Consider the following 128,943-nt stretch of genomic DNA (forward strand, 5'->3'; position numbering starts at 1 on the left):
CGACTCCCTCAACATCCACAACTCCCTGACCCCCAAACACGAGAACCACAAGGTCCTGGGCGAGGAGAACTCCTCGGAGGTAAACTCACTGCAGAACAACATGATGTAAAACAAAACAACACGACAACAAAACAGCAAACAACCCAACACAACGACACCGAAACGACGAGGCGTGCCGGCGATGGGAGCCTGAAACCCCTCCCAGCTGTCTGAGTGCACCTAACCGGTCAACCAACAACCAACCAACCAACCAACCAACAACCGACCAGCCTGCCAGCCAGAAAACCAGCCAACCAGTCCAGTCTACAACCGTCTCCGAAACGGCAACACTGCCACCAAGCGGCCCAGGTCGCTGCAAAAAAAAGAAAAGGAAAAAAAAAAAAACTTACACCACCAACATCACTGTCACCGCCACCACCGCCCCAGCTGAGAGTAAACCCCGCCCCCGTCCCGCCGTCGCCTAGCAACCCCCTTACATCCACTCACACCCCTGCCTCGCAGCCCCGCCCCCCTTGTTGCTGTCACTCTACTTTTCCTGATCTCCCTTACCTGCACACACACACACACACAAATACACACACACACACACTGACATGTATATGAACATAGGCAGCATACGCATACAGTAAATAAAAGATAACCTACTTGAACATATACACATTTACCTATACACACACACACGCACACACACACCCTCCCCTGCCTGCATTGGTGTATTTTGTAAAAATCATACAGAAGTTTAAAAAAAATGAAGTTAAACATCATTGTAAAAAAAAAAGAAGATAAAGCTACTGAGAGGTTTTGATGTTTGTCTGACTAATCCAGTGAGTATGTATAAATATCGGAAAAAAAATTTGCTTGGATTGATTTAAAAGAAGCTACACAATGTGTCTTGGTTTTCATTGATGTGATTTCTAATCCTTTGATGTACTTGTTTTATTTTGTACTTTTTTGGGACTTCGAACAGAGAAAAAAAAGAGATTTAGACAGTTGTTGAAATAAACCTTTTTAACATGACGTCTGTGGATCCTGTGTTTTCCTGCTCGTCGCTCCTTCTTCTCTCCTGCACCCCGACGCTGTCTGCATGGCTTTGAACACGGCTTCTGACATCCTTGTAGTACATGTGCTCCCCTGCTTACACACACACACACACACACACACACACACACACACACACACACACACACACACACACGTCAATACAAAGTGTCAGACTCGGACAACTTCTGAAAACTAATAATTTTTACAGAGTAGCTACATGGCATTTAATTGTCATTACCACACCAGCAACATTATACCAGTAATTATAAATATATTTTCCCCACATAGACAGACTATATCCAGCTAAATTCTATGTCTAAGTTATTGTTATTATCATATTTCATCTCTTACAAAATCAAAATTAGCAGTTGGTTGTTAGTGCAAGAAAAAAATGATGCTCTTTCTTACATATAGAAAACCATATCATCAGTAAACAGATGTAGCTTTACCATTACATTTCATCTACAGTGGCTTGTTCTGCCAATTCCAAGATGATAAACATAGGTTAAAACATAAAAATGGTTTATAAAAGGCCCTGTATCAATGACTGTGATCATGACCTATGTTCCATCAATTGAAATGATGAATTCTTGTTTATTTGCACTGAAGTTTAGGCAATCAGCTGATGCTCTTGTCCGCAGCGACTCAAAAAAAAAGAAAATCTGAAGTCACTGATGGGTGAAAACCTTGTTACTCATTTTGTGTTTTTACTTAAAAGATTAAATGCACTGCAGACAATTTACATCTTATGTCACAGTGTGATATTCAGCCCTAAAATGATATTTTTCTTACACAAGTAAAAAAAGATCCCATTTGTTTATAATGCAGCTTCATTTGTTTAAATACATTTCCTGGATCAAATGTAATTTTCTTGATCCAAGTGGGCTGATCACTTTTAATCTGCCTTGTTTTAATGTTTAAATATTTAATATATTTATACTTGTTGCCAGAAACATTCCTGAAACAAGTAAAATGTATTGTAAAAACAGGATTATCTCATCCCAGTGGCAGACTTTCACCTTGTTTTAAGGAAAACGAGATTTTAAATGTGTTATGTAAAACTGCCAGGGGTCGGGGGAAATGAGGACCCTTTGGAGTCAACTAACAAAAACTGTGTCATGACCATGGCCTTAACTGTGATCACACCTCAGTTTTGCATGGTGCACCCTCAAGATTGAATATATTGCTAATGACTTCATCAAGATAGAGATTTGTTTGCACTGTAGCTCCACTGTGGGTTGTAAAAGTTGTGCAACCCCTGGGATTATGAAACCTTTTCAAAACTGGTGGGGTAAACTGAAAAACACATGGCTGTCAAGATGAGAGCGAGGCAGGTTTTCTCTTCTCTGACAGAAACCAACATGGTGGAGATACAAGGTTTTTACCCAACAACAATCACATGGTATTTTATATGCACCAAGAGCTAAAAATAGGTCACATTTGTGTAAACTGCCTCTCGGAAAGTCATTTTCATGTAACAGTTACATTTACATTTTAGCCATGTGGCGGATATTTTTATCCAGAGCAGAATTTATTTAAATTCCTGCAACGTCATAATCAGCTAACAGCCTGCAGGGCGAAGGTCAGAGCCACAGCACACTGACAGTAGATTTATGATAAAAAAGAAAAAAGAGCTCGGCAGAAAATGTGAGACACTCAGACAGTTTTGAGGTTTATGTGTGAATTTTCCCAGTTTGAACGGCATCAGGAGAGTCTGCAGACACTGTTGAATAATCTTCACACCACACACCGCTCATCAGAATCCAGGCTGCTGCTGCTGCATGATTCCTGCCTCCAGAGAAGCCTCCCTGTTTCCAGCTGGACACACACACACACACACACACACACACACACACGTACTAATGCACATGCACAAAGGCAAACAAACCCACACATTTACATATATGCTTGCAAACACACGTGAACACGCATACGCACCTACAAAAAATGGTATACATATACTGTGCATGCACACCCACAGAAATACACACAAACAAATGTACGTTAATACATTTAACAGCACACTTACACTTGTAAACACATTCATACACACACACAGAACTACACACACACACACACACATACATAAACACACACATAGACACAGCTCTGTGCCAGAATAGGAAGAGAAAATGAAATTTTCACCAATTGAAAAAAAATGCTGCCTATAAAATGATGGAGAGCAAAAATGAAAAAGAAATGAATGTTTGTTATGGCGTAGTTTAATATTATTATGCAGCAAATTGCTCAAGTCGGTCCTTGCTAGAGCAAAATATTTGAACTTTTCAAGATCGGATGCTTTATGTTTTACAGAAATCAAATAATAAGCGTCAGATTCTCCTTAGACATGTAGGATAAAAAAAGCCCAAAATGTCAGTAATTAATAAAAGTGGGAGTTTTGTATTTCCTTTTTTTTTTTTCCAAACCAGACATATAGTGTTTGGGAAATGAAGCACTCCTTTGAAGTGTTTGGCAGCCTTCTATAGAAATGTTATCCCATTCAGGATGCCAAACCTCCACAATGGCTCTCTCACACACAAACACACTCGCATACACACATTAATACATTACAGCATAAACAGTCCATAGGTGCACAATGCATCTGTCAAGTTCACATGCTCGCTCTCTCACACACACACACACACACATACACACACACACACACACACAGCCATCTGATCTCCCACATAACAGCTCTGAATGAGTCTCAGCGAGTCTCAGTGAGGCCTCGGCCCTTTTGTCCCGTTCCTTCTTTAACCTCACTGAGGAAAAGCAACTGGTTAAAACTGCAGCATTGTGGGGGATCCTTCCCAGGGTGGAGGGGTGTGGATGGGTGGGGGCGGATGGGGGTGGTCTGGGTCTCTTTCTTCTGTAAAAAAAAACAGGGGGCAGGGGAACATTTCAACCCGCCAAAGGTAAAGAAAAGGCTTGTTTTTTTTCCAGAATGGGACTCAGCAGTAGGCGAGCCGCAGCAACAGTGATTATCGGCCTCTCTCTCTCTCTCTCACACACACACATACACACACACACACATACACAGTGAAAGCTGGCAGATGCAACGGCAAATGAACCCCGCACCCACACACATACACACACACACACACAAACACACACACACACCAATGGTTTAGAATTGAGATGAGCTGAGCCAGAAGTACCAGCGGACGCCATGGCAACAAGTGGGCATTACATTACCAGCAGAGAGGGAGAGAGAGAGAGAGAGAGAGAGAGAGAGAGAGAGGCAGGGCGAGGGGACCAACTTGTACTGAAGGTTTATGTGTGTTCTTTATATTTAGAGCAGATTTTATTAACCTGTGACAGATGAAATCCAGGTAAAAAAAAAAAAAAAATGCAAAATGTCAAAAATGCACAGTGATCATTTTGCAGGATAAAGCTGCTTCTGGCGATCCGCAAGATAATTAATTCGGTGCTACGCTATGTGCTCATTACTGTCGTGTTTATGCGCTGTCACCACTTTTTTCCCAGCTTTTCTGTTGATGAAGTTTGAGTTTCTTTAGGTGCTTCTCTTGTTCGTCCTCGTCTATTGACTGTGAACAAGCCAGAAACGTAAAAATGCGTCCCTCCCTGTGCGCTGGAGGATTTTTTTTCTTATTTTCCCAGGAAAGAGTGACCTTCGAAAATTCAAAAGCTCTTGAGAAGCTCCTGTGAATTGTCTTAGGCTGAATCTATTGAATCTGAATCGGTCGTGTTTTATCAGCTGGGGATGGGGAATAACAAAGCTGAGAATTTATTTAGATGAAAAGTTGAGTTTTTGAGGTACTAACAGGCACCAATTTAAAAGTGTCAGCATCTTTCAGCGTTTCAGCTGATGTTTTTATTCAGAGTGACTTACAGGAAGTGCAACAGTATATAAGCAATGTGTCTGTCAGCAGCCCAGCCGAGTTTTAGATGTTGATGGACAGCCTGAGCCGGCGCTGAAATCCTGTATAAATACGGCACCAAAATGAAAGTTGAGACAAAATCCATAACCGCCCACAGGTGATTACTGCACTATTTTGTGAAATAATATCTCTCCAATGCTGGTTCAGTGTGAAATACTATCATTTACTAATGTAAAATAGCTCTGTGCTGCTGAGACTGAATTTGTCAAAATCCTGCATGTCATGTCAAATGTCACTGAGCAGGAAGGAGGTCAAAGGTCTGAGCCACAAAATAATCCACAAAGTTTTCCTGTGACCCCAAAATCACCAGGCGAGGGAGAGGTGTCGAGATGGGAAATGAGAAAAATCAAAGCTGAAAGAGGAGGTGGGAGGCCTTGTCCTTTAACACCTCCAGAACAGAAACTGGCCGACATGAATACGAGATGCAGTGGATGAGTGGATGTGGATGTTAACTCAAAGTGTGAGGACAAACTGCGGCTTTCAATCTGTCTGTTTAATCTGCGGAATACACAGGAGAGCTGAACCAGAAACAAGCCCCACTCCAGGGACCTGTGTGTGTGTGTGTGTGTGTGTCTGTGTGTGTGTGTGTGTGTGTGTGTGTGTGTGTGTGTGTGTGTGTGTGTGTGTGTGTGTGTGCGCGTATATCTGCGTGTGTGTATTCATATTTTTGTCTGTGAGCATTTAGATGTGTGTGTGGGGCGGTCATTCCTCTGGATCCTTCCAATTGCCACTTTCAGACATTTTCACCACATCCACCCCCCCATCCTTTCTTTCTCTCTCTGCATATTTATGTCACACTTCCTCTCTTTCTTCCTTTCTCTTCATCCCCATATCTTTTTCTCTCCCCTTCTTTTCCCATTTTTTTTGTCTGTCACTTTCTCCATCTCCTCTCTCTCTCTCTCTCCATCTCTCTCCCTCCCTCCCTCCCTCTTCATCTGTTGCTGGCGGCTTTTTCATGCACCTTCAGACAGCGCGGGTGTCGTCGCCATGGAAACCCATGCTGATGCTGAGGTCCAAGCAGAAGAGATCCAAACTCGGTGACCCCCCGATTCCTGTGCGTTCACACACATACACACTCTACACATTCTCTCTCTCTCTCTCCCACACACACACACACACACACACACACACACACACACACACACAGCGAGTGCTGGAGGATGGATGGAGCAGATTAGGCGAACCCTATGCAGCATTACTGTCATCTAGTAATAAACCACAGAATGTGAGAGCATTAACTACACCGCCGACTGCACATCGGGTCGCCCCTTACACCCTCCGATCTCTTCAGCCGACCCTAATCCCCTCTCCCACACAGCTGCCCAGCTGTCACTTACAGTTGTCTCACAGCACACACACACACACAAACACACCACTCTACCTCCTGATCACCTTTGACTCACTTAAAGTGCCGCACCATTAATCATAAAGAGAGAGATTTTAGCGGCAGTGTTTATATGAATAGATTATTGACAGGGGCGGTGCTGAGACGTTTCAGTTCATTCATGATGTCCGCTATATGTGATCATGCTGTGAAGTGCAGTGACATGATTTGCCTCTTCAAATCCTCAGGGTTGATAATTGTGATGAATCATAACGAGTATCTAGCAAAAACAGTCAGGAATAATATAGTTTTTCACCATAATTCTGCAGCCCAACTCGATTTGAAGCTGGGTTTTAAGGAGAAAAAAACTGCACTGGATTTGGAGGATAGTGTGAGTAAAGGGTGTGTGGAGGCTGCCGAGGGTGTAAAGGCACTGGAGGAAAAGAAATGGGAAAGAGAGAGAGAGAGAGCATGGCCAGGGTGTGTCAAGATTTTCTCCCTCTCTCTCTCTCTCTCTCTCTCTCTCTCTCTGCCTCTGAGCAGAGCCTGCTGGGACTTTGGAATCATCCGCGGCTCCTGATTGGCTGAGGTTGTGGTGGAATGATGGTGTTAGGATTCTGAGGGGGCCATCGTGATTGGCTGGCACAGGCACACACACTGTAACGCATGATCTAGGCATGCACACACACATGGGAGTGAATGTGTATGTATGTGCAAACAAAAAAAAAAACAAAACTGGTGGTCGGATGCGCTCGCAAACACACGCGGTGGTGAACGCACGCGTGCACGTGCAAACACAAGCGCATGTGCATAATTTGGAGTCACATGCATGCATGTCTACACATAGAGTGATACATCTATGCACACACACACACACACACACAAACACACAGTGTGCCTTACAAAGCCATCTGAGGAAAGGAGGGATTGAAACCAAAAGCAAAAAGAGAGAAGGGGGGCTGGGATTAAGTCTAAATAATGATTCTGGCACCGTCTGCTTTACTAATGAGGCTCTGAGGAATGCTGCCGATCATAAGAGTCCTGTTTGGCTTCTTTTCTGATGGAAATGTAGCCATACATTACCAGTCTCGGGCACAATACCCACTCACCCTCCCTCTGTTTCTGCACCAAGTGAATGAGTGACTGATTTGGTGTGCAGGGCAGGGCAGCAACTTTGGAAAAACTGTGGATGTCCATTACCCAACTGTTAAGAGCAGTTAGAGCCTTCAGTATGATGATGATGATGATGATGATGATGATGGTTAAATAAAGTGGTCATCAAATCCATGAGATCTGTGGTGTTTCTGCTCCGCACTTCTCAGAGATCACCTGTCAATCAAACAGTGTGGGCTGGGCTTGGATTTTCAGTTGATGGAGTTTGAGTTTGTATAGGTGGCGCTCTTTTCTTTTGTCTCTTCAGCCATGGTCGCTACCCATCGCTGCTCACTTTAAATCCCCAGTTCTTTGGATACATCCCCTTAAAATACCTTCTTCTTTCTGTATAACCCAGATCATTACATTGCCATCTTTTGAGCTGCCTGATGTGATATGAAACAGTTTATAGTTTTAGTTTTAACAGTCTCCTTCTAGGAAGCTCTAACGGGCAAAACTTTGATGACGATATGAGGGCATAACCGTCCTGATTCTGTTTCCTTTCCTTCTTTAAGGCTGTTCAGAGAAAGCTGACACACTGAGTCTCTGACCCCAGTGGGAGCTGTGGGGCTATGACACATGCTCGCTGTAACTGGAGCTGCGATGTTGGGGGTCACAGCAGACGGAGCTAGAAATTTACAGCTGGTATCCACTAGAGGGCGCTCCAAGGATGGTAGCTTTGGCATTCTCAGATCGTGCACCATCTATTGAGCCTTTCTGCAAGTGCAGATTTTATGATATGATGCAATATGCAATAAACCCCGTGTCCTCTCCTTCATTTACTTTCTTCTAATCCTCCAAGCAACCTTGTGGTAGGAGACAAGCAATAGCAGAAATAGCAGGAAGAGAGGAAAAGAGCACTAAGAAGGACAAACTGGATGGACCGCCTTCTCGGTGTCACTTCCTGTGCAGCAGAAAATTGTGACAGGAATTAGTCCATTCATCTATCAATCTAATATCTATCTGTTTAGTTAGCTGGCCAACAAACTGTTCTTTGTGTGTCTACATGTCTGAGTTATGTACATCTCCTCGCCTGTGTGTGTCTAACCTGTGTTTTCCTTCAGCGCGAGGTGACCATCGACTTGGAGCTCCGTCTTGCCAAGAACACCAACCCGGACAAGCCCCACTACGACGTCTTTCTCTACCCGGCGGCCAAATCCAAACGTCCTGTCCCCAACGGGCGTCCAGCCAAACGTGCCAATGGCCGGTCCAAAGCCAGGGGCCGAATCCTGCGCTGGGAGGACGACCTGTACCCGCCCTCACCCCCCTGCTCTGTCTGCAGCCCCATCAGTACCCGCTCACTACCCGTCCCCGTGATCGCCAAAGATCAAAGGTCGAGGTCAAGGACTGTCATGCCTCACACACCCTGACCCCTGCTGTCACCTCTCACTGCCCTGAAGTGGTTTATGGGAATCTGTATATATTTACATTATAGGAGTTTAGCTGAGGCTGGTAATCTGACAGACTAAAAGTCACAGGAAACTGCATTTCAATGCCGGTTTTACTTCCATAACAGTGCCGGTCGAACCAGAGCAAACATGGACGGTGACTCAGACGAACTGGTTGCTGCTCCTCATCACACGGCAGAGGAACACCGGCACCTGTCTTGTCCTTTTTAGAAATTCTGGTTTCTTCAAAAGAAACACGACTGATGCAATCATGGCGTCTCAGAAAAGGGAGAGGATTTTTGCAGGTGAACATCCAGAAATGCTCCACTGTGTCGTGATGCCACTTTGAAAGTTGCTAAACTGCAGGAGTTGCATAAAAGTTGGGGTGGGTGCAGGGTTTCAATAATCTATGAGGGCTTTATTAGTCAAAAATGTATGTATGTGTACTGGTATGCCATGAAGAAACCACTAAAATATGTAATTTTTCCAGGAATAAAAATAACCGGATTTGATTAGATTTTTTGAAATCTTGAGATATTTATTAAGTATGTCTATTATAATAAAGTGCATTATATAACATGTTGAAAATTTGTTTTATTGCAAATCCAACAGTAGGTTAGCCTCGGTTCTTGATCAGCAGCAGTTCAACAGGAATCAAACCTGCAGCCTTTCGGTCACCACACAGTCTCTTAGACCAGTCAGCCATCCTGCTGCTGTGCACTGACAGCCTGGGCAGCGGGCACACTGGCACCAACACTCAAGTTTATTTACACATTTACACATTTGTGCCAGCAGCTGCCAGTGTATCTGAGTGGACGGGCAGTTTGCCACATGGCAGGGCAGTGACTGTGCATCGGATTATTCTATATTCTATATTTGTCTTTTCACGCGACACAGTTTCAGCACACTGGCCCACTCTGTGCTATTCAAGTAAACCAGCTCAGCGTTGACTCAGCGGTGCAAAACAACACTATGATACACATGCATTATAGCAATAACATCATACTTTATGAATCCCTGCATGGAAATGTGTCAGCTTTCTTGCCGTTCCCCGCAGGACAATCAGAGCTCAGTTACATGCAGCTGCTTCCAGTTCAGCGACGGTCCGGTCTGTCAAGGGGCCTTCAAGACAACACAGTACATTAGCAATGCAATGTCAAACATGGAATCAGTTGCAGATTTAAGATGCCTAATGCCAAACTCATGGCATTTGCTGTTTTTCTGCCTTTGGCGCTGAGCAGATACTGAGCTGCACACTGCCACCTGCTGATTGGACAAATGATCAGCTGCAAGGTTTTTTATCTGTTTCCTCCTGATCCTCATTCTGATATCAGTATCATTAGTAGTCAATTTCTTGACCCTAGTGGGCTGAGCTCCTTTATTCTGCCTTATTTCAACAGATGTTCTCAAAAAAAATTCCTCAGACAAGTGAAACTGCACTGTTTGTTTGTTTTTTACCTCATTTGAAGAAAAACAAGATGTTAACACTTAATATGAGACTAAATATTGTTAAGATGGAATTTTTTTTGCAGTTTGTAACACTGATAGATGAAGTTGTTTGATTAGCTAATTGATTACTTCCTCATAAACACCTAAAACCTAATCCCATATTAATCCATCATCCTTCATGTTCATATAATTGAAGCAGAGTAGCGTGACGGGCCCAAAACCCAGAGGTGGACGGATTGAAATCATCCTCTGTTGTCAAACCCATAAACATATCATTTCTACTGTTATGTGAGAGTTATTTCCATAACAGGCAAAACAATAATTTCATGTACCAGTTGAAAGACTTTATTGCACCCAAAGATATATGTAGAGAAATCCAGAGACCGATAAACCATCCTGAAGCCACTCTCTAGTTTGTGTCCTTATATCAGAAAAGTCAGGTGACTTACAGAGGCTCCTTCTGTTAAACAATAATTCTCCTTACATGTGTCTCTCATGTTGTAAATTATTAAAATAGAGTGGAGCAGTGGACTTGTTCTGGGCAGAAGCCATCGCCTGTTAAGTTAAATCTCTATTCCATCACACAGTTGATTGATTTAACTTTATCTAAATGGCTCAAACGTTTCTCCGTGTGCAGCTCTCATTGATCTGTGCGAGGTGTTTTAAGCAGAGTGGTACTGAGGGAGCCTGCAGGGCCCCTAAAACACAGATTTATGGATCGAAACCATTGGCGGCAAAGTTTCTGGTCCTTGAAAGCACATCTGCTGGATCTTACCAGTCCAATATATCGGGCAGCTTATTGGCTTTTATATGGGCTAAGCAGTGCTGTCCATTGCAAATATGATGGAGGTTCCTCCCTGACCACAGCTACGTAAAACCTCTGTAAAACCTGCAATGACATTTTATTACATTTTCACATTTTATTCATTCATTTAGTCTTTCAGTGCATTTTTTATTTTTATTTTTTGCAACATATGAGATGTGGATTGAGGTGTCATTGTAGCTCCCAGCTCTGCAATAGAAACCAGAATGAAGCTTTAAATGTTAGTGGAACTTTTTAATAGTTAGTCATGTACAGAACTCCTTATAATATGGAAAAGCACGTCTGACTGGCAGATTAAATGACATTTCTCTCAGGCCGATGCAGCTGCTCCCTTCCACCACCAAGTCCTTATTGTTTTCTTGAAATAAATCACAAGTTTAAGTGAACTTTCCTTTCCACTAACTCCGACTTTCTTGGCACGGCTTGGCAAAGCATCATTCATCTTTTCTCTGTAGAAACACTTGAAGACCATGTGCAGAAAATCACTGTTGATCTGGACGATGTTTGAGGGAGACCGGTGTTGCTTCTCGTTAGCGTTAATCTTCAGGTCTGCAGCAAGCTTGCAATACCTGGTGTGTGAGAGGCCACTAACAGAACTCTCAGACAAATAAGCAACTAACAATCCATCACAACAGCATCAAAAACACATCATAACATCAAATTTCTGATGATTAGCAAAGGGGGTAGCTTCTGAGGTAGTGGCTCTCATATCTACAATGATGCATTTAACTATTCTTGAAAAAAGAATGTCAACTAATGATTATTTAACTGTTATTAAACCTGCACTAATGATATTTAAATTTTCCCATCATCTCTAGAATTGTGGGAATCATCTTTCAGTCATGTTCACCCACTAGCATTGTTTTACCAGCAGGTGGCGGTGTGCGGGAGTCAACAAGGAGGGAAATACCAACAACGAAGTAGTCTCCATGTGGTAACAAAGATCGTTTATTAGTAAAACAGCTCATATAGTAGGAAAAAGGCATAAGCGTACGCGTTACCATAGCGACCAATCCGCTACAAACCTGAAGCACTGTCCTCGTCAAGAAAAAACACACTTAAAAGACATGTTTTATCTGAATGTTTTTTACTATTCCGTTTTATATTATATTTAGATACTTTTTCCAAATAAAACGTGGATAATGTCGATGAAATTTCTGACTGAACAGAGTCGTTGCTGTGACGTTTCGGATATCCGGAAATAGCTACAGAGTGAGACGTCTTCATTTTTTCTATCCTCTTGTGCTAGCATGCTAGCTGACGTTAGCGTAGCAGCAAATCAAACAAGCTATGAAGCTCTAAAGACTTTACTAATCACTGAAATTTAAAGAGTCTGAGAAGAAGCCAAGACTGAAAGTTAGTCCCGTGTGCCTGGTCTTGTTCGGACCTTAGTTTATATGCAGTAGTCGGTGTTGTAGTTAGTAAGGTTAGCTATGTTTACAGAGCTCAACAGTATCCTGAACATCACTCCCGACAACTTCAAACAGGTGACCGCTAGCTTGCTGTTTTGCATTGGACATGTCTTGCAAATTAGATGCACTTATGAAGGTGTCTGTGTTATGTTTCTGATTTTTTTTTTTTTTTTCTGAAAGTGTATGTGAGGTCTTTGTCCTTGTGCCAGCCTCCAAAGCTGTGTAAATGCATGTAAATCCGTGTATCACTGTGTTTCAGGGAGAGTTTGTCTTGATCTCTGACAGACACACCGATGGCTCCTTCCTTATTCACCACTTCCTCTCGTTTTACCTCCGAGGTGAGCTGTTGTGTTTGAATGTGCATTGCCAAAGTCTCTGGAAACGGCTCAGCCAGGTCTGAAACACACATTCTGTCTCCTTTTTTTTTTTTTTTTTTTTTTGCACTCCAGCCCGCTGCAAGGTGTGTTTTCTGGGTCTGGTTCAGTCCTTCAGCCACTACTGTGCAGTCAGCCAGAGACTGGTGAGTCCAGTTCACTGTTGTGTTGTGTTGTTTTTCTCTTTGAGAGCATGGTTACATGTCTTTGCTTACTGTGCACGTGCATTTACTGATCAATTATGGGACCCTTAATTCAAATTAGGCTTTTGGGTACTACCTTCATGACACTGATTAGCTGTCACAACCAAACAAACAAAGGAGGACAATTTTGGTTAAAACTGCAAAATGAAAACCTGCTCACATTGTATTCATGCCTGTGTCTCAGACAACATTTAATGTGTCATGTATTTCAATAGGTTTTATGTATTTGCAGTTTTGTATACCTCAGCCAAACCCTGTCTCAAAGCCACAGCAGTGAGAAATTAAAATATAAAATATTTCTTGACTTAAAGACCACAGTTTGAGGCCCGGTGTTATCACAACCTCCTGTCACCATGTCTGTGGAGGCCCAGATGAAAAATATATATATTTATTAAGCTGTTAAGTGTATTGTATTGTAGTTGGTGAAAGATTGTTGCATTTAATTGTCTGTCATGCGTCTGAATTATATCCCGTTGTTTTTAATCATGCCTCTGTCCTCCCTGCTGCATCCTTTCTTTGTTCTCATTTCTTCACCCAACATTTCTTTCTTGCATGATCATAGTAATATATCAGGGCACTGTGGCTCTGACTCTTACAGTCCTCCTAATTGGTTGCTTTTAATGTTGATGGTCTGTGAACTGAAACTCACTCTGTTGTTGCACTCTGAGTGAGCACTGCCTGAAATACCTAAAGTGTGAACCTAAAAGTGATGTGTTTTCTAACCCTTCACGTGATTGTAATTGTTTATACTTGACTTAACATGGGAGTGTGTCATTTAATGGTTGTATGAAATGAAAAGTGACTTTTTGAGTTGCGAAATAATCGACAATGCAGTCCAGTCAGTCAAATGCTGATTAGCCCACTCAGCTGTTATCCCTGGTTTTAGTGTTTTTCATAGATATGTACATGGTGCATTGTCTGACTTGAGCATGGTGCAAATTGGGAAATTGATCTGAAATTATAATCTCTTTTGTGTGTGTGTGTGTGTGTGTGTGTGTGTGTGTGTGTGTGTGGGTGGTTCTAGGGTGTGAGTCTCGTCCAGGCAAAGGAAAAAGGCCAGCTGATATTTCTAGAGGGACTAAAGGAATCGTTGTCTGTTTTGATTCCAAAGGAACCAAACACAGGAAGTCAAGCCCTGGACTTCCTGAGGTACCGGTGGAGAATCTGATTTATTTTCTATCTATCTATCTATCTAGATAGATACATACCTACATGTGTCTGATTGTCGTCTGATTGTCATTCTTCATTTATTTAGTTATTTTTGTTTAGTGATGAGTTTCATAAGTCACTTTGCCACCACTTTGCTTCTTGTCTTACCTGCACATATCTGTGTATCAGATAGACATGTGCAGGTAAGACAAGAAGCAAAGATAGATGATCTATCTATCTATCTATGCATGTTGCCACTTTGTTTATTATCATGTCATCTCTGTGTTGTCACTGTGCAATGAAACTGCACAACAATAAATAACCCAAATACATCTATATGCTTATATGTTATCTATATGGCTTTCTAGTTCAGAAAGCAAAGACACTGACTGTCTGAAGGTATAACAATTACAAGGAAAGCCTTCATTTACTTATTTTATTTATCCAAGCAGTTCTTCTCTCCTGCTTTTTTAACACTACAATAAAAAGAGCAGAATTCAGAAATCATAGCAGAATCTACAGGTGCCCATGAACTTGTCAAAGTAACAATATCAAAATGTTTTGGTGATATTTGTCTGCACTAAATATGCTGTATCATAGACACATTTCTCCGTTTGACACCTCGTTGCCCTCTCTCCATCTCTTGTCGCTCCTCTGTCCTCAGGGATCCCTCTGCTGGTCTGCGGAGTCTGTACGAGTTTGTCCGGGCCAGTGTGAGCCACACGGGGGGTGTGGAGGGTGTGGAGGGCGTGGAGGGAGGGGTGGAGGAGTGGGGACCCCCGGTGCTGCTGGTGGACGACCTCAGTGTGCTGCTGAGCCTTGGCGTGAGCGTTGGAGCCGCGCTGGACTTCAGCCACTACTGCCGAGCCACCGTCTGCTCCCAGCTGCAGGTGGGAGTTCATCTGTTGGCTGTAACTCTGTCAACACAGATTTGGATTGGAACTGTTTATAGCTGCAGTATACAACTTCTTTCACATCAAAATACCAAAAAAAGAAATAGAATGTCTTGTATGTTATTAGACAGTATCTCTCTGTGACCTTGTGTGTGCATGTGAGATTGAGATGTTTGGGGTTATGGACAATCTGACGTGGGTATGGTCATCACTAAGCTGGATTTGGACTATCACAGTGAGGCTGGTAGACATGGTGCAGGGAAGTCACAGCAACATAAGCAACTAAGGAAACAGCAGTGGTAAATATGTGGCAGACAAGCCACGCTCCAAATAAAAAACAGCAGGAGTACTACCTTTTTTTCCTGTTGTTGTTACTGTGACCAGAAGCAACTATAAGTCACTCTTTTGGTTGCTTGGTTCCAAAAATGTCAAAAACCAATGATGAACATGTACAGCTGCAGAATACAGTGATACTGATACGTTTCTCAGTCTGCCACGCTGATGTTTTAGCTTATTTGATGGGGCAGCAGGCTTTGATGCAGGAGTCCCAGGCTGGAAAATTACACTTTTGTTTTTGACACCACACACACATTTGTCAAGATACCGGCCTGTTTTAGCTGCTTATTTCCCTGTTAAAATTACAGCACATTAGAGAATTACATCAGATAATAATCATTCAGATGGCAGAGTTCTCTTGTCCTGGGTGTAATTGTAAATTGCTGCAGTTCAAGGCCCCTGTAAAATTAAAAATTACAACTCAAAACTAATTCTGTTCAGCAGTGCTCATGTCTCTCTTTTGGTCACTCTTTCACTTGCTTTAGTTTCCCTCTACATGTGCAGCTTTACACAGCAAAAAACACATTGATATGTATATGTAGCACATTTACAATTAAGTACTAAGATGCTGTATGTCCTGTAATGTGGGCAATAAAAAATTATTATTGATATTTTTGACTATAATTTGATCAAACTGAATCTCCTCATTGGTGGAGTCCCTTTAAACTTTGTTCCTCCTTTTTCTGATCTATATGTGACGTGTTAAACCAACCTATACAAGCTAAAAGAGGTTAATCTGAGTGCCTCTCATGTTGTAACCGTGACTTTGTCTTGACTACAGGGCAGCATGGTGATGCTGGTGCGCTGTGAGGCGGAGGAAGAAGAGGATGACGGCGATGAGGAAGGCCCAGAGAGGCTGCTGAAGGGCCTGACGCACCAGTGCAGCCTCACACTGCAGGTTCAGGGTCTGCCCACCGGCTACTGCAGGGACATCCATGGACAGGTGTGTGTGACTTGGATCCCTAGTACATATATTTTCCACTTATCCATACAAACACCTATTGTCCAGGTAATACAAGTGTGTATGTCTTGATCAAACTGGCTTATCAAGAGTGTAAAAAGGGACACAGTAAATGGTAATGCACATGATATAAGAACAATGAAAGGTACAGTGCAGGACAAATGATGATACTCAAATTCTGCAAGTAAAACCAATGCACATTAGGGCTGTATTTATTTTTCGTGTTGATTATTGTATGCATTATTATTTTGATTATTTAGATTGAGACAAATTCTCATGGGAAGTAAGCAAAAGTCTACAGATTGTTTCTTTAGTCTGTCCAAAAAAAGCAAAACAAACAAAAGTATTTTTATAATATATTTATATCATTCATTTTATAATGATATGAATAGAGAAAAGTAAAACAATCATAGCATCCTATAGATCAGGGGTGTCAAACTCGTGCCATGGAGGGCCAAGAGGCTGCAGGTTTTCATTCCAACCAACAACTCCACCAGGTGATTTCACTGATTAGTAATCAGTGAAATCACCTGGTATGGAATGAAAACCTGCAGCCTCTTGGCCCTCCATGGCACGAGTTTGACACCCCTGCTATAGATCTTAGTGAAGCTGTAGTGAGTAAATGTTTAGTATTTTTACTTGATAAATGCTTGAACCGATTAACTGGATATTGAAATTATAATCACATAATTTTCTGTCTCATTCATATATTTGTGTGTGTGTATTGGTTTGCAGGTGGAAGTGTGTTGGAGGAACAGGCACGGCAATGGACAGCAGATGCAGAAGAAACTCTTCCAGTACAAGGTCCATGATAAAAGCGCCTCCTTCTTCGCCCGTGGGACATCCAGCGCTGTCCTCTAGCCAGCAGCTTCCTTGGTTGCCCTTTCTGCCCGCAGCTGAACCCTCGGGGCCGGACGCTGACTTGTTTCACCAGTGCCCGTAACGGATTGTTCACTCCAGCTGCTTTCAGTGTTGTATAAGACAGACATGGTCGTGTAATACTGTCGGACGTACAGGTGATGGTTGGTTACCTGCCAGAGAGCAACACTCAACTCCAGTTGGTGGACACTGCGATCCCGTCTGCTGAAAACGGGGCTACAGAAAATGTCCTGTTACTGTCAGTATTTGGTTGCCTGCATTATTAGTGTTTGCTTGTCAGCAGCTTGCTCTTAATGCAAATTGTCCCATTTGTCACACTTGTGGAACACAACAGGAGCCGTTTTTCACATATTGAGATGGAAATAAACTGACTGATAATTAATACTGCACCAGTGGTTCTCAAATGGGGGTATGTCTAGCCCTAGGGGTACATAGGAGTGCTGCAGTGGGTACATGAGATTTTTTTTTTTTAAATGGTTATATAAAAGAATATCACTCATGCATAATTCCTAAAATAATAAGCCTACACTGTAATAAGTTCAGTGTAAGTTTGATAAACCACATTTTATATTCAGTATTGCCTTCCGGGTTTCCCGAAGTTGTCAAATGTGTGTGTTTGCGGTTTAAATCTGCTGCACCGTGGTCGTCAAGGACAGATGTTTGTCCACCACAACCAGGGAGCCAGATAAAAATTTGAAAACGGATTTGTGGTTGAAACGTAGCAGCGATACAGCTGAAAACAAGGGGAAAAAAGGGGGAAAAAGCCAGCAAAGTATCCTCAGTATCAGGTTGTTTTTTCAGACACTGATGGAGCTGGATTGCTTTAGTATATAGTTTTTTTGTTTGTTTGTTTGTTTTTTGCACTAGTTGGGGCGCACTTGGCTGAAAAATACTTCTAAGGGGGTACATTACTGAAATAAAGTGTGAGAGCCACTGTCCTAGAGATAGATAGATAGATAGATAGATTGATAGATACTTTATTCATCCCGAAGGAAATTCGCAGTTTTTCAGCAGTATCCACAGATTACAGATTAAATAAATAAAAAATAAAGAATAAGATCTAAGTACAACACACTAGAGATCTAGGTACAACAGTGTGCAAAAAGCAATGTGCAAAAAAAAAAACGTGTGCATAGGTGTATAAAATGTGCATAGACGTAGGTCAATGTGCAAATTTAGAAGAAATATGCAGTATACACAGATGAAATATAGCAGTAAGCAATATAAACACTATAAACAAGGAATATAAAAAAAATAGAGATATGAACAATTTAAACAGAAGTAGTATACCAACAGCTGAAGTTTTCCCATAAACAAGAAATTTAATTTCACTTGGTACCATCATAGAGAGTGAAATACTGTTTTTAGTCATCACTGTAAGTTTTGGTGGTTTAATTACAAAGCAGATAGCAGCAGGTGTTTTCATACCGTTGGCACTAGATGTCGCTGTTTCGCTGTTTTCTCCGGCTGAGGGGGTGAGAGGTCGAAGTGGAGAGGTTCAACACGGTTTTGACAACCAGGAGTGAAGCAACGCCGATGCAATGAGCCGGCCCGAGTCAGGCATGCAGCTCAGCCTTTAGCTCACCGAGAAAACCACGGCTGCTCAACCAGTCCAGGTGGGCAACAGCGGCGACTGCACCTGTTTGGCATCTCCAGAGTGAACCAGGAGACGTTTATCCAGGCGAGTGTGCGCGCATCCTCTCCGAGCTAGCTGCTTATTTAGCCAGGTTAGCTAGCTATCCCGCTAGCCGAGCAGCACAACTTAACTCCGTATGTTGGAAAGCATGGAGGATAACCAGCTTCAGTGCCGACTCGGGAATAATGTGGAGGTGTTGACATAGCTGTGCCAACACTTTTAGACCGAAGCCGGGAACTTGAGGTTTTTGCGAAGTACGTGATGTTTTTGTGGGCTGAGTTCACTGGGTTCGTTTAGCTACCGGAGCTAAGCTAGCTGGATAACGTTAGCATCCCACCCGGTGTCACTGTAGATCCTTCAAAAAGTCTTTTAAAAAAGTAGTTATTCGAGATACCTTTACACAACATGGTATAGTTTAAGCCTAAGTCACGAATACATGTATGAGAGAGCACTGAAACTCGTAAAATGTGTGAAGTGTTTCTTGGAGCGCTGCTAGAAATGGGCAAGACATGAACTCATTCACCCACGCAGCTTTATCCCGGTGGGCTCACAGCTGTTTTATTATGTCGTTTATTTTAGCCAAACACTTGGTCTTTACCCGTACTTTCGATCGGCATTAAAACGTCTTAATGTAATGAAGCTTGGTGTGCGACACTTGGACAGCAGTGGTGTTGGCTTGTCAGCTGGAAGGGGCCCACAAGGAAAAGGTGTTCACTCACTTCAGGTAAAAATTCCGTGTGTTTGTGCTTGGAAATGTGACTGCCGGTGCAATGTCACAAACTGTGATAAATCAGACTAGTGTTGTACTTGTTCACATGTTTTCAAGTCATGTAGAAAACAGCCTACATGTGAGACAATGGACCCCCTTTTTTGGCAAGACCTTGCTCCAGAGAGCCTTCTGTCTTCCATTGATTTTGGTTATACAATTTTTATTTCAAAAGATATTCAGTAAAAGTGCACAAGGCCTTTATTCTTCTGGGTTGTTTTGTTATTTGGCTGTTGTTAAACAACAATACAAGTGAAATAACTTGGGGTCCCCTGGGGCTCCACGCCCCGCACTTTGGGATCCATTGTGCTGGCTTACTCCTCCTGCCAGGTAATGTGTCAGTGTTGCATCACCTCCATGCTGTGTGCATGTGTTCAGTGTCTTGTGATAGCTTTGTTGTGCACTGGTTGGTTATTATCCTTGCATGTGCTGGAGAAAGATATTTTAGAACTGCTCCCTGGCCTGATCTAATAATTTTCCGCTGTAGTCTTATCAGCCAATCCATCTTGATGTAATTCTTTAAAAAGCCCAGATTGAGTTTTCTTCTGTCGTTGCTGTTTCATCTCTCATTGCTTTTATTCTTTCCCGTTACTTCTGTGCAGCCCATGCAAACATTAAGCCGCTTGTCTCTCTTTTTGGTGTTGTGATGCAAATCTTGGAGCTGTTATGCTTCATTTGTGACTTGATTATGGTTACTGATTGACAAGCTGCTTACCCTCTCTCTGTCAGCTGTCTTATTAAAGGTTGTGTTGCAATAATCCTGCAGCCTGCTCTTCCACACTGAGCTTGCCACCACATTCATGACAAGGCTGATGTGCCTCACTGATCACAGGAACATGCTTTCACATTACGGACTTATGGAGAGGAATTTTATAGCTGTGTTACAGGCTGAGTGTGGATGCTGTCTAAACCTCTAAAGACTCTTGAGTTCATGGACATTGTTGCAGCTTTTCTCTCATGATTATTTAAATGGAGGCATTTAATAAGGCATTGTAAATGCATTGTATGCTATGAGAAGTTCTGGAGTATGCCCATGGAGTCTCTAGGCCTTGGAGATGCATTTATGTTGGGGACTTTAGGAAGTGTTGAAAAGAGGTAAGCCAGTTATTTTGCATTCTGTATGCTCAGTGCCTCATTTCTGAATATTGTACTACAAGTTCACTAGCCTAGTCTCAGGGAATTTCGATTCTTCCATGAGCTCAGTGTGGCTCTTTTCTTACGCTAATGTGGTAGGCATGTGGCATTATAAATCTACCTTAATCTGCAAGCCACTTAATTAAACTGCATAGGCCCACAGTGATCCCCTAATTGAATTTGTGCTTACAATGTGAAACAGTCTGTTCTGCGTATCAAGAGCTGCTGTATTGTTTGCAACTGAGTTTGCAGGCATCTCACGTGAAAGGCCTATATGTTCTTTATTAAACTGTTAAATGCCTGGCACATATATGTACAAAAGTACAGGGCCCTTGTGGAAAGTTCTAGGTTAATGCCACATCAGTTAGTCTGGACTTAGTGGCTCTTTGTTGTGGTTTGAGGAGAAATCTTACATTTATTTCTCAGCATAGTAGCTGGTAAATCCCAGCCAACACCAGCTGATTTCACAATTTTACCAGTCAGACGGAAAAGGATTTCCACACAATAGCTTGTCAACTGCCAAAGTGTCTGGTAAATTCTGCAAAAAAAAAATTATCGGCTGGCTCATGTTAGTTTTCCACTCTGGCTTGCTGCGATGCTTTGGTTTAAAAGCGTCTCCCAAACTGTCATGCTTTTGAGAAGTGAATGTCTCGGCATGCCGCCGTGCACAGGGTAGGCTGCCTACAAGCCGTGAACAGAGGAGGAGGAGGAGGAGGGCAGCAGCGGGGGGTGGCTACAGGGCCAGAGCCCTGCTCGTTGAGTTTCCGATCGGTTCAATCCCGGATTAGCTCACTGACGGAGACACTGCTGAGCCCCTGCCAAATCAGGCCCCACTGCTACACCCACGTAACCCCACAGCGCGCAGCGAACTGGACACACAGCTGAGAGATGGAGGCAGGCACTGAGGGTTTTTCCCCGCGAGAGAGTGAAAGGGACCAGAACCTGGCTGAGAGTCCACTTTCCTACAGAAAGACAGTTTGCAGAGGCTTTACTTCAAAGCTCTCTTTTAACCTTTCCAATAGCCATTGTGCTGGCGCACTGGGTCATTGCTCTGTTTACTGTATAGGGTATTTATAGTGGCAGATCAAGAGACTCCTGAGGCGAATTCCACCCGGGGAATGTTTCCGTTGTTCCCGGGGGGACGAGTCGAGCAGTCGCACACGGTGCCTGCTGCCGAAGGGAGAAGGGAGCGCTATGCAAACCAAGAAGCACCACTGAAGCTCAAAAAACCCAGCACCGCCGCTTTCAGGGGACATAAACGGCTACGAGCCAGAGAGGTAACCTGGCCTCCATCAGGCAGGTATGACCACAGAACAGAGTGAGGCTTGTAGGCTTCTACAGTGTGGTGACTGTGTGATAGAGCTGAGTTGTTTTTGGCAGGGTAAACAAATCATGTAACACTGATGTCATGGAGGAGAGCTGTGTGCAGGTGAGAATGGCTTGTACAATTAGACTAACCGGACAGTGTGTGCCAGGGCAGGCAGTTAAACAGAGAAGTTGAGGAGTGTTTCAGGCTGAGCTGAGCCTGTCTGTCTGCTAAGAAAACACAGAGACAAGAGCTGAGATTTAGCCGAGGGGTCAACAGTTGTGAGACTGTGAGTCTGCCTTGGATGGAGCAGACTTTTTTTATTACATCAAGTGAGGTGGCCTCACCCATCCAGAGACACCTTTCACATATTGCTGGACTCAGGTCTGGCTAGCCAAACTCTGTTCAAATAGCTGGCATCCTGTGTTTCTCTGACGGGCTGAATAAGCTCCTCTGCCCTCCTCTTCACCCGCTCTCTATTTCAACCTATTTCAAAACTTCTCTGAAGCCACACATTCTGCAGTTAACAATATACAATATTACCAAAGCTTAAATGAGCTCTGTAAATTGCTTATTAAGTCTAAACAGCGGCCTCAGTAATCTGGAAGTATTAATTTTGTAATGATTTAAAAAAAAAAAAAAAAAAAAAAAGCAGAGAGCAAGCAAACCTGTAAAAAGCAAATGTTTGGTATTGGACATTCATCATGGTTGGTGCAAGTCTCTGCAGGTGTCATTTGTTTTAGTTTTTTCTCTTTGTGTAATGTGTAGTGTGTGACACTTTGCTGCTTGAAGCTTGGGGTCATGATGGCCTGGGGGTGGCACTGTGGTGGGCCAATCAGGTTTATATTGAAAATGCTTGATCCCAGTGTCAAAGTGCATCATTCCCTCCAGTTTCAAAGGCTCAGAAATCACACTGAGTGGACAGAGCCTGATCCATAGTCCTTTCCCCAGGCTTTGATTGTACGGGTTAATAAGTAAAATGATTTCTTGATTTTATAATTCATTAATCTTGTATTTGTTGTGTGATTAATTGGCTGATTGTTTCAGTACTAGTGGAGTTAGGCATACTCACAATCAAAATGGATAATCTTTTTTTTTTTTTTTTTTTTTTTTTTTTTTTTTTTTAAACCAAAGGATCGCGATTAAAGATGTTGTTCAGTCAGTGTTGCCTTCAGGTGTTGCAGGAAATGCTACATGCCTCTGCCTTGGTGCTCATGTGTCACAGCAGTGCTCTGCCCTGTGATTTTCTGGCTTTCATCTGAATGGAGGTGGAGTTTAGGTACCCGCTGCCCTGTAACAAAGACTGTTGTTATCAGGCAGGCGGTGGGTGGGTGTATTTTGTTTTTTTTTTTCCCCGGGTATGATCGATGGAACAGTTAACATCTGTTTGCTTCTGCCTAACTGCTCAACCAGAGTCGCATGTTTTCTATTGGGGAGGGGTGTGTGTGTGTGTGTCTGCACGTTTCAGGTCGGTGAATGAGCTGTGTGTTTGAGTGCTGTCTAGCATGTGAGCCCTGTATGAGTTGGTTTCAAGGAAAAACACACACTGCCCACAGCAGAGTGTGTGCCAACACCAGCAGTATGTATCTAATTATTAGCTGCTTGGGACTCACCAGCTCAATATATGCACTCTGTGTGTTTTGTCAGTGTTTGCCGAGGCTGTGGTTGTGTCTTTGAGACTGGACAGAGCACAGGATTAGCCCCAGTGAGATGCTAGATAATGCTGAGATTGGTCTGTGAGCACCTCTGTGTATACACAGGTGCTTTGTGCTATGTCAGTAATGCATAGGGAGGTGAATTTCCTGGTGGGGGGGGTTTGGGTGGGGTTCTGAATGATTTCTCGATTAGTCAGTGTCAGTCTCAAGAAAGGCTTTTTATTTAAACTTGGCGTGCAGTCAAGTTGAAATGATTTGAATAAAAACCTTTGGAGATATTTCGTTAACAAATTGAAAGTTTGACCTGATGGTGGCGCTAGAGAAAATGTCACGGGGTCATTAAATCAAGGACGGTTTCTCCTGGTCATTAATGAGCACAGCAACTTTGAAAAGATTCAGATGGAAGTTATCAGAGTTTTCACACTCAGAACCAGGATTGGTGGTGGAGGCCAAGGTGAATTCATGACACCCCCGACCCTGAGGGTCAAGGGGAGGGTCTAGGCATAGGAATGAGTTTCTTAACATCTTAATTAAAAAAAAAAAATCTTCAGCAGTTTCTTTTCAAATTAAGAAAAAGAGCATTTAGAAATGTAAAAATCTTTCTTTCTGCTCTATTTCTGCCCTTGTGCTTGTGGTGAACACTCGGCACCAGCCTTGGTCTACTTGACAATTTCTGCATAAGATAGAAACTTTAATCGGCCATATTTAAACAGCTTTACAAAACCATTATAAATTGGTGGGAATAGGCAACTGTGGCGTTGTCCCAAACAAAAGAATAAGCTGTAGAATAAGCTGTCCCCAGTGTGGCAAAAAAGTCAGTAATCCTAGGCAAATACTTGGCTCTCGACCTCATAGGTCATTATGCGACTGTTGCAGCCTGTTGTTACCGAGTAGCACCATAAATCAGTAAGATCACGTTTTCTGAAGGACCTGAAATGTTTCTTCACAGGGCACCAGAAATAAAGATGTACTGTGGTGTGTGGTTTGAGAAATGGTACTGCCAGTCAGTCTCTGTTTTGTGGCGTGTTGCAGTCAGTTTGGCACCGGGCTCCATCAGATTTCTTGGCTACTTTTGAACGTTTCCAAGACTGTTTAATCTAGTTAATAGTAATAAAACTAATAACAGTAAAACACAGTCTGGGACTGGCACTGGTTTTGGCACAAGTCTGGCTTGGCGGTATTTCTTAGGTGCAATTCAACACGTTTTCTTGTCACTTTAGACTGAGGGGAAGAGGCTGGGTGAATACCCTGTCTACCATTGAGAAATGAGCCAGAGAACCAAGTCGTTACCACCTTTTGTGTATCTGGGCCATAGACCCGTAAAGAGTGATATTTAATGCCCCTGTAAGGGATTTTGAATCTGCCCTGTTAGATCCAAAAATGAATCAGGTCCTTTTCATTTATTTCTAGTTGCAGTTCAGTTCCCCATATGATGTCAGATCTCTAGGTTGAATTCGTTAACCAGCTTTTCTTTTTTTTTTTTTTAATTTCTTTTTATGTGTCTTGAATTTGAAGGGCGTGACATCTTTTAGATATGCAGTGCTTGATAAGGGTGACAGATCACAAAGAAGTCCAAAAGTCTGCTGCACCTCATTCCATGCTGTAATAGTAGTTTTGGACTATTAGCTAAATCTTCTGTGAATCACCAGATGGAGGTATTAGTGTACTGACTGACTTTTCCATCTCCAGCCCCCTCGTGTCCTTTTTGTCTGAAATCCAAACAAGCAGTTTGCCGTTGGCACGATCGGCAGTAGTGCTTAAGGTTGGGTTGTGCCCAACTTTGTACCTTAATCGTGTGCGTCTTCTCTGCCAGATAAACACAGAAATGTGGTGATCTAAGGTTGGAAACATAGTTTTTGGAGGCAAAAGAGGCAAAGTTTAAAAAAGGAAGAGCAACCCAGGTAGCACTTAGCTAGATGCTAAGCAAGGGATAGCACAGCCCATCTATTCAGATTGTTTTGTATCTTATGAATTAGCTTAGGGTAATTTGTCTTATATAGCTCATCTATATCTGGAGGTGTGGTAGTGTCTAATTATCTTATACTGTCCTCGGGCCATTTAGGCTGCCAGGAGTAGTGGAAATGAGATGTGCGGAAGCAAGACTAGCAAAGAGGGTGTTCTGCAAGCAACTCCTCACATTGTGATAAAGCCATAAATTGTCTTAAGACAATCTGTTAACCCTTAACCCTTTGGCTTCCTCGCTCAGATCCCTGGATGCCCCGCGGTGCCCCATCCTCGGCCGCCCAGTGTCCCCCGATGGCCGGCAGCTGACCCCGCCCCCCAGGATGACGCTGCGCGAGCGGCTCAGAGAGAAGATTTCAGCGGCCTTCTACCACCACGGGCTGCTGTGTGCCTCCTACCCAGTACCCATCATCCTCTTCACCTCCGCCAGCATCCTCACTTGCTGGTAGGCATCCTGTCTTTTCATGCATGTGTGTGTGTTTACATATGTTTGTGTGTTTGGGGAGCTCTAATTTTACTTTTTACTTGGAGAAAGGGGTACTTAGTGGTACTCTTGGTGTTCCCAACTGCACCCATAACCTCAACTTCAAATATAAAGCCAAAGCCTTATGGGAAGTCAACAGAGCCCGAAGTGATATCCTCAAATTGCTTCCTTAGTCTGCCCAGCAGCCCCAAAAAACAGAGTACTGATTTCATAATGAATGATTTCATAAAAATGTTATAATGATATGCACAGAGAACAGTAAGACAAACCTAGCGTCTTACTAGTGATCTTAGTGAAGCTGGAATCAACAGATTAGGAATAAAAGGTGATAAAAAGGTAACAAAAAAAGGATATTGATTTTTCAAAATTAAAACCACTTGTTTTTTTTTTTAGTTTAATACTTGATTGATCAAATAATCATTTGAGCAATTCATACTTACATACGTTTTCAACTTCGTACTATTTTATAGTAATAAATAAATGAATAACTCTCACCATCAGTTGCTGACAGGGCCTCCGTGCCCTTTGTCCTCTAAATGTCACATCTAAAGTCACTAAAAATCACAAATTGGGCAACATGTGTGTCTGTGAGTTGCATTACACAGATTTTCACTTAGCGTTGGGCAATTTGACATATGTCTTACAAATAAGAAGTGTCAAGTTACTGTCCAGCACACACCAGTCAGACAGCGATTTTTACATAAAATAGGATAAAAAATTTCACTTTGTTTTAATAAAAGGAGGCTGTGTCAGATTGAATGAGACACAGTCACCACAAAGCTGGTTTCTCCTGCGTGGGTACATCGCTACAATCAGGAGCAGACAGGTCTGTCTTAGTCACAGCTCTAAGACTCCTCGCATCGTGACACTGATCGGATTGGGGATTCAGCAATTCTTCATATTAAAACCAGAAAATTAGCTTGATAACAGCAGCTGGCTGACAGAGAGTCAGTCATCAGCTGGCTGGCTGGCAGTCGGCGCTTATGGAAACCAGTGTGTCTGCGAATGCAAGCCTCAGGAAGGGAATTTGATTTTAGTCAATTAAAAAAAAAATACTGCAGATAACAGCAGAGGAGGTGCAATCCAGAAGGACATGTAGGTGCAGCCAGAAGTGATTTCCAGGTTGCATAATTTCAGCTGTTTCACAATGGTGACACATCAGAGCGTGTGTGTGTGTGTGTGTGTACAACTGAGTTGTCACCCTGCCTAACAGAAATGTACTATGTTGCTTTACTATTACACTATTTTATTATCAGTACTATACAAAGTCCAGTGTTTGCCATGTATTGTTAGTATTTGACCATCTTTTGCAGAAATTAAAAACCTGCCAAGTCAATTTTAGGTACCATGATTCATGAAATCAGTAGCTCTCAAATTGTGTTAGTGAACACTATAATAACCACTATGATCATAATTCACAGAACATATGACTCAGTGCATCTGTGCCCCTTCAACTCGCGACACGTGGACATTGCTTTGATAATCAGATAAAAGTGTAGTAATCAGATCATGTTTTTAGTGCTGTTATGTTTATTAAATAAACTAAATCTGGAAACTGCACAAACTGTCGAGTTTTAGTGACACATACATGATGTTTTAGAGGTCTTTGAGTGAGTGTGTGATTCAGTGAGTGAGAGAGAGAGAGAGAGAAAACAATGTTCTAATAGTGCTGAGGTCTTTTGCTTGGGGCTCATGGCAGTTGTCTATGTGTGACACAGGGGTTGTGTGTGTGGTGCATTTTCCTACATTTCTGTGCAAGATAATATTATTTCCTCCCAGTTGTCTTACTAGCACTTTTTAAGTTCGGGGTTGCATCAAAGCTTGACAGAAGTATTGTGGTTGTATAAGTGTAAGCAGAGTAAATGGAAGGGAAAGTGATTGGACTAGTATCAGGCTCAGCTCATCTGAACTGGCCATCTGCACACACGCAACAATCCCCCATTGCCTCCACAACACACACACACATACACACACACACATATACACATACATCCGCTCTTGTTAAATCACTGGTCAGAAAAGAGGACATAGGTCAGAGATTGGTCCAGCCTTCAGTAATAAAGGCATTGTAAAACAACCCCCCCGCAAAACACACACACACACACACACACACACACACACACACACACGTGCATCTGCTGCGCGCTGTCCTCACAGCACCTTACAGCAGGGGTGCAAACCAAACGGCCAAATGACCGCCACTCGGGGGCAAAATGAAAGAAAAGAGCCTGAGGTTGGGGAAATTAACGGGATGACCAGAGCAGAGGGCTGTGAGAAAGTGGCCCCGCGAGAATGGGAGTCCTGTCACTCCATCTGCTTGTCAGGAGGGGGGCCGGCACGGCACAAAAGAGGCCTTTGTGGAGGTACAGTGACCTTCAAGAGGGGAGGGAGGCGGGTTAGGGGGGCAGTGGGAGGGAGGAGAAAAGAGACCAAGAGAGAAAGACGAACACAGGCAAGCTGTGTTTCCATCTGTCTGTCAAGTAAATTTCAAAGGAGAAATTGGTAAGATTTTTTATTGTTTTGTGCCCCATAGCACAAAATGAAAATAAGCTACAGACGCAACAACATGCATGTCTCATGATACAATTTGATATCCATCATGGCAATGACTGCAATTCAGAACAACCACAATATCATGTAATAAATGAAAGCTCAGTGACATCAGAGTATGACTATGCAGAGATATGTTTGACAGTGAACAGGACTTTCTGTGCACAGCCAATATTTGCAATCAGGGGCTGGTCGGCCGCAGGATGAACCACCGCACACATGAAGAAGCAACGGGAGAAACGCGTTCTTCGCTCCCAATAAATTCACAGTAAAGTTATTTCAGTGTGCGGTGGTTTGTTTTTGTCTTCGCAGAAATATGTTAATGTTTGAGCCACAGATCTTTCTAACAGTGACACTATCTCTCTAATCTGTTACAAAAACTTATCATTACAAAGTGTAAGCAATATAGTTAGGGTGGGAAGCTTGTAAAATAGTTATGGGTACCGCAGAATAAAATGCAGATGATTATATCATCCTTCACATTTCTGACTCACAATATGTTTTGGCAAATATTGGCATTGTCATATAATGAATTTCAGTATATTGATGTATATAAAATTCAGCAATTACATGAGCAGTTTATTATTGTATAGAGAATACAGTGCAATGTGATGCAATCTTGAGAGCTGTAGAGTGAGGTCTGATTTGCAGGGCTTATGTTGGGAGATTACACTTTGGCTCAGACAAAGATAGTGGGTGTGGTGTATGGAAATAATTATTAGAAATATATGAGTAACATATCACAGTATACAGTTATATGTACTTCCATGTTTGGTAAAATATGTGGAGATGACAAGGGAGTGGAGTATGAGTAGGAAGGGTGATGTGTAAACTGGATCAGACTGGTATAGACAGTGATTTCCTGCACTTTGCTGGTGCTGTTGATTGATACTGTTGGCTCAGTGATTTCTCTGACAGGTACTGAGATTTCTGGGCTTTCAAAACTCCCTTTGTGGGCTGTGCTGTGTTTAAACAAACCTGCAGGACTTGGAAGACACAAGACACACTCCCAGTCCCACCTGCAGATACATAAATCACTGGACTTCCTAAGGTCATGTTAGTGCAAACAGGGATTTACTCTCAAGACTTTGAAAAGCAACCAAATTCCAGAGAGTTGGCAGATTGTCATTATAGCGAAAAACTATATCAGGTGATTTGAGATGAGCACACCCTCAACCAGAAATGAAGGAACTGAAATTGTTTTGATTAAGCTATTGATTAAGCTTTTTTTTGGTCCTTCATCTGTCCCCTTCAGCATTTAATTTTGCCACAGGTTCCCGATGACAGCCCACCTTCCAGGCTCACATTTCATACATGTGATGCGTCATGGTGGCACTAAGTGGTTATCATGGTTATCACGGGCATCTCTCCAACTTTAGAACAAAAACCGGACCAGGTGCGGCTCCTCAGGTTGTGAGGTGTGAGTCAAAGCCAGGTTTAACCTCCCTTTTTCTATAACTTGACATCTTCACACCAACATTAGACCCTGGTCAATTCCACAGATAAGCCTGTATAAATGCTCTGCAGAACGACGGCCTGCTGGCTCCTGGTTGCCTACACCTCTGACAGGTTGAATACTGTATTTGTGCAATGACAGGCACCACTCTCCAAACTAATGCACTGCCACTTCGCACTGAGCAGAAGGCACAGGTGTCATTGTTGTCTTGTGTGCCATATTGGTGAGTAATTTCATGTGGAAATTGACTCACCAAGACAGATAATGTGATAGCATTTAGTGAGCAGGGTGATTTACTTGACAGTCATGCCTCTCCGTTTTGGCCCTGGAAAGTTTCTCTTTATGCTGTGAAATTGTGTGCAATGCAAAACTGAAACTTTGCAGTTAATTCAGTATAGATGTCTTTCTTCCTTTTGGAAGAAACTCCTTGGAAATCTGCTTATACTTTCCTCAGTCAAGGTAAACACAGATGTTTTTCCTTGGTTCCTGTCAAAAGGAAAGCTTAGTCACTGAACACATGGCCATTTTTAGTCTTATGCTATTTTTAACAGCTGAATATTTGCATGACTCCTTCTTTTAACCAGAAAAGAGGGTCAGGCCTGTGGTTTCATCATACGTCATTGCAGCAATAATTGACAGTGCTAGAATGGTACATAAGTATGAATAGCACACTGAAGAAATATAAGAGGTGCTTATGATCTTATTATCTTGATTATCTTTCAAAACACACAGTTCTTACTGAGGTGAGTCTTGTCCTAAAAACTGATGATGACATCATTGTCAGGCTTAGTAATGCTTGAGCACCGACCGTTTTCTCCACCCGACGCTGTTTTAAAGTTTTAAAGGCACCAGTGTGGAATTAGCAGTGTTTTTGTTAATCCTGTGATGTTGGCGTATGTGAGCAGAAAGCAGAAATAAAAGAAGCACTCACACACTTGCGCACACACACACACACACACTCTCTCTCTCTCTCTCTCTCTTCATTAGGGGGATATTAGTAAATCTTGTTGAGGCTTGTCCTGTTATATATCAGTCTAATCTGGCTGACTCAGAAGCCAGTTTCTCATTCGGGGTTCGGGGGAAAGAATGTGGTAATTCTGGTAGCCAGGGGCCCAACCAGCGTACCCCTCCATATACACACACACACACACACACACACACACGGGGCTGTGAAAAGTGGTGTGGTCCCCAGAGGGAACCTGTTTCATAAGAGCCAGTCCGTTCCCTGGAGAAACAGGGAACAGGTCTCTCTAGTTAATACTTAATCTGGCAAGAGAAGTCATGGGAGGCCCTGGTTTCATGTTCTCAGAGAAGTGTACATAGTACATACGCACCACACACACAGCACACACACACACAGCACACACACACACACACAAACCTGCATGTGGCTGGTGGAAACATCCCTCAAATGTTTTTTTTTTTTTTTTTTTTCTAATTTATTTTATTTATTCTTGTGTCTTCTTGTGTGTCTTCTTTTAAAATGTTCTTGTGAGTTTTCTTTTCTATAACTTTTTAAATGGCACTAGGGAGGACTGCGCCTTTCAATTTCGTTGTGCTTGTTGCAATGACAATAAAGACATTCCATTCCATTCCATGTGTACATCGGTCTATCCCCCTCTGTGTATTCTGTATGCATGTGTCAGCTTTTATGTGAAAATAAAAGTTGTCTTCCTCTTTTTATAGCAACTATAATCTATTGATTACTTTGTCTATTAATTAGTTATTCATTTCATCTATCAAATGTTCCAAAAAAAAAAAAAAAAAAATGCTAAATTCCCATCACAGCCAAAAAAGACCCAAGTAATTTTATGATATGAAACCGAAAAAAAAAAAAAAAAAACAAGCAAATTTTATCACTTGTAGCTGTAATCAGCAAATGTTTGGTATTTTTACTTGGTAAAAGGATTACTCAGTTATCAAAATCATATTATATTATTTTTTCTGTTGATGGACCAACCAATTAATTGAGTAATTTTTTCACCACTACATAGCAGCCTAACCTGGGTAAAGGTTTAGTGGGTCCAGGCGAGGCCTCATCTTCCTGTTTGAGTTTCCTCAAACATTTGGAACATTTTTACAGTCATGGGGTAATAATCAAAGAAAAAAATGCAGGAAAAGTTTAGAGAAAAAAAGAAAACACGGATCTACTTTACAACATAAAACATGAAAGAATTTTAAATTTTAAGTAAGACCCAAACACAAATGATAAGATTACTGTCAAATTTTAGCTTAGTTTTGTCTGAATTCAAGTAAACTAGAGCACAGCACCCTTAAGGCATGCTAAAATGAATCACGTCTGCACTCCTTCAGCATTTTAATCTCTCCTACACGCATGTGCCTCATCCCTCCTCTTTGTGCCCTCACCCTGTTTTTTTTCCTCCTTCCAGTTATCCATTATTGAGGCTGCCTTTGCCTGGAACGGGTCCTGTGGAGTTCACCACAGGAGTTCGAGACTACACTGTCCCTTCCCATGAGCCCCAGGGAGACCTCGGAGAACGGCCCGACTGGGTAGGAGCAGGTTACACACACACACACACACACACACACACACACACACACACACCATAGTTCTTATGTCCATTTTATCCTTATTCTAAATTCATACATTCAAGCATACATGCAAATCTAATCTTCACCCCAAACCCAAAGTCTTAAAAATAATGATAATAATGATATAAGAACAATACTTTAAATGAATAAGAGAAGAAAACAAACAACAAAGCGGGTCACACAAATGTAATCAAAGGGTTTCAAACAGATATATCGAGCACAAAAGCCCCACACTAACATGAAGATAGTAAAATGTCCTCGCTTCGACAGAAATGTCTAAACCTCAAACTGGTTCTCACAAAGGAAGAAGTCTGTGAACACACACACACACACACACACACACACAAGGTTCACAGCAAGAATGGAGGCTTATAAATAATGAAAGCAGGAGGCTGAGGCGAGGCGATGGCTCCTTTTCTTTGTCAGCTCGCTGCTGTTTAAGAAGCGTCATCCTGGAGGTATTTCATTCTAATCTCACATCAGTCGGGTTGGGTTTGTAATGTAAGATAACAATAGTCCGAAGCAGGGCGGGAAACTTTACAGCACTCACCGGCCACTTTCGCTGTTTGACCTGATTTTTGGAATATTAAACAACCTCCAAACAGTGGCTGGTTACCTGCCAAAGTGGCTGGCAGGGGAGACAAACACACCAACCATAGTAGCCAAATGCACCAGCCCAGGCTGGCTGGTCGCTGGCTGCTGTTCAGCTGCCTTGAAGTGACTGCTGATAGGGTGTATGTGAGGACAAATGTGAGGACATTTATACTGCAGACGAGCTATAGAACTGATTTGTCCTCCTGACACATTTTTATCATCCCTCTTTGTTAATGTATGTGTTGATTGACACTTGGGTGGTCTGATCGCAAATTAACAGCTCCAAAAACAAGAGTGAATGGGATGCAGCGCCATGGGAAGGAAAGTATGGTAGAGTGGACTCTTAATGTGAAATTCAAATTTGAATGCAGTTTGTTTTTGCAGTGAGATGTCGGTGTCTTGGGCAGAGCTGCTTCACTGATGGGCCAGCGAGGGAATAGTATGAGTGGGGAATGCTTGGAAGATAGTGACAGCATGGATTATAGTTCGGCAAGGAGGAAGAAGGGAGTAGAGGGGGATGGAGTAAGATACAGAGAAATCAAAGTAAGAAAAGCAAGGTCTGCCAGAGGTCTATCAGAAATCTGATCTCAAGTCACTGGAGATGCATTTGAGACACACGATAACGCCGAGTGTGAACGATGATCTCTCTGCTGTCCATTTGTGATCGGCTTAACTGAACAGGATGTTAAAACAAGTGTGAACAGGGCTTGTGTCACATGTGTATGTATAACTGTGTGTGTGTGTGTGTGTGTGTTTGTTTTAGTACCGGGGTCCTCCAGTGGCCTACATCCAGCAGGTGTTGGTGAAGGCGGCAGTGTCTCCGTGGGACAGCAGCCTGGTGCCGGTCGACGTGTTTCGGTCGCCACTGGGCCGAGTCTTCAGCCTGCTGGAAGAGATCCGCAACCATGTTCACTCTGACAGGTACACACACACACACACACACACTTAAAACAGTGCAGACAGGGCAATGAGAGCAATGGTAAAACTTGTGGACAAAGTGCTGCATACACAACTTTGGTTGAAGTGGCATTTTCACAACTTATTCACAGCTGCCTTTAATGGTGTCAGTGAAGATAAGATCAACTTTATAACAAAATTTTGGTGATATTCATGTTGTAAATGCATCAGGTCTGGTGAGTGGAGAAAGTGCTGCAACATCTGGAGTGTATGAAACACCAGTGGCTAAACTCAGACGGCCTGGTGGTCTAACTTAAAACAAGGTTGTTATTCTTAGTTTGTGAGAAGTTGACATTTTGGAGATTCAAACGCTTCAGCTGAACATGAGGATTTGTTGTTGCACCTGCTTTTCTCTTCCTTTTCCAGTAAAGATTAAGTAGAAAATAAGTGTGAGCTATCCCTTTTCCATTTTGAGGTCCGTGAGACGAGCATGCGCTGCCAAACTTTGGGTTTGGTTGGCTCCAGTTCCCGGCTTGGCTTCCCGTTCATTTACATGTAATAAGTTATGCAAAGTTCAAGCTATTTTGAAATGAACGAAATATCGAACAGTCATTTAAGGTCAATCGTCTTGTTTTCCCAAAGTCATCATGGTAACAAGAAAGCACTCAGCTGCTGTGGTTGACTGATGTCCTGCTATGTCGACTGGTGTGGCAACATGGTGAACGCGGCTTTAAAGGCCAGTTCATGCATAGTGCCCCTCTACTCCTTCCTAATTGGAGGCCAAAGTTCAGTTTAGCCCAGTTAATGTGAAATATTGTATATATTTCACGTTAATGAAAATGAAGTATTATAAGCAACAGCATACTGCAACAATATAGTAAATGGTAATATGAGAAAATGGATCTGGATGATATAACTTCCATTTCTTATGGAAAATATGACTTGATCATGTAAGTAAACCTCTGATGTTTGATAATGTACATAAACCTCTCAGTTGTCAAACATGAGGACATTTAGCAAACAGTTCAAAGACAGGCAAATGACATTTTTCCAAACCATCGCAGTGATGTGCTTTGCATGTAAGGAAAAAGGGTTACAGGTTTTGCAAGTTTGGACCTGTGACTTCTTTATGAATCTTACTGCATCTCTAAATGAAGCCAAAAATACAGACCATAGTCAAAAATGAACTTCCTTATGGATAATTTCAGAAATAGTTCTTATTATTTCTGTCCAAAACATGTAGAAACTCACACAGATTAAAGTCCTGAGGTGTTGTATGTCTGTATTTGCTGATAGATAAAACATATTTTCCTTTACAAATACACTCAACTGCTGGTTGTGAGGTTTGCCGATATCAAGTACAAACACTTAAGCCTGCTTGCAGCCTTACACCAGTAACCCTTTTTTTTCCATCGTCTGTCCTTTCCTTCCTCTCTCCACCCTTACTTTTTTTCTCACCTCTGCTCACTTCTTCTTCCCCTGCTCCTCTTCTCTTCTTTTCTCTCATCTCTTCACCACTGTCCTCACCTCTCTCTCTTACACCTTCCCCCTTTTTTTTCCCCTCATCTTTTATGTCCCTTTCTTTTTTCTTCCTCTTTTCATCTTGTCTCCTTTCTGCTCCTCCTTCACAATCATTTCTTTCTTCTCCCTGTTTCCACACCTCTCCGCTCCTCTTCTGTCCTTCTGATCTCCTCGTGTCTTATTTCCAGCACTGGCGTTCGGAGTCTGGAGGCGCTGTGTCTCCAGGTAACAGACCTGTTGCCAGGGTTACGGCGGATGCAGTCTGTGCTGCCCGAGCATGGCTGCCTGCTCGTCTCACCGGGCAACTACTGGCAGAACCAGCGGGAGCTCTTCGATTCGGATCCCGACCCCCTCAAGACCATCCAGAAACATGAACCCAAAGGCCTGCACACCTCTGCCACGCTGCGAGGTAGGCAAGGCAGCGTTTTACGCACAGAGGTAGAAAGATGGAGGGAGTACAGGGAGGCATGAGACCTGGAAGGCTGCACAAATAATCACAAAAAGTCAAAATTCAAAATATTAACTACTCCATTTTCTGAATCCTAAGATTCTACACTTACTTTATCAGAGAGGTGGATTCTTACAAAATCTGCTCCACCATCGTCAAACATAATAATATATCCTCCGTCAGTAATTTCAAAACGCTTCGCAAATTAAACATTGTAATAAAAGAAATTGGCAAAAAAAACTCTTCTCTCTACATTTTCTTGCATTTATATGTCATAATAAATCATACATATTCACGAGTCTGGACAATAATTTAACACATTTGACATGTGAGCTGTCAGATTTGTTGAAATCCGTGTCAAAACACCAACATTATTACAATAACACCATCAGAGCTATATTGTTGTTTTTTTTTTAATGAAGTGACCCCCCTTCTAGCCTTAATGGAGAAGATGAATAGTCAGCGCATGGACACATAAAAAAGCTGTTCATTTTTCTATCAGACAGAATCTGTCAGAAAAATCAGTCAGCATCACAATGCGCTTTGTGACTAAACGCGGTGCACATCACTAACATGACAGTTAATCATGTTAGTTAAACATGCTTTTGATTATTTGACCTGGGTTTTATTTATGTTCCCAAAAAATAACGGGACAGGATCATTCTGCAAAGTTGATGTACATTTTCTTAGTCTAGAGTTAGAAAAGTTGTTGTTTATTGGATTTTTATTGATGGCATGCAGGTAAACATAATCAGCTAATGGACATGGTCAGCCAGTGAAGTTTGTACTGGCTGCTTCAAAAAGTTTTGAGACTCTCACACAACAACACAGCCTTCGCCCTTGATTTCCTAGCACACGTCCTTGAGTCTGACGGATAACAAATGTCCCATATGAATCCAAGCCAATAATTTACAAAGTTTTGTGTTTCTTTCCCTTGGTCTTTGACTCCCTGTGTAATTTGCTGCGGCTAGAATCTCCACCTGCCTCATTAAGACAGGAGTCTGCCATCATTAGAGAGGAGAAATTGGAAGGAGGGAAGGGACGAGGGGGATTAGTGGTATCAGAAAACTAAGAAGCTTTCATTTCCACAAAGAACAAGAAGTTTCATTCCTTGAGAACTTTTTGGATTGTGTGAAAACTTTACCCAGTGGCACAGTGAACCAAACTGCCCTCCCCGGCTGTCCAAAGCCAGCTCAGCGTGCTCCCTCCCTTTACAGCCAAGGTGATTTGGAGGTGGAAAGCCGATTGTAGAGTTGGAGTCAGGGAAAAGCTCTGCTGCCAAAAACACAGTGGAAAAAAGGGCAGATACTCTAGGTGGTACTGAGCTGATGTAAGGCCAATCAGCCCAAGTGTGGGAACATTTGAAAAGATGTTTTGTTGTTGTTTGTCGCTCCTGTGTTGAACGCTGCAGAGATTTAAAAGTGAAGTTTTTTTTTTAAAATTTGATTCCCTGTATCTGTTCCTGATGGCAGCCTTTCAAAATTTACTGCAAGATGAAAGGCACGGTGTCATGATTTGTGTATCAACAATGTCGCAACAAAAGGCACACACCAACAATTTAGTAAATTAGATGAGAGTGGTCCGCATCAGCTGACCTTTATCAGCTTGATTTATTTTTAATATTTGTGTGTATGTGTGTTTCAGACCTGCTGTTTGGCGTCCCTGGCAAGCATACGGGCGTCAGTCACTACAACAGGAAGAGGGTGGTGACATACACCATCACTGTAGTGCTGGTCAGCTACGACACAAGGTGAGCTGAATGCACACGGTGATAGAAAAAAAAAAAAAGAAGAAAGAAATCACATTGTGGGTGACTTGCTTACAAAACGGTGCTGCAAGTTTTCAGCTACACAAAAATGCTTTAATTGCACATATGTGATTAGATTTTCTTAAACAGTCCAATTTGGGACTGTTAGTGTAAGAAATTACCACCATCTACAAATCAAGCACTGGTAAAATTTGGCTTTGGACAGTAAAGCTTTCTTCAGTATCAGCTGGCTTGACAAATAACAAACATCAGGAAAATGTCTGCCAAAAAAGCTGGTTAGTTTTGGGATACACTTTTAATTAAGCACATTAGAAAGGCAAACTCTTTTTACTCATCTTTAAAACATAGCCCCTATTAAACCTTTTTTTAAAAAAATCTCTTGCACAAATTTGCTAACTTGTTTTTTGAAATGATCCTTCTCCTGTTATTTTCAGTTTGCTTCCATCTTTTATCACTGTGCAAACAGAGCTGTCATGGGGGACAGTCCGCTGGAACTCGTGTTTGGTCGGCATTAAATACTTTCTGAAACAGTGCTGACAAGCGTGGCATCATTCCAGGAACCTCCATGTCACATGCAGGATAATTGGATCATTTAATTTTCTTACTACATCCCACATTGTTCTCTTAATATTGGTTGGGATGTACAGTGCATTCATTTCAGAGAATAAGACCTGTGTTCTCACTTCAAGGTGCCTCATGTAGCACTGCCATATTGATTTTGAGGCATTGTCATAATAACCATAAATAAAAATAACTTTACAGTGCATTTTACATTGTGAGCCAACAGGTCTGATTTCATAGCAAATCTGTTGGATTGCTTTATGGTGTAAAATAGGAGGAGATCATGAACAGAGCAAGTTGCAACATCTTTGTGACAGAGTGATTTTGCTAATGGAAATGTGCTCTCAATTTTTTTCTCATATTAGCACTAACAATGCAAGAAGTTTTACAGGCTGCCAGTTGGTGCTGGGCGGTATGACCAAAAATGCATATTACGGTATTTTTCAAAATGATAACGGTTTCACGGTATATGACGGTATTTTCTTTTTTCATGCAGGACTGGGTGTTAACCACATTTTCTAATTATTTAGAGAAGAATTACTGCAGTAAATTAACTTAGAATGACCTATTTTACTGTCATGAGGAATGAATACTGGACATTAATGTCTAGTTGTCTGGACATTAATTAAGTTGTCCACCCTAGTATTAATACAGGTTTACATGGCAACACAAAATGATGCAAAGAGGTGGCACTCATGATTCTAATGAAGTGAAGGAATCAGAATGCATGACAGTTGCAGTCAAAATACACAACCTTTTTATTATGCAAATTTAAGGCCACTTTCATTAATATGCAGACTGATGTTAAATTATATTATTATTATTTTAAAAATGTGAATTACTTATCAAATAGACCTAACAATTCAGCTACCAATGAATGAGCAGTAGTATGCATGCGATAACATAGATTGAAAAATAAGCCGAAGTGATACCTCTTCTCTGAATAGACAAGCTAAGCCAGTGTGCTGCTGTTAGCCAGTGAAAATAGAGCGGAGTGGCAACTCTTCCCTTTGTTACACAATCTATGTCAGTGTGCTGCTGTAGCCTGGAAAGTTTCTCTGCCTTTGCCAGACGGATTTTTTTGAAGCCGAAGAACTTCCAAACAGCCGACACAGCTCCTCTTTTTGGGAAAAGTTCTTCAGCTTCATTTTCTGAGTCCCCACTGCTCAGTGAGTGCAACTGCAAAAACAGTCCCCCCTCCAACGATGTCCCACGGCGCTACGTTCCGCTTGCTGTTCCCAGCGTTATGTGCGCTACACACACACACACACACACACACACACACACACACACACACCGGTATTGGGGTATCTGAAAAATTCATATCATAAAAAAAATAACACCGGTATTCGGTATGAACCGGTATACCGCCCAGCACTACTGCCCAGTCGTCTTCACCTTGGTCTCATTTACAGTTAGAGTAAATGCAACATAAAGCACCTTTAACGTATCTGTTGTGTGTGTTTGTGTGTGTTTGTGTGTCCAGGTTCCTGGGCAGCCTGCGGTCCCGTCTGAAGCAGCTCCACCCGTCGGCCAACTGCAGCCTGCGGGACGACCACATGGTGCACGTCCACTTCAAGGAGGAGATCGGCATCGCTGAGCTCATCCCCCTCGTCACCACATACATCATCCTGTTTGCCTACATCTACTTCTCCACACGTCAGTCCGTCTCCCTGTGTGTCTGTCAGTTTGTCTGTTTCACACCTCTGACATCAAACTGTAGGAGGGAAAATTACATTTGTGATGTCAGTGCCGCAAAGAGAAGCAGCAAAAGGACAAGGCACAACTTCTCATGCCGAGCTCATACTGTATATTTTCCTTTCTTCCTTTCTTTTCTTTTGCTGAGCCGTTTAGTCTTTCTTTCTTTGCACTGCTTAATCTCTAAAGTGTGCCAACGAGGTAGGCTCAAGCATACACTGTGTGTGTTGCGTGTGTTTGTGTGCCAAGGCTGTTTCTGTCTGGTGCAGGGATAATCCTCACACGGGAACATTGTACCCACTGTAAGAATGCACCCGGCTAAGACCAGCGGCTTGCCAATACAAACATTAGTCCTGAACACACACACACACACACATATATGCACACATATACCTTCCCATACTTATTACAGTGCACCATGCATTTTCATACTCAAACTGAGGAGTTGATATGCATTTGGCATCTTCTTAAAAGGATATTTACCTTATGTAGACTAGCTTGGCATGTGTGTTAGTGACAGTTTCAAATAGTTTCCGTCCTGCCTTGCTCTGAGTAAAACTTCCTTTCCTCCCTCAGGTAAGATCGACATGGTGAAGTCGAAGTGGGGTTTGGCTCTGGCTGCGGTGGTGACGGTGCTCAGCTCTCTGCTCATGTCCGTGGGGCTGTGCACGCTGTTCGGACTCACTCCCACGCTCAACGGAGGGTACGGACACATTTTTCCATATACACTACTCACAAAAAGTTAGGGATATTTGGCTTTTGGGTGAAATTTATGGAAAATGTAAAATGTTCACGCTACAGTGATATTATATCATGAAAGTAGGGCATTTAAGTAGAAGCATACACTGGTGATTTCCTCATCTCAAACAATTTCTTGAAACAAAAGCCAACAACAGTGGTGGATATACCACAACAAAAAATGTCAGTGTCAATAACCTGTCATGTGCCCTTGAGCATCAATTACAGCTTGACAGCGACGTCTCATGCTGTTCACAAGTCGACTTATTGTCTGCTGAGGCATGGCATCCCACTCTTCTTGAAGGGCGGCCCTCAGGACATTGAGGTTCTGGGGTACAGAGCTCCGAGCCTCTACACGGCGACTCAGCTGATCCCATAGGTTTTCTATGGGATTCAGGTCTGGAGAAAGTGCAGGCCACTCCATCTGAGGTACCCCAGTCTCCAGCAGCCGTTCCCTAATGATACGACCTCGATGAGCTGGAGCATCAAACACCTGATGTGAATTTTGCCGTTAAACTCCTTGTTAGAGAACAGCAACTTGTGCAAAAAGTACTGAAAGATTGAACAGTTGGACATGTGCATTCAAAAGTTTACAGAAGGTCACATTAAGTTCACCTGTAAAGGTTATAATGCATTTTAGGTTCATCCTGAAATTTCACCCGAAAGCCAAATATCCCTAACTTTTTGTGAGTAGTGTATTTCAATCTTGCCAGTCTCTCATATCGTACATGCATACATTCTTAGGCCATGTTAATGAAGTGACTGGAGATAGAGGCTTGGCTTAGAATCCAAAGGGTGTGTTTACAGCGTCGAGAAATCAGTTTAACGTCGTTATTAAGGGAGAATAACGATCTCTAGTTGGAAAATTGCTCATGGCTGGCAGTGGTTTGCACCTCCCAGTCACTGCCTTCCTCTGGAATTTAGAGAGGTGTACGTCAAAGTTACATCATGACCTCTTATCGTTACCTCTTATCTATTTCAAAGAAAAGCCACAGACATTCAGAACCCCCCCCCCCCCACACACACACACTACCTCAGTGACTTGCCACTTCCTCTGCATCGATGTTAAATGGATTCGTGTTAATGTTTACAGCGTGTAACAGTGTCAGGAAACAAGGGGCGGGGCTTTACCAGGGGGGCGGAGACACATCTGTGTTGACACTCTGTGCACGGCCAATCGTCTCAGGTTTATCAGGAAGTCGACATCATGGCGTGACAACAGCACACCGTCATTCAGCCACTGACTGAGATCCGCGCATAACTCCACCGTGGCCTTGTTTATATGTGTGTGTTCGTATACACACACACACACACACACACGCACACACTCCAAGGTCATGAATGTGCAGTGCATTACCACACACACACACATAAACGCTGCACATGCCGCTTACTCATGGCTCAATCCACAGAAAAGAGCTGGTGAGATAAGAGGTTGTGATAGTTGGTGTGTGTGTGTGTGTGTGTGTGTGTGTGTGTGTGTGTGTGTGTGTGTGTGTGCAGTGTTGCCTGATGTAACATGTGGGTCTGTTTATGGTCTCTTATGTGACCCTGACCCAGTAATACACTTAAATTCTACGGGCTTATCTATGCTCTCAAGTAATCTTTGTGTACACTTCATCAAAGTAGGAAAGTACCACCAAACACCAGCCAAGTCTTGGCCAGTTTGGCGTATGGCTGGCATGATGGTGATTTTGCCTTTTTTTTTTTATCATCCTCTTTGGCCAGTAAAAAAGTCATTTTTTTTGGATCGTAGGTGTAATTTTGTCTTTTTTAATCAGATTATGAGAATGTTTTAAATCAACACCCTTCTTGCCAGTTGCACGTGAAGCTGAAATTTGAAAGAACACAGACGGAGGCTGCAATCGTTGTACATACACCTCCTCAACTCAACTCAACTCAACTTTATTTATATAGCATTTTAAAAACAACCACAGCTGAAACAAAGTGCTGTACAAAAATGAAAATAAAACAGCAAAACAGAAAGAAAAGTAGAAAGAATTAAAAACAATCAAACAAATTAAAACAGCGCAATAAAACAATAGAAAGAATAAAAACAATCAAACAAATTAAAACAGAGCAAGGTCTGATGCTGGAATTTAAAATCAATGTGCATAAATGATCATAAAACAACAAAACAGTAAAAGCAATAAAACAGTAAAAAGGAATATAAACAATAGAACAAATAAAACAGAGTGACGTCTCATGCTGGGTTAAAAGCCAATGAGTAAAAATGGGTTTTAAGACTGGTTTTAAAGTCTTGCTCCTGTTATCATTCACAAAGGGGAGAGGATTCAGAAAAAGTGAGGTGGGAATGATATGGAGGAAGGAACAGAAAAGTATTAGCAAAATCTCCTCAAGCAGGTCCTGAGAACCTTTCAGAAGACGTGAGTAAAAAAAGTGATTCCTCCATGAAGAATCCTTGTTCTTTCCACTTCGTTGAGCAGCTTATCACTCCATCAGTGCTTTGTGGAGGAGAAATGAACAGGAACCAGATATTCCCACTCTGCTTATTTATCTTCCTCTTTGAAGGCGTTGGGTATTGGTTTTGGCCTGCGGCTCTACCAAAAGGTCTGGTGGGTGTTTGGAGACTTGCAGTCTTCGCAAAGCATGAATTACCAAGACTTGCTGAAGCGGCTCTAGAGGGCTGTGAAGCATGAACTGAGCGTAATTGGTGCACGTAGTCATTTGCAAAGTGTTTAGATGTCTTGTTAGCAGAATTCAGCAAGAAATTATTCGTCATGACCATCCTTGGAGAACAGGAATATTTGTGGTAATCGGCTTTGCGGTCCAATTTGTGATGTTGATGATGCAGGAATTGAGGCTCATTCCGCCGCCGTGTTCGGTGTGAGTCACTCTGGTGTTCATCAGCTAAAAACCTGTGACGTAAAAAGAAATCGTCAAGGGTTGTCACTGGTAAGCACAGGCAGAAATTAACCCAGGAACATGCACATAGAAAAACACTCCTCTGGTTGCATTTTTCCATTTCACTCTTGTAATTACTGTTCCTCCCTCTTTGCAGTGAGATTTTCCCCTATCTGGTGGTGGTGATTGGCCTGGAGAACGTCCTGGTCCTCACCAAATCAGTGGTGTCCACTCCGGTCGACCTCGAGGTCAAACTGCGCATCGCCCAGGGTAACGAGTGTGTGTATGTGTGTGTTTGCATGCCTGTCTGAGTGTATCCGAGTTGGACATTAACACCAGACACCAGATGGTTTACTAATACTGTTGTTGGTACATTTTGCCAATCTGATATCCAAATTGGCAGTAGCCTCCTACTATTCAGATAACCATCTGTATTTTAAACATTGATTTGGCTAGCAAAATCATGGAAATGGCTGGTACCATGGCTGTTGGTTAATTAAGTTAATTTCCCTGCAGTGTGTGTGTGTGTGTGTGTGTGAGTGTGAGCAAGTTTAAGCTGAGACCGAGGTTTTTGTTGTCTCATTGGTCCTCTTTTTTTATTATTTTTTTTTTTTTTTCTCCAGGCCTGAGTAATGAGAGCTGGTCTATCATGAAGAACATGGCCACTGAACTGTGCATCATCCTCATTGGATACTTCACTCTTGTGCCCGCCATCCAGGTAAATGCTGTGTTTTATTGGATGCAACACTGAACATCAAATGTAGCTCTTTTTTTTTTTTTTTTTTTTTTTTTTTTTTTAGATTTGATGAAGCTTGAATTGTCATCAAGCTTTATTTGAATGATCTCAGAATCAACAGAAAAAACACAACAAAATATATAAATGAAAATATGAATTTGCAGCCTATATAAAGGGGGCACAAAAAAACAACAGTAGAAATGAACATGGGCGTACATGTTCATAGAAAGATGTGCAGAACAGAAAATATGGGAATGGGGGAAAAAAGATTCTACCGTATATTTACAATTTTTTAATTTTTTTTTTTTTACATCACATAAGTCTGCAATGGCTTTTCAGTTAAGCCCCAAAACAAGAAGTTGGACTTGTAGTGGTTTTATGGCAATGCTACTTTTCCCCACCACAGTGTGATTAACCCCCACTGAGGAATAAAAACAAACTAAGACTGGAAATGTCAATGTATCCCCTTGAATCTTCATCCACATCATTCTCAGAGGTCTAAGGTTATTATTGATTGTGCGTGTGACTGTATGAATGTGACTCGGGGCAGTGTGATGTGTGCAGCAATGCACCTGACTGGAAAAATAAAGCCTGTCTGTCTGTCTGTCTGTCTGTCTGTACTCAGCTGACAAGGCTAAAACTGTTGTTGCACAGCTGGGACAGAATTATTCATGATCAGTTTCCACAGGCTTCTTTATTCCAGCAATAAGCTTTATCTCCTCGATGATTTATGTCAAAATTAGGCCACTTACACATATGGTAGATTCAGGATACTCAGGTCCAAGTATACTAACCTAAATACTGTTCTATAGTTTTACCTGCTTGTACTCCAAGTTTCCATTGAGCTAGCTTTAATTTCCCCCCTCCTGACTTCGGTTTGATGACACTTGACCACTTGAGTTTCCTGCTGGCAGCCCTTTTTCCTAATGCACAGGTGATGCTGTGCTTCTTGTGGTATGGGATGGTCACTGTGGTTATTTGCACCTGCATTTCTATGACTTTACACAGAAAATGAATACTAAGTTGGGTCTGGCTTCACCCCTGTGTTGCATTCAAGTTGTGAGCTGGGTCAAAGCTGGCTTAGTTTAACCTCACGTTTCCACAGCTTGACATCCTCACACAGAAATCAAGCCTGGCTCGGAGTCACTAAGAAGTCGCTCTAATGTTCTGTGGAAAGAGGGCTCAGAGGCGATGAGAGGAAGACTTTTAACCTGCCCAAGTCGCAGGCCTCGTCGCTGTAGACTGATCAGATATCTGTTCTGGCTTGTCTCTGTTGCAGGAGTTCTGTCTGTTCGCTGTGGTGGGGCTGGTGTCTGACTTCTTCCTGCAGATGTTTTTCTTCACCACAGTACTATCGATAGACATCCGCCGCATGGAGGTGAGGGATCACACAAACATGCACACGTAATCTCTCCCTCTCTCATGAACAGATGTAGGTCACACATGAGGTGAGGTGAAGGTCACACGGCCTCATATTCTCACCGCATAGGTTCCCAGATTAGTCTTTTCTAACATGTATTAACCCTCTGTTGTGGGTCCCGTCCCCTGTCACATACATACTGAGAGCTTTCAGAGGTGTTTAGCTCACTGCCTTGCTAAGAGGGCATTAGCCTTATACACAATAAGCTGGTTGGAAAACCTACATATTTACATACTCAAAATCTCCAGTGGAAGAATACTTAAGCTTTCACATGAAAAGCATGTGCATTTATTTAAATGAACAGTGTCATCCATGTGATAAGCATTCAGGCAAGACGTGGCATAATTTGCTCAGATCCATGCTCTATTATTCTTTGTTTTAAATTGCAAAGCTCGTTCATTATTGTTCATGCTTGTTAAAATTTACATGTACTGCACATCCAAATGTAGCAGCCTAGAATTCATGTGAAGAGATTTCCTCACTCAGAGGCATGCCAAAAGGTCAGGAGCTTGAGCCTTTTTCAGTCCTTTTTTACATGGTTCATGTGTCAGTTGTCAGACATTGACAGCTTGAATATTCAAGTGTTTATACTTTAGTTAAACTAGTTTTTCAACTATTTGCCATCAAAGCACAAAAGCTTACAGCTTTTTGTTCCAACTAGGCACTATGCCACTTTATTTTGTGTATGTTTACATGCAGAGAGGAGGAACTGTTCTCTCACATGAGCTGCTGTTGTGTTTGGAGGGAATCACACGCTGTACACTCCTCAGCCTAAACAGAAACATTGAAATGTTCCTCTCTCCCTGCGACCCAGCTGGCTGACCTGAACCGGCGTCTGCCGGCTGAAGCAGGTCTGCCTCCCCCTAAGCCAGGCCCCCTGCGTCCCCGTGAGGCCCCCCCACCTCCGCGGCCCTCCCCCCACACCATCACCCTGCAGACCCCGGCTTTCAGGAATCTGAGGCTCCCTAAAAGGCTGCGGGTGGTCTACTTTCTAGCCCGCACTCGCCTGGCTCAGCGCATCATCATGGTGAGGAGGAAAGAGTGACTCAGTGCAACTTTTGTGTAATTTAAAGTATTCACTGTGTTTCTGTTTTAACTATACCAAAGTTGCCAACATAAATACTTTATATAGTGTACCTCGAATATAAATGGATTACATATTGTAAAAAGAGAGATACACCCATATTTGTGGGAAAATGAATGAACAGTTTGGGAAACTGTGTGGGAGCTGAACAAGACCTGCTTTCCTCTCATTTCCTCTCATGTCAACACTGCCGTCAATGTGCCTTTGTGCAGTGCACTTAACCTTAAATTGCTGCACTGAATTTGCTCAGTGGCTTCCAGTAGAAGACTGACTGTGCTGGATCATCTCTGGGTGTGTGTGTGTGTGTGTGTGTGTGTGTGTGTGTGTGTGTGTGTGTGTGTTTGACTGTATGAATGGAAGCAGAGTGGTTCCAAAAACGCAGCATAGATGTGCTGCAAATCCGCTCTAAGTAAAAAAAGTTGAAATAAAAGTCAAGACTGTGACAAGACAAAGACCACACAGAAAACAAAACAAATAACAAGTAAAAACAAATAACAAGATATCAGTATAAAGATATATAAAGAAATCAAAGATAAATGGAAGAAATAGCTGGAGATGGAAGTTTTTAAATCTCACCCAACGTTTGTACTTTGAAATTACATTTTTTTATTTTCAGGTTGGCACGGTGATTTGGATCGGCATCCTGGTCTACACCGACCCGGCCGGCCTCCGTACCTACCTGGCCGCACAGGTGTCTGAGCAAAGCCCGCTGGGAGATTCTGGCGGCGGTGGCCTGCCCCCTCACCTCGGAGTGGCCCCTGTTTTCCACGCGGGAGACCCCACCAGCACCCTCAGCGTCCTCCCTGCCCCCGAGCCCACCCCCCTGCCCGAGAACCAATCGCAGGGCCATCACGGCTCGGCCGGGGCGGGGCCCCGTCCTCAGGTCCCGCCCGCCGTGCCCCAGATCACCTGGGGGGCGGAGGACGAGGAGGGCTGGAGGAGGCTGTCCTTCAGGCACTGGCCGTCGCTCTTCAGCTACTACAACATCACGTTAGCAAAGAGGTGGGTGGTGCCAGGCAGGGAACTTAAGCCTCTTTTCCAAACGGGAGGTGAGGCCAAACGGGAAAGTAACCGTTCCAGTGGCGATTCCAGCTCGGCACGGTTTGGCATGGAGCGGTTACACACTGTGTTGGACGCGGTTAGCTAACCATGCTCCGTGCAGTGGCAGTCACTCTAGTGGGATGTCTTAATGACGTAGAGCTGCAACAGTTAGGCAAGTAATCAATCAGTTGCCAACTACTAAATTAATCACCAACTATTTTGATAATCGATTAATTGTTTTGAGTCATTTTTAAGAAGAAAATTTCCAAATTCTCTTGATTGCAGCCTCTCAAGTGTGAATATTTTATGATTAACTATGAGAAACACTGCAAAAAGTCAAATCTTACCAAGATTATTTGTCTTATTTCAAGTCAAAATGTCTCATTACACTTAAATGACATAACATGAACATCTCAGAAATTACTTGTCTTTAGACAATTTTCACCTGTTTCAAGTGAAAATTTACTTGAAACAAGTTAAAATTAGCTTGAAACAAGAAACAAATTCTGCCAATGGAACAAGCAAATTTTTATTTGTTCACTTGTGTCACAAGTAAAAATTTGCTTGAGATGAGATATTTTGACTAGAAATAAGACATTTTTACTTGAAATAAGACAAATACTCTTGGTAAGATTTTGACTTTTTGCAGTGAACTAGATATGTTTGGGTTGCAGACTGTTGGTTGGGACAAACAAGACATTGACCTTGGGCAGTGGGAAACTGATCAACATTTTTCACCATTGTCTGACACTTTATGGACCTAACAACTAATCAATTAATTGAGAAAATAATCAACAGATTAATCAGTAATGACAAAAATCACTAGTTGCAGCTCTAATGTGCTCACTGATTGGTTTCACCTTTGCGTCACTTTTGTGAGTCCATTGGTTTCAGCCACTCCTCCTCACTAATGTGTTTGCTCACCCTTTGCTCAGAGTTGCTCACATTCTCTGTAAGTGCAGCTGAAGGTAAGGGTTCGTAAATAAACCTGATAATGCTACACACAGCTCCAGATCTTCCATTTCATCAGCCAGCAGAATGAAACCCGAACAGCGGCTGCATCACATGAACAGGATTCCATGTCGGACCAGTTGCATCACCGCTGTCGTCACCGTAGTTGTTCTTAGGTACTTCCTGGTTCTAACTTGGGCAGAACAACAGATGGAAAAAGAGCCTGAAATCATTCAGAGTCCAGAGCAGTGCAGTGCAGCGTGATGCAATCGCTCTGCCTGACCGTGAAAAAGAGGCTTTATTTTGATGTCCACCAGCCACAGGGGCAAAATCTTTCTACTCTCTCAGGCTACATTTACATATTCACACTTCACGCGTTAGACTGTGATAGATTATCCTGGGTAAGGTCATGCTCCAGTTGTCTGAAGCCTGTAATTAATCTGGTGGTAAACAGGTTTCTGTGGCATGAAAACACCTTGTTAATCTCACTTTGTTTTTTGTTTTTTTGTTTTTTTCCATCTGTGCAAAGTTAGACTCAGAATTATGGATACTAAAACGTGGTTTAAAAAAAAATGTTGGCAATGTTGGCAAACAGTAGGTAGATTATCTGTCGTATATTAGTGGAAACCTGAGTCAAACTGGAAGTGGGTAGCCGGCAGACACGCTCTCAAATGCTTTTTTAGCAGGCCGGCTGCTCTGCCTGTGGACGGGTCACCTCAGGTGGAAAGGAATACTGAGTTAATAGGTTTATTTATGGCAACAGGGTGACTCAATCGCAGGGTATCAAAGGTTTGTGTAAACAGCTTAACCTGAATAAGGCCTCAGCTGGAATATAGCCAGTAACCGGGTTATATCGTGCATGTAAATGGAGGCAACTCGAGGTGGAATATGGTCTTCAAATTCTTCTTGGTAGACAAATTCATCAGCCAAAGCTAAAATTTACCACCTTTTGGTCAGTGCCTAGGAAATTAACACACAAACTCCACAAAATTGACACAGAAGGTCCACTGAGTGTGCGGGTCAGGAGTTTGAGTGACATGGTGGAGCTCACTCAAGTTGTCTTGACTGTTTTCTTTCTTTTTCTTTACAAGTTACTTTGACATTTTCTCATCTGTCAAAGCAGGTTGTTGGCCTACAGCAGCTAGATACAGCACTGCTTAATGCTATGAAAGCTCCACAACAGCCCGTCAGTCCCTGTTAAACATGACAAATGTTTCATTTCTGTTTTCTTAAGGCATTCATTTTAATTTGATTAGACAACTCTTATTGTTAAAAACTCTTGTTGGATTACTTGGAATATTTTGTTTCTGAGCTACAGTTTGAAAATGTGGTGACTTTCAGCTGCAAGGTTAACAACCAGGAATTTCATTAACTTACTTACTGTACTCACTACTCAATTTGTTGATGTTCAAGGAAACTTCAGTTGTCAAAGAAGTGACAAATCTTTCAGTCGCTTTACGGATCTGAAATTTTTTATATGTTCATCTGCAGTTAATGTGCAGTTACAGAGATGGTTTGAATGAGGCTGAAGGGGTGAGGGGGGTCAAGAGGGAGGGGGAGAGGGTCAGTGTTATACAGTAAAGGGTGAAGTGGGCAGAGCTACATTCTGAAATCTGACAGCAAAGTGAGAAAAGACGTGAAAAACAGCAAAATGGCTGGAGCTAGTGACTTGGGTTTGGTTTATATAATTAGGGAGTACAACAGTCTGCATGTTGAGCTGTGTGTCTAACAGCTTACAGGTTCATGTCAACTGATTTCTAAATCCTGCTTGTGAAACATAGCACTCTGACTTTGGATCAGAGTTAGTGGGAGTCTCCCTGATGCCTTGCAGGTTGAGGCAGAAACCAAATTTTACATCTCAAAATTTTACAACTCACTTGCCACAAATCCTTTACAGGTGGCTGCACTCCAGTATGTTAAACACAGTGTTGGTCCGTTTTAAATCTGTTTGGAAAGACAGATCTGGTTTTGTAACACCATTCCTGTTGCTGTCTGTCTCGTTTCAGGTACATCAGCATCCTGCCTGTCATTCCTGTCACCCTCCACCTGAGCCCACAGGAAGCCATTGAGACACGCCACCCTCAGGACACCAGACACCCTCCCCCACCCATCCCCAAGGTCTCCGCAGACCTGCAGACTGACCTCACCCTCTACAAGTCAGTACCGATAAACACACACACTCATATGTTTTCCCACTTTATTTTATAAAGACCACAAGCCTCTGAAAAATTACATAATATATCTGTAAAATGCAAACTAGAGTTACTTAATATTGATGTTATTGACGTTAATACTACAATTGAGCCTAATTGCAGTGGTAATACAAGCTGCATCACATCTATAAAGAGCTCGCTCTACATAACATGATATGCACAGGACAAGAAGCTCTTGTTGAGGAATCTGCAGCACTCTTCCCTTTACAATAAAATGTGATTTCGAAATCTGCAGTTGAAAAGTGCAGGAAACTGGGATGCTATTGTGGTTGTGGTTGCATTAGTCATGCAGCCCTAATGAAAAACTAAACTCATGCACAGACCTTAGTGCATGCAGGAGTGACAGCACGTAAAGGGAAACAGCCTGTCATTGTACTGGTTGTTTGGTGGACGTTGAACTCCTGTTGAAGTCCTTCAGGTACAGTTAGAGTAGGACCGTGAAGTACAGTCGAGTCCAAGGTGAACTGCATCCAAGGTCTATCCATTTACTCAACTTTGTGTCCTTGTAACCAGATCCCAGAATGAGGGATGGAATTTCTTTCCTAGAGGAAACACCTTCCCCGACAGTCATTTGAAATCTGAAAAATCATGGGATTTAAACAAAATTTGTCTTGTGGAGGGGAACAAAAAGCATATCCATTTTTTTCAGGAAATCTGAGAAATTGTTTACTTACTCCTATTTTTTTTTTTTTTTTTCAAACAATCAAATGGCTCTCTGTGCACTGTTCAAATCAGATATTTGGAAAAGAAATTTAATAGTTGAAACCAGTCGATGCTGGCTAAGTTTGGCTGTTGAAATTGTGCTTTAAGTCACAAATAAGCAACTCAAAAGTCATTGAATTTAAAGTTACAGTTCTTTAACTGTAACTTCAACCCTAACACAACTTTAGACCCTTAAAACATTTTGAGTCTTAGGACTGCAGGTCATGCAGATAAAACCATATAATCCATGAAATTGCAGTTTTGGGAATTCCAGGAAGTTTTTTTGGGGGGGGGGGGGTGAACAGGCGTCTTGTGCTTCCCCATTCACGAGTCAGCCTTCAGCAGGATGGAGGGTGGAGATGGACTGTGAGTGTGTACTGCGAGACGTTATGATTATTTTAGTGTTTAGGATTCTGTGGCCTTATAACCCCGAACTATGACTTAAATCTTACAAACTAATAAAATAGTACTTTTTTCCTCATGCAAAAAAAAAATATATATATGAAAAAAAGTCATGAAAATTCAACTTGTGAGTTTACAAAGCCATATGGTTGCCATGCGCTTTAATTACCAGAAAGGCATAGGAACCCCAAATGCAGAGTTGTGGTGGTGCGACTGATGAGCAGCGACAATGATAAACATGTTTTTGGTTGTGTTGGTCTGAGATGTTGCGGTGACAGACGGTTTATACCTTGTGGTCTGCAGCTGGTGCATTGACCTTTTACTGTCACAGATACAACTGCCCAAAAACCACAGTTTCCTCTTTTCGGGGGAATGACGTTGGTTTCAGGGCAAAGTGTCTTTTCTACGAAAGATTCATCAGATGCTTTCACCAGAAATAAAGAGTTTATCTTTTGATGTGGTGATGATATTTTCACATTCAAATTTAATATAGGGATAGAGATTTCATTAACTTACTTATTGTACTGACTGACTCTCTTTATGCTGGAGGAAAAGAAGTGACAAACTTTTCAGTCACAATGTTGCAGTGACACCAATAGTATTCAGTTTACCTACAGCCCTATCCAGTAAAAATGACAGTTAATCACACTGGCAGTCATATCAGTGTTGGCGAGTCAGACCTTCAGCGTTGTGTAAGGCGGTGTGTCGTCAGCCCGGCTGCCAAGTGGAAGGTCAGATTTCCTGCGTTATCTCAGCCTGGAGATAGGGAGGCTGTCAGCTGGAGGTGGGTCAGGGTCACGACCTTCACAGCAGGGAAGAAGCCGCTGCACTGTGCTATGTGACCCTGAGACAAAAGGCCATTGTGATAAAGGTGAACACACACACACACACACACACTAGCAGGGATGTGTGCACATCCAACCGGTTTTAGACAGGTTCTCTTTTAAAATTAGACATGGAGCAATAAAAAAACACAAATGGAGCAATACATTCACACCGTGGGAGTGAAGTAGCTAATAATAATACTGATGATAAAAACAGAGATAATGTGATTGATTGATTTAATACTGTTATGGAAGCTGTAATTATCAGAGGTAATTATAATCACTATAATGATGATCTCAGGTGTTACTGGCAGTAGTAACAGTATTAAAAAAATCACAACAGCAAGTGTAATATTAGTAATGGTAAGAAAACTACTAATATTTGTAAAATGAATTACAGTGAAAGTATCAAATAAATAATACAAGTAGTAATTGTAATAACTGGAACTGTAATATTAGGAATATTTTGTTGATGGCTTGGCTTGATTCTCTGCTGCGGATATATTCGTCCACGTGAACACACACTCACACGCTCCTCTCTCGCACACACTCAGGATTCCCAAGGGGGCCAAGGTCAGCTTCCTCCCTCCCCAGTGACGCGGTCCAATCCTCCACATTGTTGCAAATCACAATTTCACATCCACTGAAATGACTTTATGCCACATTTTTCCCATGTCCTTCAGCACTGGGAGCATTAACAGCCTTTCCGCATGTGATATTTCCACCGCCTGGCTTTGAATCAGACCTCTGTTCGCCTCTCTGTGCTACGTGCTGCACCGCCATGTGTTGTGCTCGATGGGTAAAGCATCGATGTACACATTCCCTCCAGACACACACAAGTTAAAGTGCCACACCAGTGATTTTGTAATTTACCCACATTTTACATTGCAAGAAATTATTTTGCAAATCATGTGAAGATTAAAGATTTCACAACATAAAATCGAAATCCCTCGGTTTACAAATTTCAAGTTTTGGTTGAACATTCATACAACATTCATAAACCACAGAACTGATTGGCTGTGTAAAGCAAATGTTTTTCCAGGGACTATTTTCCCTGGCGGAGGGAACATTTCACTCTGTCCCAATTTCAAGTCATCAAAACACAACAGTGCTCCAGCTTCTAGGAAAACTACTGTGGAGGACTTTATTATGGTGATGGAGCGCTGGAGTGAAGAAAGTTTGAAGTCTCTGAAAGTTTGTTTCATATCGTAGTGCAATGAATGGAAACCAACAGCTGGAGAAAAGGGAGGAAACATGATATAACATGATTGTAAAGTACGACTGCTTGCTTTGGGAAAAGATTCGCAGAAAGTCTGTACATTTTGTAGATATTGTTGTAAACATGCAAATCACTGGTATGGTCCTTTTTAAATGCATGTTCATGCAAAGGATTTTCAGAGCGGCTCCTTAGAGTCCACTTCCAAGAGCACCGCAGTGCAGTTTGTCAAAAATGAAAACACAATCTTCAGCACCTGCATGAAACAACCCCAAAATGCAAGGCTTTGAGGCTAAAAGGAGATGGATGTTAACGTCTCGTAGTCAGCAGTTCCTCCGGCTTGGCAGCTGAGCATAGCAAAAATTAACTGAGGGAAACCCGCGGTCTGGAATAATGCTCACACTTAGCTGTTTCTGCACGTGCTCTTAACGGGTACAAACACCAGAGAAAGAAGATAAATTGCGGTGAATTAAAATTACAGGGACTGGAATCACCTTCTGCTGTGAAAATCTCTAACCTGGCAGGATGATGAGTTACCAAACTCTGTCCGGTAAACAGAGTCCATGTGACTTCTGTTTACAAGCCCTCTGTGAGTTGTTGACAGACTTGTGCTCTTTTAATTTTATTGTGCATATCTTTTAACTTCACTGTATTGTTGCTGTTCTGTAAAATACTTTGAATTGCCTCAGTGTATGAAAATTGCCATATAAATAAAGCTGCCTTGCCTTGTAACCGGGCTGTGTGAACCCAAACAAACAAAATACAAAAAATGCAGCAAGGGAACTCCTCTACACCGATTTTACTGAGAGCTCTCCGTCTCATGGCTTATGTTATTAGAAAACCTCCCTCGGGCTGCTTATAGTCTTTACACACTTGCAGGTGTGTGTGAGCGAGTGAGAGTTTCTTTTTCAAAGCAGCAGACAGACGTTTTAAAGACTTGTATTTCAGGTGGAGTGGGTCACACCACCCTGGCAGGTCTCACCGTCACCGTAATGCCACATTCCTCACCACGGGTGACCTCAAGAGGAAGAGGCTGGTGTTCCTGCCGTCACCACTGGAGCACAGCGTGTGTGTGTGTGTGTGTGTGTGTGCGTGTGGGTGTGTCATTTACAGCAGGTGTTTGGACAGGCGGGAATGTGCCATGCCTTTTCCATGTTGTCAGTCTGATATGTTGAAGGATTTGAATCTTACGGATTGAATTTGCAAGGTTGAGCGGCTGCAGAGCTCAGCCACACTTTTATGAGACTTCAAGGCTCTCACTTCCCCGTGTTATAAGAAGCAGGATTTTATTTTTCTGTACTCATAAAGCACTCACACAGGTTTGCAGTTCACCACAGGAATCTTTACTGTCATGTTTAAGGAAACTGATTGGCATGGCAGAGGATATCAAACCTGTTTAAAAGACAGTCCTCTTCCTTTTAATTTTGACTTGCTGGCTAGAAACTGGAATCTTACGCCCTGTTGATATCCAGTTTACTCTACACCGGCTGGCCAGGGCTGCTTTTAGCCAAATGAGCTGAACTTCACTGCAAAAACGCAAAATCTTACCAAGATTATTTGTCTTATTTCAAGTCAAAAATGTCTTATTTCTAGTCAAAATATCTCATTACACTTAAAATAAGACATGATCACCTCAGAAGTAAATTGTTTTTAGACAGTTGTCTCTTGTTTCAAGTGAAAATTCACTTGGCATTGGCAAAATTTGCCAGTGGAAAAAGTGAAAATTCACTTGAAATAAGTGAAAATTAGCTAGAAACAAGAAAGAAATTTTGCCAATGAAACAAGCAAATTTTCACTTGAAACAAGAGACAATTGTCTAAAAACAAGTTACTTCTGAGGTGATCATGTCTTATTTTAAGTGTAATGAGATATTTTGACTAGAAATAATACATTTTTGACTTGAAATAAGACAAATAATCTTGGTAAGATTTTGAGTTTTTGCAGTGTTGTTGCAGACTTTGTGAGTTTCACTGAGTGGGCTTTAACAGGCTGTGGGCCTTGTTTGTGGCTGATAATTTTGTGAGTGTTGAGTGAAAGTTGCAGCATTTAGCATCTGATAAGAGCAATGTGACACAAATGAAACTTGATACGCAACTTGATGGTATTTTTTTATGCTGTAGACGCATCACAGGCAGCATGAAACAGGATGTTGGCTGGAAAAGAAGAAGAAAAATGTGCTTAGTTTCCTTTCCTGGATTTGCTTGGTCTTTAATTCCTCATTGGTGCCCCCCCCCTGCAGGGTGGCAGCTCTGGGCCTGGCGGCGGGCGTCCTGCTGGTTCTGCTGCTCTTCTGTCTCTACCGGGTTCTTTGCCCGCGAAACTACGGGCAGAACGGCGTGGCCCATGGGCGCCGGCGCCGGGGCGACCTGCCCTGCGACGACTACGGATACTCACCACCTGTCAGCGAGATCTCACCGCTGCTGCTGAGAGGCCACAGCATGGTGAGACAGGCACATAGACACCAAAACACACACACATACACAGAGTATACACACCAAAAAATACAAGAACATAACTGCTCAGATTAGGAAAAATCTTTGCATACAGGTGAGAATTGGTGCAATACAAAGCAGAACATATATGCTAGATGGTGTTTTTTTCTGATTTAACAAACCTGGGACCCTGATGAAGACCAGATGTAGTCAGAATTTAGGTTGTTTTTAACTATCAATGCTTTTTAATCTTTGTACCTGCAAGTGGGGGTCATTTTTTGAACTGAGGATCAATGTAGACGTACTTAAAAAAATAAAATAAAATAAATCTCCAACATCTATCATTATTTCTGTTTTGAAATATTTGTCACTGGGAGAAAAACTAACACCTAATCTTAAATGAATAATTGCCAAGGAGCTCAGCTGGCATGTTACACAAAAGGTAATTAAGTTCCATGTTCCTGTATTATTCTAAGGCACAATTACAATTCAGTTCAAGACTCAAAAGTCATGGTGTGCTTGGAAGAGGTAAATTAATTTCTTTGTGACCCAGCTACGTACTGATAGTAAGATAACAACTACTTAAAAATAAAAGCTGTGGAATGAGGATTGTTTTGTGTTTTACAAGACTGAGTCATTGTTGGATCCGTCTTTTGAGAAAGGAGGATGTGATTCCAGTTGGAGTGAGGTTTTGGTTTCAGGGGTGCAGCAGGTTTATGCTCTGCCTCCGTTTCTTCCTGCAGGACATCGAGTGTTTGGCGAGTGACGGGATGCTGCTGGCTAGCTGCTGCCTGGCGGGACAGATCCGGGTTTGGGACGCTCAAACCGGAGACTGCCTGACGGTCATCCCCAACCACGGGTAAGACTCGGCCAGGATCTACACCAGGATCACATCCAGTCCTTAATGCATTTTTAGTTTCTGAAAACTTTATGTTGAGTTCCACACGAAGATCCAGCAGCTGAGATACACTGATGTGAAAGTTGTTGTTCTCAGATGCACAGCTGGGACATGCGTTCTTAACTTGGATCCACTGCCAGAGTGTCTTCATGACACAAACTGCAGAGAGAGGAGTTGTGCCACATTTTATACTATCACAGTCAGTGTGAGTCAGTGTGTGTGTCAAGAGAAACTCCTTTGAAATGAAAGCACCTCTGTCAGAGCATAACGCTTTGTACATATATATATGAACAGTATACAGTTGTCCCTCGCTATAACGCGGTTCACCTTTCGCGGCCTCGCAGTTTCGCGGATTTTTTTTTTGTGCAATTTTGCATGCTTTTTTTTTACTGGACTTATTTTTCTAAAAAGGTTTGAACTTTGAGAGTGTTTAAACAAGAGAGAAAAGTGAGAAAATGTTCATGCCTGTCTGAGAAAAGTGTATAAAGTGTGTAGTGAGGGGTTTTACAGCCTTAAAGCATCTATAATAATTGTAAAAAATAAAGCTGACTACTTCGTTGATTTCGCCTATTGCGGGTTATTTTCAGAACGTAACTCCCGCGATTAACGAGGGACCACTGTAGTCATGGCCCAAGAGTTCATCTATTTCTACATGATAAAAAAAGAGGACAAAAACTGTAGATTGTACTTATGAGATTAAAAAAATATATACCTCACTGCAAAAGAAGCAGATGAAGACACTAAACAAAATATCAAGAAGATGATGTTTGATTTGTGCATGGCAGTGAACTGAACTTTGAGATTCTCTCGCTCTCAGGCTGAGACGGAGCAGCAGCAGTGGCTGCTGGGAGCAGCGGGACGGCTGGGACAGCGTGGGCGGAGCCACAGAGCCGGAGTGCTTAGGCTCAGACTGTCGTGAACATTCGTTCAGCGGAGACGGCCTATCAGAGGACGAGGGAGACCTGCTGAGACGGCGCTCTGTGCCCGCCCGCCCCACGCTGTTCACCGACCAGCCCGACCTCACGCCGCTCATCGACACAAACTTCACCTGCCAGCCGCCCTCGCACCTCGCCACCCCGCCCAGAGGAGGTTTCGACTTCGGCGGCCTGGTGGAGCGCGCCTACCTGGAGCATGAGTCCCCGTCGCCCTCCACCTACCCCTCCCCCTCCTCAGCTGCCTCCTCCTCGCCGCCCTCAGCAGCTCATCTCCAGAGGAGGCGGAGCCTGGGGGACGCCCCGACCCTCCCGGCCCAGGACAGGGCCTCCACAGCGGGGACACAGGCGACGGCGGACTGGGACAGCTCCGTCTGGGCCATGGAGCTGAGGGGGAATCTGATCGCTGCTGGCAGGAGCAGCGGGAAGCTGGAGGTTTGTGATGAGCCGCTGATGTCATGATGGGATACCGCTTTTTATAACTTGAAAAAAATCACATTCCATGTCTGTGTGTTTTTCCACTAAACAAACTCAAAATGACAGTTTTGACTTTAAAACGTCATCAGGTCACGATGATGATTAGCTGGACTGGTTTTGTTAAATATTAAACAAAGGTATTTGAGTGCAGATCTCATTTTTACAGTCTTTATGAATTTGTTTACTGTTAGAGACGGTGATATTTTCTTTGGCAATTCTTGATTCTTTATTTTGCTGATATCATTTGTTGTCCAAAAGGAAACAGTGGTAACAACAATGTTAAGATCAGCATAGAAAATATGGTTTGGATTATTCAAAACTCCTTTATACTTTATGATCAGTTGAATTCCATTCAGTTTCTACATAATGCACATGGATTCGAAAGCACAAATAATAACATGCACAATATGGAAGAAGACTGTTGCCCTTTTACAGCTAAAATTGATAATCCTCTTAGTTATGATAACATTATGATAACATCTTGACTACTTCCAACGAGAGTATTTAAACGAAATGTCTCAATATTGCCTCTATCACAATATTATAGATGTCTTAACTGTGGAGGCTAAAATGGTGATGTGTGATGATGTGATGGAGTTAGAGCCCTCGAGCGCAGCGTGGAGCAGTATGCATCAGCCGTTAGAGATCTGTCTTCACGAGCTGCTGGCAAAAGTTTGTTCTGAGTCCTTTTCAAACAGCGAGGGAGAGGAAGTTTACCTTGTTAAAGCGTGTAAATGTTTAACGGCAGCAGGTTCACTCAGAGGTTAGATAGCGTTTTGTGTGTCTGTAAGGTCTCAGGTTTGATTCCTTCCTTCCTCCGTTGTCCAAGTGTCCTTTAGTGAGACAGTGGACTCGTGTCTTTTTACTTCAGATAAGAGCATCAGCCGAGCTTAACATGTGAAATGATTGTAAAGGTTGCCCTGATGTTTTTGTCTTTGCAGCTTTGGGACGCAGTGGAAGGCTCGTTACGCTGCAGCAACGAAGACGGTGTCTCGGGGATCACAGCTCTGGCCTTCCTCAACAATAGGTATAACACACACACACACACAAAAACACACACACAGAGTGATACTATGTCATGTTTTTGAAAATAAGCTACATGAGCATTTTCTGTTAATGTGGCACACCACACACACTTAAGCTCGCTCTCTTTTTCTTCTGAAGTTGAATAGCGTCTTGGTAAAATAAGGCTTGAATGGCTGTATTTTTTTTGTGAGAGTCCATCTCTCCTCTCCTCCTCAGAATCGTAGCGGCTCGGCTGAACGGGTCTTTAGATTTCTTCACTGTAGAAATCAACAAACCTCTGGGCCTGCTGCAGTACAGAGGTGAGGCACAAACAAAACGACACTGGAAGGTTTAAAATATTAAGACGACATGCTCTCATCTGACCGGGTGAATGCTAAAATCCTGTATTAACTTCACATGCCAAATCTTAAATCGTGGAGAATAATCTTTTTTCCTAATTTTAGTCATGCATGTATTGATTTATTTGTATTTTGCTAACATTTGCACCTGGGAAGTTGCTCTGTAGCTCCACAGTGTTTTCCTAGGACAGTTCAGACTTTATGGCCTTGCTGATTCAGGGATTTGGAGCAGACACGTGTAGCCTGGATGTTTAAGCCTATCATTCATCAGAAGAATTATAATCCCTCTTTAACATTTTACATCCCATTCATCAGGTCTTTCCCTTTACGGCTTAAGGAGATTTATCTTGTAAAATCGATGCTTCCCCTGGTCAGTCCTGGTTCATGGTGCTAATATTCTGCACTCGCAGTTTGTTTTTCTCTTCATTGCCTTCCTAGAAAGCACTTTGCACATGCTGGTTGATGTTTGATGAAACACTTATCTCCTCCTCCTCCTGTCCCGTCCTGGTCCAGGAGCGCCCGGGCGTGGCAGCATGCCCCCCTCCCCCTGCTACAGCAGCGAGGATGTGATCAGCTGCCAGCTCACCCGCTCGGTGCAGTGCGCCCACCAGAAGCCAATCACGGTCCTGCGAGCGGCGGCCGGCAGGGTGGTGACGGGCAGCCAGGACCACACCGTCAGGGTAACACACACGTCACCACAGCTCAGCTTTTGTGTTTATTATTTTAGGGATCTGTGCCCAGTGACTCACTGTGAGTGCAAAAGTACAATAAATATCAGCTCTTTCATAATATTCTTTACAAGTAAACAAGGATAAGTCAAAGGTCAAAGGTCACAGCGGCCTGACAACAATCCTGTGAGCGCAGAATTTTAGGCAGAAGTGCTAGGGAGAATGTCGAAGTTATTTATCTGATATTGTAAACAAAGGTTGACAGAAACAGTCATTTATTATCACTTTTTTTCTTAATATTTAATGAGAATTAAGAAACATAATATTGACAGCATTTTTTTATGCAAGTTCTTTTTCAGAGCAGTGATGGTCTCGTTTTACTGTTAATTTAAAATGCTGCCGTAGTGTAGTAAAGTACCTTATTTATTGCTATTCTCACTTACAAGACTGAATTATGCAGAATTTACAGTCCAGAGAAATTAAAAAAAACAAAAACAAATACCAGTTATTAAATCAACTGCTCAGATGACCTTAAATAATAAAAAAAAAGCGGACCGTCTGCTCTGTGCAGATCTTATCTGTGTGTTCTGTGTGTTTTTCAGGTTTACCGTCTGGAGGACTCGTGTTGCCTCTTCACCCTGCAGGGTCACTCTGGGGGAATAACAGCCATCTACATCGACCAGGTCAGTGACCAGGAGCCGGTCCCAGCCTCAAAAACACGTCTGTCTCCTGCATCTAGACCTCATTCTGGACCAGAATAGTTCATGTCATGCCAAAATTCCTGATTTAGATAGTCAAAACGGGACTTGGTAGCGGATCAAGTCAAAGCTGAAGTTGGAGAGTTTATGAAAGCTTTGACCTTGTGGACAGAGGCTGAGCGGTGTTGTTTAAGGTCTTAATTGACTTAATTAAATTTAGCCTAACTTTGCTATGACAGGAGGATTAACAATCACATACAGACCTGTCAGTGTCCTCCACCTCCTGAATGTTGGATGTAATTTGTTTGATTTTTTTTTTTTTCTTGATCAATATACTCTGGATGGACCTGAAAAGATTCCCATGTGATCTTTTGATGTGGAGATTCTGCATAAATAATGTTGGGTTTCATTTTAGTGTGCTGACTGCCCCGGCTGCTTGTGTGTGTTTCCTTGTCAGACCATGGTTCTGGCCAGTGGCGGGCAGGACGGCGCCATCTGCCTGTGGGACGTCCTGACAGGGAGTCGGGTCAGCCATGTCTACGGTCACCGTGGCGACGTCACCTCGCTGGTCTGCACCACATCCTGTGTCATCAGCTCAGGACTAGATGACCTCATCTGTATCTGGGACCGCAGCACCGGCATCAAGCTCTACTCCATACAGCAGGTACAGCACACACACTGTAGGTATGTGTGTGTGTGTGTGTGTGTGTGTGTGTAAAGATGGACTGCAGCTAATGATTATTTTCATTAGTGATTAATCTATTAATTAAAAATAATTAGAGCCAAAGTCTCATGGGAAGTCAGCAGAGCCCAAAGTGCTGCCTTCAGATTGCTTCATTAGTCTGACAAGCAGCCAAAAACCCCAAAGTATTAATTTGATGATGATGATGATGATATGGACGAAAAAAAAGGAAGACAGTCTTACAGAGCTCTACAGTGCCAGTATTTCACTATCATGTGCAAACTGGAAAAATAACTTCAGATTTCAGTCCATCGGCATCTTTTGTTACAAACATTAACATGTCGGCTAAATACAAAACAGCTGTGATGATTAAACAAGAGCAGAAGGTTGACACTACCTGAGTGTCACAGTAAAGACACTCAGACTGACTGCCGGTCCACTAACAGAACAGCCACAGATATCTGGTTGTTTAAAAGTACCTGTTTTTACTCACATGCAGATTTACACAATAAAAGCCTCTTAGTGGTTTGCAGACAGAAAGCTCTTAATGTGAAACAACAGCTTTTGACTTAGGCAGCTATGGGCCAGTGTGTGATCTGATGGGATCTTGTGCTCTTGCTTAGATGTGAGTCCCTTAGCACATACACACACACACACACACACACACACACACACACACACACACACACACAGTCTATGTTTCTAACAAATTGTTATTAAACTCTGCCATTTGAATATTTTTCACTCCGCCTGTTTCAACCATTTTACTCCCTGGAGAAGATTCTTTCTCTTTCTACATTTTGCTCTCTTGTGAATCTAACCTCTGTGCTCCCCCTCCCTCTGTCAGGAGGTGGGCTGCGGCGCCAGCCTCGGGGTGATCTCCGAGTCGCTCCTGGTGACGGGCGGTCAGGGCTGCGTCTCCTTCTGGGACCTGAACTTTGGCGACCTGCTGCAGACGGTCTACCTGGGCCAGAGCAGCGACGGCCAGGGCGTCCGGCAGCTGCTGGTGCTCGACAACGCCGCCATCGTCTGCGACTTTGGCAGCGAGCTCAGCCTGGTCTACGTGCCCTCGGTGCTGGAGAAACTGGACTGAGGCGGGAGACCGCCGACCGTGACCGCCGAAGTCGGCACGAGCACCGACAGGGAGGAAAAACAAGCAGGAGGAAACAGAAAACAGAAAACATGCACTTGGAGCTTCTCTTTGGTCTCCATCCGTTCCACAGTCGGACAGTCTGTATTTTTTTATTTGTTTGTTTGTGACACACAAAGACGTGATCGTTAGGCCTTTTTCCATAGCAGTGAGATTTTGTTTTCATTAAATAAAAAAAAGTGCAAGCTTTGGTGACAGAAAACGAGGAGCACTGACATTTCTGTGAAGGTCACGAGGCTGGACGGTACACGCCCAAAGATGACGATATCAACCTGTTGCCAGCTTGTGCTTCTTTTTTTTTCTTCTTTTTTTTTTTTTTAAATAAATGTTGTGGCTCTGCCCTCTATGCTGCTGATGTGGGTCGGGCTTCATGATGACCCCCCCCCCCCACCCGGAGAGGAAGAAGAAACCGTCTCCTTATTTTTTTAATATTCCTTGCTGCCTGGTTCGCTTAGCAGCCACGGCAAGCTCAAGACGTCTGCGGCCCGTTTGGCTAAGCTAAGCAGTTATATTATACGTGTGTGTGTGTGTGTGTGTGTGTGTGTGTGTGTGTGTGTGTTGGGGATAGAGCGAATGTGTCTAGGGACTTTCCTTCTTCCTGGTAAAAAAAAAAAACTGCTGAGAACAAAAATCAGTGAATTTGCTTTGAATGAATTTGTGTGTGTGTGTGTGTGTGTGTGTGAGTGTGTGTGAGAGAGAGCTGGATATGATTACTGTAAAAAGTAAACCTCCCGAGGGGGCTGTTTTTATATGTATAAATCTATTATTTATTAGTGATACATTTTTGAATAACAGTTTGTTTATGAATGGCTAATCCTGGCTCTTACATGAGAATCTAATGTGGAGTAGACGACAAAAATGTAAAAATGGTGATTTGTTGGCGGGGGGTGGGGGTGGGGGTGGGGATTGACATTGATGATGCAATGCCATGAATATTTGTAATATTGAACTGAAACAAAAAAAACATAACGAAACACTGAGGTGTGTTTGATTGTGGAGTTTGGGCTGGACGATGCGGGGCTCGGCCTTCCTGCTGCCTCCCGATTTCAAAAGTGGGCTCCTGCTTGAATTTTGGGTTTAAACGCGGACATCGGCCAGCACAGCCCGTCTCTGGCATCCCGTGCAGAACGGCCACCTTATTGTTATTTTAAAACTGTGCCCTTCAGAGATTTTATTTTGTAGAATAATATATCAGACGAGGAAATGATTTTCTTTCCCTGTTAAGGCCACGAACCCTCTTGACAAAACGTTCTGCAATAAGTCCGACTTCTGACTCCACAGTGTATTTTGCAGCCGTTACTGTGATGTCGATCCACACAGGAGCCGAGTGTGTGTCTGTCCTGAGATGATGGTCCATTTCTTTGTTTTTTTTTTTTTTTTTTAAATCACCAAAATGTTACATCCTGTCCTCTACTTTGCAGTGCTGTCAGCGAGAATGTGCGGAAAGACAAGAAACAGAGCGTAAAATCACCTATTACGGTTTCTAACTGCCTTTTTCACTGCAAAAACTCAAAATCTTACCAAGATTATTTGTCTTATTTCAAGTCAAAAATGTCTTATTACTAGTCAAAATATCTCATTACACTTAAAATAAGACATGATCACCTCAGAAGTAACTTGTTTTTAGACAACTGTCTCTTGTTTCAAGTGAAAATTTGCTTGAAACAAGTGAAAATTTGCTTGTTTCATTGGCAAAATTTGTTTCTTGTTTCTAGCTAATTTTCACTTATTTCAAGTGAATTTTCACTTTTTCCACTGGCAAATTTTCATTCAAAAATCATGTCTTATTTTAAGTGTAATGAGATATTTTGACTAGAAATAAGACATTTTTTTACTTGAAATAAGACAAATAATCTTGGTAAGATTTTGCGTTTTTGCAGTGTTAGAAGCAGAATTGCCCCAAATGTCGATTTTGAAACCTCTGTCTACGGTTTTACACCCCTGACTGTTGGGCAATAACATTTTCCATACGCAGTCAGGTTCAGGCAGAGTGTCAGTGCTTTGCCCAGCTGTTGTTGTCTCTCTGTGGTGCAGCAGAACACAACATCAGACTGTGCCAGTGTTTTGTTCCTGCTCTTATCAGTGGACATAAACAGTTCAGAGTGCATGGAGGCGACCTGGGCAAACGCTCCACCAGGAAACACTTCAGTTTGGTCAAGTACAAACTCCTCGAGCTGGCTCAGACGCCCCGGGTGAGCTGAGGTGGAAGCAGCTGCAGATTGTAGGAAAAAAAGTTGAAACCAAACAGGGAGAAATTTAGCCCAGTGCAGATAATGTGATATCCATGTTTAACCAGGAGGATCACACTCCAAAATTAGATAGATAGAACAAGGAAAATTCAGAAAATTACTATTATTAGAGAGAGAGAGATTTTGTTAAAATGTGTGCCACATGCCGCTTGCGCCCAACTGACCAGAGGACAGTTTTCTGTGTTTTTTAGCTCATTAATTAGGAAGGTGACATAATTGCCAGCTGTTGCAGTGGCTGTATCCGTGATGCTCTCTTCCGTAAAAAGACAGAAAGAGGTCACATTGTACGTTTTGAGGTTATTTTTCCATACTTTGGGAGACAAAATAACAGTTGTAATTTCTTCAAATGAATGAAATTTACACACGTGGAAACTGGCTGCAAGCAGTCAATCAATGAGAAATGAAATCAGAAAATAAATATGAGTAGAGGCGATACCAAGTGACGTGAAAGGGGCTTTAGAGTCAGTCAGTCACCTGTAGAAGAGGCACCTGTCACTCTCATACAGTCACTATTCAAACCACCAAGTTTTCTCTGCTTTCCAACAGTGGCCACTTTCAGTCTTGCTTTTTTTTTTTTTTTTTTTTTTTTTTTTTATCTCCAACAATGGGCTGATTTCTGCCTCAGAAGCGTTTATAGAGCTGAAACTGCAGATCGCTCATCATTAGATCAGCCTGTACGTCTGTATCAGCACCTTCGCCGACCTCCTGGGCAAAAAAAAGCCTCAAAATCCCTGTATTATTTTACTGAAATGCCACAATAAAAAAAAAGCCCCGGCACTTTCTGAAATTTCACAGTGACTGATGCACTTCTGCTGCATTTGTGTTCTCCACCGGGGTGGGAAAAGTCAACGCTTGCCATCATCCCAAACACCAGTAAATTTAGGCTTTGCGGTCCTATTCTACTCTCAGATTTTGCGTGGTGATAAAATCGTGAACGTGGCTGGATAGACTTTGACGTGCACCAGCCTCTGTGACTGTTCAGCCTCCTCTCTGCTCGCTGCTCCAGTCAGTGCCTCAACTTTGCCCCCTTTTTGCTCTGTTGACAGAATGTAGCACTGGGGCTCTAGAGATTTGCCCGTGACTCACACAAACGCAAACAACAGACCTGAATGTATGTAATCCACCTGACCGCTCATCTGCACCCACCGAATGTAGATCCAGGACGCACGACCGACAAAAACCAGCGACCAAAAGCCTGTATCTGAACACTAATTCCTGCACTACTAACCCCTCTCTGAAGCACACGCTCGCACCCTTTAAGGCACTTTTACACCGACACACAACGCGGGAAATGCGGCCGTGACCCACCTTGCATTCCAAGCACACACACACCTGCAGCAGCGAGAAACACGCAGCCGCCTGCAGCATCCAGGAGTTTCCAGTCAACACATAACAAGCAGTCAAAAGTTACTGTATTTTCTTTTTTTTTTTTTTTTTTTTTAACAATGTCTTACTGTAACCTTTGAACCCTCTGTCAAATTTGAATTTGAACTTGTGAAGGTCAGAAACGCTCTTGCGGCTGCTGCATCCCACAGAAACCAGAGCTGTAAACCTCCTGGCGCTGTAACTTCTAATTTATTAACTTTGTTTTTTGGGGTTTTAAGCAATAGTCGAAAAAAAGCTTTAGACACAGGAAAAATGTGTAGCTTGTAGTAGATTTTTTTTTTTTCTACTTTCATGTCGATGAGAATCTTATTTCCTTTGTGGAGGGAGGGAGGGAGGGAGGGTGTAGGAGGTAATTACAAATTGATTCTTGGCCTCTTAGGAATGTTGTAATACATCACCTATGGACTTTATCCATGTAACAATCAATATCCACACACTGCTGTCTTTGTCATGTAATGAATACAGTTCTGCCCCGATCTTCAAATCATTTTTTTTGTTTGTTTTTTTTTGCCCTGAAGACAAAGCTCTGCTAACAGCAATCCATCATAACTTCAATCATACCTTTTCGTGCAGTTTCTATCATTCATCCAGATGTCACTACTATATCAAGAGTCTGAGGAAAGACCCGGGATGCCGCCTCTCTGTCGTTTTGTCCTTTCAGAGGGGAGAGTCAGGCCAGAGAGAGGAACTGTGTTTACGTCTGCTTCCCAACAAGAACAGGAAAAAAAAAAAAAACTAGTTTGTGACTCTTTGCGGTTCATGTGATCTTCTCCTGGCTGCCTCGACAGGTTGTTTAGACGCTGCTGAGAAAATCAGCTGTGCTGCAAAGAGTTAAAATCTGATCTCTTTCATGTCTTTTGAACCTGAAGTGTGTGAATCCCCATGTCTGCTCCTCTCCCCCTCTGCTGGCTACCAGGTACGCAGGCTGTGGTGGAGGAAACTAATGTTATTTACTATTTTGTAACAGGTGCAAAACTTTGTACTAATTTTCAAATAAAGAGGCTTTGATACTGCAGCAGTTTTGTCTAATGGGTTTATTTTAGATTTTTATCCTGTATAATCCTGCTTAGGAATGGTAGTGGAAAAAAAAATTACCACCAAGAAGACAGTTGGAATATTCTAATTTAATTTAAGATATTTACAGTGTTACAGACAGGAAAGAAAAATAATCAACTTGTTTAGCTGTGCTGATTTGTATTCTGCTCTGTGTTACTATAGCGACGGAGCTATACATACTGTAGATTGACTTGGGGTTGGGGGGGGGGGTGGACTCCCAGGAAGCTCCGCCCAGTTCCTCCAAGCTCTGCCTCCCAGTCTTTGGCCTGCATCTCTAAGTGTCGCCTTAGTGTAATCCCATCTTCCAGTTTAAAAAAAAAATCATCAGACACTGCCGCCGCCGCTGCAGCCTGCCATTGCCATGACAACCGCCTGTGAAAGGAGCAAGGACAGTGGAGTGCATGCTGGGATTGCGATGCTGGAGTGGCCGGGGTCTGGGGCAGGAAGTGCACAAGGGATTCCATCCATGTCAGAGCGAGAGAGAGAGAGAGAGAGAGAAAGCGGCAAAGAGTGACAGGGGGGCTAAACGGATACAGACAGACGAGTGCACAGTGATTTGGTCCCAGAAGCGCAGGCCACAGGTGATGAAGGGGGGAAGGGGGTGAGAGTGTGTGAGAGAGAGAGAAGGATTCCACCCCCAAAGTGGGACAAATGCATCCAACTCCAAAACCAAACCCCCTACCATCTGTCTTGGTAATCAACACCGTTAAAATGTCTTCGCTTGTCGTCCCGTGCCGTCCCGTCCCGTCCCGTGCCGTCCCGTCCAGGCTTCAGTGTTGTGTAATTCTTTAGAGTCGGATTAGAAAGTGCTACAGGCCTCCCGCTGACGGCTGAAAGGTTGATAAAGTGAGAGAACAGAAGAAAATAAAAAAAGGCAGCAGGCCGCTCTCAACTCTTGTTGAGGCTCCAGAGGGGGTCGAGGCTGCTGAGGGGGTCGTCTCCCCCCTCCTCCCTGGTGCCCTGCAGGCCCTGACCCTCGGCCGGCTGCAGGAAGCTCTGCTTGGTCACCCGCTGCTTCCCCTTGCCGCCTCCCTCCATGGAGAAGGCCTCAGGCGTCAGGGAGGCCAGCAGCTCCAGGGACGAGGGGGCCGGTGCAGAGGAGGGAGCGACAGCCGGAGGAGGTGGGCTGACGCTGGGCGCCGCCTCGGGGTGGTGGTTGGCCTCGGGGGGCAAGCAAGGCGGGGCAGCATCTATGCCGTTAGGCGGAGGAGAGTGGACCTTGGTGGGGGAGGAGGACGGGGAGGAGAGTGGCGGGCTGAAGGAGGAGGAGGGAGGTGGGAGGTCTGCAAGTGGTGAGGCGTCCTCGGGCGGCTGGAGGTCGCCCACCACAGACAGGTCAGGTGAGGTGGAGAAAGCCTGATCCTCCGGGCCACAGGGGGCGCCGGCGTCCATGGCTGGGTCGGTGGCGCTGGGGGGCCGGATGCTGAGCTTGGCGATGGTGGCCTGGATGGAGCTGATGGGCATGTCGCCTCCGAGGACGATGTCCTGCTGGGACTCCTGTCTGGAGTAAGGCTGCAGGGAAAAGGTGAAGAAAAGAGAAAAAGGCTCAGATAAAATTAAACTCGCAACACAAGAAAAGTAACTTCCTCTTTCTCTTAAAGCTCTTCTGATGGTGACAGAAATACCTCGTCTGACCAGGACTCGCAGAACTCCTAACACTCAGGCATGCATGAGGTGGACAAATACAACATTAGAGGTCAGATAAAGAAAATGTGTTGAAATGAGTGCAGCTACCAGGGAAGAGATGAGATCTAAGATCTAAACTTTTACCACTGGAACAGCAGCTGGGAAATCAGAGTACCTGGGAATCAAAATTCACTTTTTTTTTTAATTATAGTGCCTCTCAATGTACTGGTAATGTAAGGTACATTGAAGTAGACAGACTCTCTGGCCAAAATACACCAACATCTGGATGGTGGAAGTGTCAAATTTTGCACTCTAGCCTTTGCAAATCATGGTCTTTGCATTACTCACCATCCCAAGCTGCTATGTGGCTAAAAGCATCTTTCAAGCCGTTTATATGTGAACTAAGTCAAAGAACAGGTCTAGTGTTTTTGCTGCTGATGCTACAGCTGTGCTCTGAGGGCGGGTTGGGGTCTAAAAGAGGAGCAGGTGACCACGTTCCTAAAACTCCTCTAACCTTGGCGGCTGCAGAGTTGGTGTTCTTGCTGCAGGTGGCGGTCGTGATGCCGTGGCGCTGCAGGACCTGCTCGGCGTGTTTCAACACCGCCTCATAGCAGAACTTCAAATGGAGCTGCAGACAGACAGAAAGGAGCATTTTAATATGACGGCTTGTAAAACTGATCATCTATTCATCGTGGGGGGTAACTGACTAAATTGCAATTCACAGGACACAATTCCATTTGTAATGTACTGCAAGACTGGTTTGACTTGCCATTTTCTAATCACATCAGGATGACTCTAATTATTAGATTTAAAATAAGATTAAAGTAAGACTTTTTCCACTAGAGTCATGGACACAAAGCATTGTTTTATTTTGTCGTCCGTTTTCTGGGTCTAAAAGATTTTAAAACCACAAGACTTCAACACCTTTAAAATCTCAGCTAGAGCAGATTTAAAGTCACCAAATAAATAATACTCAACACAAGCTCCACTTCATTAAACTGTTCAGATTTATTGTGCGTGTGAGTGTGTGTGTGTGTGTGTGACCTTCTCCTGCAGCATGTTCTTCCTCTGTTGTCTCATCTTCTTCACCAGCAGCGGCAGGTCTGGGATGCAGTTTCCTGCCTCCAGCTCCTGCACAGCTGCGTACAGCAGACAGAAGGCGCCGGTGCGTCCCACGCCCGAGCTGAAACAGACCAGCTTACACACATCAGTTAACACACTTCCACCTAACAACACTAAAATGTCTGGGTGTCCAAAAAAAGAATAACCGCTGATGCCATTCTTGATTTTAGAGTGCAAATTGAACACACTCACCTGCAGTGCACCACGACAGGTGTGTGTAAGGGCCTCTGGTGGAGGTAGTGACCATGGACCTCCTGGATGAAACGCAGCAGGTTGCTCTTACTGTCAGGAAGACCTCTGGCAGAAATGAGAAGAGACGACAGCTGGGTTAGACAAACCTTCACTGATAACTACTACTACCAACTAATACAGGGTGTCTGCAGGTTTCACCTAATAAAATGTAAGACTTTTTAAGACCTTTTTAAGACCATTATGAATGAAATTTAATACCTATGTCACGACGTAAAAAACATTAAAAAATGCAGTCACAAAATTACTTGAAAACAAAATTATTTTATTAAAATCTGCATGATTTTAATAATTTTTTTCTTGGTGGTGCAGGTGCAGGTGAAACGACTGGAGGGGTTGTGCCACCCAGATTTCTTCCCGCCAATTTCAGGCCTGTCAAGCAAGGCCTGGCTAAATTTGCATTCAGAGAGCTATGGTGTTACTATCGCTGTAATCATAATATAATAATGAATTGTTCCGGGAGCTTTTCATTTAGCATTTGAGGTAGCTTTACGGACTTATGAAAATTAAGACCTATTTAAAATTATTTAAGACATAAATTCAGTGAATTTTAGGTCTTTTTAAGGCCTTAAAATTTGATTTTCTGATTCAAGACTTTTTTAGACTTTTTAAGACCCCGTGGACAATGGACAACTGGACAACTGGACAATTGAACAGGAAAGACAGAAAAACTATATAGGTGTGAAGGTGTGTACATTTGACCAGTTACTCAGTGATCAGGTGCTCAGGTGTATTTATGACACCTGCTGATCAGAGACGTCAGTTACAGCAACAAGTGGAAATGTGAGGACTCACAGCTCCGGCCAGGAGGTGAACTGGAGATGGACGACGGTGCGCTTCAGGCTTTGGTCGCGGTACTGCAGACTGATCATTCGCTCCACGTGAGTGGGCGTGGTCTTCTGCGTGGTCAGGCTGAGTGTGATTGGCCCCTGAGAGAGCTGCTGGCCACGCTCCGTTGGGAAATAACGCAGAACCTTTCCCTGGGAGGGCGGGAGAGACAGGGAATGCAAAAAATTGGAATAATACAACAAAAACTAGAAAACTGAATTGTCATTTAGAAAAAAATCTGAATAACACCATAAAAAGAAAAAACAGATGGCATCCTTTGTCAATAAAAAGAATGCAAGATTTGTCATTGGTCCATCTCCATATAACAAAAAGTGGACCGCCTACTGCACGTTTTTTTTAATAACTCATTATTTTTATGTTTATTTCCTCACCCTCACATTCATTTTCAGGATTTTTATCACTTCTACATTTTATCACTAGTAAAGTCAGTACCTTGTCCAGCTCCTGCTCTGAGACCAGCATGACAACCAGCGACACTTTCTGCTCATACACCATCAGCCAGAAGTCTGCTGCTGTGCCGGTGAGCGGAGCCTGTGTGGCGATGAGGCGAGGGCAGTATGGCGACAGCTCCTCCACATAGCTGGCGTTGATGTAGTCATCTTTGCCCGAACGCAGCACCACCCGGTTGACGTCGTAAGGCATGACATCCTGATGACGGTTCTTCATGGTGTAGCACCGGGCAATGGCGATGGAAAGCTGCCGCGCATCCTTCTCCTGCTGGTCCTGGAGCTCCTTCCAGCGGGCATCCAGCACCGACAGGCCGCCCTCGCTCTCAGAGGGGTGCTCCAGGGATTCTACCTGGGCCCGGTAACGTTCAAGTTCGCCATGGAGGCGGGCGACACGCTCAGGAGCTTGGTATGGGTCGCCCTGGATAAGGAGGACCCCCTGGGAGCTCTTCTTGCGGCGCTCCCCATCCTGTGGGTCAGCTTTGGTAGGTTGGAGGACATTGGTGGGGGCCTTGGGGCCTCCAGGCTGGCTCTCCGGGCTGGAGGAGAGCAGGTCGTCTGTGCTGGAGTTCTGGCGCTGGAACAGCGATGTAGAGGGAGAGACAGCAGAGGGAGAGGGGAGAGGAGGGGGCGCTGTGCCTCCAGGGGTGGGGGCTGGGGTGGGTCTCTGCTGCGGGGTGAGAGCAAGAGAGGTAGGGCCTGGAGAGGGTGAGGGGGAGGGAGAAGGTGAGGGGGAGGGAGGGACTGTGTTGGGTGGTTGAGCCCCCAAAGAACCTGCAGGTGACGGTTGGATCATGTGCTGGGCAGGGGGAACCTGTGGGCCGTGTGGGCCCATGGCAGTGGGTTGCTGTGAGGCACCTGGAGGTACATTAACCCCTGGAGCTGCAGGGTACATGGTGGAGGTTGGAGGGGGCTGCGGATGGGCCATGGAGAGAGGAGCCTGAGGCTGCTGAGACGGTACTGGCTGTGGCGCCAGAGGTTGCTGAGGCATCACTGGAGCTCCTCCAGGATAGCACACTGCCCCTGAGTGAGGGGGTGGCACCTGGGGCTGGCTCGGCATCCGCATGGGCTGTTGGGGCATGTGGGGCATGGTGGGCTGTCCAGGGTGAGGGTGGTGCTGCGATGGCAGGGCACTGGGGGGCATCTGTGTCATGGGGCCCCTTGGCATGAGGGCCTGAGGTCCAGGGGCCATATGAGGTTGTGAGACAGGAGGCATCTGTGGGTGGAGGGCGGGAGGAATGGGCTGGCTTGTAGGTGGCATGTAATTTTGAGAGACAGGTGCCACTGGCTGACTTGTGGGGGGCATTTGTGGTCTGGGACCAGGTGGCATTTGCATCTGCTGATGTGGATGGGGGGGCCTCTGCTGGGCACTGGGGTGCACTAGGATTTGCTGCTGCTGTGGCAACATGTGTTGGTGTGGGAGCCCAGGTGGCATCTGCTGGTTGGCAGGGTGTAGATAGGGCTGGGATGAAGGGGGCATGGTCTGAGATGTGGGGGGCATCTGAGGGTGTGTAGTGTGAGGAGGCATCTGGCCCTGAGGAGGCCTTGGCATAGAGCCTGGCATCATTTGAGGGTGCTGCTGGGGGACGTAGCCCTGTGGAGGCTGGTAGCCTTGGGGTATCTGAGGCTGGGGCTGGTAGCCATGTTGTTGATGTGGCTGAGGCTGACCAGGGAATGTCTGCTGATACTGGGGAGGCATGCCTGGTGCCTGCTGTGGGGGCATGTACCCATGTGGGTAGCCCTGCTGGGCCTGGGGAGGGGGGCGAGGGCCAGGAAGAGGTCGAGGGCCAGCTTGGTACCCCTGAGGCAACGGCTGCCTAGTGGGCTGAGGATACGGCTGCTGCTGTGGCTGCTGTGGGGGTGGAGGGGCTTGGCCTGGGCCTTGCATGGGCATCCCTGGTTGTTGTATGAACTGGGGATAAGCTGCGATTTGTGGGGGCACATTATAGCCAGTGGAAACTGCGGGTGGCACGGGGTGGCGTGGGGTTGAGGCATAGCTGGGGATTGGGGTTTGGATACTGTCCACAGTGGTGGTAGAGGGCCGCACAGGGGCAGGAGCCACGGGACCAGCCGGGGGGGCTTGGGGAGCAGGTGGCCCATAACCTGAAACTGCCACCTGAGGTGGCATTTGTCGGGGCATCTGGGGGGGCATCTGAGGGAGGGGTCCACGTGGCAGGGGTCCTTGTCCTGCTATAGCCCCAGATGTGGGAAACTGAGCAATCCGTGCCAGGAGCTCAGGAGGGGGCAGGTTGGCAGGGAAGCGAGGAAGACCAGCAGCTGGAGCTCCAGGCCAAGGCAGAGAGCTGCTGCCACCCAGGTTGGCACTAGGTGGAAGGAAGGCCTCAGGGCCAGGCAGACGAGCCGCTGTGGTGGGGAGGGAGGGGATGTCTGGTGGGAGGCTGCGGAGCTCTTCAGGAAGGTCACCCCCTAGAGCCAGGATGGCTGCACTGAGCTGGGCCAGCTCGGGGTCCTCCAGGCTAGAGTTGGCTGAGTCAGCATCTGATCCCTTTGGCTGCAGGGAGGGCTTGGCTGCCGTGGGCCGTGCGGGAGGCTTCTTCTGAGCCTCTCTGAGCAGGACAAACATGAAAGAGGTCATGTGGGCACAAGTCTTTCCATTTGAACAGGGAAGTCTGAGAAAATGGTCAATTTTACTTCAGTTCCAATGAACCTTATGATCTTTAAATATATACTTCTAAAAATGAATATTACAAAGTAAAGTAAAAATGATTTAGCTGTCACAGACTTCATTCATTGAAGTTCACAGAGTTTTTAATAGAATAATAACAGCATTAAAAAGTGTCAGTTTCTTCCTTACCTGTCCAGGACAGTTTTCCTCTCCTCTGCTCTGGTTTGACACAGGGTCTTGGCCCTCTCCAGCAGGCGAGACGCCTTAGCCTCCAGGTCATCATAGAACTCCTTCCCCTCCTGCGACTTCTTCATCAGGTCTTCATAGGCTTCGTAGGAGGCCACCAGCATCTGGACAGTGTTGTTCCACTGCTGTTCTGTCTGGCTCAGGCCCTTGCGGACTGAGGCATACTGCACATTGGCCTCAGTTAAGGCCTTCAGGATGTTTTCCTGGGCTGCTAGATTTTGGTCTATGTACACCTTCACCTGCTCATACTTCTTCAGCTGCTCCTCAAACAAACGCTGAAAAGACACAGTTTTCCTCATGTATTAATCACAATCTAAAAAGACAGTTGTACTCAAAAAGGATGAAACAAAGAACATTTTAGCACTGCTGAAAAAAAAAACGATTTGCAAAGTGCCATTTGTTCATCATCACAGACTAATATCCAACACTGCAGAACATCTTTGAACACTTCTACACCTTTTTAATTGTATCTCAAACTGGACTAGAAACAGATTTAAAACCACTACGGAAAACAAAAACTGGCAAAAATTGACTATTTATGATCGACCATGGCTAAAATTCTGAATTATCACTAAATGGGCAGAGTATGAAAAATGACAGCAGGAAATTACATGTATAGGGACACAATGTCCAATTATCATAATTACCCTAAAAAAAAGCCTATTTACTCTATTTAAAAATTTTAATATTTTCAAGATGTTATAATTAGGTAATTTAGGAAGTTTTCGCATTTTTGGTATTTCTAAGATACAGTACTTTTAGGCCTTGTATCATGCTCACTCATGCTACATATGTACCAGCCTGATACTAAACTTTAACTCACAAAAGTAGATTATGTCTGTTTCACTTCTATGATGAACTGAAACTACCGAGGACTTTTTTTTTTAATTTTGAAAACTATTCATTTCAGTTTTCATTTCTCTTGTTTCTAGTTAGAAGTTGTGTGCTGTTGATGTTATGAGCAGCCTCGTACCTTCATGTCAGCCCGGTCGGTGGTGACGAGGGCGGAGGTGATGTCATCCTGCTGGATGAGCTCGCGAAGCTGCTTCTCCAGGGAGCTCCTCTGCTCCCTCATCTCCTGCACCTTCCCCAGGATACGCTTCATACACTGCAGCCCCGCCACCTCCTCTGTACACACACACACAGCATGACATTTTCACTCTAATGAAAAGAAGAACCCTATGATGAGTAATGATAGCAAAGAGTCTTGGAGTTTTTATCTAGATTACTGATACAAAGTTCCACAAGCATTTCAATTTCATATTTTAAAATATCAAACTGGTCCATGTAAAAGCAAAGTCAACAGAAATTAAAGAAATTCTTAAACTTTCACAGACTGACATTTTTTTTTGTCATGTAGAATTCAGCAAGTTCTACATGACAAAGTAAGCTCCCATTCCTTTGGCTTATTCGGGGACAGCATGTTACGGGCTGCAGTAGCTGCTGGGTTGTACTGTTTTCTGCAACAATCAAAGTTTTTATGCAGTTTGCGGGTTTCTTTTCAAATGTACAGACACAGCACAGAAATGCAGCATTTCACACGCTCACCTTCACTGAGCTGGGGCCGGGGCAGGGCCTCCCTCAGGCTTTCCAGCGGCCCCCCCAGCAGCCGCAGGTTGCTGATGTGCAGGTTCATGGCGCGGTGGAGCTCTGTGTTGGTGAAACTGGCCTTCTCGTGCGCCTCCATGTACTTCTCCAGGTCCCTACGGATCTCGGCCAAGGCCTGGGCCTGGGCCGCGGGATGCACCTCGGCCGCTGTGGGACCAGCCACTTCCTGGAGGGCACGCACCCCCGCCTCGTCCTCCTCCAGTACATCTCTGATTTCCCTCAGGGAGACTTCAACATCAGTGAAGACACCTGAGAGAACTGCAGATGCAAGGAAAGGGAATATTTACACTGATTATTATTAGAGATCTGATGTGTAATTTAACAGTTACTGTCACTGTTTATCGTTCTATTGATTGTTTTTTGAGTATTCATTTGATCATTTCATCTATCAAATATTAAGAATAATGACAAATGCCAAAGTTATCAGAGCTCAAATAAGGTTTATGATGATATGAAACAGAAAAGTGAGCAAATCTCAGGATTTTGTGAGGCTGTAACCAGAAAATGTTTGGCATTTTTATTTGGTTTATTCAGTATTTTTTTAACAATTACACAATAATCAAAAACATTTTTCTGTTGATCCGCCAACTGATTAACTGACTAATAATTTCAGCAATAGATTCACCGACAGTTTAGGCAATCAGCTGATGCTCTTCTTCAGAGCTTCTCACAATGAGCGCAGCAGCAGAAAAGCTGCAGTATGAGAAAATTGAAGGCTATTGACTGAAATTCAATAATTCATAAAATGAGAAAAATACAGAGACAGCAGGCCTACTTTTTGACTGATGACTGGAAAGGAAAACTCCATGCAATCTTTCTAAATGCACATGCTTTCACAGATAGAACAGCAAGTCTCTGCACCACAACAGCACATTCATCCTTCATTTACTCCGACACTATATTGATCTAAAAGGGATTCGCTCTCTCTTTCTGCCAGCACCTCGTCTCTCTGGGTGTGTGTGTTTGTGTGTGTGTGTGTGTGTGTGTGCTGCTGACCCTGCATGGACTGGATGAGGCTCTTGACGGTGTCAGGCCGGACGCTGAGCGCAGCACACTTCTCCATGAGGACAGTGGGGATGTGGCTGTACATGTCCAGATTGTCCACAGACTCTGGCTCCAGGCCCAGAGAGTCCATGAACTGCCTGCAAGAAGAGAGACAAGACCCGTTAGCTCAATCTGCACTGTGCCAGTTACTTTACTTTTCAAGCTCCGAACTGGCACTGAAGTGTGGAAAAGCTTCAAAATGCTGGGTTTTTGCAAAGACAGTTCCCATTTTCCCCTTATTTAGGGACAGTCTGAGTGACGAAACCAACTGAGGATGTTTTGCGTCTGTGTGTTCTGTGCCCAGATATAATTCTTCACCATTCTGTCTCCCTTTACTTCCAAACCACAAAACTAAATAAAAACACTAAAAACATGATCAGAATGACAACTATCATTTTTTACTGATTAATGTGTATGTATAGTTATATATGTTTTATGTAAAGTAACAAATGTTCAGGTTACAAACTTTCCAGGTATATCCAGTCATAACCAGGCTGAGATTTAAAAGGAAGTAATAGCCTCTTGCTTTTACACATCTCAGTCTTGCATTTGAGAGGATTTCCCCTTTAATGAAGACTGTTAGTGTAAGAGCTGCAGATTTAAAGGTATGATATGTTAGGTAACTGTGTGGCAGGAAACAGATTCACAAAGAGTTGGAAATTTTTTTTAATGGTTCCTGCCAACAAAAAGTTCCTGTGTAACTGATTCAGCAGTGTTGAGGCGGATTGTTGAGCAACAGTGTGTGTCAGCATTGTGTGACACACTGCCATGTGTGCTGATGCCTTAAGAGCAAACTACTTAGAAACTACTTAGTAAATTTTGGTTTTTATGCATGTGACTGTATCATAATTTGCCTTGTGCAAAGCACACACACACACACACACACACAATATCAACTTACTCTAGTGTCTCGTTCTTGGTGTCAATCTTGGCCATGATGTCTCTCAGCAGCTTGGCCTTCTCCTCACTGCAAAACAGAGAGGAAACCATAACCACAGATCTTTTTTACCTTTATTTATGCAGGACATGTGGGCTGAGCAAACTTAAATCTTAAATCAGCATCAATCTCACACACATTCAATCCTTGCATATCCCTAGCATAACCAGGTTACAGTGTCTTTTTAACTTTAAACGCCCACTGACTGTCTGATATGAACCGGGCTCCTGCCACGTTCACAGGTACCTGTACAGAGAGGAGGCCTCGTGGGCGGCCATGGGCACCAGCTTGGCAAACAGGTCCGGTCCGGTCACACTGGGGTCGGTGGGGTTGACTGGCAGAGCCTTCACCAGCGGGGCGCCTAGGCGGGTGCAGAGCAGTTTGTTATAGATAGATAGATAGATAGATAGATAGACAGATAGATAGATAGATTTTTATTGTCATTGCACAATCATATACGTATAATAATGCAACGAAATTAGGGCTCAGTCCTTTCGGTGCAGGGGAGAATAGAAAGCATCGTGCATCTTGCTAGTTGAATAGCCAAGTCCAGTAATAGATGGCTGCAGCCATGTCTCTGCTATCAGAAAAAATGCAGCAGTCACGGAAACACTTGTTGGATGTGCAAGCACAGTTCGTCATCCCGTGTTCGCCATGGACCTGGTGCTGGAAAATGCTGGGAGGCGGCGGCCCAAAGGGCTGTCCTTTCAGCCGTGTCAACGCGCCGGCCCTGCAGCCTCGGCGTCCTCCTGAATGTCCTGGCAGCGACAAAAGTCCGGTGAAATTGGCATCCCGCAGCGCAATCCCAAGCTCAAAAGGTCCTGATAACTGTTGTTTCCTTTGCTTGTTTACGTTTCCTCCTGGACTTGTCACTGGGAAGAACTATCCACGGAGACCCCGGTGTTCTAACGGCGTCCTCCGGAATGTCCTGGCAGCGATGAAAGTCCGGCGAAATTGGTACCTCGCAGCACAGTCCCAAGCTCAAAAGGTGCTGACGACTGTAGGCGTACATTGCCCAACATAAGGTGGTGTTTTAAGCTAAAAACACAACCGTTCACACATACAAAAACATATAATACGGCACCGAGAGTGGAGAGCTGTAGCCGCTGCGTCTATGCGCGCCGCCATTGTTTTACTGGCACACTGACACATATTGTCTGTTTTCAGACGTGGAAGCAGATGGCCCGACAGAAGGAGACGTCACATCATTTATATACATAAGAAACAGATGCAGATGTTGTTCGTAGTGCAGCCTGAAGCCAGCTCTCCTCTCAACTCCCCTGCTCTCACAGCCGCCTTGCTGTGGTCTGTCTGCGCCTCGCTGCTGAGATTTGATAGGAAAAAAGGCTGAAAAAAATCCCACTAATCAGAAGAAATCAGCAAACACAACTAAGCTGGTTGGATCCAAGATGGCAGTCGGGCAATGCACTGAACTCTCCTGCCTGATGTAAAACACTCATTATGACAAAAAGGCACTGAGTGGATGTGGGATGTAAGCTCTACATGGAAACTCGTGTTACCTTTGACTGAGGCTAGTGTCTCCAACGAAGGGACCGTCTCATGATAGATGAAGTCATTGTCCTTCTTGGCAGAGTTAAACCTGTGAGGAAAAGTTAAACAGGACATTTTAAAATATCTGCAATATTGTTAAATCTAAATATAGAAGCTGCACTATTTTACTTATGTGATGATTCCAGGAGTTTTGCTCACTTTCCCCCAATAACGTCCATGGTGAATCTCAAGGCCTCTTGCACGCTGTCAGGTTGACCCTGGTTGAACCGAGATGAACAGCAGAGATTTCAGGAACACACACACACATGCACGCGCACACACACACACACACACACTGTCAGGCTGCAGTGACTCTGAAAAGATCTTATTCACGAGTTGGAAGGTGACTGCACTTTTACCTTGGCCAGCTTCACTGCTTCATTGAGTTTGTCCAGGGAGCTCTGCAGGTAGGCCAACTGTGAGAAACAGAAAACCCAAAGCCAAGTAGGTAACAGACTGAAATTAAGGGAAGTGGGAGAGGTAAAACGTCGAGAGAAGTGAGAAAAATGTTGGAAATTATAATTATTAGCTTAGCTCACTTTCCCTCATCCAAAACAGCAGAATGAGCTTAAATTCCTATGAGCAAAACTGAAGTAACAGCAGTGAAAGGGTCAAGGGTCAAGCGTCCACAGCAGTCTGACAATAGATGGACAAAAAAAATCCTGTGCATTAAATTTGGACCTACCCGCTCTCCATACTTCTGTTGCTCCTCGGCTTGTTTCCCCATATGGAGCTGTGGGGAGAAAAAAAAACGACTGAGATAAAGAACAGCCGTGTGTGTGTGTGTGTGTGTGTGTGTGTGTGTGTATCTCAATAGTCAAATCAACAGCTAACATTTCTTATTTGCAAACCACCTCTGCAACACACATTCATACACACACAAACACACACACTCTCACGGTCATTCCCTTCCACTGGACTCACATGTGCAATAGCAGCAAAGTAGTAGATCTTCATCTGGACCAGTTTCTTCCAGTCCTTCTGGATCTTTCCCAGCATGGAGGCCGTCTCCGAGTTCTCCAGGGCCCTGCAGGCCTCTTTATAGTAATCCACTACCTGCAGCGGCCACAGTCACACACACACGCACGCACATACACACACCAGTATGGTCTGAGTTCTCTCTCTACCACATAAGAGCATTGCCAACAGGACAAACCTTCTTTCCTAAAGTTATACAACAAGCAGTTTCAGCCAAGCAATCTGGTGTTTTATGAAAGTGCTTAATTATGTGTACTGAGTTTTAGAATACAAACATTTGTCAGAGACAGAAATAATCTCACTGGCTGAGTTAATCCCCTCTTGCTGCTAACTGGGATAAAAGCAATCAAGCCATACCCAGTTATCTAGTTTGGCTGGTTAGCTGCTGGTTAGATTAACATCATCATGGCCAAGGAGGAATGAAAAAAACAAGTTACTGACTTTGATTTTTATTTATATTTTGACTCTGAAAAGTGATTCTTTGACTCCACCCACTGATGTTTAACTCAGCCTATGAGAATGTGTTATATATTTGCCTAGTACAATATATTTTCTCATAAAAACACTGCATCAAAATTAACAACAGTGATCAGTCAAATACTGGTAAAATTTTGCTTGTTTCTGCAAACTGTGAGGGTTAACTGGTCGTCGTTTGGAGGCTCTGCTGTGGCGGTTTCTGATCCACCAGCCACTGCAGCCCGTGGATGACAACATTTGATGTTGCCATGTAAAAACTTCATGACATATTTTGAATTTGATGATATTTGAAAGTAGAAAGCTGACCTGAGCACTGATGCGGGCAACCAGGAAACTCTTCCTGTTGTCCAGCATGGATTTCTCCAGAAGACACTCCTGAGCCTGGCCCTGGGGACACACACGGGCGGATGGGAAATAACATTATCATCAGTGGGTATGAATATGTATGCATGTGTGTGTGTGTGTGTGGTAGCTACCAGCATAAGGTTGATGTTGAGGTTAAGGATCTGGTGACTCATGTCCACGCTGAAGTTGTGGCTGAAGTGATCCCTCAGGTAGGAGAACGCCCCCGCCGAGCACTGGAAGTGTGTGCACGACACCTTCATCCCCTGGACACAGAGCGAGGGGTGAGTGGGGGGCTGTGGGGGCATATAAGGTTATGTGTGTGTGTGTGTGTGTGTGTGTGTTACCTCCTCAGACACCCTGTTATCCATGGCTCCCAACATGGAGTGCAGGGCCCCTACAGGAAATCAACAGAGTTTCATTTAGACTTGAAGGTTTTGTTAGTTTTAGTAATAGATTCACTCCAGCTTGGCAGCTAGGTACCTGTATGCTCTGCACCTCTCTGTAGCTCACTGTGTTATACCATGCAACCTTAGTTTACTTTTAAAATGATTATTGCAAGGCATTTTTGCTTTGCTAGATACCACAATTGAGGTGGCTCAACTGGGCCACCCCAACACCGCAGCCTTCAGTTCAATTTAAAACCACATCTGCCAGGAGCGGTCCTTCCTCGAAATGAGTTTGCACAAAATCAACAACAATGTTGCTCCTTAAAATATGAACACAGTCTACTCTGAATTCTCATGTATAGAGCACAATTTTGCAAATGCCATTATGCAATGTCGTGATGCATTTTTCTCCAAAGTTTCACAAAAACCCAGTTGCAGTTGTCTAAGACATCATTTGAGATTTACAGACAAAAAATGACTGTGGTAAACGGAAATACTACCCAAAAAAAACCAAACAAACAAGCAATTTGTCTTTATACAAACTAAGCGAGCTCTCATGTAGCCCAGAACAAGTTTGAAAGATTAAATTAAGTTTTAAAAGAACTAGAGTGCATTCTTTACAGTAATTATGGGTATGATGGTGATACAGCAGTTACAAGGCAATGGCTGTTTCTATTTTTTTTTTTTCAAACACAACTTTACACATACACTTTATACTTCATATAAAATGCATTTGAGAGTGCTTTACACAAGGATAGCTAGAGTGTGCATCTAGTCATGTAGCGCCCTCATGCCTTACCAACTGTTGTATATTAATAGCAACATAAATAGTATGGCTTAATCATGAATCAGCGCACTGGCCTGGATTTTTATGCTCATGTCAAGCACTACAGCTGAAGGGGTTCATTTTGATGAGACATCTACCCCTGTTTCTGAAATGAATGCTAACACAAGAGTAAACATTAATATGGAAAACCATTTAAATGCACAGGCATGTTTAGGCTTTTTATTCAGAAATTACTGCATTCATCTTTTTGAAATGCTGAGTGATGAATTTCAGGTAACTTTTCAGCTTAAGCTGTGTATTAAGTTAGAGTTTGTTTGTTTTAAAGTAAGCCCTATACTGGAACCAAGTCTCACAGGACTGACAGTCATTATGATTTAGCGAGTAAAAACTAAAGTCTGAGCAAATAAAATGAGTCCGGCCTGTCTCACTCTTGGTTTATCATTTAAAGTCTTTTTAAGTGAATCCTACGTTGGAAAATGTGTCCACGACTGTGAGTTTATGTGGTTCATCGGTTTCAGTTTGCATTAACTGGGCTGTTTAAAAAATGACTGTCGAAGCTCCACATGACGTCACTCACCCAGATTGTAGAGGATGCAGGCTTGCTCATAGCTGATGTCATCATGGGTCACTGTTTTCCCAGAGAAGATCTCAGTCCTGTTCAAAAAGAAGGAGAAAGATAACAGCACATCAGATGTGAGGAAAATACAGTGAAGGCTGGCGTGTGTGTGTGTGTGTGTGTGTGTGTGTGTAGGCAAACTGTGTGAGGACTCATGAACCAGAGACAATCTTGTGAATTTGTATATGCAGTTGAGCAACGTCGTTCAAAACTGAGATATCCAAGTTTGAAAAATTACACGGCTTCACAGCAAAGAAATAAATGTCACGATGGTAAATCATCAAACTCACTGGCAATGTGAAGGCCTTTCTTTACAGCATAATTTACAACACAATGGAATCAAAAGTCTTTTTTAGTGTTTTTCCTATCAGAATAACAGATGTAATGCCTCTTGCTGTAAAACCATGTGTATGTACTAGACTTTCAACCAGTTTGGGTTTTTGAAAGTTGATAGCAATACTCATGTATGGATGCGTTAAGCCTTTAAAATAAGAATTAATTTACATAAGTAAGAATTAAAACGACTAAATGAACAAAATAAAATGTGCAAAGGCAGTAACATCTCCCTGCTGGATTTACAGACTCTCTGTAGCTGCTGTAAGGAAGGAACCTCACGTCACTGGTGGATGTGACTGGCTAACATCAGATATCCAGTAAAAGACCAGCACTGGTAAATCACTCTAATCCCACCATGTTCATTAAATGTTTAAAGCCTCAGAGCAAATACAGTGAGCTAAGCCTCAGCTCCTAGATCAGACTACAAGCAACTGATAGTCAGGACTGCGGGGTTTTAAATGGGTCTGTGTGAACACTTTGTTCTGCTTCCATTTAGTTGTGTGAGTGTGTGTGTGTGTGTGTGTGTGCGTTGTGGTACCATGAGATGGGCACGGCGGCCTCCTGGCCCGGTCCCAGTGGGATGCGGCTTTGGAGGTAATGGAGCTGGCCAAAATACTTCCTCAGTGTGCTGCATCCCTCAAAATCCCTCGTCACATTCACTGAGCTCTGCGAAATACAAACACACACACACACACACACACACACACACACACACACACACACACGGACAGCGTTTCTTTTTGTATACAATCAGCTGTGTTTCGCCCCTGCACTGAGACAATTGCCACCTCTGAAACAGACACACTAAAATTAACTGCTACTTACCCAACCTCCCCTTTACGACAAGAAGACATTTAGCCCTTATTTATTTATTTATTTTTTTTTCCATGATGAAGTTTCCAGAGACTTTTCTTAGCTCATCAACCTTTCCACTAGAACCAGAACTTGGAGCAGAACAGGGATGGGTGTGTGACCGAAGCCAAGATCACACCCAAGCGCCATCACTGCATAAAATTACAGAGGAAACGCAACAAAAATCACCCAGCTGTTAAACATTACTATCTGCTGGAGCCGTCAATAATAATAATAACTGAGTGAGAGGCGTTGTAATAACATCTAGACTATAATCAAGGCCACACACACACACACACACAACCTAGTCATGTATTAGCTGGTGGGAATAATAATTATTAGGAGAAGGATTCACTGACTCCTGTCTGTGAATTCCAAGAATCAAAATAACCAAGACAGGTGAGACAGATGGATTATTAATACATACTCACTAGTAATACTTCCATTTGTTTTATGGATTTCATGGTTTTGAAACAAGACTGAGGGTTTCAGCTGGAGGTGGAGGAGGCAGGATTTCACACTGAAGTACCAGGGGGCAAGCTGTCTGCCTAAACAACTTTATTTTCCCACACTTCTTTGGCAGGACTGACACAGAGGATAAACATTTACACGAGAAATTAAGCAGGTTTGAGTGAGAGAGAGAGAGAGAGTAAAAACTATTCTGCCAAAAAAGGCAAGTAATTACTTGTTACAACCAACGCCATGTGCACGGTTCAGATTTATGATTCAGAAGTCCTAACTATAAATGCTACTAAATAATGCGGCTCATCCAAACACTGAGGGCTGCATCATACCTCTCCCCACACCTACGACTACGATTTGGAGGAAGTGAAGTGTGTTACATATTTAATGACTTGCATCACCGTTATGAAATGAAACAAGAAAAGCACAGCAGGGGGGAAAAAAAAAGCACTGGGATTTCTGTTTGCAACTCAGCAGGATCTCATGTGCTGTAAGTGTCCTTTGTGCTACGTATGCAGATGTTTGGATGTTGGATGAGGGGGTTGTGGAGGTCATCGGGGTTAACTCATCACAGACGCTTGGTTGAATGAGCTCCACATCTCCTGCAGGAGGCTGTGCAGAGCTCCCTCTCTCTCTCTCTCAGTGCTGATCAGACCTGAACTCGTCTCATTACACCCACACTTCGCCGCCACACAACATCTCACCCACCAATTATCAGTGTCAACACCAAACAAGCACCGACTTGACTGTGGCTACAAGCATCTGGCGGTTCTGATCATTTTGATATCTGAATTTATTCTGTTTCATCTCCGCTTCAGACAGATTTCACAACATGGCCCAGTCTTGTGTTTGTACCACAGTGGCACAAGGATCAGGAAATGCCAACTTGTTTATACGAAGGAGTGATTCAGAGCTCCATAATCAGCCTGACCAACGCCAACGCTCTTAAAAGAAGCTGGTGGCAGATGGTTTTCTGAACAAATTTTACATGAAATAATCATATTTTGGTCATTTTGCTGACACTCCTCTCCATCACCAACAACACAAATTGGAGCCATAGACCTCTGACCACACTGGAAAGAAAATAGCCCCGCTGTGTCCTGAGAATGATTTGCAGGATCAGGACAGGGATTTTGACCTCACCTGCCGCAGCGTCTCCAGTTTCTTCAGCTGTTCGTTGTAGTTGTCCGGATTCTCTCCGTAGTTCTTCAGGATGAACTGAGGGATGAAACAGCTGGTCAGAGGACTGCATTTTAATCCCTCCACATGAAGGCGAATGACTGTGAATAATGGATGGACTGGTGCACTGGCAGACTGTTGGTATCGGCCAATATCGGCTTTAAAAAGAATATCACTATCAGTCGGTATTGGCTGTTTTTAGTGTCAATATTTGGCTGATGATGAAATTGGTATTTCTAGTAAGGCTGTCATTTAAAGTAACTGTGAAACCAGCAACAGAGTTCCTAAAAGAGCTATTTGGGGAAAAAAAGAAACATTTGGGCTTTCAGTTTCTTGCTAAAAGCTTTTACAGTAGACACATATTTAACTTTTCTGATATGCAGAATTGTATCTTCCAAGAAATTGGTGCTATTAGTGTCTCTGTTTCATTCACCTCTCTTTGACCCCTGGTTAGTCATTGAGCTAATCTTTAGCCTTAAGCGACAGCCACGCCTTTCACGAGCCCTGCAGTCTGTGGAGCTATCCCATCATGCCTTGCCAAGACGTTCACCGTCCTGATCAGCTGCTCTAATCAGCGTCGAGCTACTTAACGTCAGGTCAGAAGGTAAACAACCCCACACAATACTCAGACATGCTCATTGTCGTACTTGTACCTCCGTGTCCTGTCCGCCATAATGAAATTACGCCAGGCAGATTGTCACAAGGCCAAAGAAAGGACAAGACAGGCATTGTCCTGGTTTGACTACCACTATCTAAAATGTGTCTTTATCTCCCCTCGTACCTTATTTGAATCAGCGCTGCTTGGTGGATCACATGTATGCAAAATTTACCTGTGGATCATTTTAACTGATAATCTGAGAGACATTTCTGTTTGCCAATAAGAAAGAGAGCTAACATTACTGATACTGAAATTAAGTTTGACATGACATTTTCTCCAGTAAAAATCAAACACAGTAACGCTCACCGGCAGTCTCCTGCATCCCTGCCTTTACTTGTTCTGATGACGGTTTATATGCAGCAGCTAATAAAATGGGTAGACTGGCTGGCTTTGATGAACTAAAAGAAATTACAAAGCCATTTTCCGTTTGGAGAAAATACATCTACATCTAATCAATAGTTGCTGATTTCGTCATTCCTCTGCGGAATAGCTCTCGTCTTCCAGGCTGATCCAGAAAAGAAACCAGGCCAAGAGGGCAAAGAGCTGTTATTACATCTAATCAGGGAAATTAGTTAGTAAATGGGGCAAAAGATAAAGATGACAGTGAGCCAGCACTTAAGAGGATGCATGCTTATTTTTCCTGGTAAATACCAGGGGTGTGTCCCACGCAGTGTGGGAAACAAACCATGCAGTATTTTTTTTTTGTTTTTTGTTTTTTTGGCCTGTTGTAAAATGGCATAAACTGGGTTTTACTGGAACGCTGAGATTCTTGTGAACTCAATGAGCCACATTTTATTCACGTGTGAAGGTTTTATCCCCCATAGTGACCATTTCATTGCAATGAGGCCATATTTTTATTTAAGTTGAAATCAATATATAAACTTATTATGACATTTAGGATTAATCACAGCTTTATGGAACTTTATATCTACAAAGTAGAGGATAATTCAAAAAACAAAAATGGCAATAAATCATAATCTCGAATCAAAATAGGCCTACTTATATATTAAATCGGCACCCAAGAATCGTGATAGCATAGAATCGGGGAAATAAACACACCATACCAGCACTAATATCAATATGTACTTCATATAAACACTGAATAGTGCGCAGGCCTACATGAACGTGAGTTTGTTATGATTATATTCCATATCAAATCATGCTGAGACACTGGTTTTGACTATTTTAGATGTCGCATATAGCCATTGACAGGTGATTATTTTCTTAGTGAGACATTATTTCAGAACTCCTCCAGTCAGGTGCATCATGTGACGATGAGCTCACTGTTTAGTTTTTCCTCCTCGACAGACTGGCTGGGCCCTGCGGAGCCAGACCCGCTGTGAGGGACACTTAGCGGTCCTTAATGTCTGCTTTAGACTGGGAACTTTGAGCAGCCAGTGCATATAAACTTCAGCTTGACCCGCTAGCCTGTGTCATGGCGAGCAGCTCCGAGCGGCGTTAGCAAACAAAGGCGGTGGTCCAAGAGCTTTTCCACAAACTATCGTTAGCCAGCTAGCTAACTTAGCCGTGGCCAAAAAAACTGTGGAATCGACCACAAACTGTGACAGTTAGTATGCTGGTTGGCTAATTAGCTGGCTAATTTGGTTATCCGCCCGTCCATAATCCCCGTCTGGTTGACTTCCGACCTCAGCCCTGTTGCTCCTCTCACTCCCCACCCAGCTCACCTGCCTGACGGACGGGCTGAACTGGAACTCCCCAGCCTCCTTCAGGTCCAGCCAGATCATCGGCATCCGGGGGACCGCCTCCATCGCGGCCTGCGGCGGACACACACCGGGCTGCTAGCCGCTAAGGAGCTCAACCGCGGCGTCGACGGGTTTTCGGTTGACGTTAAAGGTTTTCGCAGATATCCCCCAAACAACTGTGTCATGTACCCATTTACACTTAGGCCGGAAGCTCGGGAGGGATGGGAAATGACGTAAGCGCCGACGCGCACGGGCTTGTGGGACATGTAGTTAATGATGTTTACTAGAAGTTGCGTCTTTTCATAGATAGATAGATAGATAGATAGATAGATACTTTATTCATCCCGCAGGAATTTCGCAGTTTTTCAGCAGTATCCACAGATTACAGATTAAGTAAATAAAAAATAAAAAAATAAAAAATAAGATCTAAGTACAACAGAATAAGATCTAAGTACAACCCAGTGTGCAACAAGCAATGTGCAAAAAAAAAAAAAAAAAAAATTGCCTCGATTGTCCTTTAATTATGTATTCTATGCAAAAAATAAAACAATAAAATAAATAATTTGAAACATTAGCATTAGAAAGATTAATAATTATTACTACTATTGTTGTTGTTGTTGTTGTTGTTATTATTATTATTATTATTATTATTATCATTACTATTATTATTATCAGTAGTAGTGGTCGTAGTAGTAGTCGTAGTAGTAGTAATAGTATTCCACAGTGCTGCAATTTAAGCCACGTATGCATATATAAGCAGACAACAGAAAACACTGTGTATTAATGCAGCCCACCAACATTCAAGTAGTCAAGTGAGTAACAAGCAACTAAGAAAAAAAAAAAAAAAAAGATCAGCAACAGCAGAAGCTCCCAGCATTGAAATGCAACAGGCATACAAACAGTAATTAGGCCTTAAAAGCAGCATCAGTCAATAAAACAAGCATCAGACTGACATATTAAGTGCATTGACTGATTGACTGATTGGTTCTCAATCGCATTAACACAGCCGAACTAGAATAAATATATAAATAAATAAGATGATCTTTTTTATAATCTAAGGGTTGATTTGAATGAGTAGGATGTGAGTGCCACTCGGGACTTGATGTATTTCTAGACCTGAATCCTGTTTCAGAGTGATCTCATTTTAAGACAAATCAAAGAACAATAAAGATCTCGGCTGTCCAATAGTCAAATACATGTAAGGACACTGTAGCTACAAACACACCACAACAGCAAAACTAATGACAACAATGGAAACAAGCTCTTGAGCTTTACTGTGATAGGCTATATTTTCCTTATTTCATTTTTTCATGCGTTATGCTCATGTCCTTGTTTTTATGATTGCTGAATGATGATTCAACATCATAATGATCCTAGAAGAAATAAAAATAACAGTGTGACCTAAGGCTATTACCGCGGACGCATTATTATGGCTACTATAAGGTCCTTTGGGGAATATTATATTGATAGTGAACAGATGCATCTATAAAAATCACTACAAACAGTTTTTTTCCCCTCTCTAAAACATTTGAGTAAATCCGCCAACTCACACAGAGCATAAGCTCTTTATACTCCGGGTCTGCATCAAGCTCGAAAATAAAGACAAGACTAACATCGGAACATAGGTGATTTGCTCCTTCACAATAAAACGGCGAATATCGCTACAAAGAATTTAAAAATATATATTGGAACATAAGAGGCAAATAATAATCTGTTTATTCTGACTAACCTTACATTATGGACTGCAGGCTCCAGTCTGTAGGTGGCGCTCCATCCACTGATTCAAATCTAATTAGAAAACTTGCTGAAAATTTCACATGTATCCAGATTAACACTGGCTGAAACGACAACATGACAGACCTTTACGTTACTGCATTTATTTATTTTTATTTGCTTATTTGTTTATGGGATGGGTTCTTCTATCTGGAAGCCACAGCGCCCTGATCGGCTCTAGTATTATATTGTATTTTGAAAGTCACCAACGGAAGCCACTAATTTATCCCATTGAACTTGACTCTCGTTATGTCGCCGCCATTTTTGACCCACAAATAATAAAAACAAATATATTGTTTTTGTCAAGAAGTTGCCAAAGTGTAGCCATCCATTAGGAATTATCACCAGCACATTTTCAGAGTAACTCTTTTGACATCGTCTTTGCCAGGCAAGTATACCACAGCAACTCTATTAATGCCACATATAAATCATTTGACAGCTCAACGCGATATTACAATAAGAGCTAATGTAATTAATATTAACCGCAGGGACAGCCACAGTCCTGGTGAAGAAACAAGTTAGCTCTGTAGTTTATTAAGAGGTAATGATCTATCGATGTGCACCGATAAATCAGTGGCTGCTGTAATGAGAGCCGCGGATAATAGTTTTATGTAAAAATATGAAAACAAGCGCAGACAGGCGGAGCTGTGTGAGCGCTGCAGCCCCGCACAGAGGAACCACTGGCGGATGTGGAAATCGCGTTTAGCTGCTGTGCCTCTGCTCTCTCATTTGCTCTCCGCAACTTCCACCGGAACAAAGCTAATAAGATGCCAAACTGTAACCTCTAATTCTGCATTTTGTCCAGGATTATCCATGCATTTCCTTTTGTGTCTCATCGGCTGAGAAGACGGCTCAAATCTTGTTTGTGTATCAGTCAGTGATGCAAGGCCGTGGAGACAATCACCATAAATACATATATAAAACCATTGTGCTTAAATTGTACTACATCCTGTCAAATTTACAAGATGTTCCACTGCATTCTTATTATTCAAAGCAAACACACACACACCTGTAGACGCTCGTCAACATATTCCTGCTATTGTTTACAACACCGTTGGATGAAATCAGAGGCTGAATCCGCTCCTATTTCTGGAATTACTTTGCAATCTCTGCAAGCCAGTTTTATTTCTTATTATGCACCAGAGCAAATAGAAACACATGTTGAGTCGTCTCCGTGCATTTTCCCTGTGTTAACATAATCTATGTCATTGCATGTTGCGGTTCCCCTTGTTAAACGCAGGCTACCAAGGTAATTATTTTCCAGCAACAGTAAAATGATGGACATAATTACCTACTAGACAAGTCCTAATGCACTTCTATTATGTAGATACAAAGTAATAATAATGCTCAACAGCCTGGGAATAAATCTCTTCTCACAAAATTGGAAAGAAAAAAACTTTGAAACGCTGCTGAAAGTCAAAGTGAAGAATACAGAGAGAAGATGAACTGCGTGTTGGGGTGTTTTTACAGATGTGATGATATGCAGCAGTATTTTGCTCCACAGACAAAACAAAAAAACAATCAAACGTTGCGCTCAGTGTAAGTGCTCACCTGTCCTTCCTCCACCTGCCAGCAGATGTCGCTCGTGTATCTCGGGAAGCGGCTGCTGGAGGCCGCGCGGGCCGGACAGGATGATGACGTCAGGACCCTGATGGCCAACGGGGCTCCCTTCACGACAGATTGGGTGAGGCTGTGATGAGTTAATTATGGAATAATCTCTAATCTAATCCGTAGATTGTGTGGACGCCGCTGCGCTGGGCCTCCTCACAGCTTGGCTGCTAATGACAGGAAAAATCCCACTTTAACCTGTTACACATCAACAGGCTGTGATGCTCAGGAGTTATTTGGTCACAGAGTTGTAATTTACTTATTTGTGTGTGTCCATGGAAACTTTCCATGAGAATTAACGGGATTATATGAGAACAAACTGGAAATTGGCAAAACTGCAGGTTAGCCTAAAACAGGGAACTTAAATGTAGTTGGAAAAAAACATCTTTCAGCATAATCTTGGTTAAAACAACCAGATTTAATGCAAATGTAGTCCTGCACACTGGGCCTGAAAGGACTGAGGAAAAATACAGAGAAATACAGAAACCAGAGGCATGAAGAGATTGAACATTCATGTTTTTTTAGTTGTAGTTGTTCAGCAAAAGAATTGATCAAATAAATCCAAGTCAAAATGTCATTTTTAAAAATTTGTATTAGTTTGCACACGTCTGATCATGACAAAACAAAATGTTTATATTTATGTTTGTATATGATACACTTTGTATAAATTACCATAAATTTCCTATTAATTCCTGTTGATTCCCATGGAAAAGTTAACAATTTGGTATATTTCCAAAATTCCCAATCTTAACTTCTGATGGAAAGTTTCTGGAAATGTTCCACCCCTTTGTAATCCAGGTGTCCACTGTCCTCCAGCGACTTTAACCTTGCTGGTCGCAGGCCTGCTGATCAGCCAGGCTGTGTTGTAAATTCTATTGGAGAGCTCAAGGTTTCCAAAAATACCCCCATGTTCCCTGGAGTTATTTCACGATGGGAACATTACAGTTCAAAATGTGGAGTCTGGAAAGAAGCCCTCTGACTCTCAGGGGGTGACACCGAAACCTGACGTGTACCGCTGACGTTTTTACATTGCAACAACTCCGCTGCAGCTGTGGCTGGAAAATATATTAACATGACATCACATCGTCTACGTTTGCACAGTTACCTGCAGGAATAATAAAAAATACATCACCAAACAACAAAACGGGCCCAGAGGTGTCAGATATGTTGCCTATGGCTCCTTTTTTTACCCATGTTAAAGTGTTAAGGTGGAGGACCACACACTCCTCAAACACTGCTGGTTCAAACACCGAGGAAGCAGTTTGTAAACAGAGGCGTAGAAACGGCTGTGTGAGAATCAGAGCTGTGATCTCAGTGCCGTGGAGTCCTACACGCCTCATAGTCCTACTATAAATCTCTGTCAGAGCCCTGTAGGTGAGGCTGTTATGTGTTAATTATGCATAATCATAATCTCCTTTCTCATCCATATGCCATGTGGAAACTTGTCTGCCGTCCAGAGACAATGGTAAATGTGTTGCGCTTCATCAGAATGCAGCGTGGCAGCGCCGCCTCAGCCGGAGCCCAGCCCGCCGCTCCCAGAGAGCGGCCGCTGCATGCAGAGTGCCAGCCGGCCGCCCCCTCTCTCATTTTCATGTGTCTTTTGTTTGCCTTGAGGTGACATGTTTGTATCTCATCTGCATATTTTTTATAAATTCTTTCTCTCTTCTGTTTGTTTTTTAATGGTAATTTTTTACTGCATTTTTATCTCATCATTCATGTGGTTTCTTCGTGTGCAAAACAAAGAAAGAAACTAAATCAAACTCAGCTAAATGCCATGTAAGTGCAGGCTGGTTACTTAGGTTGCAGTGCAGTTTGCAGTGGTAACACTCGGAGATTCCCTGTGCAGCACACTTTCTAAATCTGCCATGCGAAACCAACAGACTGCATGCTGTGTATGAAATATTCCAGGTGCATATGTACATATACATAATGCATATGCATGACTGCATGTGACCTTCAATAGTTAATGCCCAGAAGTGTTGTGGGCATCAACAGGCTCCATCCTACATAGCAAAAGGGATCGTTGCATCACATCACGTGTTTTGGAAAAAGCACTGACCCATTATTTACCTTCACGAGCTTTTTATAATCTGTAGTGTCTGTATGTTACACGTTGTGATGCATGTTTTAAATGAATTGAACTGACCTACAAACTGACTATATAATGTAGACGCCTCCATCCATTTGTTAATGCACAACATGAACCTGTTGTTAAAGTCACTTAGATGATTCAGGGGCTAATATGCAAAACCCACAGGCCCTTCCCCTCACTCTCATTATCATTTTATTAACACTATGGTGCCCTATATATAGATATCTTTTCATTTATTATTTACACCTCACTGGCACATGCCACTAATGCAGTCTTTTTGTATTTGCGATTCCCTCTCGCACTCCCTGGTGTCACAGATCGTGAGTTTACAACAGCAGATAACACAGGGAAATGTGTTTTTGGAGTTTGTAAGTCTGGCGGTGAGGCTGTGTCATGTACAACAGCTTGTTGTGACACTACAAATTAAGTCTGGCAGCAGCTGCAGTGTCAGGTAGTGGAGTTGTGCTGTCGATGAGCACGGCTCTGAGCGCTGTAGATGCTGAGTTCATGTCATATAGGAAGAAGTGAAACAGCATCGCTTAGCTTGTTGGACTGGAGTGGCTACAGTTTTACTATAAGCCATGACAAGATATGGAACAGTTGCAGGTTTCCAACTTTTAACTATCGCAATAACCATTTTTATGACTCGTGCATTTGATAAAAGTCACATTTTTTTGTGCATACTGTCTTTCATCAGGAAAAGTCAGCATCCGCCTGTCAGGTCTCACTGCTATGCTGCTCAGTTCAAATCTGATTTCCCTATAAACCAGCATTGGGAAATTTGAAAAATGTCTTTTGGGGTGTTTTTTTTTTCCTCTTATCCACCATGAGCTCAAGCCCACAATGCAAATCATCCACAGTGCATTTGATATGCTCGTGGAGTGCCGTTTGTATTTGAATATGTGCTTTAATATGTTTTTTTAATTATTATTTTTAAGGCAAAAGTTGGGATTTTCAGTACAAAACATGGTGACATCATGTCAGCCCAGTAATTATCTGGCATGTACAGCGTTCATGTGCCTGTTCACTGGTCTTGTTCAACTTGTTTGAGCAGTACAGATGATACTGTGATAAAAGGTGAGTTTGAAATGTCATAGCCTAGTTGGACACTACATTTCCAAATCATTTTTGTTAATAAATCTAAATTGAGCCTGCTCAGTTTTTGTGAGCACAGTTGACTGTGTTACTGTGACCGAACTGATGATTATTTTGATTTCTGTAACATTGGCCTACCAACACCGCTGGATCTGCTGCCATGTTTTCCATAATATGTGACTCCAAGCGGGGGACGTCGGTAAATAATGGGGACGGGGACCTTAAAATTACCACCAGACGAGTGATGCGAAAGTTGTTTCTCACTTGGCAGCCGGTGTTTATGGTAAATCCGATGCGGCGTGAACGCGGCGTTAGAGCCGGTGTGGAGATGTGGAGTTATGGCAGGACGGAGTTTGCTGCAGAAGCTCCTGGAGGAGTTGTGGGCCTAATTAAAATGAAACACCACTGATAGGAGGAGCCGACTTGATAACCCCAGTGACAAGTGCTCCGAGCCAGGTTTCTGTGACGGCGCTCGCTCTGCCTTAATAGCACAAGGGAGAATTACATCAGAGCCTCCGTATTGATCAAACCACTAACGCTGTGCTACTCTATGTCTACAATTTACTGCTACGTGACATCTAGGACTAATGCAGGCCTGTGGCCGGTTTGAATCCCCAGCCGAACAGAAAAATGCGAGTGGATGAATGAGTAATGCTCCCTCCTTTGTCAGTAGCCACTGCTGAGATGCCCTTGAGCAAGGTACTTATTCAAAATGCTTGTTGCTTTTATATAAATGCTCATTATATAATGACTGTAGGAGACTGAAGAGAGCAGCTCTGACTCGGTGGGAATACGTGGACTGGGTGTTTATGCACAAGAAAATGATGCTCAGTTTGCTTTTTCCTAGAGGAATGAGGATAATTAACATCTTCTGTTGGGAGCTCCCACGTGGAATAGAGTGGAGTTTCTGGAGAGTTATGGCGTTTTGAAAAGTCTGTTCTCAGACAGGGAAAGTCAGGGAATTTAATGAATGTTTGGGACAAGTCATGGAATACCCTAGATTTTTGTCTGCCTCGATATAACAATAGTAACTAGTTATTCATTGCACACAACATGTCCATTATCTTCAAAGTAAGACATTGGATGCATAGTAACTCTTTTATTTATCTTCAAAGTAAGACATTGAATGCATAGTAACTCTTTTATTTATCTTCAAAGTAAGACATTGAATGCATAGTAACTCTTTTATTTATCTTCAAAGTAAGACATTGAATGCATAGTAACTCTTTTATCTTCAAAGTAAGACATTGAATGCATAGTAACTCTTTTATTTATCTCCAAAGTAAGACACTGAATGCTTAGTAACTCTTTTATTTATCTTCAAAATAAGACATTGAATGCATAGTAACTTTTTTTATTTATCTTCAAAGTAAGACATTGAATGCATAGTAACTCTTTTATTTATCTTCAAAGTAAGACATTGAATGCATAGTAACTCTTTTATTTATCTTCAAAGTAAGACATTGAATACATAGTAATTCTTTTATTTATCTTCAAAGTAAGACACTGAATGAATAGTAACTCTTTTATTTATCTTCAAAGTAAGACATTGAATGCATAGTAACTCTTTTATTTAATTGGGGGAAAAAACAGAATAATAAATCCTTTGAGTTTCAGTTGTGTTTAAAATTGTATGAATTATGGAAATTCAATATTCGGTCACGGAGACGTCGTAGGATTCTGCGTTTGAGTGTGATCCCTGTGTGTTGTGGTGTTTCCGCTCCAGCTGGGCACCTCGCCGCTGCACCTCGCCGCTCAGTACGGCCACCACTCCACCGCCGAGGTGCTGCTGCGCGCCGGCGTCAGCAGGGACGCCCGCACCAAGGTGGACAGGACCCCGCTGCACATGGCCGCCACGGAGGGCCACTCCAGCATCGTGGAGCTGTTAGTGCGCGTAAGAGGAACCATCTGCTCTCTGTGTGTGTGTGTGTGTGTGTGTGTGTGTGTGTGTGTGTGTGTGTGTTCATGTGGTTGTGTATGTGTGTGTGAGCTGGTGTTGACACAACTGCATGAACAGATGGATGCATGCATTTGTTAGTGTGTGTGTGTGTGTGTGTGTGTGTGAGAGTTAGTGCTGCACAATCAATTGTTTATTTATTGTTATTGCATTATAAACATCCAAGATAAACATACACTATCTCGGAGGAGCGCGCTAAGTGATTTGAATTCAACAGCACAAATAACACGCCAGCCGCTCTCAGAAACTCTTTTTATGTTTTTGTTTTATTTTAGCAGGAATGGACCTTTAATTGTCTGGGCACGACGGGGGAATAGAGACTTTAGAACCCTGTAATATCTGTTTATCACAGGTCATATTACTATCACAGCATTCAGCCATATTATCACATATCGAATATTTTACTAATACTGTGCAGTCCTGTATGCACGCAGGCATTTTGTGCATGTACTTGTGCACAATAGTAAGTGAAGGAACTCCAAAATACAACTTTGCTGGTGTTCTGGCATTAAAAGATCCACTGGGTCATAGATTATGCCGTTTACGTATTTCCATGAGAAGACTTTATCAATTATCATAATGTGATTCAGCAGATTTGGTCGCATAAATTCACTATTACACATAGATTCTGAACGAACGTTTGTCGTTTTGCTGTTTGGATGATGTTTTTGGTTAACAAAACCCCCTAAAGTGTTTTCCAAACTCTGACAAGCAGCACAAGACGTCAGAGAAGCGTGTGCACTGCAAAAACACAAAATCTTACCAAGATTATTTGTCTTATTTCAAGTCAAAATATCTCATTACACTTAAAATAAGACATGATCACCTCAGAAGTAAATAGTTTCAAGTGAATTTTCACTTGAAACAAATGAAAATTTGCTTGTTTCGTTGGCAAAATTTGCCAGTGGAAAAAATGAAAATTCACTTGAAATAAGTGAAAATTAGCTAGAAACGAGAAACAAATTTTGCCAATGAAACAAGCAAATTTTCACTTGTTTCAAGCAAATTTTCATTTGAAACAAGAGACAGTTGTCTAAAAACAAGTTACTTCTGAGGTGATCATGTCTTATTTTAAGTGTAATGAGATATTTTGACTAGAAATAAGACATTTTTGACTTGAAATAAGACAAATAATCTTGGTAAGATTTTGAGTTTTTGCAGTGTGTGATGTTAGAGAGACGTTAGAGACAGCCTTAAGGATGTTTTAAGTTATTTTTGGATCATATTACAATGGGGTTTCTTTTAAACCACGTGTAAACACTTGTTACCCACCTTTCCTACTTATCACTATGCACTGTATCTCTTTAAATATCACTTCCCCCGACTTTATTTTGTTTTACATTACACCGATTTTTAGCCAGGCACATCAACAGAAGAAAAAACGTCTGATTAACAATGCCTCTCCTTTTTTGTTTTATTTTTCTTTCCTCTCATCTCGTGTCCTGCCACCGGGTGGCGCCGCGTGCCCGTGCAGAGCGGCGCCGACATCAACGCCAAGGACATGCTGAAGATGACGGCGCTGCACTGGGCGGCTCAGCACGGCCACAGGGAGGTGGCCGAGCTGCTGCTGAGGTACGGCGCCGACGTCCACTCCCTCAGCAAGTTTGACAAGACGCCCTTCGACATCGCCATGGATACCAGCAACACCGAGCTGATGATACTGCTACAGGTGGACGGAGAGAGAGAGAGAGAGAGAGAGAGAGAGAGAGATCAGGGGGCAAAGGCAGATGGAAAGGAGAAAAAATAGAGAATGACAGGGAGAGTCAGACAGAATGACAGACAGCCGAGGATTAAAGAGACAAGGGGGGAAGAAAGACAGACATGGAGGAGGAGAGACAGAGTGAGAAAGGTGATGAAGGGGAGAGAGGGAGACAGAAAGACAGCTGAGGGGGGAAAGAGAGAGAGAGAGAGAGACAGGCAGGGAGGAAGAGACAAGCTCCTTTTCTACAGCGTCTTCGACACAGAACGCTCTGGTACAAGGTTAAAAGACAAGAGAACAGGACGGGAAACAATGTGGAAAAAATGACCAAGCACATTTGAACAAAAAGCAGGTAAAAAGGATGAGGGGGATGAGAGAGAGAGAGAGAGAGAGAGAGAGAGAGAGACAGACAGAGAGGGGGAGAGATGGAAAGATAAATGACAAGCAGGGAGAGAGATAGTTGGAGATTAGAGAGGAGGGGGAAGAAATTCAGACAGAAGAGAGATTGGGGAGCAGCGAAGATAAACAAAGCGAGGGATTGAGGGAGAGAATCAAGGAAAGCGAAAGCGGATAAAGAAAGAGAGAGCATGTGTGTGATTGCCTTTGTGTGTGTGTGTGTGTGTGTGTGTGCGCACGGGTGCATAGCCTCACACGATTTTAAAAATGCGTTTGATGTTTCCTAAGTGTGAACAGCGAGGCTCTGGTCGGACTCTCGGCGGCGTTGCTATGGTTTCGGTGGCCGGTGCTGCCTCTCTCTCTCTGTCAGCCATGTTGCAAACTCATTTCCTGCCATAATACCCACATTTAGACACCATTTCACACAAGAAAGGATTAAGCCTTGTACTGTGAAATATTTAAAAATAAAAACCCTCGCTAATAATTAAACGAACAAAACTGATAGTCGGGGATTATTCCATCCTGTCACGTTGAAGTTTCACAGAGGGGGAAACAGAATATTTGCAAAGGCTTTTACTCTATAAAGGCCTGTGTGTTCGCCTTATATAACGGAGGTGTGTGGGCCTTTAGGTGGGACGTAGGAGGTTCTGGATTACCATTAGATAACTTCCCTCCTTGGACGGGCCCGCTCAACCTGCTGGGAAAGATAGTAGCGCCGCGGGCAAACGCAAGTGGGAGACCTATACAAGCCGGCTGCACACAGAAAGGCATTAGCGCTCGTTCACGGCGCAAGACGCCCACCTCAGCCGAGTGTGAAATTCTGCCCTGAGGTTGGCGTAGCAGAATCGATATCCTTTGAGAGGGAGAAAGGTCTCGAAGAGGTCCTCTTGTGCGCGGCGCCGCCAACAAAGACGGATGAGTCACCGCGAACCGCCCGGCGATCTGCGGTCCGCGCCGCGAAATGCCGCTCTTCGGCTCACGTGTCGAGCGCTGGTCAACACGAAGGCGCACGTGTCACGAGGAACTTGGACCAGAAGCTGCTCTGCTCGTTGCATCTTCACAATTTTTAGGTGTGCTCACACTGTTCGTATAGTAATCTCCGTAAACAGACTCTATATATGCATACAATATAGGGGAGAGTGGGGTAATTAGTGCCAATTTTTACTTAAAGTGCCTTTAAAGCGAGGGGATTACAGTAATGCCTCCAACTAAAATATGCACATATAGTTTAGGATGTTGTGCTTCCCTGGGAACAATCACTTTGGATCTTATATAAACTGTTTGAGAAATATAGCTTTTGAAAAAAAAGTGGTTTTGTGGCACAACTTGCCCCCAGTGCGGGGTAAATTGTGCCATTAGACAGAATACACTGGGGTTAATTGTGCCATTGATAACTGAAGTAAAACAGATCATTTTAATCTCACAAATGATAATGCTATATAAAAGCAAAACAAATTCCATACAAACTTATTTATTTAACATTTATTTATTATTTTAACAAGATCACAGGCCACTTTTCTATAACAAGGCCTAGCGCCACATGAACACATACCCAGAACAAAATAAAAATTCCAAAATGAGCACCTGCAAATCATCTTCATCTGAATCTGAATAGTTTTAATGATCAAAGGTAAGAAGACAATGTACAATAACAATAAAATACAATAAAGTAATATATAGTATATAATCACAAGTTATTCCACTGGCACAACTTACCCCAAGGCCCTTTGGCACAAATTACCCCAAGCCCACCATTTTGAAAAAAATGCACCCCCCAGCTGTTTTGAGCTAACATCATGCTAACTGTATAGACTCATTGTGTAGCTTACTAAAGTACTAAAACCTGTGTGAACTGTTTTCAAAGTTTTCTATAATTGTTCAAACACAACAATCAAAAAACCTTGATCATAGAAATTTTACTTTGGAGGGCAAAAAAATGTTTTTTGAACTGAAATGTGCTTACCTCTCAAGCCATGTGTCTCCCTTCTTTGCAGGAAGAGTGAAATGGATGCCTCTTCAAAAATATGTGGTCATATGACCAACTTCTTCTATGGTTTTCTAGATAACAGGGGTGGCACTACTTGCCCCTTGGCACAAATTACCTCACTCTCCCCTACAGAGTCTGCAGGCAAGGGGCAAGATTTTGGTATCAAAGCGCTCTGGTTTCCGTGTCCGCTGTGGTTCAAGTCGTGTTCGTTTGTAGTCCAAGTGGTTTTATGAAGGTAAACACTGTCAGAAATGTCGTCTGGACCCGAAACACGTACAAAACATGCGACTCGTGTAATAAAAGCAACAGAGACAGAAGCGGTTTCCAGCTTGTTTCCGGTTAAACCCAAAGAACTGGCCCTCGACCCCACAGGCTAAAATCATCGCCGGCTGATAGCCACTGGGTTCTGAGATTGTTTTTACCGTACACTTGGTCGATGCCCTCTTCAGCACGTCTCAAGTGTCGGCGATGATTATAATAACTCTTCAGGCCCGCCAGCCCATCGGTGGGCTCATCATTACGAAGCGATGCTGTGCACCCAGGCTGTGCTCAAACCCACAGAGCCTGTATTTTACATTCTGCTGGAGATGCCAGGGTTTGCAGAGATACCAAACATGTCCCGCTGAGTTACAGGGAAATAACATTTTCTGTTTGATGTAATGCTGCAGCCATAAAATAATGGCATCTTGGGTTTGAATAGTTCAGTCACTGTGCAGATTCGGCGAAGCACTGCAAGCAGCACACACCCAATGTTTATCTGACATTGTTGCACAATGTGGAGGAAAAAAAATCGAACTTGGAAGCTCCTTAAAAAGGGAAATTCAAGAGAAAATCAGAGTTCAAGGGGTTAACTTGTAAAATCTTTAAGTTCTACATCTCTCACTTTCACAAGATGGGGCAAAACTAATTATTTCTTCTTTTGTTGTGCAAATGTACAAATCCTGGCCAAAAACAAATCCACATTAAGGCCTTCAGGGCTTCAGTTCTTAGGAAATATAAATCCAGTGGCTCCATCAACCACCATCTGTCAACAGTCTACAATAAGTTTATGAAAAAAAATCTTATCTAAGAAAAAAAAAAAAAAGAATCCACATTCAGGCCTTGAGAGGATTCAGTTAGAGGATCCGTCCCTCGGCTCTGTGAATCACCAGCCCCGCGACCGTTTTTAGACGTCTCGAAATCCAACAGAAAGCCGAGCCACTGGATGTGTTTCCACAGAACCGAAACCCCCCGCAGACCTAAATGTGAATAAACTCCACATCAGGCGTTAAATGACATCAGCCCTCCCGTTCCTCGCTGCACAGATTCAGCTGCAGAGCCACTTCTCCGCTGTTGGTTTGGAAATCAGCATAAAAATGCAGCAGAATTCATAATAACCCGGGACTCCAGATGCTATCATCTCTGAAAGTTACCGGCCGCTGCAGCAGAAGACAATTGTTGATTTATTCACCAAACACAAATTTTACTGGCATTTGGTTTTAACCCCTTGAACTCAAAATTTCTCTTCAGCTTTAAAGATAGAAAAAAATAATGTTGTATGACAAGAGCACATTTATTCAGTATCTGCTGGGTGCAGCTTTATCACACTTATACTGAGGCTGTATCCTTTTCACTCAGTGTATGTTTGCATGTGTGTGTGTGTGTGTGTGTGTGTGTGTGTGTGTGCAGGACGGCATGCAGAACCAGGTTAACATGAACCCACAGCACCAGTACATCATCCCCGCTGGCAGGGTGCTCAACCTCTCAGATCTGGTCACCAACACCAAGACCAGCACAGGCAGGCAGCACACACACACACACACACACACACACACACACACACACACACACACTGATAGCCACACATCCTTTTTCTGGCCTATTTTGCTTGTGAACCCCCCTCTCTGCCCGTGCATCTAATTGAATTTTAGTTGGCGTGTTAAAACAGAATTAAGAGTCTGGGAACGCTGTAATGAAACAGCATGATTTAAAAAAAAAAGAAAAAAAAGAAAAAAAAGCCAACGCCAAGGAGCCCGTAAGAACATCTCACCTCAGAGTAAACAAAGTATGACAGGCTGGACCGGACGATCGAATCTAGGGGGAGGACAGGAACAAAATGGAGGACAACCTGAGGATCCATGAAATGTGATGTCAAAGGAAATTACCAAAAACAAAAACAAAAAAAAACAACTGTAAATAGCCCTGGTGAGAAATGAAATCCTCGGGGAGGGTGAGTGCAGCAATGAGTGGAAGTGGAGAAGGAGATGAAGAGGGGGAGATAGAAACAGCCAATTTCATTTTTCCATCCATCTATCCATCTACTCCTTTCATTTGATCCATCCATCTGTCCGTGCGTCAGCTGTTCATCGATCCATCTGTGCTCCCATCCATCTCTCTCTCTCTCTCTCTCTCTCTCTCTCTCTCTCTCATACCTGGCAGAATAAACAAATAACCAGCAGCTTCTCAGCGACAGCAGTCTTTATTTAAACATTTCTTTTCACTCACAATTCCCCCCAAAAATCACACTAAAACTGCTCTGCTTCATCTGCTTTTTTTTTTTTTTTTTTTTTTTAAACCCTCTTAAGCTCGGTTGAGCTGCGGTTGCATAACACCGAGGCTTTATTTCATGTTTTTTTTTTTTTTTTTTTACACCTGTGTATTGTCGCCGGTGGCCGTCCAACACCAGCTCTCTCTCTCTCTCTTTTTCTTCAGGAAAGTCAGAGGACGCCATCGCTGCTGAGTCGGTGGACACGGCTCTTCAGCATATGGTGGGCGACGGGAGTCAGAGGGTCATCACCATAGTGACGGACCAACACGGCAACCTGCAGCCTGCCAGCTTCGGCCAGCAGTTCTTCGTCACTATGCAGGGGCAGCAGAGTGAGTGGGAAACAAACCGGCTTCATTCCCACCGACTGTAATTTAGCAGGATTTCTCCCAAGTCCAATGCGCGGCAGCAACGCCAATTAGAGTGTGTGACACTCCTGCAGGATCTGACACACTCGAACACAGACGGCAGGGAGAACACGAGCTAAAACAGAGGCTTTGTGCAGTTGCATCAGCCGCCTTTTAGGATGTATCGCTGGCAGTGGTCCCAAACAGCCTCGAGATGCAATTAATTTGCATTTACTTGCATCTCGAGTTGGAGCGCGAGCCACGCAGACCCCTCAGAGATCCTGACCGCGTCGCGTGGCGAGAAGCAGCTGATCAAAAGTGGTTTCTGATGTAAGGGCCTCCTCCAAGACGAGACGCCAAACAGCTGTGTCAAAAATAGACGCTCAAAAGTCTGACTTTGTTCTTAAAATCAACTTAGAGTGCGAACCGGGGATGTTTTCAGACTGTTTGAGCGAGGCTGTCACCATCAATCACTTCACAGTGAAATATGCAAATAAAGAACAATGCGATGAACAAATAACAGCTGTGCATGACTGTACACGAGACATTATCGTGACCATGCTGCTCTCTGTCTGCAGTGGTGGCTTTGCCGGCCTCTGCCATAACGGAGGAGGTGGTGGAGGAGGAGCCTCAGCTGGCCCCGCCCACATGCAAGAAGAAGACAGGCCCCGCCGCCAATCACATCGCCTCCAAAGACAAGGTGAGCCAGTAAAGTAAATAAATGGTCCATAAACCTTGTTGTGCACTGCAGGGCTTCATCAACAATAAGTGGCAGCTGTAGATTTTACATGTGAGTAACCTCATCACGTGCCTTATCCGTGTCAGTGTGTGAGCGGATGCAGCAAACATCACGGGATGTTTTTTCTCAGACCAGTTTGGTGCAAATCTTGATGCGCAGTCGGTGATTCAATGCAGGAGCAACGTCTTTAAGCAGGCCAGTGATTCGATTAGACGATTACATTCACTCTTCATTTGTTCTGACAACAATACAGACTGATTTAGCTCAGCAGCATGAAGAGCAAAGCATGGTTTACTTATTATTCTGTTCTTAGCGCCCCCGGCAATCAAGAAGGAATACATGTTGCAATCAGCATTATTAATTTCGACGAAATGATCAAATTCAGTTCAGTTTCATTGTCTTGTCGCCACGAGCATGTCCCAAAGGACCTTACAGAAAATGAGCACACACACATATAACTAATCAACCATCAGTCCCAGAACAGAACAATGAAACAGAGACACGGGGAAGCAAAGTGGAGCACAACACTGCAAAAACGCAAAATCTTACCAAGATTATTTGTCTTATTTCAAGTCAAAAATGTCTTATTTCTAGTCAAAATATCTCATTACACTTAAAATAAGACATGATCACCTCAGAAGTAAATTGTTTTTAGACAATTTTCACTTGTTTCAAGTGAAAATTTACTTGAAACAAGTGAAAATTTGCTTGTTTCATTGGCAAAATTTGCCAGTGGAAAAAGTGAAAATTCACTTGAAAGAAGTGAAAATTAGCTAGAGACAAGAAACAAATTTTGCCAATGAAACAAGCAAATTTTCACTTGTTTCAAGCAAATTTTCACTTGAAACAAGAGACAATTGTCTAAAAACAAGTTACTTTTGAGGTGAGCATGTCTTATTTTAAGTGTAATGAGATATTTTGACTAGTAATAAGACATTTTTGACTTGAAATAAGACAAATAATCTTGGTAAGATTTTGAGTTTTTGCAGTGAATAGGACATTTAGTGGGACGGGGAACACAGAAAGCTGTACAACCAACGTAGATCCTCATTCCACGCAAGGAAAAACTCCCAAGAGAAAGTTATTAGAAAGGAAAATGAGAGGAGACCTCGGGCGGGTCAGGTCAAAGAGGGCTCCACCACTGAGGCTGGTGCAAACAGCGAAATGGACAGTAACATGCCGTGATGCAGAGACGGGGCCAGATTTGGCACAAATGTCCACAGAAAACAAGGGCAACAGTCGAATCCACAGCCAGAAACTCTGCTCTGACTGAGAGAGAAGTGCTACACGCCTGTTCAGCCAGATCTGCACACTCCAAGAGGCGTGTTGAGCTGGTTCACACTGAGACAGCAGACAGAGAGAGAGGCCAGACACGCAGCAACCAGGACGCAGAGCAACACCGGCGTCCCCTCGGCAGATTTCTGTGTTAACTTTGTGGAAGCCAAGGTAGAGGAAGAGATGGTGTCGGCGCGGTGCCAGACGCTGCCACATGACAGTGAGAATAAGGAGGTTTTGAGTTTGGATTTGAAAGTTTCTACAGAATTAGCTTCCCTAATTGCAAGAGAGAAAAATCCCCTGTAGTGAGGATGACAAGCGGTTTTGTTGTTTAGTTTGTTGTAAAACAAACTCCCCAAGTGCTTGTGGGATGAGCGCAGAAAAGCTGAAAATAATTATCATGAGCAAAGAAAATCAACAGAAAACTTCAATCACAGCTTTGGAGGAGTTTTAATGCATCACCATTTAACTCCCATTTCATTTGTGCATCTTCCAGAAGGGCAAAGACAGCCGCGAGCTGCTCCAGCGGCAGCTGCAGGAGGCTAACCGGAAAGCCCAGGAGTACCGACAGCAGCTCCTGCAGAAGGAGCAGGAGGCTGAGCTGTACCGCCTCCGACTGGAGCAGGCCATGGCCGTCAGCAACAGCATCGACACCGACATCACCACCGGCACCGCCGCCACCGTGACCGCTGTCACGAGAAGCAGCCTGAAGGAGGTGGTGGGGGAGCAGCTGGAGATTGCAGAAGGAGCCGCGGTGCAGGAGAGCGCAGAGGACAGAGTGGGAGGAGGGGGGAGGGAGGAGGGAGAGGAGCGGGTCGTCGGTGACCTTCCGGACGATGCCATCCTGGTGAACGAGGGCGAGCTGGACGTGACGGAGCACGACCAGCTGGGGGTCGAGGGCACCGAGGGAACAGACGTGTCTCCAGGCAAGACTGCTGCCTCCAGGCAGAGCCGGGGGAGGGGGAGGGGGAGGGGCAGAGGGAGGCGCAGACGCTAGCCCGCACTTTTTATAGACATTAATTGTAAATTCATGGCGCTGATTTTATGCTTCTTTATTCCCTCTTTTTATATGAAGGCTTTTGTAGAACATTTTGTAGAATATGGTCAAATGATGAAGACATTAACTTGGTTACCGTGTTTGCAAATGCACACTGAGCCTGGAGAGAGAGGAGACTCTGATGGCACTCAATTCCTCATCGCCATATCTTTTTTTGTTTGTTTGTTTGAATGTTTGTTTATCCATAAACCCCCCTCTAATTTTATGAGCAACAACTTTTATGAGCGAGGCAGAAAGTTCCCAGCTTGGATGAGGTTTTAACTTCTTCACAGGCCAACCAGCAACACAAATGAAACCTGAGATCAGTGAAGAAAAGCCGATCCCACATCGGTTACATTTTGATGTCATTTTCTCACACATGAATGTTGACCAGAGTCTCATCATTTCCAATCAGGTACTTTTTGCTGTTTAGTTAGCATTATCAGTATCATTAGCTGTGTTTTCAATGCACATTTTTGCAAAGTTTCACCCCCTGTAGCTCAGAAACTGCAGTAAATTTTGTGAAGAGCAGCGATGGAGAAGAAGGGGGCGGCAGATGGAGGAGAGGCTGTCACATCCATCTGATCAGAGTCAAACTAAAGTGCGACACTACAGAATATCGAGTGATGTTATACTTTTGATATTTAACCCCGGAGAAAGAGAATCGCTGCTTCGCCACCTAAAACATCGGCACTTCAACAAATGCACTTACATGTGGATGTCACATTTAGTATCACTGGCATCCGTCTCAAACAACACCCACGTATCAGTTTAACGCTTACACTGCAAAAACTCAAAATCTTACCGAGATTATTTGTCTTATTTCAAGTCAAAAATGTCTTATTCCTAGACAAAATATCTCATTACACTTAAAATAAGACATGATCACCTCAGAAGTAACTTGTTTTTAGACAATTTTCACTTGTTTCAAGTGAAAATTTGCTTGTTTCATTGGCAAAATTTGTTTATTGTTTCTAGCTAATTTTCACTTATTTCAAGTGAATTTTCACTTTTTCCACTGGCAAATTTTGCCAATGAAACAAGCAAATTTTCTAAATTTCTAATTGTCTAAAAACAAGTTACTTCTGAGGTGATCATGTCTTATTTTAAGTGTAATGAGATATTTTGACTAGAAATAAGACATTTTTGACTTGAAATAAGACAAATAATCTTGGTAAGATTTTGCATTTTTGCAGTGTAAAACATGATTGTCTCCATCATGATCACATCTGTGAGAACTGGAGCTGAAGTGACTCCTATTTCTCTTCCTGTCATTCATGTAAATCTGTGTCAATGTGTGGCGCCGTATGATCGTATTGTACAGGCTCTTCGTTTACTGTATATCATGTGAATGAACAAAAAAGGAATGATCATGTCTGATATGTCAAACTGAGATTTTTTTTTTTTTTTTTTTTTTATGGCATACTGTGCCAGACGGTGCTGTCTGACTTGAACTTCCTCGGTGTTTCACTCTCCAGTCAGCCCTCGGCCGCCTCAGGCAGATGGTGACTGTGTTGATCCTGGGTGTATCATGTAGGTGTGTGTGTGTGTGTGTGTGTGTGTGTGTGCCGAGGTCTCTGTGCAGTCTCATGCTGAAATACCTTGACACTAACAGGGAATTTTACCATTCTTTAAGTTTTTGCTCGGAGAAGACTTCTCCCCCCCCGGTCGGGACGCCGGCATCTCTTAAAGTTACTCTCAGGCTCTTGTGTTCAAACTGTTGGGCGGGACGGGGTTTGTGGATGTCACCCCTCCGATGAAGGACTTTTCCCTCGCAGACCTCAGTGGAGCGACATAACACGGACAAAAATAATCATGAAGCAATTACAGTAAAAGCACTTCACTCGCTCTCATCCGGGGCGGCCGACAGTGAGACGATAGAGGCTCAAGGACACTTCAGCAGGCAGCACAGCTGTTGACGGACGCCTATTATCAGTTATGGGGATCAAACCTGTGACCTTCAGCGTATGGAGCAGCCTCTTTAACTTCGAGGGCACTCTGCGCATCACTCTTCTGCTTTTTTTTATTATGTTTGTAATGCAAATTGCAGAGGTTTTACCGTGTAACATGTATGGGGAAAAACAACACATGGATGAGAAATGAGTTCCACAGCTGATTTTAAACATGTTGTTTGGGGGATTCTGTCATCAGGCGTGCAGTGGCAGCTCCATGGGTGCTTGTGTTTTTTAGCTCGGGTGTCCGTTTAGGGGACTGAACCCCAAACTTTGGCAGAGTTAGTGCCACGCTCTGCCAGAACTGTCAGGCCTCTTTGTTTTGAAGGTCAGGGATTGTTCTCCTCGCCAGAAAACATTGGATTAGGAGGCCAAAAGCTAGCCTTCCCCCTGCCAAAGAAAACCTGCAGCCATCAGTGAATGTGAATTTGACTGATTTTTGCTAAGCGGCTGCATTTCTCACTGTCGAAATGTGTCCGTGGATGTTTACACGTTTGCTCGCGAAGGCTGCGCGACTACGTGACGGCGTAAAATCTGACTTTTCAATCTTCGAAAATCTGACTCAAGCCATCTTAAGATTGGGTCTGCAGTCTTTGGTTAATGAAGAGAAGCTAATACCATTACCAAAAGGTAATTTGCAGTTCCCCATTAAGTTAAAAATCAGACTTTCCGTCTCGCAGTAAAAGCAGCCTCACACTAGTGCGAGTTTAGTTTGCAGCACATCAGCTTAATGTCCTCGCTGCGCATTAAGAACCAAATCCTCACGGCTTCTTATCCTTCAGTGTGTGAGAGAGGAACACGCTCGGGAAATACAATGTAAGAGTCAAACGTATTAATGTTGCATAGTTTTATATCTGGGATACTTTTTGAAAGAAACTGTTACTTTTAGTGTTTAATAAATATGCACTCGCTGTCATCCCAGTCTCGCTTTCTGTGTTCTCGTCTCAGTTTTTATTCACTAACACTTCACTTACGTAAAGATCCAGGCATTAAACAGTGAAAGAGTAATACTGCAGTGAAAATGGATTTGTCGCATGTTTCATTTCATCACTTATGTACATTTTTCACCTTGAATTCGATCCTTTTTTTTTTATTTATAGGATGACTGCAGGCATAAAAAACAAACAGTGATCACCAGTGGAGAATATGATGCTTATTGTTCACCTTCACAATACTGCAGGAGCTGTGTGAGACTAAAGCAAGGTGTTTTTGAAAAAAAAAAAAAAAAAAAACACCACAGCACTCAGTCAACTTTCTTTGGGCTAAAAAAAAAAAAAAGAAAAACCAAAAAGCTACAGAAGTCAGTACAAAATAGCTGGGTGGAAGTGGGTGCTGCTGTTTGATGTGCTGCGTGTTCCTCAACAGCTGTCTCCCTTTGATGTATTTTGAGGACTAAAGCGGATACCGCTCGCTTGAACGTGTTTGACTGTTATAGCTTTGGCAATGAGCCACGCAGAAAAGAGGATATTGAAGATATTGGGGGCTACTGCAGACGCTCTATAATGACGTGCGCTATATTTGAACCCACAGAGACATAACGTTGACCGGCCTGTGTCTGCGAAGCTCAGATCTCAAGCACTTTTTGAATAATGTTGGCAGGGACGGGCTGTTTTTTCGGGCGCCAGCGTTCCCTGAAGCCTTCTCCTTTCACCCCTAACTTGTCAGTGAAATTGTGATAGGCTAAACGCTGAAGTCCCCCCCCCCGGGAATGAGAGGAATCGGTGTGAAATCAATTATGCGATATCAATATTCCTCCCTTCATGTCCTCAGCACGGCTATCCGCACTCACAAGGGAAAAGTCGCCTTAAACCTGTTCAAAGACCATTAAATTAACTGGAGGCTGAATAGTGAAATGGGGCGTTTGGGAATGGAATAAATTCAGCTCAAGGCGCCTGAGCGTGCAGAGCAGAGAATAAAAATAATAATTCAATTATCAGTCGCTCTCTTTAATATGAGTGTTGCTGCATTCGGCATGACTGATATTGATCCACAGCGGTTTGTGTTCCCTACCCGAGCACCCACTTGTGTTTGGGTGTGTTTAGATTGGATTATAATTTCTGTTTGGCATGGACTAATGAGATTTCAGAGGACAATTTGAAGCCTTTCATTCCAACAATGATATGTATCTATTTCGGGTATCTGGAAATAATAACTGTTTCAAACCCACATGTGATTCTGTTCCCAAAAAAAAACCAAAACACATGACTATTTTGGAAGCAAAGTTCACTAGAGGGCTTAACTCGAGACTTTATGACTTGAGAGTTTTTACTTTGATGCCAGGAGTCATTCTGTGAGTCAATTACTTCCAGGGTGGATATCACATTTTAGATTGAAACTCATATCTGGTTCCAATATCCTAACTGAGTTCACTGTGTATTAGGGGAAAATTCATTGTACTAATACAGTTACCGGTACAATAAAGAGGCAAAGCGCTTTCCCCTCCCGCCTGCAAGCATTTTGTAAGAGCAAAATCTCAATTTCCACAACTGGTGGATATGCCGCAAACAAAACCGTTCATCTCCGCTTTCATTGTTATAATCATAAGCAGCTGAGGATGCCATTTTCATCACAATTCTGACTTTTGAAATGGTGGCATAGAGATGAAAAGGCTCCAGTAAAGACGTAGGTTGACTCTTACATAATAGTAAGACTGAAAGCGCAGGCCTCTCATTCCCTCTGCGGGATCAGCTCGCATTTCAAATTCTGATCCGGTTCAGCTACCCAACCCAAGGAGAGAAAATTAAAAAAACAAAAAAACAAACACACTGTGGATGTGTGATATCAGCAGTATTACTTAATAACGCAACACACGCACAGATTCACTTGCAGCCCAAATCCATATGCAGATCTGTCCACCCCTGCCCCGAATATGGAAAATTAAACATGTTTCCCAGCGCCGTGTTTGGCACATAATTGCATAACGGTGCAGTCAGTGTTGGTGTCAGAGAGTAAATTGTTATTCTGCATGGTATTCTGGGTCGGTCTCGGCTCGAGGAGCAGCCCAGGCCTGCAGCTGGAGAGAGGCAGGGTGCATGTGTGTGTGTGTGTGTGTGTGTGTGTGTGTGTGTGTGTGTGCGTTGGCCTGACTGGAGCCAGACAAAGTGTCTGGGTTCACAGAAAACCAATCGAGACGCCTGCCGGCTACCACTGCCAGCCACTGATAAAACGTTAAAAAGAATGTGCTGGCCCTCCTGCCTCACGCTGACTTGAAAAGGGCAGGGCGGGGCAGCGCGACGGTTTCCTCATCCGTTTTCGTTTATCCATTTTAGCTGCCGCTTTTATAGCCCGGCGAACGAGCCTAATGAAATAAAACACATAAAGAAGCAGTGCACTGTGATCATCTTTTATTACAAAAGAACGGCGGCTCCAGGCAAAACGTAAAACAGGTTCAACAAAAGGCTCCAATATAGACAGGAAATAGCTGCTTGAGCAACTGACCCACAGCTACAACATCGGGATTAAAGCGCTTTCACCATTAATCATGCATGGGGGAGGATACTTCTGCAAGAACATGCGAAAACACGTCACCTCAGCACAACATCGCAACATCTGCGATAGGTAGGAAAAGGCCACAGCAGATCACAAGAACATCACATGTCGAAAGGGTTGGAGTTCACTTCCTGTCCCCGAAAGAGAGAGAGAGAGAGGGAGAGAGAGAAAGACAGAAAGAGAGAGAGAGAGATGGAGGGGTGGGGCAGGATTAAGGTTTACACAAAACGTCTCAGCGGATTGTATGACATCTCCGTGAAGTGCAAAGACACCCTCTGTTCACTGACTGGCTGATTTCAGTCTCTCAGCTACCGACAATACTGTAAACAATCTACACTATAAGGCGCACAGTTGAAAAAGTTGCCCAACAGAAGAGCCACAACATTAGTTCATAAAGGGATCGATGTGAAAATGCATCGTCATCTTCAGCATCCTCGGTACCAACGCTCTGTGCAGATGTGGCATACCAACTGTCAATATACCATCTGCAGGCAGTAAAATGCTGTAAGTTTTTCATATCTTAAATGGGCACTACACAAAACTACATTTAAGACAGAAATATGAACCCACTGTCTCTCGATTTTCCTAAAACATCAATCTAATTTTTTTTCTTTTTTAATATCATTAGGCACACGGTACAGCACAGTAAACAGTTGATTTTTTTTTTTTTTTTTCCCAATACCTCATTTGGTTGTTGACATCTAAGACGTGGACACCAAAGGCCCACAGCCACCGGAAATGACTGGGGAGGACCATACAGATTTTTTTTGTTTTTGGATTTTTTGTTTTTTGTTTTTTGTTTTTTTATATCGCAGACACATAACAGTTACAGGTGTCCATCAAAAACCTTTCCAAAACATTTAGAGGGACGGCTTTCTTCTCCGATATCAACATCCTTCATGATTTTTGAAAACCCGCCTTTACAAATGTTTTCTTCGTCTTGCTCGTGGGCTTTACCTAACTAACTAGCTCGTGTTTTCCACGACCGAATCAAAGACCCCGCTCTCCCGCAAAGGCATAAGGCATCAAGTTCCTCCTGGAATCGCCTGAATCACATGAATCATACAAAGTCCTTTGGACCTCGAGGGTCTGTCCACAAATTAAAACCACACACTCTTAAAACAAAGACCTTGACATTTGGTTCAACTACTAAGTCCGCAAATCTTTCATTTTGTTTATTTTTATTATTTTTTTTTTTAACACTGATTGTCTACATCTTTTACCCAATAAAAAAAAACTAAGAAGTTTGCAGACGTAAACGTGATAAGATGTAAACACTGTTATCCAGTCGATTTGGATCTCAAAGATATTTAACCCTTTGGAGATGCAAGGATACACTGTGTCATCCGCACATGAGATGGAGTCAGAACGAGGTAGTCCACAATACAACCAAAAAACAAGAACTTATGGATGGAAGGAGGTGGGGTGATGAACTGCATCGGGTTGTGTTGCATGACCTCGGCTCAGGGCCACAATCGTGTTGGCTGTCCAATAATCTGCTTAGCATAGTTCGGTGCGTTTTGTTATAGTTGAGAATTTATTGAATTGGCAGGGAGAAGCTGTTTGATTCTGAATGCTGCTCATTTCCACAGTGATCCTCAATGATCCGTCATGGAAGTCTCGTGTCCTTTGGAGTCTGAAGTCTCAGAGGACGCGCTGAAAGCCATGGGTTTTGTTTTTTTTTGTCCTGGGGAATTGGCAGTCATTTGCTCTTACTGGTCAAATTCCAAGGGGAAATATATTCTGTAAGCATCGGATCAGTCGCCCCCGCTTTTCAGCCCGTGCCCTCAGCGCTTCCTCAGACGATGCGGTAATCGAAGGTGTCCTTCTCGGTGTGATCTGTCCAGTTGGAGGAGGGCATACTGCGGTAGGGGTCCAGCAGGATGCGGAAGCAGCGCACGATGAGCAGGGCCAGGAAGATGAAGAGAAGCAGCACGAAGACGAAGGCGGCCTTCTGCTCCAACGTCAGGTAAGAGGACACATGATGGCCGCCGCCCGACGAGGACAGCGTGCTGCTGAAGAAGCCCTCGGCCATCCTGGGCACATCCATGCTTGATCGTCTCGGCTCCAGCTCTTTGTCGGTCGCTCAAAGACTCTGGAGGAAGAAGGTTGCACTGGATAGACCTGTGTGAGAATACAACCAATGGATTTAGATCAGGCCTTCTGGGGTTAGACCAGCACATCGGAGAGGAGGAAAATTCTCTCTTCTGTGAACAAAGCAAAAGCAAACTGTAGGTATCAAACACAAGGTTGGAACAAAGCAAAATGTGTCAATACCCTCAAACTGGAACAAGCTTGTTCTGTGAAAAGTGAGAGCTGAGGAGTTTCTTTGGGCCCTGGATTTCAGAGGCTCTTGGTGAGAGTTGGGGCTGGAGTTTGTACTTTTCATTCTGCAAACATTTCTCAGAGGCAGAAACAATCTTGTTGCTTTTCATTGGAGATGAAGAACCACAGTTTTTCTGAACTTTTACTGCTGACTGAAAAAAAAACTGCAGTTGAGTCAAACTAAGTTGTCGATATGCTGGTTTAGTTGTAGTTAGCCAAGCTGACCTTCCAAGTACAAACTAGTCATACTAGCCTATACCTGTCTAAGTAAGCTTTGTTTAACATTAAGTTGGCCTATGTACCCTCCAACATCATGAATGTCATGGCCATTGATAAAAGAAACTCATGTCTTTGCCATTTATAGTTTTTAATTTACATTTTGACTGGTGCTTTCTCTTTGCATGATGCTCACAGTAAACCACCTTGTATCCTGTATCTTGTCTGCCTTAGTAATGCAAATAAAAAACTAAGTCTGGGTTTGTGGGTCATTAAAATGTAGTTCACTTGGATTTCTGCTCATGGGGGATAATGATATCCTATTGTTGTGTGAAAATAAACATCAAACATGACTTATTGAACTAAAATGGATCTTGAAGAAGAGTAGCTCGCACTTATTTGTGTGAACTTGAATTTGTGTTAAATAAAGGGGAAAAGGGGCTTGGCACTGAATTTGGATGAGAGGATGACTGTGTTGTCTTCCATGAAAGAGAATATTATACCCAAACAATGAAGTGAAATCAAATGAGCTTGCTTTAATATACATCCATACCACTGCTGAGCGAGCACTCAGTGACTTTTGTCACTCGCTTTTCTCAAAACTCGTCTTCATCTTCACAAATCTCACACTACAAAAGTGCTGGAAACAAAATCGAACCTGTTGGAAACTCTTCACTTGACTGAAATGGCTCAAAGACTGAGTCAGACTGCCTCTCTGACCCCCTGAAACACCGACAATGACCACACACTGAGTCACTCCGGCGTGGGCTGTTTGTGTCAGATCGCAAATTCAGGCCTAGCGTGGGCCTGACTGAACTTACACTCTGAAAAACTCTGGTTGTTCGACTCCACCCCATGGGTTAACCTAACCAGTGAGATTATTTCTGCCTCCAGGTAATATTTGTATAACTAAAACTCCAATCTGCTTAAGGTTGAGTCCTTCGGTTACACTTCTTTAAGCATGAAGAGCCATCTCGGGGGCTGGCTGTGTCACCTGGGAGGGGAGCGGATGTGTTATGAGACGGCTCGCGGTGACAAGACAGGCAGGAGAGCTGTCTCTTTGTCCCTGAAAAAAAATTTCTGCTGGCAACCCTCTCTCGAGAGCAGCCTTCAGCCTTGCCTTGCTGAGCAGCGGCCTGTAATCCATCACACTTAACACTCAAAAATGATATTTCACAGCAGTGATTCATTGTCCTCACTGAGAATTATGACGAGGAACATGGCTATTTTTCTTTGTCTACTGGCTTTTCACCAGTGTTTACTGCCCCATTATAATCTTGCCTTATTATCCTCCAATGACATAGTAAGGTTATTGAGTATTAGCACTTAGGGCCAAAACCTCTTTGGCTTATGTAATGCACTTCAAAGAGTTTCTACATTTACATTGCCAACAGCTCTGTGACGAAGCGCTTAGCAGAGTTAGAGGCATTTCTTGACAGTATTACATGTACCTACACTAAATATTTAAGCCTCTGTTTACTGCTTCAGCACAGAGATAAGTGGCATTGCTAAAACTCAGGAAAACTATATGGAGACGAATTCAGGGAGGAAATGGTTTATGGTTTTGTCCCCCCGAAGTGGACGATGCTGCGCGGAGATGCAGATATGTCTGGTTTTAGAAATTGACCAGTGTTATGTAACGGCATGCAGGATTTATTTTTGTCCAGCTGTGCAGCATCAGTGGGGGGCTGCCTTGGCGAGGACCAGACTCTGTTGAAACGATGTTAAACACTGATATGCTAAATTGAATAAGTTTGGCAATGCACATTAAGACAAATTTAGGAATTAAGTGGATTATTGTGCGCTGAAAAGTTCATTTAACCTGCAGGGTGTTTGTGTGTGTGTGTGTGTGTGTGTGTGTGTGTGTGTATGCTGATAATGATGCCATAGAGCTCATTATAAGGCATGAGGGAATGTGAAGGAAACTGTGGTGAGAGGGGAAGATTACACTATAATTTTATTATATTGTTACAGCATGATGTGATTGCGTTTGTTTCCCGTTTTAAATGCATCATAACTTTACATGGATCATTGTGTTGGGCCATAAGACTAAGATGATTATGAATAAGAGGCTGATTAAAAAAAAAAAAAAAAAAAAAAAAAAAGCTGTTGGAGTTTAACCACTAATTAACTGAATCTGATGAAGATTTACAGGCAAAGACAACTGCAACACAACAACAGTAAGAACATGTTGTACCACACAGCACACTTGTCAATGTGAGCAAAATCACTCACTTCACTGAAAATAAGCCAGTGCTGCAAGAAAAAGAAAAAAAAATCCATTAAAACAAAAGCAGCATAACAGGAATGAAAAGGAAAAATAAATGATAAATAAATACATCAATAAATAAGACTAAATATTTAATACATGTAATAAAAAATAGAATTAAAAATAGTGAAAATTTAGGGGAAATTAAAAGCACCACTTAGATAAAATAAAATAAAATATAAAATAAATAAATGGCACACTCCCTTACAAGGTGAGGCTCAAATGCCACGCCACTTTCTTTCTTTCTTTTTTTTTTTTTCCTCCAATCAATATTGGTATGCAAAACATGATCATGTGCAGACTACATGTAATAAAGTAACACCAGAGGTATCACCCCCCGCACTGATATGACAGACGACGCAGGGGTTTAATTTATTTGTGCTCAAATTTAGACACACCCACGGTTTCATTGCAGGAATGTCCAATAGAGCCGGCACGTTAAATGGGGAGATGATGGACCGCCATTAAAGAGAACCTGCCAGGGCAATAAATCACACGTAGTTATATCAATAACTCTCCCAGCTGTCCGTCCACTCACATAAATGACTACATCACGATGCGTAATTTCTTATAAAAAAAGAAAAGAAAAAGAGATTATTTCAGCCCCAGTGCACTGCGCTCATGGATGCATCAAACGCACCAAAAAACACACCGCCTCCCTGCGCATCCGATCCCACCTTGCTCACCTTTCCACGCCCGATGTGAAAGACAAAACGGCATGCAAAACGCACCAAACGGGGTTCTTCGGGCGCGTAAAAGTGGTCAGACAGTGTGGGCATGGTGAACACTAACCTGTTGTATCAGGGGAGCTCGGGGACCTCCGGTCAGCGGCAGCCTGCCATTGTGCGTAGCTCTGATGTGATGATGGTGATTATTTCATTATCCTCGAGCAGACACACAACAAACGCGTCCCTACGAGACTACCTCACTGCTCAGTTCATGACAAACCCTCTCGGTGTGTTGCTGTGTTTGTCTGTGCCGGCAGCGCTCAGCCCTCTCTGCCTTGTTTTGCTCGTCTCGACGCGCCTCGCATCCCCGCAGACAGACAGGGATGCTGTGGTACCCTGTCACCAGTGGCAACCTGTTGCCATAGCAATCCTCCAGGTAGGCTACACTGCAAGCAAGCGCACGGACGCGAGAGAAAGAGAGAGAGAGAGAAAGAGAGAGAGAGAGAGAGAGAGAGAGGTGTGGTTTTTCTGATGCTCCCTGCAAAACTGACGGTCACTGTGACTGCAGGCTCTCACACACAACAAATTAAAATAAAAAATGGAGATGATGATAGGCTATGTAAAGTTAAATAGCCCCTTCCCTGATATTATACAGTGACTTATAACGTGTCTGAGGTACTCAACAGTGAATTTATAGACCCTATTTTACTTTATTATGTATTACTAGGGTATATATTCCTATTGGGAGTTGTGATGTTTGCACAGAATCCTACATTTTTAAAGGCAAAAAGTCAGTGGCCAGACAAGATATTAGTGAATCTCACATTGGATGAATGAAAAAAATGAAAAATTAAGACCGACCCGCTGCTGCAGAGGAATTTATATTTGATAAAGCTGAACAGGGGAGGAGGGAGGGCGCAGGCTACAACTTACAGGGGGATTCAGGTGTGAAACCCTCCTGGATCCCTGCCGCTTCACGGATGACAGAGTCTGTGTTTCCTCAGCGCCACAGACACAAATCCGCCGCCAGACGCCTCGGAGGACCTGACAGTCCACGCAGGCCAGGAGAGTGACTGTGCAAGTCGCCTGGGTGAATCCGAGGTTACATAATACCTTTCAATCAGCGTGCCCGTCCTGCTGCCTGCTCTCAGGGTCCAAGCGTTGTGCCGCAGCGCCGCCTGCTGGTCCGCAGGGGAGCGGCAACACAATGGGGCCAGAATTCACTGGCACCCAGCGGGTAAATCCACTGAAAGTCACTCCATCCAGCTTTATCTGTCAAGTAGAGTTTACCCACCTTGACTGAGCCCAGATAAATCTGTAAGAATCAATTACATGGCATTTATTATCAGAATCAGGATGAAATAATGGTGAAAACAAAAGAAAATAAGCACTTAAATCACCCCGTCCTGTATATATGACTGCAGTTTCTTCATAATAATTGTTGTTTGCCTTATAGCGCTGACTGGTGATCATATTTTGTGCATCTGTTTCCTTGCCACCACATCGCTGCTCCAAGTCAGGATTTTCCTCACAAAACATGAAGAGTCTTATCGTGTCTGTTTTCTTTCTGCAAAGCCAGTTGTGAAGAATTTGTTGTGGCAATGATGGAAAACAACAACATAACACAGATTGCAAGGTGCAGCAGTGGATGTGCACACAGTACTGTTTTATTTTTATTTTATCACCGCATTCCCCAGCTACCGAACAGTTTCTGTGTCTGAACACTGAGTGGCAGCCCTGACTGACACCTAGTGAGTCACACATTTACTTCAATCGTGCAGGCAGGAGTCCCACCTTGTGTTTTTTTTTTTTTTTTTTTTTTTTTTCATTTGTTTCTTGTTTGTTTTTTTGGCTTTCCCTCATGCAGCAGTCTGGATCAGAGGCGTGTCCAGATCATCTCATGGATCCGGGGCGAGCATCTCTCTCTGCTCTCCCCTGCATCAATAATTCATAAGTGAGTATCATGCAGAGAGGAGCTCTACCTGTGACCTTGTTCGCCCTGAAATCCTCTCCCTCGGCCAGGAAACGATTGCCTTCGTCTGACTGCTAAATGTTTGGATGCAGCTACACAGAGGAACCAGAGGGAGGAGATAAGAGAGAGGCTGCCAGTGATTTTGCTACCAAACCAGCAAAGGATAACTGACTGGATCAGATTCAGATGGCAGGGAAGAAAGAGGTTAAAGACTCTGAGACACAGCCATTTGTGTGAGCTCTCAGTCGATTTCTCCTTCATCGTATGCCTGCAAAAAAAATCAAATGTGCGTATATTTGCACTGCACTTCGACTGAAATGGGTTTTTAAAGGTCGCCAATGAGGCCAACATTTTGGGAATAAAGCTGCCAATGTGTTATATTTTGGGCTGGCATTTGTCTTGTCATTTAAATCTGACAATTATCATACTAAAAAAAACCAAAACAAAACATTTAGACCATCATGGGACACCAGAAATCTGCATTGAGATCCATTCTTTACGGCAATTATCATACTAAAAAAAAAAAAAAAACATTTAGACCATCATGGGACACCAGAAATCTGCATTGAGACCCATTCTTTAAGGTAAAGTGAGGAATGTTTCACTGCAAGTTGAATTTGCTGAACAAAATCACATTTTTGCCTCTATCATGTAATATTGACTTGCAATATCCCTTTAATTGATGAAAGGTCAATTTTTGCCTCATACATCCGCAAACTGATAAATCAGTATAATCTAATGCATACCATATCTAATATATACATGCATAAATTCTCTCTCTCACACACTCACACACACACACACACACACACACACACACACATACACATATTACTGCCACCAAGTACCTTACTAATCACCACTTGCAGTCAGTGCACACTGCATGATGTGATGCCAGCGACTTGCCAGCTGCCAGCTCCAACCTGCTCATCACCACTTGAAATATCTCAGTAACTGGGTTAACCACCAGGCCTGCTTCAAGATGGCTGCGAACCAAGAGCAGGGATCCATGGAAAACACGAGGCCAGGACGGACTGACCCCGGCTGGCCTGGCAGATGTCGGCCTGAGACACGCAGGTACCTGATGTTTTGGTCCAAGAGCATCACAACATTTATAATGCAGCAGGGAAGGGAAAAAAGTTCAGCCTTGTTTGATTTTCTGGATGTCTGCACATTTTTCACATTGAATTTGCTCCGATCTTTCAGAAGGTTGTTGTTATTTTTGGAGGCAGTGTGAGGGAAAATTACGTTGAAGTTTCTCTGATGTTTTTTTTTTTTTCCCTGATTTTCTTGATGTTGAAGGCAGTCAAACATGCAGCTCTAAAGTGTGGAAAAAACTAATCACACACTGGTTAACTTTAACTAATTAGGGGCGTGCTGCGGGAATAATTTGGATCCCCTCCCCCGGCCTTGATGCACTGCCAGGCCTAACAAATACAAATGGAACAAATTTTGGCCCTCGCCATGAGAATTGGCGTCTCTTTAATCTATAAATCAGTTTCTGCAGACAGTTTGAAAACATTCAGTGTAAAAACATTACAAAAAAATGCAGAAAATCAGACGGGGGTGAATTATTTTGCATGGCAGTATATTATACATGCCTAAACCAAATGATGAAAATCCTTAAAGCGACCACAGCATGGCAGTATAACCACCCATAACAGCAGCACAGGAGCAGCACCACTGTGACTGAAGCATATTTAGTTCAAAATGAAGCAGTGCAGTACAGCTCATTTAATTTTCAAAAAAAAAAAAAAAAAAAAAAAATACGAACCCTTCATTCTCTCAGTGCAAGCTAATTTTCTGTTCCCTTATTTTCTCATTTTAAAAGACCAACAGAGGCTGAAACCCCTTAATACATCCCATACCCAGAAGTAAAGAGCTCAATTTAGCTGTGGCATTTCCTATATGAATTCGGTAATTGCTGAATGGAATATTCAATAATTTCGGGGTCAGAAACAGAATCAGAGCCAATTTATCTGCCAAGTACAGCGAAGTGTGGGAATTTAGCTTGGTAGCAAGTGCAGAGGCAGTCGAAATATCACAGCACACGGTGATACACGGGGACAAAAGGACCTCAAATGCAGCACAAGAGGACGGAGTGGCATTGAATTCAAATAAACGATTTACCAACAAAGCGGTTATACCTCTAAGCACGAGGACGCTCATGATTGGCACATCTAGAGTCCCCGTTAAACCAACAGTACAGTTGGCTGTCGCACAAGTCTTGTTTGTCAGGTTACTTTAATGTGCTCGAAAAGCACGCACCAAACTGTCTCTTTAATCCCCTCGTCTCGCTTTATTCCCCTGACAGCTGCCTTTCATGTTGCCTGTTTGGCTCGCTCAGCTCTTACATGAAACCCGTTTCAAAGACGCAACACGCCAATTAGCCATCACTTTGTTATTATCAAGTGAACACATGGTTCTTTCCCTTTCATGACAAACATGATAGCTGACAAGCATTTTCCAGTAATCTAGAGGCGGAAAACATAACAAACATATCAGAAATTGCCAAAGCGATACTGAGATAATAAAGGCTAAATAACGCTGAGACAGTGAATAACCAAAGGCAGAGGGAAGACTTCTGCGGACGTCAGACTTTGGCTGGCACAGCTCTCACTTGGAAGTTTAGTTTCCTTTAAGTATTTTCTGGAAACTTGCAGTGGGGGAAAGTTGTTTGACCACATCGCTTAGGTTCACACTGAAAAAAAAAAAAAAAAACTTATGTAACCCAGCATTTGCATTTGAAAAGGTATGTCCAACACTTGCAGGCAATGCGCATTCAATTTGAGAGCTCATGACTCAGGGGAACGCTCGGGAGTCGCATACGTTAGAAGTGGACTGATGAGACAATTTCCTCAAGCCCGTGGTCTTGCCCTTATCCCCACGACAGACGCCTTTCATGTCGCCTGCTTGGCTTGCAGAGCTCTCAAATTAAATTTCTAATGAGGCAGCTAAGTGTGAGAAAACATGTCAACCGTCCTCTGCACAAACTTTGGCTGTGCCAAGGCTAGAATTCCCTAAGACTCGTCTGCAGGCAAACTTGTGTCTAAGTCAGCCATCAAGGCTACTAAAAGCATTGCTCGGGGCATTATTGATTTCCTGGCGTCTCTCAAGGCATTTCCTGTGATGGGCTACTTTGCTTGACACCTCTTCTCCCTCAGCGGCTCGTCTTCATCGTTATTGTATGAACTCAGTGGCACACCCCCCCCAGCTTTAATTAATAGCTTTGTGCTCTCTTCAGCTCATCTATTCCCTGTATTACCCCGACTAATTGCTGGCAGAAGCATCTCCACTAATCCAATTTGGAGCCCTGTATAATCTCCAGGAGCGTCTCAGGCATTATTGAGTATTTGTGGGAACCTGCAGCCCTAATGGCTACTCTGTGTGTTTTTTTTGTCTGATCTCAAAAGAGGATATCCTCTGTTTGGGGTTAGTCATCCTAATTACCAGTCTCCAGCTGCATGCCATGCTGCCCGGGGAGCCTCGCTCTGTGCTCTGTATGCAGGGTCTTGTTGTTCCTGTGGCATGTGTGTTACTTCCAACATGGCGTTTTGAAAAGCCACTTGCAGCCTGCCGACAGTGGAGGGGTGCAAAATCACTCTTTGAAGCGGCTTCTTTAAAGGTGCTGCCGGCAGCATTTTAAAAATCAATAGTTCTCAGCCAAACTAAGTGTGATACTTCAGCATGATAACAGCAACAAACAAATGAGAACATGGTTGAGACAAATGGTAGCCTCTATCACACCGGTGGTATTACAAGAGCTACTGCTTCTCAAAATTAAGCCCACTTTGTCCATAAAAGTCTCTTATCTCTTATCTCTTAAAATAATGAATCTTTATTCAGACACATAGTCCACATAAGAAATGAAATTAAAAAATAAGAAAACAGACGAAAAAAGTGAAGAAATACATTATACAGTGCTTTACCATTAAATTACCATAAAAAAAGAAAATGTCATATATACATATATACACATACACATAGATACACATACATACATGTATATATATATACATACACATACACATATACATACATATACACACATATACACATATACAAATCACCTATAGATATGAGATATGAGCGTTTACTTAAGAAAGGGTCAAGCTAACATGCCAGTGCATACGAAGTCTGGATGTGAACCGATAGCCCATTATGGGGCTAATTAGGGCCAAAATAATGACGTTTTCAGACACATTCAGTCGACACATAAAATTAAACATTAGTTTTCGTAACAGTGCCTGACATGTTGGTACATTAGAGGACACAAACAGCTGGCTGGCACTGTGCCACCATAAGCCCTGTTGCTACTTTTCTTTCCTAGTTGGCTTTCACGCAGAGGGTAAACACGTTGAAAATGAGTTTCCCAGTAGCTTTTTTCCCATCGTTTTCCTATTTTGTGCCACAAAGCAATCCAGCACGATGCTTTATGGCACAAAATCTGACCCAGTGGCCTACAATGTAAAAAGCAGCATGGAGGCTGACACTGTTCTTGGTGATGTTTGCTTATATTTGTTATATTCATGTCTCAGACCTGATGTGGCTATTATAGTATGTATTGCTATTAAAATGCCACACATACTGCGGCGCCTTTACCGCCACCAGCTGAGCTACATCTGTCGAAAATGTCAGGGCTGCATAATGTTTTTTTTTTTTTTCGACTCACTGTGTATGACGATCAGCTTGCTTTCCGCCACGCTGCCTGAATGCACATGATGACAGAAAGCCAAAAGAGTATTCATAATTGAATGTATTGTTGATTGTATGCCTTCCACTGTCGCTGAATGTGAGCTCCTGCTGGGTGGCGGCACATCTGCAAGTTGTTGATTTGTCTCTGCATCAGTGCCATTGAGTCAAATTCTTGTGTCTTTATTGCACCTTGAGAATGAAGTGATTAAGCCTCTGAAACCCTCACTCACTCACTGTCACCATGATTGGTGCACTGAAAATCAGGTCGGCATTGCACAAATCAGGATTAGGAAATGAGTCTAATTGTAGAATAGATTATGCTACTGTGCACGCTGGCAATGGTGATTTTATTTTTTTAAAAAACAGAATCTCAATGTAATTTTAATGTTCTTTTTTTTTTATCTTTGTTGCTATTGCAATTATTATCATCATCACTATTAACCATTTTATTATCTTAACTGTTTTTTTCTGCTCTCTTTCTTGTCATGTTTTTTTTTTTTTTTTTTTTTTTTTAATTATTATTATTATGTCTTCATTCTATTTTGTGCATGTAAAGTTTCTTGAGACCTTCCTGGTGATAATGCACTTTTTGATTATTGCTAATAATAAACCAGAATTTCAGAATATACAGGGTGCCCATAAAGTCTCTTTACAATTTAACAAATTAATCACAAAAGCAAATGAATAGACAAATCTGTGGAAATTATTACAAAATGAGGAGTAAAGCTTGAAGTTTTTTTTGTTTTTTGTTTTTTTTTTTTGCCTCATTTAATACTCCTCTATATGGGCACCATTAGTTGCATATCTCATCAATTGCTTATGTAATAGATATTTTAAATTGTAAAGAGACTTTGTGGACACCCTGTATTTTGTAACACTTTTGAGAGTGACCCGGCTGACTTGATTATTTTGCTTTTGGGTCACTGGCGGGTTCAGGAAGCCAAAAACAGTAAACCAGCAGCACATCCTTCACTTCCTAAGGTCATTTTGAATAACTCTGGTGATGATCACTGTTGTGAAGCAGATCAACCACTTTTTCAGGTCATGGCATAAAGGGAGAGGTAAGAAAAAAAAAAAAAAAAAAGCATTTAGTTGTTGTTTATCTGAGCTGCACTCTTACCTCATCATTAAAATCTTGTTTTTCTTCAAACAAAGTAAAAAAAAAAAAAAATCTGCCATTGGTTGGAGATAATTCCACTTATTTCTAAAGCCAGTCAACTTGTTTCCTGAATTTTCTTGAGTCAAGTGTCATTGTCTTAACATTGGGCTGATCTGCCTTGTTCTGCCTTGTTTCAGCAGATTTACACTGAACAAAATCCCTCAAACAAGTGAAGCTGCACTGGAAACAAGCGGGATAATCTCATCCCAATGACAGATCTGTTACCTTGTTTGGAGAAAAACAGGATTTCAGCACTCAGTATGAGACTAAATTAATTGTCAAGAGGGAGATTTTGCAGTCTTGCAGCGTGATCACACACCTCCGGCTGCACGAGGCCTGCACTTCCAGGGTTTGGACACATGATGTCAGTATGTAGCCAGGAATACGAGGCGGGGGAGCTGACACTCCTACGAGGACAAGTGAGATGCTCAACACGTTAGAAGAATTAATAGCAGTAGTTAAACATTGTATGAGCCGGAGTGCGGGGGCGGGCGGTACAAATTAATGGCAGGTACGGTAAATGTACAAAGCCAGCTCAGATTGTGCCTCCTCCTCAGTTTTGGACGGCCGAACAAGTGTTCAATTTGCTGAAGTGACTGTCTGAAAGAAATGTGAGCACTTCATGCACCGGAGACTGCAGCAAACCAACTGTATACTACATCTTAAGCCCCCATCCCCGAACCCCCTCGCTCTTTCTCTCTCTCTCTCACACACAGCCTTTGTGTATCTCTGATATTACATAACGTTTGACTTCTGCCCCTGCAAGTAGAAATCAGTCCTCTCAGACTGCTCTCCGCCGCGCTGTGGTTTAGTTCATAAAATGGCTGAATGCTTTTGTCTTCATCTCGTTGTTTACCGTGCAAATGAAAGGAGATCACAAGCCCTTTTAAAGACCGTGCTCGGTCCATGGACACTTGGAGGCTAATTAGCGGGATTAACTAACCTTCTGATTGCCACAACAAGGTTTTGCTGTGTCACATCATTTGAATTAATGAGGCAGGCTGATGAGAAACCTGAACCGATGGAATTGGATGGAAAAGGGATGTTTCTCCCACCACGGAGTGATGAATGGAGCTCATTTCCTTCCAGTGTTTACTGTTTGGTGGGTGGTTCACCTTGATTTCATGTTGCGGGTTTGTCAGAGTAACAGCCGCTCTCTTGGCCATGTGCAGCAAATTTGCAAAAAATTTTCAGAGATGATGATTGGGGACAGAGCGAATACAAAATGACATTATGCGATCCTGACATTTTGGCTGGGACCGAGCCCCGGACTGTTAAAGGAAATAGTTGATAACAGTTATTTTGTTCAACCTCTCTGCACTCTGCATGCTGGAAGTGAACATTTCCAGTTTGAACCTGTGACATTAAAAATCAACATAACCTATTTCACCGCGGTTCATTCAGGCAGCGGATGTCCTTCAAAACCGGCAAATTCAATATTATTTAAAGGTTCTTTCAGGACGTCTAGGGTACATTGGTCAATAAATGTTCTAGCATGAGCTCATGAAGGCAGGTTTCAACTTGAAATTTGAGTTGACTGAACTGAAGATTTATTAATGCAAACCCTGATGCGGATTTAATTTGCTCTGAATGGAAAAGAGCCCCCCGTGGCTGTACTGAGATTGGTGTTTCACTAAAAGATAAAACCGGTGATTTGTTTTTCTTCCCTTCTAAATAACTTTGATGTGCAGTGCCTGTTCCCGTGGCCATGAAAACCTCACAGCTCTACAACGCTCTGAAGAAATGCACGTATCCGACTGGTGCTGAACACAAAGAGAAAAGAAAGAGTTTGTGCATATTCATGAAGAAAACGGTTTGCACAAATCATATGTGAAATCATGTCCGCCGATTCATCGGATGAGAAAAAACAGGGAGCGATTAGAGAAATCAATGAGGTGAGTCATCCGGATCAATCCGCTGGTTGTGCTCATGGCTTCTAGTTTGCCACCATTTCTCATTTTCTCCAGCTTTTACCAAAGCAGCCCCCACACATATGCACACACACACACACACACACGAGCACCCCATCCCCACACCCCACACACACACCCCCAAACTCATTTGCAATGACAAAGACTAAACATGTTCCCACCTAGAAAGAGAAATCAACATTTCTCAAAACTGTCAT

General features: G+C 43.1%; 6 protein-coding genes across 12 annotated transcripts in view; 4 read left to right on the forward strand and 2 right to left on the reverse strand.

Annotated features, from left to right (window-relative positions):
- cspg5a (chondroitin sulfate proteoglycan 5a) overlaps positions 1 to 1,017 on the forward strand; it is a 67,721-nt gene extending 66,704 nt beyond the window's left edge. For all 3 annotated transcript variants that reach the window (XM_030073230.1, XM_030073231.1, XM_030073232.1), the window contains one exon: positions 1 to 1,017. This exon is cut by the window's left edge and continues 59 nt beyond it. In XM_030073230.1, the coding sequence (XP_029929090.1) occupies positions 1 to 109 (109 nt within the window). In that variant the 3' untranslated portion in view covers positions 110 to 1,017.
- Positions 1,018 to 12,310: 11,293 nt separating this feature from the next.
- On the forward strand, positions 12,311 to 17,668 carry elp6 (elongator acetyltransferase complex subunit 6). Its single transcript, XM_030071557.1, has 7 exons — positions 12,311 to 12,566; positions 12,751 to 12,829; positions 12,941 to 13,011; positions 14,093 to 14,217; positions 14,882 to 15,107; positions 16,228 to 16,389; positions 17,143 to 17,668. The coding sequence occupies exons 1-7, from the start codon at positions 12,513 to 12,515 to the stop codon at positions 17,266 to 17,268; spliced, it is 843 nt and encodes a 280-aa protein (XP_029927417.1). The 5' UTR covers positions 12,311 to 12,512; the 3' UTR covers positions 17,269 to 17,668.
- A 1,077-nt stretch (positions 17,669 to 18,745) lies between these two features.
- Positions 18,746 to 64,449, forward strand: scap (SREBF chaperone). Of its 4 annotated transcripts, none has more exons than XM_030071849.1 (23): positions 18,746 to 18,967; positions 25,990 to 26,190; positions 32,626 to 32,746; positions 34,146 to 34,303; positions 35,989 to 36,209; positions 37,893 to 37,998; positions 40,064 to 40,236; positions 40,852 to 40,978; positions 44,036 to 44,148; positions 44,502 to 44,596; positions 45,894 to 45,992; positions 46,849 to 47,061; positions 47,735 to 48,120; positions 51,117 to 51,266; positions 56,707 to 56,908; positions 57,643 to 57,758; positions 58,615 to 59,164; positions 60,148 to 60,233; positions 60,449 to 60,531; positions 61,084 to 61,250; positions 61,841 to 61,921; positions 62,394 to 62,600; positions 63,466 to 64,449. In XM_030071849.1, the coding sequence occupies exons 2-23, from the start codon at positions 26,069 to 26,071 to the stop codon at positions 63,709 to 63,711; spliced, it is 3,822 nt and encodes a 1,273-aa protein (XP_029927709.1). In that variant the 5' UTR covers positions 18,746 to 18,967; positions 25,990 to 26,068; the 3' UTR covers positions 63,712 to 64,449. The 4 variants fall into 4 exon arrangements, with proteins under 4 accessions (XP_029927709.1, XP_029927710.1, XP_029927708.1 ...); XM_030071850.1 differs by having other exon boundaries at positions 18,751 to 18,902; XM_030071848.1 differs by lacking the exon at positions 18,746 to 18,967 and adding an exon at positions 20,573 to 20,783.
- A 4,058-nt stretch (positions 64,450 to 68,507) lies between these two features.
- ptpn23a (protein tyrosine phosphatase, non-receptor type 23, a) lies at positions 68,508 to 89,760 on the reverse strand. Of its 2 annotated transcripts, XM_030071845.1 has the most exons (25): positions 89,525 to 89,760; positions 87,146 to 87,220; positions 85,227 to 85,354; positions 84,314 to 84,390; positions 82,908 to 82,957; positions 82,695 to 82,826; positions 82,525 to 82,605; positions 81,688 to 81,819; positions 81,449 to 81,496; positions 81,123 to 81,179; positions 80,923 to 80,981; positions 80,733 to 80,812; positions 79,459 to 79,573; positions 79,177 to 79,242; positions 78,228 to 78,373; positions 77,172 to 77,489; positions 76,597 to 76,751; positions 75,567 to 75,898; positions 72,738 to 75,318; positions 72,252 to 72,436; positions 71,400 to 71,504; positions 71,130 to 71,268; positions 70,600 to 70,713; positions 70,085 to 70,111; positions 68,508 to 69,971 (listed from the first exon to the last, which is right to left on the reverse strand). In XM_030071845.1, exons 1-25 carry the CDS (start codon positions 89,606 to 89,608, stop codon positions 69,348 to 69,350), a joined length of 5,910 nt encoding a protein of 1,969 aa, XP_029927705.1. In that variant the 5' UTR covers positions 89,609 to 89,760; the 3' UTR covers positions 68,508 to 69,347. The 2 variants fall into 2 exon arrangements, with proteins under 2 accessions (XP_029927705.1, XP_029927706.1); XM_030071846.1 differs by lacking the exon at positions 70,085 to 70,111.
- Positions 89,761 to 91,557: 1,797 nt separating this feature from the next.
- LOC115373449 (GA-binding protein subunit beta-2-like) lies at positions 91,558 to 108,948 on the forward strand. The gene is made up of 8 exons (XM_030071851.1): positions 91,558 to 91,703; positions 92,892 to 92,999; positions 97,837 to 98,004; positions 99,542 to 99,736; positions 103,818 to 103,926; positions 104,841 to 105,005; positions 105,599 to 105,720; positions 107,531 to 108,948. The coding sequence occupies exons 2-8, from the start codon at positions 92,892 to 92,894 to the stop codon at positions 108,029 to 108,031; spliced, it is 1,368 nt and encodes a 455-aa protein (XP_029927711.1). The 5' UTR covers positions 91,558 to 91,703; the 3' UTR covers positions 108,032 to 108,948.
- Positions 108,949 to 114,185: 5,237 nt separating this feature from the next.
- Positions 114,186 to 119,412, reverse strand: LOC115373450 (cortexin-3). The gene is made up of 2 exons (XM_030071853.1): positions 119,114 to 119,412; positions 114,186 to 115,635 (listed from the first exon to the last, which is right to left on the reverse strand). Exon 2 carries the CDS (start codon positions 115,559 to 115,561, stop codon positions 115,310 to 115,312), a length of 252 nt encoding a protein of 83 aa, XP_029927713.1. The 5' UTR covers positions 115,562 to 115,635; positions 119,114 to 119,412; the 3' UTR covers positions 114,186 to 115,309.
- Positions 119,413 to 128,943: the final 9,531 nt, after the last annotated feature.

This window comes from Myripristis murdjan, chromosome 16 (assembly GCF_902150065.1).
Source record: "Myripristis murdjan chromosome 16, fMyrMur1.1, whole genome shotgun sequence".
Classification (NCBI taxonomy): Eukaryota; Metazoa; Chordata; class Actinopteri; order Holocentriformes; family Holocentridae; genus Myripristis; species Myripristis murdjan.

Bases quoted from the DNA above. Each gene is read 5' to 3' on its own strand.
- LOC115373449 (XM_030071851.1), top strand. From the start codon at position 92,892: ATGTCGCTCGTGTATCTCGGGAAGCGGCTGCTGGAGGCCGCGCGGGCC. The intron at 98,005-99,541 runs GTAAGAGGAACC...GTGCCCGTGCAG, and splicing joins TCGTGGAGCTGTTAGTGCGC to AGCGGCGCCGACATCAACGC. The intron at 105,006-105,598 runs GTGAGTGGGAAA...CTCTGTCTGCAG, and splicing joins CACTATGCAGGGGCAGCAGA to TGGTGGCTTTGCCGGCCTCT.
- elp6 (XM_030071557.1), top strand. From the start codon at position 12,513: ATGTTTACAGAGCTCAACAGTATCCTGAACATCACTCCCGACAACTTC. The intron at 13,012-14,092 runs GTGAGTCCAGTT...GGGTGGTTCTAG, and splicing joins GTGCAGTCAGCCAGAGACTG to GGTGTGAGTCTCGTCCAGGC. The intron at 15,108-16,227 runs GTGGGAGTTCAT...TCTTGACTACAG, and splicing joins CCGTCTGCTCCCAGCTGCAG to GGCAGCATGGTGATGCTGGT.
- ptpn23a (XM_030071845.1), bottom strand. From the start codon at position 89,608: ATGGAGGCGGTCCCCCGGATGCCGATGATCTGGCTGGACCTGAAGGAG. The intron at 80,982-81,122 runs GTAAAAGTGCAG...CGGTTCAACCAG, and splicing joins AAGCAGTGAAGCTGGCCAAG to GGTCAACCTGACAGCGTGCA. The intron at 70,112-70,599 runs GTTAGAGGAGTT...CCTGAGTGTTAG, and splicing joins CCAACTCTGCAGCCGCCAAG to GAGTTCTGCGAGTCCTGGTC.
- LOC115373450 (XM_030071853.1), bottom strand. From the start codon at position 115,561: ATGGATGTGCCCAGGATGGCCGAGGGCTTCTTCAGCAGCACGCTGTCC.
- scap (XM_030071847.1), top strand. From the start codon at position 21,941: ATGTTTCCGTTGTTCCCGGGGGGACGAGTCGAGCAGTCGCACACGGTG. The intron at 26,191-32,625 runs GTAGGCATCCTG...TCCTCCTTCCAG, and splicing joins GCCAGCATCCTCACTTGCTG to TTATCCATTATTGAGGCTGC. The intron at 44,597-45,893 runs GTAAATGCTGTG...TCTCTGTTGCAG, and splicing joins CTCTTGTGCCCGCCATCCAG to GAGTTCTGTCTGTTCGCTGT.